Source organism: Triturus cristatus, chromosome 12 (assembly GCF_964204655.1).
Source record: "Triturus cristatus chromosome 12, aTriCri1.1, whole genome shotgun sequence".
NCBI classification, from domain to species: Eukaryota; Metazoa; Chordata; class Amphibia; order Caudata; family Salamandridae; genus Triturus; species Triturus cristatus.
Window position 1 is genome coordinate 47,742,567 of NC_140595.1, and position 144,179 is coordinate 47,886,745.

Sequence of the window (144,179 nt, forward strand, 5' to 3'; positions counted from 1 at the left end):
TAAGCAGGTTAACGCTGTCGCATCCAGCTGCTTCAACACCCTCCACATCCTCCGAAAGACCTTCAAATGGATCCCTCCTGAGTCAAGGAAGTCTTTCTTGTCCAGCCACACCAGGAGTTTCCCAGCTTTATCACCAAGGTCGTACACCCTACCCTTCGATTCCCCTGCAAGGGATTTCGCCCTCTCTGTGGCTATCGCTTTGTATTCATCTCTTTTGGGCTGCAAGGCATGGATCTTTTCCGGTGTCACCCCCTCCTCTAATTCCTTTTCCAGTCCGAGGACTGCTTCCTCCACTGCCACCAGGTCCTTCATTCTAGCTTTTCGTGTACCAGCTATTAGGGAGAGCGCCTGCTCTCGGATCACTGTTTTGAACGCTTCCCACAACGTCTGAGAGGAGTCCACTGTGCCCTCATTTTACTGGAAGTATTGGTCTGTAGCCAGCAACAGGACCTTGCTTATTCCAGGATCTCGGAGATGCTACGGGTTGACGGGGGCTATCCTACCCTCTCCACCCCGTCCTAGTGCCACATGGGTCCATACTGGAGAATGGTCAGATATGCCTCTTGCCAGATATCTTACTTCACGGATAAATATTAGTTGTGTTGCTGGGACGATAACATGGTCAATTCGTGAAAAGCTGTTGTGTGCACCTGAGTGAAACGTGTGTTGAACACTGTTGGGGTGGAATGTTCTCCATGTGTCGGCTAATCCGAGTGCCTCTAGAAAATCAGGCAGCCATCTAGCTGTAGTTCCAGTGCCCTGCGGGGGATATCTATCTAACGTCCCCAAGGCCACAGAGTTAAAGTCTCCTCCCACCAGCAATAGGCCTTCAGGCAGTGAGAGCAGCAAGGACCCGAGGTCCTTGAATGTGCAAGATTGCAGTCCTGGTGGGACATAGATTGACATACAAGTGACCGTACGCCCCTCCCATTGTCCCGTGACACCTATGTAGCACCCTAGGTCATCTGCCCATGTTGTTTGGATCATGAAGGGAAGGGAGTTCTGCATCATTATACCCACACCTCGAGAACCAGTAGTGAAGCCTGCGTGTGCCACTAATTTGTAGCCGCACCTATTTAGTGCCTTGCAAGTATTGCCCACCAGGTGGGTCTCTTGGAGGAGGACCACGTCCGGTGCATGTCTCCTGATGTATTGAAGCACAACACAGTGCTTGATTTTGTCCCTTAACCCGTTCACATTCCAGCTCAAAAGCTTAAGATTACACTCCCTGTGCATGTGTGTGTAAGTGATCAAAGATCATCAGCTCCTCCCACATAATGATATTTTTCCACGCCGACATGTAACAAACAAAACAAACAACATTACCCAACCCCAACAACCCCCTTCCCTGCCCCCTGCACTTTGGGCCTTAAACTGCCCATGATTCTAACTTGCACAGTGCCTGTCGCCCAACTTGGAAACTAAAAGTAGAAATTGTGGGAGTGATAGAGTAGTTATATCCCCCACCTTCCCCCCAAAAAACTATTAGTGTCTCTTCTGCTCCTCGAGAGGGCGAGTCCCAAAAGTCATACCACCTCAATCGTAGTTAAGCCCCTTAAGTCAGCAGCAACCCAGGTGCCTTAATACCTGAGGCCCTCGCCGATGCCGGCGGCCATACAGTTGCGCAGCAAAGTCCAATGCACCCCAGTCTTTCGATCTCTTTGTGTCCAGGCAAGTGTACTAGTCGTCGGAGCCGAGATTAAGTTCCGTGCCCCCACGCCAATTCTCTAGCTAGTCTAATGCCGATTCCGGGGTGTCGAAGAACCAGGTTTTACCATCAGTCTCCACACGTAGGCGCGCGAGGAACAGCATGGCGTACTTCAATCCCTTGTCTCGGAGCGTCTTCTTTACTGCCAGGAAGAATCGACGTTGTCTCAGAACCGCCTGCGTGAAGTTCAGGAAAAAGGAGATCGTGGCATTTTCGTACTTGAGTGGTGGGCCTGCCCTGGCGTTTTGAAGAATTATGTCTCTGTCGCAGTAGTTCAATACTCGTGCCAGCATCGGTCGCGGGGGAGCTCCAGGTTTCGCCGTACCCCCGAGACTCTGTGCACCCTTTCTACCACAAAAACTTTTTTAAAGGCCTTTAGGTTGGAGGTGAGTAAGTATAAGGTCCTCAACAAATAGGTCTGGTGCCTGTCCCTCCGCTCGCTTTGGCACTCCCAAAATGCGCGCGTTATTGCGGCGGGTGCGTCCCTCATAATCGTCGAACTTATTCTCAGCAAACTTCCGAAAGGACTGCAACTCACGTATCTCGGTCTGCAGTTGAGAGGTGTCGTCCACCAGGCTCGTGGCAGTGATCTCCAGTTGTTTGACCTTTTTGTTAATCTTCGACAGGTCCGCCCGTATCAATGTGACGTCTGTGGATATCACGTCCATTCTCTGTTCCAGAGACGACCGCACCCCAGAAATAGCCTCCATGACGTCTTTGAGCGTGAGTTCAGTAGGATTTTCTTCAGTTCCACTGCCTGCCTTCTCTCCGGTCTGCTGGTCTTGGGGTGAGGCCTTCGGAAAAGTATAGCGGTCCAATTTGTTTTGTTGAACCATTCTGGATCCCTTTGAGCCTGACATATTGGATAGTGCCGGTGTCGCCCCTAGTTCTTGGTACAGGCGGTACCACTCGCAGTCCTCGGGCCTCCCTGGCGGTGTCCCGTCAGTTGGTGGACGCAACACCCACTAGCGCCTTTATCACCAGTGACTCCGCTTCAGTGGAGGCAGTGGCGGCCAGTCACAACAGGCCGGCAGGTAGGTTATGTTGCCAGTCCACTCGGGCCTTTAGCACATCCACATCCAGTTCGAGGCCTCTAGATTGAGCAAGCCGCTGGGGGATCGCCGCCCCCGTCACGCCAGCACTGCCACTCCCCACCAGTTCAGCTTGTGTAGGCTAAATTTTGCACTTGCCACCACGACTCCAGGTAGGAGTATGTCGATGTTCCAGGTTGGTCCCAGAGACTGGATGTCAGGCCAAGAAGACGTGACTGGGTGAGTTACTGTGGGCCGGTCGTCCCCGGCAGAAGCCGTAGACGTCTCGGGGGTGCAGGATTCAGTAACAAGCACAACGTGCTTCACCCGCATATACCAGTGCGAGCGAGCGCCCTCGCCGTGTGCGGAGCCCCCAGTGAAAGGATCGTCCTTATGGCAGAGACCGAGGCCCCTTGGTCGCGCACGGCCGCCTCCACTGTACGTCGTCATCTCGTCGGCTGCTGCAAATACTCCACTGCCCGGCTGCAGTTTGCGTGGAGGCCGCAGACGTCGGTTGTCGGATCTCTGACTTTCGAAGGGGGTACAGCCGCGATTCCGGTTTCAGCAGAATCAGCGGAGATTCCGGTTGCGATTTAGAAGCTCAGAGGTCAGATAGGTGTACCGGATAGTCGTGGTGAAGGGGTTTAAGGACGGAGCTAGTCTAACCAGCAGTCGCCATGCCACGCTGCTTGGCCACCTCAGTAATTCGAAATTTGATGCTGAAAATGTAGTTAGTGTCCTCCGATTAATTGTGTCCAAATGCATCAAACAGAATACAGTATGGATGATGAGCGGCCTAAATTGAATTTAGAAAGGACCCAACTTTCCGATTACAATTAAAATTTTGTTTTTTTGTATATTTGTTTGTGAATTAAATAAAATATTTTGCAATTTGTGTATTTTTTCATGAATGCATGTTTCTCTATTTTTTTGTATTGTTTTCCAGTTCACATCATTGAAAATGTTTTGCCAGTGTCCCCGCCTTTGGGTAGTAACCTAACGGGGGTCCCAGTACTTCAATTATGATTCACTACGGGGTCCCTGGGTTCCAGTAATGATTATGAGGGGCTCCCGAGAAGTCAAAAAGGATAAGAACTGCTGATCTAAAAACCTCTTAATGAACTGATACATTCTCTTGCTCTCCCTCTTTTATCGGCAACAGGTTTCGGCACTTAATGTATAATTTTTTCTAAATTGGGCAAAAAGAAGAGGAAGACAATATGAACTTGGTTCATGCTCCAAGGAGAGGCTAACACAAGAAAGGAAGGGAGTCCTATGGGAGCTAAGCAATTAAAAGAATGCACATGAGAGTGACAACGAAAACAACTAATGGAATGCTGTGGGTGGGTTGTAAGTCCACAGAATTGTAAACAATATGTCTTGCAGCGCATGCGCTGAGTAGGTGGGACCTAATAATGAGTAACATATTAATGAGAGCCGCGAAATGAAGGGCTACAAAAATAACTTAAACTCTATTCAAAAATGAAAGTGCACATTTTAAAATGTAAATGATTCGTAAAAATGAGTACAGGTGCTAACACAATAAAACATTTTAAAAACATAAAGTAACCTGTAATGCGTACATAACACACAAGGTCAAAATATAAATAAAATGCAAATGCTGTCAGAAATCCGCCCACATTGTATAATGTATATGGGAGATCTAAGCATCATACTACAGAAGAAAAAAATATGTATTCACATTTTTAAAAGTGAAGTTAACTACATTTTAGATCGCCAGTGATGGTCAATTATGCATGATCTGTACTGTTCGACATGCTTGGTTTCTTTCTCAGCAGAAGCCTGAAGTATCTTCCCCGACCAGCCATCCAGGACTGACAATGCAAACATGCTGAGTCATGCATGCAATAGAATTCTATGTCAGGACCGGAGGCGTGGATTATGCATTACTTTCTTCACTTTTTATTAACAGCACGTTCAAAGATAAAGTAAAAAACACATCACTGAAACTACAACTCCCATGAACACTAGGAGTAACCATGGCCACCAACAGTCCAATCACATAACAGTCCGATAGTCCATATAATACTGGTGATTTCGTAGTCTTTCCTCTTTCTTCACTGCTGCCTCGTCAGTTACGTCCCTTCATTCCTTCTTCCTGACTTGGGTAGATAGATTTAAGGATTGTTTGACGCTTGTGTGCCTTTGCGATGAACTTTTTAGGTTGGGACACGCTCTGCGAGCGTTCCGTTCACAGCGTCTTCATTCCACTTGATATCCCGCGCTGTAGGCTCTTTGGTCCGAGAGCGTCTTCTTTCTCGATCCTGCGCCGGTGCGCTAGGTGGCGCACTTGAGCGCATCCAGCCCATTACAATCGCACCACAGAGCAGATAGGAGCGCTCTGGTGGTCGCGTTGCACTTGGGGGAATTGAGCGGCCTCCTGTTCGTGCCTGTTTCCCTCCCAACCCTCGCTTGACACCACGCTGCAGAACAAACCAAGGGCTTAGCCCACTTTAGCCAAATGACTGAAGTCTTTTATAAGAGTGCGTGCACGCTCAAGGAAGCACCCTACTGGGAGAAGGATATACCTGGGGTAACCAGCGATTATGTTGCAACAGACTTCGACCCTGAAGAAGGGTTTCCCGACATGGGGGAGCATGATATTGAGGACGAAGAGGGTTCCTCTGATGAGACCCAGGACTCAGCAGGTTTTGGCGCCCGCACTCATCCAACTACGACCCTTGCGAGTTGGAGTGTGCTCTTCCATACATGTTCAATCCTGAGGGTATTTGTAGATCGCATTCTGCAGAGCGAGTCCCTGACAGGAAATTGGCTGAGTACATGGGTAACAAGATCAGACAGCCAGGTCAGGTCCTTCAACGAGTGGCTGGTCTACCGCCACTTCAAGATGGAGGGGATTCATCTCCTCAGAGATCTACTGCTCCAGGATGACTGGTTAGCGCATCTCGACCTCAAAGACTCCTACCTGTCGGTCCCCATCTATCCTCCCCACTGCAGGTTTCTCCAACCAATTTGAGTGGAGGGGTCAGGCCTTCAGCACCCTTGTGCTTTACCAAACTCCTCAAACCAGTGGTGGAGCACCTACGGACCTTGGGCATCAGGCTGATTATTTATTTGGATGACATCCTATTGATGGATCAGTCCCGAGACCGCTTGATAACTCACCTAAACACCACCATAACTCTTCTCCAGAGTTTAGGGTTCATCATCAACCAACAGAACTCGGACCTGGTCCTGCAACAGAGCATGATATTCTTGGGCTTCCGTATCAATTCCAGGGCAGCGACCCTGAATCTACCAGAGCAGAAGATTACTAAGATCGAGAAGGAACTGAGGAAGGTTCTCAGACTGGACAGAATCTTTTTACATCAGCTGGCCAGGATTGTTGGTTTGTTATCATCATCGATACAGGCCATCTTCCCTGGGCCGCTACACTACAGAGCCCTGCAGAGACTGATGGCATCCCATCTCCGGAGGGGGCTCACATACTCCAAACTATTGTCTCTGACACAGGAAGCCAGGAAGGAGCTCCAGTGGTGAATCGACCACATGGAAACATGAAATGTTCAGGCGCTCTTCGGCTCACAACCGGACCTGGTGATAGAATCGGAGGCCAGTTGCCTGGGTTGGGGTGCCAGATGTGAAGCGACCTCCCTGGGAGGCAGATGGACGGAGGAGGAACTAGCTCTCTATATCAACTGTCTAGAGCTACTGGTGGGCTTTTTCGCCATTCAATCCCTTATGAGGGACAGAGTATCATGCTGTGTGCTTCTACGGATGGGCAACACGGCAGCGGTGCAGTAAATCAACCGTCTGGGTGGCACCCGATCCAGAGCCCTAGCAGAGCTTGCCAAGGACTTCTGGCACTATTGCCTCCAACGCCATATTTCTGTGACGGCGGAATATCTCCCGGGGGCACAGAAATCTGTAGCGGACTGGAACTCCAGGCACTTTCAAGATGCCAGCGACTGGAGGACCGACCCTAAAACATTTTGGGGACCGTGCCAAGTGGACCTGTTTGCCTCCAGATGGAACGCCCAACTACCCCGATACTTAAGCTGGAGAGCGTACCCGGCGGGGGGGGGAATAGATGCCTTCCTTCAAGATTGGTCGACGGGACCGGCCTACTCCTTTCCTCCCTTTCTCTTCATCCAGCGGCTGGCAGCGCAGGCCTGGCGCCAGAGAGCCCCACTAATCCTGGTCACTCCGATCTGGCGATCGCAAGCGTGGTTCCCCTATCTTCTGGAACTGGCGTGGGCCGCCCCAGTACGACTTCCATCATACGAAGAGATTCTGTTGGACCCTCTGGGCCAGCCTTACCCATTGGTTCTCCAGGACCATCTCCATCTCATTGCATGGAAGATTTCAGGTGACGCTGGCAAGACATCAGACTTTCACAGGGGGGCTTAATTCCTCATCCAACAGGCATGGGCTCCGGGGACCATCAAGAGGTATATATCGGCTTGGAGGAGATAGGTACGTTGGTGTGTAGAAGGACACCTGGATCCCATGGGCACCAGCGTTACAGACATAGTGAATTTCTTGGCTGACCTTTTCAGGAAGGGTTGGCTCTTTGCACGATCAATTCCCTCAGGTCGGCTATCTCAGCGGGCCATACGCCGGTGAATAATTTTCTGGTGGGTGAGCAGCCCTGGGTGAGTAAACTGCTCAAGGGCATCAGGATTTCCCGTCCTCCAGAGCCATGCTACGCAGGTCTTTGGGACGTCAACTTGGTCCTATGCTTGTTGTCATCTTGGCAAGACAACCAATACCTGTCCAGGAAATAATTATCTGCAAAATTGGCAGTGCTGCTATGCCTCATCTTGTGCAAGAGATCTTCTGATGTGAGGGCATTAGATCTATCTGCCAGAATCTTTACCCCGGAGGGGGTAACATTCAGCATATCAAGGAGGACAAAGACGAGTACCAGGTCAGTATCCTATCCAGCTTTCCCTGAGACTTCTAAGTTGTGTGTGTTCAGATGCCTGAAGGCCTGTGAAGAAATGACATTGGAGGTTCAACCTCCAGGGGAAGGGCAACTGCTGATTGCCATTAAAAACTCTTCAAAGCGGTGTCTTCCCCGACCATTGCCAGGTGGGTGAGATGGGTCATGGCAGAGGCTGGCATCGATTCCAGTGAGTTTGGGGCTCATTTAGCTAGAGGAGCCATGGCTTCCTAGGCTGTCCAGATAGGGGTAGGTTGTGTTACCCGCAAAACATCCCATACCTAAATTAGCCACACATTCCACCCATATCACTACTAGTACCATAATGCATTGGGATGGTTAGTGTAATTGTGTGTGGTCTCAGGATGCCTGGCAACGAATCAAATCACTCATGTCCTTTGGTCTCGTGATGTCTGACAACCAATCAGATCTCTTGTGTCCTTTGAATAGAGAACCGCCCCTCTCACTCATTGCTTGGCTTCTCCAATCCGTTGGAAATTCCTGCCTGTTCTGATTGCTACGTTTCTTCACTGGAAATATTCGAGCCTTGGATTTCCTGCACGCCATTTGCGGCGTCTCCTGTACGCCAGTCTCGGTGTTTTCCTGCACGCCATTCTCGGCGTTTGTCTGCACGCCATTCTCGGCGTTTGTCTGCACGCCATCCTCGGCGTTCTCCCGCACGTCCTTTGCAGCGTTCCTGAAGAATCCTGTTTGGCCTGCAAAAGGAGTTTGTTCATCACGCCGATTCTCTTTCCCCATCGGAACCAGAGAGAGTCCTTGAATAACTTGTTCAATCTTCCGGAAAACCGCTACGAGATAAACCCCGGTTCTGAGAAGACGAGAGACTTATTTTTTCTTATCATCCCAGCGGTAGCGGAAGATTATCTGTCTGGATAGGATTCGTTACTCGCCCCACTTCAAAAACATCACCTTTGCGAGTGAGTCAACTTTGGGACAGACGTGAGTCTAATCCAGGAGCTATACAATTATCTGCTGCTATATAACCTCCCATTACGGAAAACTTATTGCGAACTCATTTATCCTCTTCACGGAACTTCCACTTCCGGACATCGCTCTAAAGACATTCATTTGTTGGACACAGCGTTTATTTTCACCCAGTCTTGCGAAAATAGCACAAGCGTATGTTTTACACATTACAAAATACGAGCAGCAAAACAAGATCGCATTAAGACTTCGGGTGCCTCTTGGTTCAAGTTGCATATACTCAGGGTGAGTTGAGACCACGCACAATTCTACTGTTCTGTATCACAAGTATTCACACCTCTTGTCATATATGTGTTTTAGGTTACTAATGTTGGATGTCCTTTTTTGTTCACAGTACCATCTAGTTGCTTCCTCGCCCATTGGTTCCTCCTGCACTGTGTCTCCTTCGTGGAAGTTCCAAGTCTGCTCATCGCTCCCTGGGGATATCTGTAAGGTTCCTGTTATATCTTCCCTGGAGACTTACAGTATTCTCGGGGAAGGTGAGACCTAGCTTCGCTCCTGAGGATCATAGGTGTTCAACACCCTCTAGCAGTGACAGGTTGGAAGATATCATGAACGCGGCGGATTGGTCCTCTAATTCTACTTTCAATTTTTTTTTACTTTAAACCAATCCATGATGCAGCCCCACTGATGGTAAGTAAATTTTAAAAATGCATACTCCTCTCCTCCGGTCCTGACATAGAATGAAAAATGTCCTAGTTAACATGAAGGAAAGTTTCAATTCAATTAAGGACGCGGAGGCGAGGATTATCCCCTTCTGGCATGCTCTCTATGCCACCCTCCCTAGGTGACTTACGCAATGACCTACATGGATTCTACAGATAAGAGAACGGGATCCTGTGATTATCAGGGAAGTACTGAAATTTTACGTAACTGCTATGGTTTTCTTGTTATGCTTGTGGTTTATATTGACACTGTTTCATACAGGCAACCAGTTCTTATATTGTATGTCAATATCTAATGTGAGATAATGTAACTCCTTAGATTCAAATGATAATCCTTATCATGTCCAATGATAGTCTCATGGTATTCAATTATTTTTCCTGAATGTTGGATACAATGGTAAAAATCAATTAAGGGAGAGTCTTTAACCTTATATCCTTATCTTCATAGGTTCAGTTTCTAAAACGGAATAAGGTCCAGCGGGCTGAACTTCGTTCAGTGAAGAAGAGGAAGGACTATGACATCACCAGTATTATATGGACTATCGGACTGTTATGTGATTGGACTGTTGGTGGCCATGCTTACTCCTAGTGTTTGTGGGAGTTGTAGTTTCAGTGATGTGTATTTAGGTCTCGCCTGAGCCAGCGTGCATCCGCTGCTCTGCGAGGCTTTTAGTAAGGGCTTTTAAACTCTAAACACAGAGTTTTTTTAATCACCCGCAATTGCCCTTGGCATGGGTTTTTCTAAGAAAGACAGCTCGCAATTGGTCCAAGGCGGGTGCATGTCTGGCCTTCTCTGTCCCTTGGCCTAGGGTGCTCGGAAGCGAGCAGCAGTGCCATCTGTTTCCAATTATTGCGCTCGCATTAGTTGGAAACAGATGGCGGTCGCGCTAGCCCTGGCATGCCCTGGCATGTTTTTAGTGTTTTGCATGCACCATGAGTGTACAGGTTGACAAAGAGCCACATCCGCACAAGCCGGTGTTGCCAGGTCGAGCCTGGCATCAGGCCATGCTATTGTGGTGTCCAGTGCCTCTGTCCCCATCAGCAATCTGAATGGAGCCCAGAGCAAGAGGTGCGAGGGATGCCGGAGACGCACTGCCCATGGGCAGAACTTTTAGTGTGAACCACTTTCTTTCTGAAGAGGGGACTTCGGTGATGTACAGTGAGCCCACGCCTCTAACCTGCAAACGTAACAGGGTTTAGCGTCCGCTGGGGCAGTGCTAGAATGTGAGACAGGTTCCCTGCACCGCTCACTCTGGGATGTGAGACAGTGACCGCGCACTGTTCACTCTGAAGGAAAGGGAGCGAGCTGGCAGTGCTGGAATATTAGACAGGGTCCCCGCACCGTTCACGCTGATGGAAAGTCATGAGCACTGGGCAGTGGTGAGCACCGAGCAGTGGTGAGCACCGGGCAGTGCTGAAATGTGAGCCAGCATCCCCGCACCGCTCACTATACCGGCTGCACTTTCCGCTCTGTCCGGGGTGCATAACAATTCTTCTGCGGACCGGAAATCTGCAGGAAAGCCACCGTAACACCATTGCATGAGCGCGACTGGCAGTTCTGGTACAGCATCTGATGCCTTCCAGTGAGTCTTGCAGCGCTTTACAAATACTCGTGCAACTCGAGGCCTTAACTTCAACAAAGTTCGCACTGCCCGGAGCAGAGATTAAGAGTTTGGGGCAGAGGAATGCCTGAGCCCTCATGAGTACACAACATTCCTATACATGAGGAGAATGCCCTCACCCCGTAAAATGCACGGTAGTCGCTAATGGGGGCCCCGTTCTGCAGATCGCGCCCTTTTAAAACACCGCCTTTCTCAGCGGGAGTCTGACATGTGACAGCAGCACAAGAATGACGCTTGCTCTGGGCTTTGAGCGTCGCACTGGAGGAGCACACTCTGCAAACATGCATTTTAAGACATATTCAATGAACATTGAAAGACGAAATATTACGCAAAATACAAAGAGGGTATGAATTAAAACACACCAGAATGTGAGCTGAGCTTTTACCACACTTTTTTATACTACAAGAATAAAGGAAATTGAAAGGACTTCATTTTGGACTTGGACTTTTTGCTGGTGCACCTTCCCTTTTGTTTCAATCTTGTCATCTGGTTTCCAGTGGAGTCTTTCAACGGCAAACTCCGGAAGAATTGTGCACAGGACATTCTTATATGTTGGTGTACTGGGATTGAGGTGCCGGACTAGGTGTCAGCCGTAGTCATTTAAAAAAAAAAAGAATGTGATTAGGTATGAACAGGAAATTGGGTTTCAGAAGATGTTAAAACACAGATAAATTGAACTTTTTAATAACCCACCGAGAAGCAAAAGGCGCGCTACATTTAGAATATATTAATACGTACAAACGACCGTCTCCCCACCACGCCACCAAGTGCACACCAACGCAATTTTCAGGCAAATTAAAATTAAACCTTCTTGAGAATAGACTTGGATTTAGTTATGCGTAACGATAACAAATAGCCCCGAGGGCAGGTGTTAATGCATACATATTTACCATTCATTTCGAATGCCAATGTTAAGCAAAAGAAGGGAAACGCTCATGAAAAAGTGACTGTCCACGTTCTTTATCACAGAGGAAAGTACCGCGCCCTGAGGTGCAATTCCGCTATAGTATCACTGCTTCAGGGTTCCCCACTACTAATAGTAAGCTGCTTGACATGCAGGTGTTATAAAAGATATAAAACCCCAACAGCACGCCAGGGCACAACCCTGGGTCTCGGCTGAGAACGTGCGTTCCTGTCTGTGGCGGGGTCCCGACTACTGTGACCCCGTAGGTTAGTGTGCCCTAAACAACTCCAGTTCCAGCGGGGATGAGAATACTCACATCTCCCTTTGTTTTGGTGTGATAGCTCAGAAGGTCAATGCGCCTGCTGCCGAGAGCATGAATGAGTGGCAGATAGAGAAGGGATGCATACCAGACAACCCTGTTTCACATGGGCCTGTTAAGGATACATGAGGTACAAACCTCATTCTGGACCTGAAAAACACACAAGTAACTGCGGCCCCCAGTCACATTCGCAGAATGTTGCAAACCAGTTATTTATTTATTTATAAACTAGTTATTTTATAGTTATTTATGTCCCGCTCCCTCATAACAATAAAAATTATAACAAACAAGCATGAGAACAGGCAGGAAGAAGTTGCCAGCAGTGCAAGTACAAAAAGAAAGTAGAAGACATTTTTTATGTTAAAATCTTTTTTTAATCAGGTTTTTCAGTTGTACATAATGTTGTCTTTGTTTGTATAAAGGTAACAAAAATTCTTAACACTTTTTATTATAACTTTTCAACATAATGCACAGGAGCCACAATGCTCTACAACATAGCCAAACGTTCTGGCTAAACACATAAGGTCCCAAAGGCGTGACCTATTGGCTATGCCAATGCTTGTTTACTTTATCTTTGCACGTGCTGTTAAAAAAGAGTGAAGAAAGTAATGCATAATCCTCGCCTCTGCATCCCTAATAGAACTGAAACTTTACTTCATGTTAACTAGGAAATTTTTCATTTCGGATTAATTTAATTGGTGGTGAAACAGCAAAATGTGTGGCTGTGTGCATGCACCCCCATATCTCAGTGACACCCGCAAAGTGAGGGTGAGTGAACAGGTCTAAATTATCATGTAGAGCTCCAAAATTACCCTGTTCTATGTGTAAGTAGCTCGATTCCAGTCCTGATTTTATTTTTAAATTGCATCCTGGGCATCGTAGTCCTTTTCAACCCGTTAATAGGCCCTCAAAGAAAGTTTGTCGTCAGAATCTACTATTCAGTCAAGGAACTGGGAGCGCTTCAGTGGCTGGTGCATGTCCCTCCTACAACCGCAGAGTTTTAACAGATCACACTACTTGACTCTCATCAAGCATATGCTCAAATATGGCGTATGACGTAACTTCCCTGCCTGTCCCCAATATGGGGACTCGAGGAGGACAAGTGCGCAGGATGTGACCTGCCACTGTCAGTCCTCCGGGACCCGCCCCCAGTTCCTGACAGCCGCCGGAAGTGTGTGGTTGCCATGTAACTTCCTGAGAGGCGGGAGCGGGGCGGAGCGTTGCTTGTGTGTCCGTCCAGGGCTGTGTCTGTCGGTGCTGTCCGTCCCCCTCCCGTGCTCTGTCCGTGCCGTGTGTGGGCTTCCCTCTCTCTCTTGTTTGTGACCCCCCAGTCTCTGTTCTGTGGCCCCGGGTGTGCCCGGCTTAGGGAAGACAGGATGTCGGTGGCCGGGCTGAAGAAACAGTTTTATAAAGCGAGCCAGGTAAGGGATGGGGCAGAGGGGCGCGGAGGTGCCCGCCCTGGGGCAGAGGGGGAAGCATGTGAGCTGTTGGGGAATGCTCACGAGCATGGGACGTAGGCTGGGAGTGGGGGTGCCAGCAGGGGAGCAGAATTGGTCATCGTAATGGGGTACAGTACAGGAAGGGGCATCCGTAGGGATAGATACTATGGAAAGGGTGGGTACCAGCATGAAGCTGAGACTGGACATCAGAGGACGTATGGTGTGGCTGAGGGTGCCAGCATAAAATTAACGGCTGGGGGCATCGCATATGACAAAGGCTCGGGGTGGTCAGTTCACCACCTTAGTGGCAACATCTGGGGTAATGCCTGAATAAAGGCCTCCAGTCAATGGAGGGGGCAAGGCACTAAATGTATCTAGACAGCTGTGCCAGCTGCCTGATGTGGCCTTACAAAGACAAGTGGGAATCTGGCCTACAAACTATCTTATGAGTCGCTCAACAGGTGATGTATCAACGTATGACCACTTTTCTATATGCCGCTTCTTTAAAATGTGAGGACATGTATTTTTATCAGTTTCACTTTCAATGTATTTATTACATTCAACTTCGTGGGTGCACTGAGTGACATTCACTAAATGTATAAACTTAGGTTTAATAGAGGAATCTGTAACAGCGTTGGCATAATCGAGTCAACAGGCACATTTATGTTATTGTCATCCTCTTAAATGTCTATAGTAGTACACTTAGATGCGAGCAAACATCCTAGTCCACTAATCTATATTTTGTGTTACTATAGCGTGCATTCTGATCAGAATCACTTCAACCCGTTAGGGTTCAGGAAAACGATCCACTTTAAGTTAAAGTGGCTTATCCAGAACGGCACAGTTTGGCCAAGTGTGAAGCTGGGATTTCAGTTCAGGTTTTCAAGTTACAAAGCCAGCTATTAAAGCAGAAGTTTTTTTCTGTTGTGTCTAGGTTTACAGGAAATAGCAATGCTTTGTGGATAGTTTGTCCCCCGAGGGCCTCCTCACTGCACTCCATTAACAAAGCCGATTGGCAGTGTATAGAGATCACTTCCTAAATCTACTTTAGTATGTGAAGGGGAATTTTTTTTAGAAACGAGTTGGCTACACCTTATGTGAATCAATTGTGAAAAGGGGCAAAGCGGGCAGGAAACAAAATGAATATCTGCAGCTTTAGTACATGTCACACTACTTGGTTAAGCAGACGTTACTGTCGTTATTCAAGTATAAACATGAGGCAAGACGGCCTAAGTCGTATCAATATAATAGAAAATCCTGTGTAACTTCATTAGCTGCCCTGCTAACCCTCGACTCGTTATCTCTTTTTTAGTCTGTTGAATTTAAAAGCGTTATTTCAATAGAAGCAATAAGAAACGTTTCGAGCGTGATGTATGCCTGTAGTACATTTCAGGATCTCTTTTGATTAACGGGAGGCTGAATACGTAACTTTGTTTACAAAGCTGCATTATGGTGGAGGGAGGGATGGAGAGAGAAAGAGCAGTGCCACAGATTGGCTGTGGCTCTGTGTTTCAGTGGTACCCGAAGCCAGAAACTTGCTTTAACCACGCTTCAATCTTTCTTTGCTTACCCACTTATATTGTTCACCAGCGTATGGAGACATAGGTTGTTGAGCGCCTGGGTAGATGGATAGGAAGAGATTGGATGGTATCATGACTGGGTCTTTGGGAATAAGGCTTGCTGGGTGGACAGAGGAAGTTGGTCAGTGCTGGCCTTGGATGGAGGTTTGTATCAGTATCTAGATATGAGAAGCTGAGGTGGGCTGACAAGGAGAGGACACGGTGTAATGGCAAAGAATAGGGCTGGCCTGAGGGTATCGTCTATCATGGGGTCAAAGCAATGCTCAGCATGTTGCAGAGGGTGTGTTTTGTACCTTGTTGAGGCGAAGGGAAAGGGTGATGGCAGGATAAGCCAGTAGCTGAAGTGGGCGTTGGTATGGGAGATGCTCTTTGGCCCCACTGTTGGCACATGGGCTGCACAAACATGCATTTAAGTGGAGGCTTGTTAAACTTCTTTATGATGCGATTGTTTGGAAATCAGAATCCAAGAGAATGTTTAATAGAGGTAGGATTTAGCAGCATAATCCCTAGCCTGGGGTGGCATCAGCATGAAAGGCATGTGTCTTGTGGTTGCACTGTCCTAGAGGCAGATGTGGTGGACAGCCTACCCCAGGGTAACCTGAAAAGGTAAATAGCCATGTTTTATATAGACTGGTGCGGTGAACATTTGGACGTGTGCCGCTTGGTCTCAAGAATGGGAGCAGCTCTTTTCTTATAAGAAAGTGAGCTGAACATATATGTATTGTTTTCTGTTTTATCCATTTAAAGAGAAAACAAAAGTTACTTCTGTTGTCGCTTTGTGAATCTGTTCGGCCTGTCAGTAATGCTATCTTTTACGTTCCTCTAGTGGGCCTTTTCTCAAACACTAATACATGAGTGGACACTGGTTCATGGACCTTGGGGTTCTTCAGCAAAGTCACGTTTTTTATGAAAAGCAGCCAAGCAACCTGACATCGTATTTGCAGCTTGTTCTTTCTGGTCTATTGAAGGCCTGTGCGCAGTGTGACATGGACTGACTGTAAGGCATTTAGCGTAGAGTGTCAGTCCTCCACAGTTCTGGTTGTAAACACCATTCATTCCTATAGACTGTGTTTAATGAATCATATTAAGTGACATTATTATTGTGTGGTCTTGATAGTGCATTCATTTGTTTGTTTAAGAACTCAAAGCGCTACCTGTCATAATAATGGTAAAGTAAAAATCACTTCTTGTAGAGTGGAACATTAGCGTGCTTTGACATATCTTGGAATTGAAAGGAAGAGCATCATAATACGTTCCTGCAATTATTTCACTCATGTCTATATGTCCCTTTGTTTTTAGAGTTTGCATTTAGTACAGGGACTTTTCAGATGGGTGCCTGTGGCTTAACGAGGCAGCAATTTGCCTGTTATGATAGAATGTGGCCAAGTTGCAAAACCAAGATTGGATTTCTTATGTTTTGCTTTTATGGTCATCAACATTATGACCATGTCTGCATACCATATTCATGCTTTCTAAATCTACCCTAAATGTTAACATGTTTCGGTCGCTGAATAGTTGTAATCTTCCGGGCTTTCTTAGAAACAAGGTGATCATTTGCTCACCGTTGTACAATTGTCATTTTATATCTATTCCCCAAAAATATGACCTGTGTGTTACATTGATTTTTTTAAATGGAGGGCATGTTTTGATAAACACTGTTAGCAATTCTTCATAGATATGCTGGTGTGGTGCCTAACCATTTATTTCCCCATGTATTTTGTGGCGAGGCAAGTAACTGTCATCTCGTTGAAAGCTGAGCTCCCTAGAAAGTCTGCTAAAAGCCACATTCCTACACAGCAGAATCTAGAAATGTAGAGTTGGGTCTCACTGCAGATGGTTTGTTGTTTATTTCTTCAGGTTTACATCCACAAATTCATGCTATCTCAACGAAATAAAACTCCACTCAATATATTCCTAAAATCCTGCATGGAAAATTGACCTTGACTTATAATTTTAAATCTTCCTCTTTTATTTGTTTTGAATGGCCATCTTCTTCCCTTCTACCTGCCTCCTGAGTATTAATCCATGCCTTAACTGGCATTCTTTGAATCCACACCCCAACAATAAATTCATTCCATTATAGGTTTGGGCTGTGTCAAGATGGCTCAGCGAGTTAAGCACTCGCTGTTGACATTGCATGTGATCAGTGTGTCTGTAGCTTCAAGCCCAGCAGACATCATCCTTCTGAAGTTGGTGAACTAAGTGCCGTCAAATTTGCTCGCTTCACCTCTTAAGAGTGAAAACCCAGTTGTTATCTTAGAACGGCATGGAGGTTTAAATAGGGTAGGCCCTTATTCATTTTCATTCTAAAGCTTGTATAGTGTGTTCTAGTTACAGTTTTTTTTAAAGAGAGGTGACGTGCAATGGAACATTTACTACAGATTGCAGAGGTGAATGTAAATGTTCAGGTTTGAAGTTAACCTCTGTATTTTGTACGTGCCTTCCTCGTTTGTGCACACAGGAATTGAGTCAGTGACTTCTAGAGAATTGCCCAGACTCACACAGTTGGTCATGTGGCCTAGCTGGAACTAAGCCTTAGCACAATTGGCACTGTAGCTTCATAACCACACATTGGAGATCTTGTTAAGGTTGCATTTAAAAGTGTTTTTGGGTTGCCCCTCGGTGTTTTTTTTTTTTGTTGCATATTTATATAGCGCGAACCCGACCCGAGGATATTGGAGCGCTTTACAGGAGCACCGCATTTACATTACACATTCAGGCACGGGGAGATTAAGTGATTTGCCCAGAATCACAGGATGTGGACGCGACCACGAGGCTCGAACCCTGATTTACAGCACCAGAGTCGGCAATGTAGCCGGCGGAGCACATCCTCTCCCCATTTCGTAGTACTGAGGGAGAACCAAAGAGGTTCCGCTCTCTGCGTGATCCAATTGGTCATCAGATCACAATTGTGTGTGTGGGGGAGGGGTGCGGTCCACGTTCAACAAGAACCGGATACTGATACTAGTGAGATAAACGCCTGACCCGGAGCTCTCTTTACAGTTTCCACCGGAAGGACGGTCGCCCATGCTGAAATATAGACCGTTCATTGTATGTTTCAGGAGCGCACCGAGCCGCGCCAACGTGCCTGGCCTTGACGATAAGCAACAGACACGGCTGCCAGGGGTTGCAAGAGGCCCCATCTGCCGCCTTCCGCCCACCTCCTGCCTTTCCCTCTTAAACATCTGTCTCCCCTTCCCCCAGCCGGACATCCACACGGGAGGCAGGCCAGCGGCGTGGACTCAAGCATACGTTTTTCAAGCACTGTCACGTGAGGCGTTGCGACATTCCTTGTTTTCCACCCTGCATTCCCGCGCTCGTGGGTGGATCCCTCGAACGCTGAACCCGCAGCCCTCAAGGAATTCTTGAGCTGATGAGATAGCTTAGCGGGTTGAGGCCCTGCGTGTAGGCTGCATGTCTCTTGCTGAGATCCTACTCGGGCTGACTCAGCTCTTTTCACGCCTATAAGTTCGCAACGAGTTTGTGAGGCATTCGGGGCTGCGGTGCACGATGTGTGCATGGGAAAGTAATTGATGCTGGCATTATTAAAAGCTCCCTGACTTAGGTATTCTCTGGTTGGGGACGGATCTCAACTGCCTTTCCCCTGTCTGTAAATGCCTGAACTCTGAGCCGCTGAAGACACTGGATCAACATTGTAGCCCATGGGAATACTTTTATACAGACTGGACTGCGCAAAAACCAACTTAAAACACCTCCGTCATTAATGCGGATAGTGGCATTTAAACAGGGAATGGGAACCGTGATCGAAATTCGCCTGCTAAGCAAAGAATTCTGTTTTTCTTTCTTGCCATGGCATAACACTGCATTCTTTGTTAGTTCTTGAGCAAGAGTCCAACAGATCCATCCCAGAGTTTGGGGCGGTGTGAAATAACTGTACTATCGGGGCACATCCATCCGTTGTTGCCATCGAAGGCCAATCCTGGCCGGATCCCCTTGCCCCCTACTTCCCCAGACACCCTGCCAAGTTGAGGCGCGCTCTGCTGTGTCAAGCTTTTTCTTTTGCTGTGTAAGTGTCTCTGTTAGAAAGTCACTGGCCTTCCCAGAAGTAAAAAAATCTGAGAACATTCATTACATTCTCTTCCCAGAAACACATCTAAAGTCGTTGGATGCATATTTCAGAGCCTTGTTGGAGACACAAAGCATTGGGGACATCAACATGGGTTTGTGGGGGATCTTCCGTTTGACGAAGTAAAAACATTTAGGAAACTGAATGTAATTTAGGAAGTCTCCCAGCTTAGGTTTTAAGCCTGTGTTGTGTAGTAAACACTCCGGACAGCAGGTTGGTGAAGACTTTGTGATTTCGCCAAAACTATTTTTTCGATAACGTTACCTACATATAGGGGCTTATTAACCAGCACTCCTCATCCATTGGCCTTTCGTTGTGCCATTCAGATATGTTACGCCCACTACAGCATACCGCTTGGGGTAGTTGGCCAGCCCTCTACAGACATTGGCATGGCCAACTTTACATTCTGCTCTTTCACAAGGGGCACCTCCAGACACAACATAGCTCCATTCTGCGCCACGACCTTCTACAACACAGTGTGCTTTTTGAAAGCCCAAAACATTTTTGCTTTTATCTATCGTGTTTTCTATTGGTGGGAGGACCACAGATCCACCCCCCACAACACAATTTTACAAAAGTCATGACAAATCAAGCATTGACAAAATGCCATTGGTTATTCGCCTACGCCAGACCTATTGGCTTTGCCAGTGCTTGTTTACTCCTGTGTTTGCCTTGTTGTTAATTTCTCTATTGGGATAGGAGGCTGCATGAATCATGGAATGGTGGGAGCTGGATCAGTCTCTCCTTTGGTCCTTACGGATGGTCTCTGCTTAAGAGATGGATTACTGTTACAAACCCGGCCTGCATCCTTAGAGGAATGGGTTAACTGCCTCTTAGGACAGACACGCTATCCTAGGATCTTGCACCTTGATGTCTATTGAAATAGGCAACACTGTGCAATTTCAAAATTTTATTTGGCAATTAGTTCGTGCTCAATAGGCCATTGACACCTGGCAAGATCACCTGGAGCTTATCCTGAAATCTTTGTCAAATATTGTTTTCAGACTCGCATTACTTTCTCTCTAACTCACACAAACAATTTCAAACCTAGACCGTGTACAAGCTCTTTACAAACCACATCCAACAAATCGCTAGCAAAACAGTCTCTCCATTTCCATAGTGCCTTCCCAGCCCTGCGGACAAGGGTGTCCATATAATGAATGCTCTATGACTTAGTAAGAATCTTGACGGCTGCTACAAAAATGTAAATAATATAGCATATTTCCAGCCTCCTATTGATCACCATGGGGTTGGAACAATGCTACACCATCAGTTTTCAGAATCTCATTCCTTCCCTTACAATTTCACCCTGAACCACTGAAACAATTTTAATGGAACCTGGTGGGCGGGGGAATATCGCAGTCACGTTCTGGATCGTGCTGCCTCTTTAGTAGTAATTGTTTATTTATTAATTAGTTTGGTTGAGTACAGCACTTCACCTGTCACGCTTCCAAGCAATGCAGTTATTCTGGTTTCTGTAATTTGGGAGGAAGGATACGTTAGTTGGTTCAGTGGGAACTTGGCCTCAGTCTGGAATCCTTCATTAACGCTCTCTGTTTGCGTAGGAGTTGGTTGTAGACAAGCCTGAACAATTCAGCTTTAAGGTTGTTTGTTGAGCGCATGTCTTGTGGTTCGGCCCACAGGTTGGGTTCAAAGCATTCCTCCTTAAATGTTCTGACTGCGCTGCATGTTTCAGTCATTTAAAGACTTGTTGTGTGAGCGGGCGTGCCATTGATAAACTAAGTGCTGCGTGGTGAAATTGTAGATCCACCTCTATCTGCCCCCTGTCTGTGTCCCAGTAGGCTTTGTATTCAATGTAGTTAATTCCGGCAGCCACAAAGAGACATTTGAGTAATTTCAGGTCCACGCTGCCTCAGTTTCAAGCACATTCTGTTCCACATTGTTTTTGTGCTTTTTTAGTCTGCTGAGGAGTTTCTTAAAGAGAGCAGTATAAATGATGTTACAGTAGTCCAATCATGTTACCACGAGGGGTCTTACAGCTCCATTCTTGTTGTGAATTATGTGCAGCAGAAGGATATTCTGAAATATAGATCCTCGGATGTATCTGCTTGATCATTGACGCGGGAGAGAAGAAGAGCTGACAGTCCAGTGGGGCTCTGAGGGTCTTCACTTGGTGGATGATCAGTGGTTATTCTCCAATATTGGGCGATATGAGTCTTCTCTGCTCCGCACTGCGATCTCACTCTTGGCTCAAGTTATTGCACATGCTGCTGCCTTTCACCTTTGTCATTACACAGTCCTGGTGCGGGAAGATGTTGGTTGTGGCCACATCCTTGATCACTGGCCGCTGCTTAGTCTTTTCATGTGTTACCCGCACATAGGAGGAAAAGATGTAGTTATTTCCCTAAACTTTTACCAGCAACGCCGAAACATGTTGTGTGGTCAGTGAATTATTTGAACATTGAAACAATTTCTGTAAAACATTGATCCCATCAAGTCTTCAAGGCACATCTCTACACAATAAGCTGCTGTTTCTATAGGCATACATAAGCATATGGATTATTGATGCCTAAGAAAGTTTTGCAATGCACTTTTAAAAAGCAGGTTATTCATAAATGTTCAGTATTCGCTATTGACATGATGTTATTGGAGGGTATAAAGTCTAAATATAAATTATGCTTTTTATATTGTAAAGGTTTTGGAAGGACCAAAAGCAATACAGCTTTCGAAATCTTGAATAGTTTTACTAATGGAATACGATCAACTGATATTATCTTTATTCTTGCAACGCCCAGCTCTGCTTTAAAATAGAGGCAGGATGTCACCAACAGTGTCTGATTGCCTGATAAGATCTTGGTTACAGATACTGAGCGAATTACTATACCTTGAGACCAACATGGCATTGTTTTGGTTGGACTTGTAGAGCCCAAATCCCCTAGATTATGCTGCCCTCCTAATTGCTACGTCCAAAAGCAGCCATCACAGGAGTTTTGTGATATATTTTATAATGGCACCAAAGAACCGGTAAATTTAATATAAAATTGTACTTTTTATAAGCATTTAAAAAATCTTTCTTTTCCTAGGGGGTCATCAGTTGTTGACCAAAGACCACGTTTTGAATAACCTCCTTAAGGTTTTAGAGGATGTATACATGAACTTTCGTGATTACCAGTCTATCGTCTCATAGTTTTGTTTGGCAAGTCAATTTTTGGAACTTTTTAAAATGTGGTTATGTAGCTCAAAACGTAATGCATCAAATATCTCTAAATTTGACCTGCATCAACGTGTATTCGTGATGCAGCCTGTCATGAAGCTTAGTTAAATTGATCTAGGCCACTAAGCTATCACTGAAAAAAGTCCTCTTTTGAAACGTTAAAAATTACTGTTTGAGAAACACAAGCATTTTTTGCACATTAAGGTATTTTTTTTTTTTGTGAAACGACGGTGTCCCGTGTTCCCTATTTATTTTATGCTGGTTCACTGCCCTGGAAAATAATCCACCCAAGAGTGAGCGAAATTTGGCACCAACTTAAAAATAATAGATTGAGGCATATCCCCAGTTCCAATGTTTTCTTTGCCATCGCAGCGCTTTGCTTCAGTACATATGCAACAGGATGAATTATGTTGCCAGATGGTTATGACTAAAAGTTTGCCGAATATCGAATCGGCCTTTTTTAACAGCACTTTATTGAGCTTGTTCAAGGCTGACTCATCCACAAATCCTTAAGTTCACAAAGTTCTCTAAAATATACACATTGTAAAATGAGCGTTTCTTTCTTAATCTAATACACAGTTGATGTTGACCTCAAAAGGGAAATAGTGTGTCAAGAGCACAGCTGGTTTCCTTCCCGTTATTGCTGTATCCTCTGACCATGTTATACTGAAGGTTGGGGCGAGGACAGGAAAGGACATGGGTATGTTCTGTGATCCTACCTGCGTCAACATGTTTTCGTTGGAGAGGGTACAGCCTGTTGTGCTGTTTGCTGACTATACTATGGACTCTGGTGCGGCTAGACCGTTGATGGTAGTGGCTTGGAAAGGCCTCGCTCATAGGGGTGGGATGGTAGCATCTCTAACTGTCGCATCTACAGCTGTATCTCAAAAGATGCCTCCTTCCTGGATACGTTTTGGCACTGTGGACCAGAATAGACCTGTGGACTTACAGTGAGCGATTGGGGGGGATTTAACCAGCTCACAGTTTAGAGCCAAAATGCATCTGGAAAGTGGCCTGTTCCTCGGTCAGGCGGGCTAGCTGCATTCTGTTTTCAGCCTTGCATTTATTAAACAAGCATTGGCATAGCCAATAGGTCTTGCCCTTGGGACCTTATAAGTGTTTAGCCATGTAACAGTTGCATAACTAAATACTTATAAGGTCCCAAAAGCGAGACCTATTGGCTATGCAAAGCGGCCGCGAAAGTGAAAGTAATCGCGCACATGCACTGTAGCTCTAGGCTGGCCTGGTAGCACTTTTTGGAGCCCTCTCAATAAGTCTCGCCAGACCAGCGCATGCGCTGGGTCAGGCGAGACCTAAAAACACAGTTTTGGAAAATGACGTGCGTTTTACTAAAATTACAAAAAAAAGTAAACTATGTCAACAATCTATAAACTGAACAAAATGTACAAATTTGAGGTGAGTGTTATTAGCTGATTGTACGAGTTTGCAAGATTAATCAGTGGGATGTAGAGTGCGGCGGATCCTTGCATTTATAATTTAAGGGAAAGAAGACGGAGTAGTCATTAGGTCTTGAAATATTTCATTGCATTTACGTGTATTTAATGTAAGGTTTTGTAATGCTACCCTAAAACCAGGAGCGCCTAGTTATGAATCTCACGTTGCAGCTTGCAGCAAACTTTAAAAGCGGAACAACGTTAGTCCGTCATGTGAACGTGATCCTATTAAAACTTTCAGATTTGATTTCGACTTTTCCTCTCTTGCCAACATAAACTGGCTCTCCCTGCTTTCTACAACTCTAAATTCATTGGAGGACCAGTTGGCCGGGGTAGGCCAGCGTCGGGTGCTACATCTAGTGTTTATATCTCATGAAGCAGTGTCTACCTGAGGAATGATTAGGTATACTTGTTTTACCTATTTCCTCCTCCTCGGATGCCTAGATTTTCTACTGGGACCGGTATAATGATGGATTATGAAGACTGTCTGTCTGGTCCCTTGCAGAATGACGTAACATTTCTTCCAAAGATGAGCTCCCGCTGGAGATTCTTTTGTAATTCTGAACATCCTCAACCATCTGTTGGTGATTTAGTGAAATAGGCGCTTTGAGGACACGTCCTAGGGTTCATTAGGACAATTGTTCCCGCCCTGTTTCATGTCCTTGTTTTCGATTTTTACTAAGCGTCTTCCTAGTATAGACGGAGTCCGCCTTCTGATCTCGGTTGCATGCTGTAGCTGTGTAACAGTGCAGTGCCTCTTTGCAAACGTCTTCGCTTGTGACGTTAAACTTCAAATGCACTTCCTTCACCCCATCGGAGTGATCTTGGCAGTCTGAGCCAACACACCGGATCCAAGTGCAAATAGTAGGGTCATGGATAGGAACGTCTCAACTTCTTCTCAAAACTAAGTCAGCTGCAGGTGGTACTTGGTGTTGGGGGGGGGGGTGGGGGTGGCGGTGCCAGTCTTGCTCAAAAAGGGAAGTTTGCATTGATTTGTTCTAGCTCGTTCTTTCTTTGGCTTTTTCACTCTTAGGCGCCGGGGCGCATCTTTTTCATATTCCCCAAATGGCTAAGGGAACTGGGAATTTATACACTTTTAGAAACCAAGTTGGGTATAATTCGTGGATGGGTTATTTGTGAGGTCCACTGCTGGTTCAGTAGGTGATGGCTTGTGCGAGGCTGCACGGGGGCCAAACCTTAAAGATAGCACTTTGGCCTTACCACAAAACCTGCAGTGCCCTCAAGACCCACAAGCAGATGCAAAATGCTTATTCTATTTTATAAGTTGGATAATCTCGACCTGTGACTTGTACTAAATCACAAAAATCACCGAGCTAACTGAAGGTCTGTGACTAAGGAGCTCTGCTATTCCCTGACTGAGTGGTACTCCTTTCATCAGTTGTATGATGATAAAAGCACCACTAGGGCATGAATTTCTGTCTGTGATCTTGGGGATCTGTGCAGACCCTTGCAGCTCCATTCTTTAGCCGGTGAGCTGCCTTAATGACTGGTGGGGGTGGGTGGATCCTGGAGATGTCAGCCTTGGCCTGCTCGTCCATCAGAAGATTGTTAGGATTAACCCACTCTGCCCTGCCCCAGTTAGGAGCTTCTGCTGGAGCGGCCCCCACTGAATCCCTGCCTCTGCTCTTCTCTCAGTCCACATTTCATTTTCCCTCCGCGGATTCTGCCCTTGTTTGGAGAGAGAGAGGGGGAACAGGAGGCTCCCTGTCTCCTCGCCTGATGTAAATGCTGATTACTCATTTCACAGGCAGAGCTTGCAGTCTGGAAAGAATATTTCTTTTGGCTGCCCACTTTGCTCCACTTGCACTTCTTCTCAGCCACTTAGGCACCATGCCTTGTAGGAGAGCCGGGTCCCAGTCAAGAGCATTTTGGACTAAAATACAGGCCAGGAAGATACCTTCACATCCCATCAGCTTTTTTCCAACATCAGCAGTTAAGGGCAAATGAATCAAAAGGAAGTGTTTTCAGTTTACTCAGCTATAGGGTTGAGCTGATACTGCTGAGCATAGAGCGCGACTCGTGCGGTGTCCTTCAAAAAAGTTTATTTTATCTAGAACGGCTTTGTCGTGGGGCTGCATTTTGGGAAATGCAACCTTTAGATACATCCTGGTATTCTGTCCTGCCTAAAATCGGCCGATTGCCTTTTTGTTCAAGAGGCGACTAAACTAAACTCCTGTGTTTGTTAGCTGTGTGCCTTCATCTTTCTGTCACTCTTTTCAGTCAGTTTGCCATTTCAGGGAAAGCGACTGCCTAGAGACCTGAATACAGGAGTATTTCTATCGCACTAATTATCAAGACGTAAAGAATTTAGCCTGTTGCCACCCTTAGGGTATTTGGGGACGGCTGGGATGACAGGAGAGATATAAAGATGCTCTGTTTCTTTCTCATTTTCTGATACTATTTCTCCTCCCCCCCCCCCCCCCCCCCCCCCGCAGGTGGGTTGGCCAATGTAGAATGAAAGCATGGGCTTGGAATTTTCTTTAACACTTATTTGTATTATATTTTAGGGTTTTATGACCAGAGTGTTAAAAACAGTGTTGTTATTCATAAGTATTTTAATACCTTATTTTAAAAAAAGTATCGAATAAAGAAAACATATCTGATGTGTCAGAACGTGGCTTATAACATTTTTGCAGTTAGTAACGAAATCCACGGTCAGTGTTAAAAACCAGCTTTTGTGACAGATTTGGCACCCAAAAGCAACCTTGCATTCTTGTGCAACACAGCTCGCTTTTTGTGTCTATTTTCGAGGTTCTCTGACCAAGGTTTTGCTTGCGAGGCACGCTTCCATTGTTGTGACTTCCAGACATTTCCACCCCCAGATTATGGCCTGATGTGTCCTCCAAATTATCTTGAGCAGTGTGGGTTCTGACGCCTTTGCTTAACCCTGCCTTTCCTACTAGGGTTCCCTCTAATTTGCTTATCGTCCCAGCTTCCAAAGCTAATCACCCTCGCTTTCTTTAGAGAAAATGGGATCCGGGTCCTACGCTGCCATGGAAGACCATCACCCGAGAAAGATGCCCTTATCTGAACCAGCGCGCTGAAAGCTGATTTTAATCGTACTTAAGTCTTGTTGGTCTAAAAAAATGAAGAAAAATGTGTGTCAGTACTTAGAAATGAGCTTCTTGCTGCTGGCCAAAACAAGGGAGGGGAGTCAATAACTTTCTGAAAGCCTAGCCGACTATTCCGATCACTGAGCTACATGGAGCTACTTGATATTGTTGCGGGAGGCAGATATTCTGTGCACTGAGCTGCACTGAGAGATTGATCTGTACACTTTGAGACGGTTAATCTATGCACTGAGCAGCTTGAGCAAGCGGGCAGAGATATCTCATCTGTGTACTGAGAAGCTTGATTTAGCTGCTGGAAACGTATGTTCTGTGCACTGTGCTGCACAGTGAAGTTTGATCTATCTGCTGGAGACAGACCTTCTGTGCACTGAGCCTTACAGTAAAGATTGATCTAGCTGCTGAAGATAGACATGCTGTGCACTGACCTGCGCTGAGAACATTGATCTAGCTGCAGGAGACAGATCTATGCAGTGTTCTGCACCCGGAGCCCTGCTCTAGCTGCTGGGGAAGATGCTCTGTGCACTGAGCTGCACAGAGAACCTTGATCTAGCTGCAGGAGACAGATCTATGCAGTGTTCTGCACTGGGAGCCCTGCTCTAGCTGCTGGGGAAGATGCTCTGTGCACTGAGCTGCACAGAGATCCTTGATCTAGCGGCAGGCGACAGATCTATGCAGTGTTCTGCACCGGGAGCCCTGCTCTAGCTGGTGGGGAAGATGCTCTGTGCACTGAACTACACAGAGAACCTTGATCTAGCTGCAGGAGACAGATCTATGCAGTGTTCTGCACCGGGAGCCCTGCTCTAGCCGGTGGTGAAGATGCTCTGCACTGAGCTACACAGAGAACCTTGATCTAGCTGCAGGAGACAGATCTGTGCAGTGTTCTGCACCGGGAGCCCTGCTCTAGCTGCTGGGGAAGATGCTCTGTGCACTGAGTTGCACAGAGAACCTTGATCTAGCTGCAGGAAACAGATCTATGCAGTGTTCTGCACCGGGAGCCCTGCTCTAGCTGCTGTGGAAGATGCTCTGTGCACTGAGCTACACAGAGAACCTTGATCTAGCTGCAGGAGACAGATCTATGCAGTGTTCTGAACCGGGAGCCCTGCTCTAGCTGGTGGTGAAGATGCTCTGTGCACTGAGCTGCACAGAGAACCATGATCTAGCTGCAGGAGACAGATCTATACAGTGTTCTGCACTGGGAGCCCTGCTCTAGCTGGTGGGGAAGATGCTCTGTTCACTGAGCTGCACAGAGAAGTTTGATCTAAGCTGCAGGGGACAGATCTATGCAGTGTTTGGCACTGGGAGCCCTGCTCTAGCTGCTGGGGAGATTCTCTGTGCACTGAGCTCCACAGAGAAGTTTGATCTAAGCTGCAGGAGACAGATCTATGCAGTGTTCTGCACCGGGAGCCCTGCTCTAGCTGCTGGGGAAGATGCTCTGTGCACTGAGCTCCACAGAGAAGTTTGATCTAAGCTGCTGGAGACAGATAAGCAATGCAATGATCTTCATAGAGCTGCCAGTAATACCTGCTGGAGGTAGAATATCTGTGCATTGACTTGCACATCATGACATCTTCTGAAAATAGATAACTTTATGCAATGAGTTGGGCAGAGCAGCTTTATGTAGCTGCTGAAGACGTATATTCTGTGCACTGAGCTGCACAAAGAAGCTTTACATAGCTGTTGGAGATCGCTACTAAACGTATACCGGTGTACTTTCCGCAATGGACAGATGGTACACCTGTCAATCTGTGTATTCTAGGTGCTGATGAAAGTGAGGCGGGTGAGGCTGCACTTGGACTTAGCATACAAACGCCCCCCCCCCTCCCTTCTGGAGGATTGGATTCCTAAACTTACCGACTTAAAGTGCGACCGTCAGTTTGAGCTGGATCGTGCCCACAGAATGCCCAATTTCAAATCTACGCCTAGACAAGCAGCCTTTCCTATTATCCTCAAGCCACTGAGATTTCAACACACTGAAGCTATCCTTAACCATGCTCGTAAGAATCACCAACTCATCTGGAACGGACATAAGATTATTTTTACACAGGACTACTCCAAGCCTACTGTTGACACCAGGAAAGGATTTCTTGCCTTATGCGACAAGCTCAGGAGCAAAAACATTCAGCTCTCCTTTGTGGGACCCACAAGATTCAGAATAATCGATGGCGGTAGGCATCATTTCTTCAATGACCCTAGAGACCTCGTGACCTTCTTGGAAAGCCCAACCACTCAGGACATGGAAGCTACTTAATCTTCCTCCAACAAAAGGAAATCTTCTCCAGACCTGAGCACGGTATGAAGTAGAAAATAGATCCATCATCGATGAGCTAAGTGTCTTAAACCATTATCTACCTCCGGATAACACGCACCTTGTGATGCGGGCATCACTAATAGTGAAGTTATCGCAGATTTCATGTTCTTGTACTGGTATTGCCTATAGACTCTACATAGCAGATATATGTCTATATATGGGTAAATTTGATCGTGCTCTGGGAACTACAACTCTTTTTAGTGCCTTTTCATACTCAAACTCGGGTGTACTTTGGGAGTTATACGATGTATATTATTTCAATCAGTTTATTCTCTGAGAGACGGAGTGACGATCCTACCGTCGCACCTCCTACATTAGAGGTTTTCAGGGATTTTAGGGGAGTGAGGGGGGTGGTAGGGTGGGGAGGGAGGGAGGGAATCCCAGAGTTTACGTAATGTTCCCTGTAATGACTGGATACGTACCATGGGGTTCCTCAGTCTTAACTTTCTCTGTTTTCTAACTTTTTCCTTTGTCACCTCTTTTCTTTCTCTCATCTATGTTTGGCACCTTCGCCGACATAAACAAATAGTGTGTTCTGGCATACAAGAGTATCCGAATTTGGTGTTTAACCTTGTTACAATGTACCTAGAAGTTGCAATTGAATTGTTCCTTACTGTGGAGATTTTGCTGATCATTATTGTCACATTTTTCCTCCTACGACAAGCTGGTCCCTCTATGTGCTTATACTCAAAGTGCCTACTACATAACTCCTTATCTGATGGCCCATAATAACCCAATTATCCTGGGAACAGACCTTAATATAGTGGCCCCTAAATGTCAAAGGCCTTAACCACCCAATTAAACGCCGGAAAATTCTGGATTATCTGGCCAAAAAAGGGGATGTCATCTTATTACAAGAGACAACGCTGTCTTTGGACGATGCCAAACTAATTAGTGGTAACTGGATTTCGCAATTGTCAGCAGGGGATGCTGTAAAAAAAAAAACGAGGAGTGATAACACTGTTCTAAAAAAAATCTAATATCTCGGAATCACAGTCTCACAATAAGGAGGGCAGACTTCTGGTTACACATCTGAAAAAGGGGGAGGATTTAATTAATGTAGTAAATCTATGTGGGCCCAACTCTGATGATCCGAATTTCTGGTCTGAAGCATCTAACACTCTGGAAGGTTTCCCCAAAGATGGGCAGGGGACTTTAACATCCCATTAGACCCCATAACAGATAAACAATCTACCTGTCATTACCACCCTACGAACTCACATGCTGTACTACAAACTATTTGCTCCAAATTTAACCTTAAGGACGCTTCGGTCTACAACATCCAGACACTAGAGACTACACCTTCTACTCCCCTCCTTACAACTCCTATTCCAGGATAGACTATATTCTCATCTCTGGCTCCCACACAAGATTCATTGCTCACTCAGACATAGCCCCTAGGTTGGTGTCCGACCACTTGTGTATTAGTCTAAAACTGGCAGGGGTCACAATGATCCCGTAACTAAGAGATGGAGCTTTAATAATGATGTTCTTTCAGACCCGGGAGATTAAAAAAAAGATCGAGGAAGCTATCTTAGACTATCTTAAACACAACGATAACCCTGAGACCAACACTAACACACTCTGGGATGCGCTGAAAGCCACCATTAGGGGTACAGTTATTGAAATCAAGACGAGAATAAACAAAAGTACTAATCTGATACTAACTCAGCTCGAACAGGAGATCAAAAACTTAGAAATGTCTCACTCTACATCTCCATATGACAATAAGATCCTCACACTATTAACACAAAAAAAATATGAATACAATAAAATCTTGAGTGAGAGGGCTGGGTTATGGATTAATAAATATAAAGACCTTAACCTATGTGAAGCAAATAAGGCAGGAAAGCTACTCGCTTCTTATCTCAACACAAACGGAACCAGAACATCATCTCGTCTATTAAAGACTCTAACAACCAAACCCATACCAAACATAAAGACATCCTTAAGACCTTTAAAGCATTCTATCAGGATCGCTACAAAAACGACCAGACCCTCAACATGGAAGAATGTATCAAATATCTCAATAGACTCAATTTACCACAACTAACTAGAGAAGACACAACTAGATCAGGGCAGGAAATTAATTTTGCGGAATATTGAAAAGGCAGTTAAAACATTAAAAGATTATAAAGCCCCTGGACCGGATGGCTTCACAGCCTCGTTTTACAAAACTTTCCTAGAGCAACTAAAACCAACCATGAAACAAGTTTTGAACCACATTGCATCTAAAGGATTCACTTCAAACACAATGTCGGAGGTTAACATAATAGTCATCCCAAAGGAGGGGAAAGATCACCTCACCGAAAAACTACAGACCTATATCCCTCATCCATGTGGACTGCAAAATCTATGCTAAGATCTTAGCTGTTGGACTCCATTCCGCCCTCCCCAAACTAATAAGTAACTCCCAGGTTGGTTTCCTACGAACACGTATGTCTAACGATAACACCTGTCGGTTGTGCCACGTTTTAGAAAATACCGCTATTAAACCGGAGCCATCCGTAGCTATCACACTAGACAACCTCTAGTTGAGACCAGAACTATCTTGATGGCTTGACCCCCCCCTTTCAAAGAGTTTCTGATTTTTGCAAAACTTTGGTTGTAAATGCTACATGGACGACTCTCTCTTGGTTCTCATTTTCTAGACCTTACAATGCAGATAGCCAGACTGCGACCTGGCAGGGCTTGGCAATCTCAGCAGCCAGTGCACTGATACACTCCGCTACATCATCTGCTGTTGATTCACCTAAGGATCTTGCTCCTCGGAATTCTTGGCAAACAGCCCATGTTGCATGGGGAGAACTACCATACAGTCTAAACAGGCTTTCCAGCAGAGCCAAGAGAGATTTCCCGGAGGCAATCTGTATAATTGGACACAGTATTGTAGTTAAGGGTAGTAGATTTTCAGCACAGAAAACTAGCTCCTTGGCACCTAATACATAACTGAGCTTGGTTCTTGTCAGTGAGGTAAGTCTCTTTCATGTGATTACCCTCATTTATGGAGAAAGGATATCTGCTTTTCAGTTCACATCAGGAAAATTTAGCCACAAATTTGCACAAGACCAAGCCCTTCATGGTACTGAAGGGCACATTCAGAGAGGAACGTGTTCCCTGGCTGCAAGAACCATCTTTTCTGTGGTTTCATTATTTTTATTCTCAAGTTTTATTTTAAGTGCGTTGATGTAGCTTGGCTTAGGCTGCTGTACTAATAAACAGTAATTCGTGGTAGTTGAGAATAAAAAATATATATATAAACTCCATGTAAAGGAAACATTTTTCAAAGGAAAATGAAGATTAAGTCAGGAGACAAAGTCGAAAAACATTAAAACCATAAATATTAATGTAGAGGAGCTAAAGCGAAGACAACTTCGGTCTAGTCTAATGTGACAGACTTGTATAATTACCTCAACAGATGCATACTGAGTGTAGAGAGTAGTGCTTTTTTCGATTTTGTTTTATTATTCACTAATCGTCAAAAAGAAAAATAATTGCATAAGATCCCACATTGTGGCGCAGGCCTCTAGCATCTGCCAACTTATCAATCTTCCAATGCATAGTGCAGTCCAACCCAGTGTATAGATAGTACATAATGTTACATAGACGGCCACAGAATCGTAACAACAATCACAGGCGTAAACTCCCTTTCCCAGCAAGGAATCAGGGTAAGTACAAGAATGCATGCACCAATCCCCTCCCTAACAACCACATTGTATCCTGCCTTCTCTTTGAACCTATGTATCTCTTCAGTAACCGGCCCTTCCTCTGCACCCCTAATCAATTTACCACTATGGGGACCTTCAGTTGCTTCCAATGTATGAAAATGTTCCTGCGAGCCAGTGACAAAGAGCAGTAAACTTAAATCTCTTCTTGAATTTAGTTTTTTCTTGAATCCTCAAGATATGAGCATCTATCTTTTCAACTAGGTCACCCACCACTTCAGTCATCTTGTTTAAAATGGCTACCCAGTAGTGCTCAACCACTGCACAATGCCGCACAACCTGCATAAAGTCAGCGATTGGCACAACGCACGCGCTCCAGTCATCGTCTCACTGGCACATCACTCCACGAAGAGTCTGTCCTCTTGGCTCTTTAGTGTATAGACTGGCTGTGTGTTACCAATGGCCCCTTTGTCTAGACAGTCAACAACTGGACTCAAGTGCCTGCCACGGTATGCCAGGTCACTTTTTCCTACCTGCGTTCGCCAGTTCAGCATAAACTTGGAATTGACCCCATTGCTGTCCAAAGGATTTCTGAGTTGCACCAAATTGAAGGAAGATTCCTTTATTGTACTTATTTCAGCACATCCATCCAGAATCGCATCGGTCAGCAACTCGTTTAAAACGCCGCAATCTCCAAAAAGGGTCAGCAGTGTTAAAAACCATTTTCCTGTCTGAATTTGGCCGATGCTTTTCATCATGAACATCCCAGGCATTGAGCCCTCTCACCCATGACTAGAACATGATTTGTATTAATGACTTCAGCATACATCAGACTTACCCAACTAGCATTAGAATTTGGCTCCTTACCAGGAAAGTCAAGAGCTCCTTACATACTCCTAAAGTGGAAATTGCAAATTCTCACAGTTAATTCAGAGCACATGTATTTACCTTCCCAGTCAGAGAATGCTTTGAACACAAACAACATTTCAGGTCTTTTTTCCCAAGATAGTATTCTGGAAAAAAATTGAATGGGAGAAAGAGTTTGGCGTGCACACATTTCCTTTATAGTTTAAACATGCTTTTTAGCGTCCTGGCTCGAAAGACTTTGTAATTGGCCACTTGTGAACTTTCAGAATAAGCTAAGAGTTGAACTTTATGGTCTCCAGATAATGGGTTTCTTGACAATGTGGCAGTGATTTTTAGATTGATCCTACCAGCCAACGCAAGCGGTCTGCTTGCGTACAACAAATTTGAACGTACGGGTAACTTATAGCCTGCCCATTGCTTATCATTGGTTGGGTTTGTCACGCTCATTTGCCTGATTCGTATTTGATGGCCTGCCTCTTCTTTTGTTTGCCCTTCCCCTAGATCATAGTCTCTTTAAAATCCTTTTGATTCTCTGACTTGTATCCTTCTACTGCTTACGTTAGGGAGCTACTTTTTATACATTTGGCACTCCAACAGGACGCATGTGTTTTCTGTCTCCCTAGTGTGCTGTTTCACCTTTCAAATTTCCCCTTGCTCTATGTTGCATGCCATCCCTCCCAGGTTGTCTGTACAAGGACAGCAACGGGGATATTTTTGCTGGCACTCCCATAAGAAGCTGGCAAATTAGTGTGACAGGAAAGCCAACCACTGGTAAGCAATGGGCATGCTTCAAGCCCCTTTATTTTCTTGATAAGTCCTTAATGTGTTGCAACAGATACTACATTTTTAGGTCTTGCCCACTAGGCAGGAAATGTGCTATGTGGAAGTCATTTAGAAGAACCTTGTGCTATCTAGTGGTTAGATGCACTGCATTGTAGGATTTTGTGATTTGATAGCACAACCCATAAACTGGGAGCCACTAATAATGCTTTGTGTATTCATCCCATCCAACTAGAATTCTGAGTCAAGTATCTTCATGTCACAAGGCATCTACTAGCTTCAGCATTGAAGATGTGAGTTTTGACCCAATGTTTAGGTAGATCCTACAAGGCTGCACATGCGCTATCTGTTGCGAGGCATTGGGAATTGTGCGACTTACCATGAACATAAAGGGGCTTGGAACCTGTCCATTGCCTACCATTGGTTGACTTTGCGTGTCGCTCTCATTTGCTTAATTCTTATTCACGTCCAAGCTTGTCAATCTTAGGTTTGTCCCTCCATGGAGTATTACCTTTTAAATGTGCGTGTTTGTCTGGTGTCAGGAACTATTAAATTTTTTACCACTCACCGAGAGTGCATGTGGTTGGGAGCCGTCTTCTTTGTGTACTTCTCTCCCGTCTCGTGATGCTGCCTGTCCTTGCGTGCTACTTCTTGCCACCCTCCCTGTTGTGCTCACCAGTGAGCTTATGCATGTTGCTTTAGTGTCCCCCCGCTCTCCTTGTTGTTGCTCCGTGACACCAATCTTCTCCCTTGTTGATTCTGATCTTCCCTTTTCGCTTAGTCTCCTCTCCTTCCCCTCCCCGTTGTTCCACCTCCCTCATGCTTCAGCTGCCATCTCCTGCTTTAGAAAATGTGAAAAAAGCTGCCTTTGCACTTTTTTTTAGGTCGAGCCTAGGCAGTATGCATGGGCTGTCAGTCAACATGCTGTATCTTCTTATGTGGGCTTTCACCACGTCCGTCACTTTCATTCATTCTTTGGCTTGCCTTTTAAAATTCCTTTGGTAAATGATTTATGTTTGTCCCGCCATTTGGCTTTTTTGTTCCCGCCCTGGAGACTGACCCTGTTACATGGATTATTGCACGGTCAGCCGCATACGTTAGTTTTGGCGCACTACTTTTTCTTTTGCCTCGGCTTGTTACTTAGTTTTCTGCTTGTGTTCTGAGCTCTGCTCCATATCTTCGAGCAGCGCCCGTGTCCTGCTTTTCATTCACCCGTTGTCTGTTTTGCCTTTAGCCCCTCATTAGGCTGTCCGTGTTGTTAATTACCTGTTGTTGACCACCTCCCTCCTCCTCCTTTCCCTTTTCTGGCTGCGTGTTTTTTTTTTTTCTTTCTTTACTAAATGTTTTTTTAATTAGAGAAACGTTGGGAGATGCACCAACATCCACACGGATATCCTATCTCCACGGCGTGATAGTGAGAGGGTGGCAGCTGCTGGAGGTCTTACGCGCTCCTCCTGATGCAGAGCACACACAGTCAGGGAGCAGAGAAAGTGCGTTCACCAGAGAGCGCGTTCACCAGACCGTGCGTGTTCAATTTACAATAGCCCCGGCAAGTGTGGGGGCGGTCACAACTGTATGCATTGAGCCGGGAGCCACTGTCGGGCCGGCAACAAACAGCAATAGTTGCTTTTGTGAAAACCCTCTGGTTCTACATAGTCCAGCACTCTGTGTCTGTATGCAACAACTTCGCAGAATATTCTCACTGAGGTGGGGCTATCGTGGAGTCCTCCCCAGAGGTGAAATGTAATTCCTGACATCACAAACCGCTCGTTTCCAATTTAATTCTGTAATAGTCTAATTTGTCTGGCTGATCCCCACGCTTTCAGATCCCCGCTGCTTTCCGAAGAGCTGGTTAGTGTCCCTGCCTGCGACTATTAGGAGCATCTCTTTGCATTTCTCAGCTCCTGTTTCCAAGCGCATGTCCTCTGGCTCTGCTGGAAATCCATCTTTTACTAGTAGGATTTAGCTTCCAATGGTTTGACCTCCCACACCTGACAGATGGCAGCTCAGCAGATGTATCGCACCACAAACTGCACTCCTTTCATCTTGATCACCATCATCTGGCCCCAGTCCCCATACTCTTCTCATAGGAGACAGCATGCCAGTCTGAAGCTGTTCAGTGACGCCTCCACTCCCTCAAATCCTGAGCTAGAAATGGGAACAGAATCACTTTGGGAGCCCACAGGTTACATAGGTAGGAGGGGAGTGAGGAAGTTAGTTCGGGGGATCCAAGTCACGCCACAGCCGACTAGTACAAAGGCATTGTATTTTTTGCAAACTCTACCCCCTTAGAAATTGATAGGTGGTAGATAAAAGGTGGACAATAGTTTAAAAAACGCTTCTATTTTTTATCCTTACACTAAACACAGATGCCCACATCTTGTTAAATCTTGTTTTTCTGGAGGTCTGTCGTGCTACTGGAATAACTTGCGATGTGTGAACAGGACCATCTCAAAATAGTGGTATATTATACGGAAACACATTTTGCAAGTCGAGTCTGGTTAAAAGCACATGAAGAAAACCAGAATATGATGAAGAGGGGTTGGTGTTAGCAAAATCTAATTATTATAATAATAGTAAAAGGGCCACTAGAATTATGGGGCAGGGTTGAGCCAAATTATGTCGCAGGTTTTGACTAAATTGTGCCAAATTATGCGGCATAATGCTGCATATTTTTTGGTTGTATTACTTCATTATTTTTACACTAGTTAAGTGTCCGGGAATTGGTTGCACCTCATTAGCACCAGTTTAAAACCCAAATATAGAAATAAGCAACAGAGAGGTGACCGGTCAACCTTTACAAATGGTATTCCATTCACAATTCCACTGCCACTCTCCTCTCTGTATGCCTGCTTACACATGCTATCTTCCTGTACCTCCTTGTGCTGTGCATTGGCCCACCTCTTGCTTCCCCCTTGCCGCTCCCACTCGTACCTCCTGCTCTCTCGTACTCTCACGCACCTCTCTCTCGCTCTCTCACGCACTCTTCCTGCCTCTTCTTGGGGTGTCTTCTACGTACACAGGCGCTCCCTCTTTATGCGTCTGTGGCCTGCTCTCCCCTTCTTTCTCACACACTCTTTCTACTCCTCTGTTAGGAGTTCCTTCACCACTTCCTGCACTAACTAGCTATCCATCTCTATCTTCCTTTCTGTCTGTTCTGTGCAGCTCTCACCCCTATCTCCATGCCACATTATTCCACTACACACCACACAAATCCACCCCACACAGTTCCACAACTAACCATCCCAACACAGCCCACATAATTCCACTCCACACCACACACAGCTACTCCACTCCACATCAAAACAAATGGGTAAAAGATAATGTCATTTACAACGCCATTAGCTCTAACTCTCGCAAATGCGAGACCGATTGCATTGCAAATGATTGTTATTTTCAAGTACCAATGAGACTTGGATTGGTAACTGGAAAAAAAGTGTATGCGTCATTTTGTAGGTGTGCCCATACGTGGTGCAAGCACAAATAAAATGACACAGGCAGCGGCATAAGTTTATTCTGTTTTACTTTAGCTATTGTTGCATAGCGTCGTGGATGCCGTGCAGTGTGGCTAACCACCATTGGCAAAGCCAATGGGTCACAAAGGCGAGACCAATTGGCTTTGCCAATGCTTGTTACTCTTCGTTGTGGTTTACATGGCACTAGGGTCTTTGAAAGTTAAGCCTGCTGGAAGCGGTCTCACAAGGAGAGGTTGACATGCTAATATGGTGGGTTTTCTATCGCACCATTCAAAACACTCCTGGAGGGAAGTAAAAGGATCCAGAAAATGTCACAGTCTATGCAAATCATCTTGTACACAGGCAGCCAGTCACACCGCATGTAATTTGCAAATACCACATTAATAGTTCTAGTTGGAGTTTATAAAATGGAGCTGCAACAATAACTGGTTGAGCTGAACAAATTCTAAACTACAGTAACGTTCCCATGGATTAAGTTGTCCTTGGTTGTAAAATACCTTTCATTTCTGCATGGAAGGAATGCAAATCCCTTGCAGCTTGCTACGCTTCGTTAGTTCCACTTCTACAGCTGTTCAGCGTGGAAGCCTAGATGTGCTGGGTTGAAATACAGGTTATTGAAATCCTTTGCCAAGGAGTCATCAATAATACTCGATAATAACAGATGCAGCTGCTAATGAACAAATTGCAATTTCCTTATAATCCACTGTTTGCGCGTCACTTGTTGTTATTCTTGTGTTTATTAAGAGAAGGAGTAAAGTACATTGGATGCCAGGGCATGCCAGCAGACATCCATGTGTCTATCTTTAATTGAATGCTCTCTTAGGGTCACCAGTTTGGGCCAAGATCCCGCCTTCGAGGGTTATGCGGACACTTGGTAGCCCCTTAGCATGATGTCTCTCTCTCTCTCTCTCTCTCTCTCTCTCTCTCTCTCCTGTCCCCTCCAATCACAACATGGATTCCCTTCTCCTTCCAGTACAGGCTCCCCCGTCATGACAGCTCTGTGCCCGGCCCCTTCTGCAGTCCCAAAATTGCTTTCATTGGTGCATCTTATTTTTGTCTTTACACTTCTGTGCTCAGGGCAAGTATGTTTATGTAACATTTATACTGTACAGTGGCGATGAAGCTCCTGTGTGTGGGCACTCTTCCATCTGGGGAACCAATATAGCTTAAGTTGCTTCCTGTAGACTGAATGGTTTCAGGGATCATGGAAGTCCTGCTATAGCTGGTTCATGGTAGTGCCCAATTATTGGAAGGCAGTGGCAGGTGTTATGATCTGGGTGATCCAGGTGATCTTCTTGAGGGCCTTGGAGTTGGGGTTTAGGTTGGTACTGAAGTTAAAATGGATACTTCCATCCCCTGTGTACTGTTCTGACTTATCCAAGTCGGCAGAGTGTTTTGAACGTGATTTGTGCAGTCAGCAATAGAAAACTAATATGGCTTTCATCAACAGTGCTATGTTTACACATGCACATACTGTTCATGTGTGGAATTAACCAGTACTGGGGCTTCTGACAACAGCTACACAGTTAGTACCGGGACCACATATACTGTCCACTGGCACCGTACTATATGCATGAGTCTGCTTTCAATTCATCATTTAGCCACTGGGAATTGATTCTTCACAATACGAATGTGGGAAAATGGAAGATCGCAGTCATTCCTCTGAAAACCTCTCCCTGCACCGCAACTTGTCATTATGTGGTAAATTCACGGGTGGTTAAATAAAGATAATGCAAAGAAATGGAAATATCCGTTGCTTGAAGAGTTTATTGTGTCTAGGATCCCTTTTTAGGTTTCGCCTGCACAGCGCTTGCCCTGTGCTTGAGAGATCCATTGTTTTTAATATAAACTTAAAAGGGACCTTACATCCCGCCTCCTTTTTCCTGGCTTCGCATTGGTTCCTGTGCGTGCCACATACCTGTCCTCCAGTTCTATTGGCTGTAGCATATTTTCCTACATTTACCAATGCTTGTTCCTAGTCTGCTTCTCTTATAAGTTTCCCGCCCCCGAAAATTCTGTGAACATCCACTTTGGTGGAACTATATGTTCATAAAGTTTTGCTTTTCACTCTTGCAGCATATTTGTTTAAGAATTGGTCACCCATAGAGAGAGATTAAGTGATTTGCATAGAATCACAGGATGTTGAGTTGCGCCGCCGATACGAAGCGGGATCCCCAGCTCTCCAGTCAGTAGCTCTGGGTGCTGCACCACATCCTCTCCACTCCCGTGTTATCTGTCCGGGAGCTCTTTACTTCTCCCAGACCATAATTGATGAAAACAGCTCTTTATTTATTACCTAGACGAAACCAATGCATTACCAAGGCTTGTTGTACTTTGTCTTTTTTTCGAAATTGGAGTTTGCAGTTTAAAAAACAACTTCCTCTTTCTTTTTTGCGAAGTTTTTATTGAAGTTTTGAAAGTATAAAATATACCAATATCAATTACTTAGAAGCAGGACAGGTTCACCGGATAGCATCGTTCCTTCATTGCAACGTACACAGAGATAAAGATTGTTACTCCTAGGAACAAGCTTCCCAACAGAATCCGAATCAGCAGTGTAGGACATGGTGAAACCAGCGTGCTTCATAGTTTAGACCTCACCTTTAGATGTTCATGGTATGTCTGTCCATGCAACAGGTCCCGTGGCGTGGTGTGTATGTGGGTTTATCTCTCATTCTAAAGGCCACTTCGAACTTTCCAGGCCAGCATTAAAGTCCAATCTAATGGCTGGATACACGTAGTCAAGCCAACAAAACACATTTCTAACCAGGCCAATAACACTGCAACCCTTTCCGAGTATGTCTTGGACCACCCTCGAAGAGTCTGCTGTGAGTTTCAAAAAGTGTTGTAGTACAGGAATGAATCTTCAATCTTGATCCTTTCCCTTGTTCAGAGTTATAACCTTAGGCGTGCTTAAATCCTTAAGGTATGGTACAGATGTTTGTTTTCCAATAATTTTCTTTTTATTCTTTTAATGTGTACAACGTTCTGGATAAAACAATGGTTGTATTCCAATAAAATATTGAAAAATTCCATTCTAGTCCTCATCCCAGCATAGAAACGTCCAGTCACCTACTGTAAATGGGGGAAATAATTAAAATTCAGTTCCCCAATAGGTGAAGCTACCGTTTCTAGAACACACTGACGCGCGAGATGGCAGGTGGATGTCTGTTCAAAGCTTAAAAAGTGGCTGTTACATCCCTTGGATGTGTAAATGCCGTATTGAAAATGGAGCTTCTTGATGTTCGGCTTATCCTTTTCCCAAGTTTCACTATTTTGGTTTAAGGAGCTACGGTAAAGACCGGTTGATTTGGCCAAAATCACACAGTTTGTTTAAACTGGGAAGCTGTGATTAAAACAACGAACTTCAGTTTTGACAACAGACATCTTGGCCAAAAGCCACAGATCACTTTTCAAAGCTACAGCTCAATGTGAGGAGGCAAGCCCAGTCCTTAAACGTTTCCTCCACCATTGTTTATAAGTGTGCTGGGCTTGATGCCTCTGAGACGGAGGCCCTTTTATTCCCACTAGTATCTCTTCCTCCACACCACTTAACTCGCCATCCTGTACTGGTTTACCACTGCATCTGTTTCACACAGTATGCAGGCAGGGAGGGGTTTGCTTCAGCTCCACTCTGCTTATGATCCAGCAGGTGAAACATTTCCCAAAAATTTAATTTGCTGTCAACCCATGGATGCCACTTTTCCTCCATCATACTCAGAAAATAGTTCCTGTCCTAGCAGTGTTCATCTCCAAAATTGACTATTGCAGGGGTGTTCATGCAGGAATCATTGACCTGATAATGGTCAAGCTTCAAAGAGTATAAAACTAGGCAGCCTAATGAGAGGTACCCTCTCATGCCGCTTCTATGACTTCTGAACAAACGGGGTAATTTCACAACCCTATACCCATGCATAAGGCCTTCCTTGGCTGACTGCCTTATTCTCTTCCTCCACCCTGATGACACCTTACTTGCCAAACTTACTTACCACCAGGAGCGGTCCTTAAGATCTAATCACCGACACTACCTCACTGTTTCTCGCTGCTCCAAAGCTAGGCAAGGAGGTAGATCATTCTCGGTGGGGGCCACCAAACTGTGGAATGACTTGCCTCGCCACCTATGCAGGTTGTACTCTGAGCTGGAGTTCAGAATTCACTAAAAACCTGGCTCTTTAAGACAAGGGATTAGTGGCCCGGCTCTTCTTCTCTGTTGTCATCCGCGCTAGTGCCGGGACATCTCGTTTAAGGTAGCTGTGCGCTTTACAAATGCCCATTATTATTATGTATGAGGTGGCCCTCCCAAGACAAGCTCTCTGTACACTTGGCGAGACACCCATCTTCTATGTACACGGCTCCTTCTCTAGGACATTGTAATCCTCCACTTCAGCTTGCTTGCACTGTTCCTTATGCTTCTGCTTGTGAGAACTTTGAAGTTTAATTGAGATTATTTGAGGAGGACTTTGTGTAAAAAAACAGATCTCAAATTATCGTGGTAACAATAAGTACTATTCCTCTTGACGCAAAACAAATTATTCCAATTATAGGTACCTACAATAGTTAACCGGCATGGGACGGACTCAGACAGGAACAATCTCTGAATTGCACAACCTGCAATCCTACACTGGCTCTTGCAAAACGTGCACAACTCCTTTTCAGGTGTGTTTCTACAGGGAGTGCGTCATCTGAAAGTAATGAAGAGGGGCATGGGGCATCCTTAAGCAGCAACTTCTGCCTTTTTGAGGCTTTCTTTTTCTTCCTGTAAGCTTTCAATCTCAACGTAATGCTTTTGTCCATTATTTCATCAGGTATTGTCAGGGCCACTGGAATTATGTGGCAGCCGAGGGCCAATTTATGCTGCAGGCTTGAGTAAATTATGTGGCAAGAAAAGGCAAATTATGCAGCATAGCGTGGCACATTTTGTAATAGTATTACTTCATTATTTTGTCATTTTTTTAACTAGGTACGACTGTCTGGACATTGGTCGCACCTCATTAGTACCAGTTTAATACCAAAATATAGCAATAAGCAACAGAATGGTGACCAGTCCAGCTTTGCGAATGGCCTTCCATTGTGCGGCAACATTTATTGTTGCATTTTTAGCAACGTTTGAACCGTTCGGGCTAGAAACAATTATATTTTGTTAAAATCTGCTCATTATGCAGCAGATGATGTATAGTGTGGCAAATGCAGCACATCTATAACTATGCGAAAATCTCCGCAGACACACAATCTGATAATTCTATTGGCCCTGGGTATTGGGGCCTTAACTCCAAGGTTGGGCTTGGCTGATCCATTTTCAGGAAGACGCCAGCGCCACAATGTCCTTTCCATCCTGCCACATCATTCCTAATTAATGAAGGTTGCAGCAGAGGAATGTGACTGTGGCTGCTAAATTGTAAATCCCAGCAGCTGAGAATTCGGAGCTGCAGGAGTTTTCTCAGTACTTCATAAATTGTTGAACTTTTTTTGTTCCAACAGTTATCCATCATTCAACCTAATCTAATTTTCCTCCATCAAACCAACAAAGAAAATTTTAATTTTAATTCAAGACTGGCGTTCTTCCTTCCTACTAAAGAATTAGATGAGAGCTTAGAGAGGCTTTATGATCTTACTATTGGTTGTAACCTCTTCACAATATGTGGAAACCAGCACCCTGCCCCTCAATCTAGTAGATGCAGGAATTACTTTCTTGAAATCTGACCAGTCCATACCAGGTGAGATCTGGCATTGCTTCCTCCACCTAGGAGTCTCGTAAATCAACAGGTGGGTCCCTGCATCCTCCTGTTGCACGGTACCTTACGGTCAGTAGCAGGTCTTTCCACATTTGATTTGGGTTCCAGCGCACTCGCTTAAAAGGGCGCCTTTTCCTTGAGAATCATTAAAAGATACATTGAAGGTAACAAAGCAGTTTTATTCGAAGCAGTGCTTTCCTCTGTGTATATGCGCACAACTGAACCCAGTCACTTTCACTCTCTACCAATCCTAAACCAAAAAATGGACATGAATCAAGCCAAGAAATCCATCACTCTGGTACTTTAGAGGGTGGCCGGGAGGTGAACCTAGCTCTTAGTTTTTTTGGCTGATTGGATGGTGGGGGTTTCTAAGACCATGCTGCATGCAGAAACCCTGGTGCTCCAGCAGAAAATGACGTGAATTTTGCAACTTCGTCTCCTCTATAGAAATGCAGAATTCTCCTCCCCAAAGCAGGATTTTGAGTATGATAGTGTCCTGGAGTCGGCCTTCAAGGGAGGACTGGCTAACCTGTTAAATATTTGACTGCTGGCTGTTTCAAGGCACTTGGCGTTGAACCCTTGCAAAATACGTCTCCCACATGCTCCAACGTGTCTATTACCTGCTTCTTCTCTCTCTTTTGCGGATCAGGCAAAGTTTTCCTACCCATTTAGCATTAAGCTGTGGGTACCCGGTTACTCCCAGTTTGATAACCTGCCATCTTCTGAGGAATCCGACTGTTCAAGTTCAGAGACATCAGTGCCTGAGGCTGCCTTTGTCACAGAGAGCACAGCCGCAGCCCAGGTTTCTGCCACCTATCCTGGACAATGACCTGAGCTCAGTATGATTGAATTAATTTATAATTTACAGAGGCTTCTGTTTCAATAACATTATCACCTAGACGTTATTTTGGACCTCGGTAGCATTGTGATAGACACTATGAGTATATATACAGGGAGGTGCGCATTACTTAGTTGAATGCTGGTATTAAAAACCTAGTTTTTAGGAGTTTCTACGGCGAATATTGTTTCTGCCCTGAGAGTAGGTTTCATTTTGTTCCACAGTTAGGGAGCTTTGAACTCCCAAACATCTTCCTCCATGCTTTAGATTAGCTTCTTTAAGTTGCATGTAAACCTCCAGCGATATGTTGATTGTTTACTGAATATCGATGTGAATAACACTGCTACAGACCGGGATCCCCTTTACCAAAAATGTACAAGTGCGGTTTGGAGTGTTTAATAGTCTAAGATGGAAGCCAGTATAGAAAATGGGTAACTATTGATTGCACAGAGTACATAGGAAGGGGGCGAAGAGAGTTTGGTCTTAGTTTAAGTAGATGATAAAGAGTGTTTTAAGTGGCCAGCACTGACCAGCATTCAGTTGCCTCTTTTTAAATTCTCTGCTACTGCATACGGAAGTATCACACAAGAACGAGCGTATGCCTAAAACAAGCCAGGCCTGTTGACTTTGTGAGTGCGTATTAGCAGTTGGATATAAATGAGTAACAACAATGATTTTGTTCTAAATAATTCACATTGGTAATTGCAACTAGTACCTGTGTGACCATCACCATCTACACACTGGAGAGAGGTTATAGATTGGATGAGCATGTAATCGGTACACTTTTGTGGCCTCACACTGCTCCAAAACTCTTAATCCTGCCCCATTATGAACACCCTCCTACAACCAGAGCTCACCTGGACCACTAAACTAAGCCCAGCAAGCATGGGCAAACTCAGTAGCTCATACTTTTAAAGCTGAGACATCTTGGCCTTGCCAATGCTTAGTAAAGTGAATTCCAGTTACTATACAAAATTGCATTAAAGCGAACAGTTCCCAAATGTTCCCAATTGCTAAGTATTTAGTTATGTATATATAGTAACATATTGCTAAAAACCATTGGTAAAGCCAATCGTTCCAAAAGGCGAGAGCTATTGGCTTTGCTAATGCATGTTTTAAGCATTTCCTGATTGTGAGAAGAATGATCATCAAGAGGCAGAGAGTTCCAAGTAGAGGTCACTTCTCCAGAAAAGTATTTTTCTGTGTACAAAACGTTCTGACACAAGGAATTTCCAGCTTCAGGAGCGCCCTAATTATTTGGCCTTGAGCCACCAGGAATGGCGAGACGATTAGTCAAATACGTCGGTTTCTTAAGATATAAGGATAATGTGAGGCAACGCAGGTTTACCATCTCTTCCTGCTGCTTATAAATTCAGCGTAGATTGGGGCAAGTCCAACACATAAGTGTAGGGTTGCCGTTACGAGGAGAGATTAGGTTTCTAAAATAGCTTTCTTGAAGTCTAGCCTGGTGAAGACTTGGGCTTGAGTGGCAGTTTGCATGACATTAGATACTTGACCCTTTTCAGTGCTTGCAGGAATAGATAGTAGAAAAGATTGAGAGATGATATCTCGTTGGACAGTTTTTGCACGTACCTTGGATATTTGCCCCAATAGGCTTTGGGAATTGTGCTTATAACTTAGACGATTCGTTTTGATCCCACAGGGAGCCCGCAAAGATCTTTCAGTGCTAGTTACAAATGGTCTTGTTGTGTTACAGGGAAGTGTGCGCCTCTTTCTGCAACTCCTTGTAAACTGCCAGTGAGTTTCTTGGGCAGGCTTGTGCATATGATGTTGTAATAAAGGATTCGTTTCAGAACATTCGTTGCATGAACCAGGTGTCCTGAGAGCCTCCCCACAGTGGTGCAGGGTGCTAGCGATTCCTCCTTGCCCAGTCCCTCATGCCTGCTTCTTTGAAGAGTTGCTTCAGCAGTGCAGCTTATCTCATCCCATCACTTCCAGACTTCCTTCATGGAGCCAATTCTCACTGGCCACAGCTTCCACTGACCTTATCCATTTGTTGTGGTTGGGGAAACCTCATAAAACAATCTATTTAGAGTGTACGGAACAACATGGATTGTTGTATATGCATTTGTGGTATTTTTAGAGTAAAAGAAAGCGGAGGAGGTGTGTGTGGCAGTACAGAGACCATCTAAACCATATGTGAGAGCCGATTTAGTGACAGACTACCTGCCAAGAGAACGTGCTGTGTTTAATATAGTGCAGATCTTGCTCTAGGAGCAGCAGGGACCTTCCAGAGAACACTGTTTTGGAAGCATCTCGGACGTGACGTGCATAGGACAGGAGCATGTGTCGGATTCGACAGTCTGGATTGCAGAAACCAGGCTGCTGAAGGGCAAGAGTACCCCCCTCAACCAGCGGTACCAGAGCAGTCAGTACTGTTTGAAGCGCTTTCCTTAAAGTTCATTGGCACTGTGCAGATGTATTTGCGCTGAGATTTTGAAGTTGGCAGCCTATACAGGTCCTCTTTAAAGAGCTATTTTCGAGGTAGGCTTTGGCAGTTCAGCACCACACCTCGAATGCTCTGAGATTTTAGGGTGGAGACTCTCGGTCTCTTTACCTGGCTACTCTTTACTGCTAGCAGCTATTCTGTCGCCCACCTGGATACTCTTAAGGCCTGTCCCTCACATGAACTCAACATCTTGAGAGAGTTGTTTGACAGCTATCCTTCATGTGAACTGATTGAGGTGAGACACCAGTCTTCCTTCACATTAGTTGGTGGAGGTTGGCGAGTTTGGTGGCCAGGCTTGTGCACATTAACGGATGTAGGTGCAAGAGTATGATGAAGATGTTTGGGTTTCTGGATGTGAACCTATTGACTTGGAAGAGCTTTTTCTCGGGTTCTTCCCTGATCAAGTGATTGAGGTGGGAGATTTTGATGCCTGGGTATCTGCATGTTAACCTATGAGATGGAGGAGTTGGGTGACAGGTTTCCTGAAGCTTCCTACTCATAAACTGAGGTTGGTGAATCTAGTGATCAGGTTCGTGCACATGAAGTAAGTGAGATGCAAGAGTTTGGTGTTATGATCTGCCTGTTAAGCTATGGGTGTGATACAGTGTGATGGCCTCTCTGCACATGAACTGGGTAAGCGATCGAGCAAAGACATTTCCGCCCTGCTTCCGCATACAGCTGCAAATCCTGCACGAGGATTGCAGCGGTGAAATATGAGAGGCCTATAAAGAACGAAAGCACAGGACTATTGTTGGCTTTGTCCCCAGATTCCATTCAGACTACTCAATTCTTGTATCTGTTAATGATAAACAGAGGACTGGCCCTGCGCCTTGCCCGTGGACGACGTGTGCTGTTAATCATAACTTACTCAGCTAGTTCTTGGGGCACTTCTTCCACACCCTCACCCCAGCAACTTCACACAATCTTCAAGATCACTGTTATGCTTGCTAAACCCCCTCTTGATCACCTTGTTTTTGGATTACTCCTCTCATGCTCTTCCTCTAAGCATGATCATCATGGGCTGCCAAGCACTTCCACTTTCCTTACCAATTTCTCACCAATGAATATTTTTCACTTTGCTTATTCTCGTTCAGGTCTTATTCTGTTAGTTGTTCATATGGTTCCCAAGTTGGAGGACCCCAGAGGTTCTTGGCCAAAGACCCGGGGTCACACTAGTTTTCTTTTCTGCCAGTGAAAGAGCATCATCTAATCATGGCTGTTTCTCAATAGGGCTCTTCTCATAGACCAGGGGTCAGTCGGCCCTATTTATCTTGAACCCAGAGCTCGGGGGTGGGCTTTCTCTACGCCCTCAATCATTTTTGTGCTTTGTGTGAGTGCTATTCATATTTATTGTTCTTTCTCCTGCCACCCTCAATATTATCTGTATTTTTCTCTTGTGAATGCCGTGAGGGACTTCCTTTATATGGTGCATCACTTGATTTGAGTTCGAGTACTTAAGCATGTAACACACAAGTTCTGCTTTCCCTTGTTTTTTTTTATGTTTTGGGTTTAAGCCCTAATAAGACATGTTAGTGCAAAATACAAGTCAACTGTAGCAAATGCAGAACAAACCAAAAGTACAATTGCACTTGCAGAACTGTAAGTGTGTGCCTCTATCTTTTTCTAATAAAACAATTGACTCCCGCTCTTTGGCTTTGTCTTAAAGAGAACATGGAGTAGAGGCATAGTGCAGACAAACGAACCTTCTCTGCGTGTCGGGTCTTCATCCATTCGAGAGGGGTAAGATGCATTGCACCTTTCCATCTTGAGTTCTCAGAGCGATGCAGACCTGCTTAGTTACCCTACAATTCGGGTAGTTTGTGTGCTCTTTATTTACAAAGCACTGTATTAACTGAAGAGTGGCAAAACCACCAGGGCTTTCTTTGGCAAAGACCAGAGCGTTATAACTGAGGTTTCTAAAGTGAAAGTTTCTCGATTGTCAATGAGGGGTTCCGTTACATCCCTATTAAGGTTGGTTCTGGTGATTCCAGGCTAGAAGTTGCTGTAGCGAGAGGGATCCTTCACCTACTGGTTAGCTCCCAGCATAAAGTCGTTATCGGCTCTGGCGTCCACTGCCCTGTGGTGAGATTTACACGTGGAGACCATCAGTCTGATTTGTTTGATGCGGGGACTACTGTACATTTCATTTCACAACCACCCGAATGGACAAAGTTGAAACAAACTGGTGGAATGCGTCGCTGATTATCAAGCTAAAGGTTACACGGAGCCTTTCTCTTGTTAGTAGTGCTGAAAATCCTGATCTGTGAAGGTGGTGTTACCTAGAGTGTGTTAGGGTATTGGAAATTGGACCTTGCAGATTAGAAATAGCGCATCGACCAACTACCAGGAAATTGGCAGTTACTCAATAAGGACAGGGATTTTTGGTAATTGACTTAGAAGAAATGTATATAACTTGTTAATAGGAAAAATGTAATTCCTTTCCTCTTAGACAGTTGGTTGCCGCCTTCATTCCTCTGCACCTCAGAGTCAGCACCCCACGCTAGGCTGCCCACATTGCACTCACTCCAGCTGATGTGATACTTTTTGGAGAAAGTCATCCCATTCGCAAGGCTCCTTCCTTTTCTCTCTCACTACCTCTCTTCCTTTCTCCTGGGCCCTCTTCTATCTCATCTGTTGTCTTTCAGAACTTTAACCTCTTCAATGCCCGTGACGAGCTGGTCTCGTCATGGGCCGCGGTTGCGCTGTGCCCATGACGAGACCAGCTCGTCACAAACCCCGCCCGCTAATGAAACGGCCGGCACAGGGCGGGGAAAGGGGCGGGCACTGAAGGGGTTAAGGTGACCTTAGAAGTGTGGTAATGTGCTGTGCAAATATTCACAATAGGTGTTGTGAAGATAGTCTTGCAGTAACTTGTTTAGCAGGTGGCCAGCTCACTTTACATCAACACTCTGTTTAACCTTCATAGTGGTGCACACTGACATCCTGCTTTTCAGGCGATATCTCTTAAATGTTTGTTTCCCTGTTTGGACAGAACATTGGTCTCTGCCTATCTTTGACGGTTCTCATCTGTTTGCTCCTTGAATGATGGATAGTACACACACATCTCTAAGAAATAACTCAGTCATGACTTTTACTCAGTTGACTGAGGCAGGCACACAATGTCCTATAAATAGAAGATCTTCTCCTGTCTTTTCCTTACCCTTGCTGAATAAATATTCAAGAGCCTGGCTTTTGTTACCATTTAGGCGATGATCGGGCTAACATTGCTGTCTTCACAGCTAGACACAACCACTTTCTATTGTTCGAAATGATGGTGTACTTGGAATTCAAACCTGATCATTAAAAATGGATGAAACCGCTGACACTAATTAGCCTAGCTGTTAACATTTTTACCATATCGTGAACCAAGCAAATGTCTCTCATGAGGATTTCACACATGGTAGTGTTTCCCCTTTGTCTTTTTTATGGCACATGGTATTGACTGAAACACCTTTTCCCGATTGTAGACAGGATATCATTATTATCTAATTTATTAGGAGTCATTTTGTCCCTCTGTGAATGATGAATGACTGACTACCTTTTTATGCATCCTCTTTTGGATCTTGAAACACAACTAAATAAAAAGTCTACATTTCCTGGCCTTTTGTTGCAGCTTTATTTCACAAGATATCCAGCCCGCAGTTTGTAAGAGGGTTTACCTCAGATGAGGGTCTCCACTTCTTACTTATAGGAGGCCTTACTCCTAAACTGGTGTGTTTGGTCTTGGATGTCTGTGGTCCCAAGTGCCCTTTTAATTTGTACATGAAGAAGTGGAAGCTTTTCTACTTTCTTACCTCCTAAATTGATTGAGCCATCCCTCATCCTCCCATTCATAAAGCACTGAATATCCGGTTGGGGGGTTTCTTGGCTGGTTGTCTGCCTGTTTCAGTTTTCAAAACTTGCATATGCCAGTCTCAGGGAGTGCAGGTGTTCTAGTTGAACAACTTATTGTCTGTAAGCTGAAACGCAATCCCCTCATCTCCGTGAAACAATAATGGACATGGTGTGAAGTGCAAGAAAGCTTTCTACACAGAAGGTTCATAGATTGCAGTTAAGGGCTGGGCAGTGCCTGTTGATTGTATTTTTGCCTTTTATGATTTTGAATTTGTTAGAACCAGGGGGAGACACGTGGCAAAGTGTCCTCTGACAGCTACGGTTATCTGTGACTTCTGCACATGTCTGTATTTGCATAAGCCCCCAGCGGCAACAACTAATCTAAGTGGGACACGAAGAGTGGTCTTCCAGAGAGGGCAAGCGTCCCGCTCCCTTGTCCAGCCCACTCGTTTGCAGGAAGAGGCTTTTAGACCCATGTGCTTGAGCTTTCAGTCGAAAAAGCTCAGTTCTCTCACATACTGTGTGATTGTTTCTAGCCGCAGCCTGCATTGTTTCCCACCACAGGCTGCTTATTGTTCCTCACAAGTGTGGGCCCAGAAATGGACGGAGTACAGTAACATCACTTGTACGCTTCCTTTGCTAACTATGAGACTTTCTTGTCATGTGTCTTCTAAGGCAAGAGAAAAATGAATGGCACCGACTGCCACAAGGATGCTGAATTCCAGAATCTTTCCCCGGTCCCAGTGGACACTGGCATGGCGAGGCTCGTGATTCACTTTTTACAGTATTGGACATTGAGACGGAGCCCCTAAAACTTACTTAGGGACCCCTCTGCACCACAGAGGAAGTTCTGTCTTGTATCGTCGAAGCTCCTGATATAATCTTTGTCTTATATAAAAGCATTTTATTGTTTTTAATAGAGTTTAACAGGTAATGTAGACCAATTGAATGTTATCCAGCAGTAACACAGTTCCGTATCCTTAGATACCACCCAGGGGATAATCATCAAGTATGTGTGTTTTTTAACCATGCCCTCCACAGTGAACTCCGTCTTCTAACCAAGACCTTAATAATGTGTCTCAGCCCTCCCTGCATTCTGGGCACATCCCATGCTAAATAAATTGGCAACTCTAGCACGCGGCAGTAGTCCATGGCTGCTTTCCATTTGTTAATCTTTGGGCTTCCCGGAAAAGATTTTGATGTGGGAATATTTTAATTCCTGAACTTGATGGCCTATTGTTCCTTAAAGTAGTAAAGGAAATGTAATTGGCGTGATTGGCTGAAGTATTTTAATACAAGTAATGACGTGCCTAACCCCCTTCTCTTCTAGGGTGCATGGGCACCCCCTTGTCCTTTTATTAAAATCACCCAGAGGTAGCTCAAACTTTAATTTAAGCTCATAGGGGAATATAGATCTACATCTATATCTCCACATGGTGCTGGTTTTGGTTTATACCTCGTGGGATGTAACTTGTGCTGCAATAGAAACAAAGTGTATGCACTGCTTAACAAAGCTTTTGGGGGATTGATCCCCAGTAAACTTCAAAGCCTGCCGGATGAAAGGCTTTTCAGCTAGGTCAATCGAGACTGTAGCTATGACACATAGATGCCAATTAAATTTGAAGGACTGGCCTAAAAATGCCATTTGGATTTTTGTAATGGAATAAGGGGAAAGTCAAATCAGTGTCCCAGAGGACAGGTGGGTGGTATATCATCCAGAGTGTGTCTCATATAGATAGATGTCACACACTGGAATGTTCTCCCATCGGTCCCCTTTTTGCTTCCCAGATCCAAGTGAACCCCAATCGAATCTGTTGTACTGCTGTCCTCACATGGACCATTTTTAGGTCTCGCCTGGCATTAGCAGTGCGCATGCGTTGCTCTCGCCATTGCGAGTGCCTTTTGCAATCGATTCAACCAAAGCTCGTACGGATGGACAAATATGGCTGCTCTCGCCATTCAGCCAAAGGTAAACATGCACGCATACGTGAACGTGTCGTACGGACAGAGGACAGTCTGACTCCATCTTGTTTTGCTTTGTCATGGCAACCACTCCCTCAGCAAACTTCACAGGAGTCAGAGGACTGTCCTTACTCCAGCACCACAGTCAGGACGTCACCAAGGTACCGGCACATCTGTTTAATGCTTTTATTTACTTTATTTTCACTTTTAAGGTAACTTAGGTGTCAGGCCAAGGTACCGGCACACACGCGCAGGTGCCAGGATTGTTGAAAAAGTAAAGAAATGGATGTTTTTCTATTTGTTTACTTTTTCAACTATCCCGGCACCCGCGCTTTACCTACAGCCATGGTAAGTTAAAGCGCGGGTGCTGCGATTGTAGCAAAAGTAAACAAATAGAAAAACATCTATTTCTTTACTTTTTCAACAATCCCGGCACCCGCGCTTTAGCTTAACATGGTTTAAGATAAATCGCGTGTGCTGCGAAAGTGAAAATCAAGTGAATAAAAGCATTACGGGCGTGTGCCGGTACCTTGGCCTGACCCCTAAATTACCCCGAAAGTGAAAATACAGTTTGCACCCACACATAATTAAATGAATATTACTGCTAAGTTGCAAAGAAGTGTGATTTGTATAGCACACCTTGCTATACCCTCACAACGTTCTAAGCTGGCTGTACGGCACGTGCGTTTTCGCATAGCACTGGGGAGTTATCCACACCCCTGCCTGTTTTGAGGGAGCCTGGCATATATATCCATCGCAGCCTGAAGTCAGTATTTGTCTCCTTGTCATGAGTTGGCTTGTGCAATGTAAGACTCATTTGGATGGGGTGTGTGTCCTGCGGTTGTGGTACTAAGAGTATGGTGGGCAGAACTGTTGAGCCTGGGTGCGCACTCTATGTAGGCAGTCACCCCATGTGTGTTAGTACTGCCGCTCGTGCAGGAGTGTCCCAGAGTCTGCCTGTGCAAGTGTCACTGTGCATGCATTCAAGCCAATGTGAGTGAATGAATTTATTGTGTGGCTGCCGGCAGACAAGTTTCACAGTGCACATTCGCTGCACATGTTGCCGATGGTGACTTTGCACATCTTTGTCCCATGCGCTTGGCCGCCCGTGTGTCTTCAGTGCGTGTTGCTACACGTATCCGCGTACCTTGCAGTTTGTCAACAGGGAGGTGAACCATTATTGCTTCATGCATTCCACTGCTGTCAGTCACAGCATCCACAAGTACCTCAGTCCTATCTAGATCTCATTTTACGGCTCTTTTAGCAGCTGCAAAATTCAACTCTCTGAGCACTTTCAATAAAAACAAGCATTCAAAAAAGCAATAGGTCTTGCCTTTCATTAAGTTAAAGCCATTTGCTTTGGTATACAATACCATTAGCAAAGCAAATGTCTTTAACTTAATCAAAGGTGAGACCTATTGCATTTTCAATGCTTGTTGAGGATAAGGGATCACCTAGTACACAAGCTGAATTTCAACAGAGCATCACAGAAAAATTGACACCCATTCTCCTTTTTTAGAACTACATGGTACATTTTACACATTTGTTTGCCTCATGCCCTTAGTAAGTTATTCATGTTGTGAAATTTCATGAGATATGCCACTGTGAGGGTGCAGAAGGCTTAGCATTGCCTGCCCTTGTGCCTCAATCCCTTTCAGAATCTGAGATGGAACAGTGAAAGAAAGAAGTGAGAATATGAACCAATGGGGCCCCTGTTGATTAGATTAGGGAAGGCGGTGCTTTGGAGATGCTTCGAAAGATATGGTCTAGTGATAGTCTTAGACTCTATCCATGTGCAATCACAAGCATCGTTTATTATGCTGATTGCAAGAGCTGTCTGCTGCCTGGATAAACTATATGCAATAATGATTCAAAATTGGCTTAAATATCATACCGACCAAAATTAGTCCATGATGGTGGAGCCTGAGGGACCCTTTTAAGAATCTTATTTTGCCCGTGTTGGGGTTTGAGGTCCTTAATGCTTGATACAGGAACTTGATCACTTTTGTGGTGAACATTTGTTTTTTTGACAACTCCTTGTGTCCTTGAGCTTAGTACCAGTAAACTCCGCAAACTCACTCTCATGCATTTGAGTTGATAAGTTGGACTTTAAAAATGACACTTTTTCTGAGTTGCTATTTCGACTTGTGCAGAAAGTTACAGTTTGTGCCGAGTGTGGATACTAAAATTGCTTTGAGCACTGTCCTCGCAGATTTTATTTTCTCTTTAGGTTTCAATGTTGCTCCACGTCCAATTCGGACTACAGAACTCTAATTATTCGTCAACAATATTGGCAGTTTACTTGGCAGCTCTCAGTCAGCACAGAGTCTACTTATCTTGTCTACAGTTAATTTAACTGCAGACCGAAAGGATTTCTGGAGCATGCATTAGCAATCGGTTCTTTTGCAAGGACATTGCTAACAGAAAAGGCTGCAAGAGCTGCAATTTAATTCACGTGTTGCTTTTGCGCTTTACTTGTAAATATGCCCCCCTGAAAATCAACGCAATCCGGAGAAAGCATTTTAATATTTAACTAACACGTCATTGTCTAGTTTAATTTTCTTACCACCATCATCTTTTCAATACCATGATTCCTACAAAATCACTTTTTTTCCCCTCATATTGGGCCATAGTTTGTAAATATTTAAGGTAATTTGGTTGGCAGACCCCATTTTCCTTTGCTTGATGGTACCTGTGCCATAGGCCCCACGGTGGTGCGCTCCCCTTGCTTTTTCTGCTACATATGAATCATGTGATTTAAGGCTTAGTTTCTTAACCTCTGACACAGCCTTCTTATGTTGTCCTTTTACTCCTGGGGTATCAGTCTGTTGTTGATTGTGGTGTCCTCTCTAAAGAGCCACCCCGTTCTTCCCTTGGTCTTCTGCAATGGCAATGTAGAAAGGGTGAACTCCTGCACTGGTCCTTGTAGCACCCTTGTGCTCTTGCCCTCATTTCTTCTGTGGGAAATTAATTAGCAGTTTTATATATCTTTTCCCTTGGGTAGTTTGAAGCTCATCCAAGGATTCATTGAGCCCACACACTGGCTGCCTTCTGTGTGTTGATTCCTTGTGAAACTGCTGCAACATGGTCATTGAAATGACTCTGTGAGCAAGGAGCTCGCTGCTGAAAAATATAGAGATCCAGGACTCCGACCATTGCAGACCTGTTTTTGGGTGAAGAAATTAGTTGCCATTAAAGCACACTAGAAAACAGCCTCACTGCAGACAACATGTTAAAAAAAAAAATTACACTTTTATGTGGTGGACTTCTTATTTTTACATTTTCCAATAGGACTTCCATTGTTAAAGACCTACTTCATTGGATCCTATAATCTGGTGCTTCAATATCTTCCACTTGTCCTTTACCATTTATTTAAGGTTTTATATAGCGCTAGCTAGACCCGGAGGTATCGGAGCGCTTTAAAGAATAGAGAGCAATGCAATATTTAGTCACTGAGCATATGACGTGCAATAATCCTAGGTTAAAGTATACATAAAATGTATACAATGGAAATATAGTTGGGCAGAGCTGGAGGAGTACACCAAAATATAAACGCAGAATAGGCTTCCCATTAAGTTACCCATTTACCAAGGTTGATATTGTTAGACAGTTTCTTCCTGCCTTTCAGTATTGTGAAGTGAGAGTACCCCCTCTTCTCCAATCCTCTTGGCTATACAGTTGCTCCCTGATCTAATGTCCCGTTCACTTGGCTTCTTTCCCTCTACCAAGTATGTGTCTGTTTTTTTACGTTCCTGTTTCTGGCCTAGTTCAAAATGGACAACATCTCCCATAAGCTCTTTGTGGCTTCTGTTGTTGAGTAGCTAACAGCTCCAGGCAGACCATAAACATCAAGTCATACTGTTGGGATTATATCTTGGCAATTGCCCCATGTGCCTTTAAAAAGTGCAGAGACGTTGTTGTTGCTAAGAACCCACACAATTTGGGGTGCTTCAAACTCTTAAAAAGAAACCCATCTATGCCTTGGAGGATCCCCAAACTGTCTCTTGACTGTAAAGCTGATGCCTCCTTTAGCAGTCAATCCCTTCCAGCTCAGTTGAGGAAATGCATCAAGCTAGAGCGTGTAGTACTTGTGACTGCCTTGGGCCAGTCCAAGATAACTCCAGAAATTTGAAAGTAGTGTACACTTCCTGATAGACCTAAATAAGCAAACTCATCTATTTGCTTTGTTAGTTACACAACTCCTCCTTAAGAGGACCCGAATAGCCAGTATCCTGTGACCGGAGGTTCAGAATAGAATCACCTGCTCAGATCCAGGCGGACATTTATTACCATTTGCTTCTAAGTTGATTTGAACCATCCTTATGCGTCTGAATAGATATCTTTGTGTCTGTGTGTGCAGGTCTGTGTCAGGGTGTTGGCGCGTGCTTGTGTCACTTTATGTGTCTGCGTGTACACCTGCATGAGTTTGTGCCTGCACATGTACCTCCATTAATGTGTCTTTATTTTAGAAAGCTGTGAGTAAAGATCCGCATACATTTTTCCTATTCAGCAGAAGCAGCAAGGCCTGGCTTCCTTTCTTCTGCTTGACCTGTTTATGGTTGCCTTAAGTATTCCTCACCCCAGGGACTCCTCCTAACATCACACAGGTCTCAGAAGGCATCACAATGCACTTTGATGGCATCAGTCATTTCATCACCATTAACCTCATCGGTGACTTCACTAAAACCACTTAAGACTGTCACCCTCCAGCCCTTTGGATGCACGGCTTGACCTTACCAACTCCAGACAAGCTCTGCAGCTCCTCTTCTATGCCACAGCGCCTCCGGGGCCCTTAGAACAGCGCTTTTCCATTGGTTATGTCCTGCCTTAAGTCTTTCGTCTTCCAGTACACATACCTGGTCTTTAGCCATAAAATGTATGTTTGGCTGCACCGGGCCTGTTCTTGCTACAAAATATGAAGTCTGGGCTAATGACGGGGCGCATGGTGCTCAGTTAACATTTTTGCTTATCAATAATTCACACATAAAGTTTCAGTTTATAACTCCTTCCACCCCTTGATGAACCTTCCTGCAACTTATGATCCAAGCTCAAGGGGACATAGTTTAGTTTTACAGAGATTCACACAGAGCCGCAGTCCTCTGCAATCTAAAACAAACATATTCTAAAGATACAAGTTCAGCAGTACACTCTGGGATAAAGCACAGGGCGCAGCATTTTTAGTAGTACATATCAGATATCTGAGCAATGTTTGTCTCGAGTTTAGGATTTGAGAATAGAGTGGCATTAAAGCCATCACTTTAAAGTTTGCTTCTCAGGAACACGTTATATTCTCTTAGCATTTTTTTTTTTTTTAAGTATTTTGGAATGACCAGTGAGCATATTGCAGTCGCCTCACCGTCTTTAAAGAAAAAACAGAAAGCACTTCGGTGCTAGCTTTTTCTTTTTTACTTGTCCATCTTGGGTCAGTAAATATACATAAGGCACTTACAAAATGATACAACTGCGTCATCTGGCCTTTTGTTCATGCTTTTCTTTTACCAGTGCTGCCATCTTACTGATGCTGTACAGCATCGCTAAAAGGCATTGGCAAAAGCCAGTAGGTACTAAGAGCGAGGCCATTTCACTTTGCCAGTGCTTGTTCTGCTGTAGGAAAGGATATTTTCAAGATTTCAGTATGGCCATGTCTCGTTGTTGAGGTTTGCCCCAACATGGTACTTCAGGTTTTTTCTCTGCAGCATGTTTTCGCAAACTTGTGCGGTTCACAGACGTCTTCGTGTAATAGCAGGTTGAGCAATCATTTTCACATTTTGCTCCTCAGCCCGGCTTTAGAAGTGAAGTGATGGTTCCAGTGGTTTATGAACTGCAGTCTGTGTGATGTAACACCACCTTCTCAGCAGATTAAAGTTGTTAGTTTTAAGTTTGGGTTTAGAATCTGCAGTTTGTGAACTTATCAATCAGGGCATCTTTAAAATTAACCCTTCAAAACATTTCCAATATCTTTTATTCTCACAGTTTCTTGAACAACTGGATGGAAAATCAGTAATGATACGATCTGATGGCAAATGCTTTTGTGGATTGGGTACAAAGTGTGACAAATTACTTATTATAATGGACTGTCCAAAATTCTTACCTCAGCGGAAATTGTTTTTACGAACCATCTTTCTAAAATATGGTGTAACTGAGCACCTATTAGCGATTAAACTTCTTACTGATGCCAAACCTCGACATAGCAATTGCCATAGCAAAATATATGAAGGCGATAAAAAGGTCCTTGCTGGAAACAGAAATGGCTGGATAAGAATTAGCCCAGAAGCAAAGGTGGTCATTGCTCCAAATTTTATTTTAGGTTATAGCATTAATGTTTTAAGATATATTTTTAGACAGATTTTTTTCTCATTGAGAATATGATGAGTACTTTTTATACATGATATACTTGTAAGCTGTATGATTGAGGCAGGAAGTGCCCCTTCAAGGGGGTTTTGAAAATTGTATTGTATGTTTTAAAATATTTATTGTAATACGTTTTTATTTTGTTTTAAGAACTATGGTCTAAATAAACGTATTTCTAAACTGGAAACTGGTTGGATTTTCACTAAACCAAATAAACAAGTTCTGTCTTCATGCCATGTGTGGTGTGAATCTTTGACAGTATTTTGCTTTAACAAAGAGCAAGTAGTCCTTTGTGAGTCAGAGAGGCAAATGCAATTTTTGTGATTCCCCTCCTAAAGCATTACGCCAAATTTAACGAAATGAATTAAAGTTTTATTGATGCACTTTGGCCAGATAGGCCTAGTGGCTATCAAATTTCGTGAAGGTAGGTTAAACAGGACCATTGTCATTAGCAATCAAAAATGCCTTTCTACGTTGGAAGCTTTTAAACCATTTATTGCTGGTATTACATGTTGGTCGTTTTGTAGAACAGCCTCATGCCCTCTTAAGAGCTTTAGCTCAGGAGGTGAGCAATTGAGAGTTTGGGAGTAGTAAAGGAGTATTTAATGGAGTATTTGTCAAAGGTGGCTTCAAGCCCTTCTGCAGATGGTTGCTGTCCCAGCCTGGGTGCTTAAGGGGAGAACACCATGTCTCACTTGATCTGTCTGCAAGTTCTAAACTCTAGCAGACTTAAATTGCTCGTGCTAAGTGCTCTGTCAAAACGTATCTTTATAGAGCCTGCTTTAAAATAAGGGTCAATTGGACCGGTGCTCGGCTTTTCCAAGAACGAGCAAATGGAAATAACCCTTCTGTGTCGGTGACTTCAGAGCAGTTTTGGCGTCCGTATAACAGTAAGCTTTGTGTAAAAGAGAAAGCGTGTTCTCAGCTCCCAGAAGAAGTAGGTGTTCAGTTACCAGTCAGTGATTCAATTTAGAAAAGTGTAGGAGGTAAGCATCCCTCAAATGGACACCCTATTATGCCAGATGCCTTCTCCCGTGAACTTACGTACTTGGTTCCTGATTTTCGCAAATTCGGATTGGTGAGGACATGGGTTAGAATTCTGGTGCAAGTGGAGGTGAAGGGTCTGTTTTTGTGGGCCTCCATGTGTATTTCTGGCTTGAGTACACCATTTGTCGACAGCTAAGATCAGAAGGCCTCCTGCTAGTTCTCATAATTCCTTTCTCACACGGTGGATCCAGACTCTTGCTAGCTCCCTTCCGTTTTCTTTATATTTGTTCTGTGTTCTGCAGGACCCATCTAGTGCTCAACCACTCCCTACACTAGGTGAGCAGGGTTCCCTCTTCTAGATCCCAGTCCATCCCTGTCATTTCTCTTATTGCGCCGTGTTCTCGACCTGCTCCAGTCATTCTACTCGCCTTTTATAGATATGTTTGGTGACAACTGCTTTCTCCTGAATTATCCCTTTGCTTTATGTAGATGCACTTGTCATTTCTTGCTAGCTTTTATCCTTTTCCCTTGCCTTTAGTAGTTGAAACGGGTGTTCTTTGCAGGTTCCTGGTTCCATATTTGCCTTCTCTCGGTGTGCCTGAATCAGATTGTGATATCTTGATTTCAGAGTGTACTATCTCAAGTGGCAGATGATGCTTTGTGTCCAGAGCTTAAGGCCGCACCCTTCACTTGTTTCCCCAAACCGCTGTAGTTGCCGTGAGTTGAAGCCAATGCCTTGTGATTGAAAGGGATCCCCACCCAACTATGTATTCATTCCTTTCGCTATTGCACAGCTTTTCTACAGCGGATTAGGTTTATCATACTTCACTTCCATATTCTTTACGCAGTGGGGTCACATGCCACCCATGGCTCATTCTGTAGTTACGAGTACAGAATTATATTTACAATTTGGCATCTCCCCTTTGGTAAATATTTGACTGGCGAAACAAACAGCTGCATTTAGTACATGGGAGAGAAGCAAACGAGTGAGGCCGTGACTGGTTATCTTCTATCCATTTTCTCTCGAGCACTTTTTAGATCAAACCAAAAATGGGAGCTTTGGATCCTGGGCTGTAAGTAACTCCACATTGTGGAGTTAAGGATGCATTACTTTAAGGGTCAGGAGGAATGCAAAAATGCACAAACCTTACTAGCAGAGGGGAGTAGGATGTTGGTCATAGTGGACGAAAAGCTTGTGAAAAGGGCAACTTTGGGTGTGGAACCAAGAAGGACTGAGGCTGTGAGTGGGGTTATACAGGAGCGTGGCGTGAAGGTTTTTGAAGCTTCAAAAAAGAGGTGAATCAGTGCATGTAGCTGCAACGGCATAAGGTATATGGGTGCATGAAGATGTTGAGGTGTAAGTTGTATGGAACTGTAGTTGAGCGAGGTACAAGGGCATTGAGCTGCATTGACGCGAGAGGGCTGGTGTGTTGCGGTCGGCTGCAAGGGCTGAGTGTCGACCTGCCCATGAGCATGGTCTGGAAGGAAATGGACCTGCACAATCGTAAGGTGATCTTGCAGTGGCCTTGTACTTTATCAAGTAATTGTACACAATCGACTGTGTTCTGATATGATAGTTTAGTAATGGTCCCTGGTTGGATTCAATCTATGCAGTGAGGGAGATCGTTTTTCTTTTTAATTGTGTGAATGTGTTATGTGAATTTGCATAGCGCGACTAATCACCCATGAGGGTATCCAGGTGCTGAGTGGGGCAGGCCTGAGGGGGAAAGAGGGGATTATGCCTGTTAAGTCTAGTAGAGGTTCCATTGGAAGTCCAGGAAGTCCATGAGGGAGGGGGAGGTTCTGAGGTGTTTCAGGAGGTCGTTTTAGGTCTTCGCTGTGAGGTATGAGAAGGAGCGTCCTCCACTTCTGGTCTTCTTGATGCGAGGGAGGTGTGCTCTTGCCTGGGACGCATATCGCAGGTGTCTGGTGAGTTGGTAGAAGTTGAGGCTTTGGTTGAGGTAAGCTGGGCCAGTGTTGTGGAGAGCTGTGTAGTCGTGGGTGAGTAATTTTAACATGCATCTTTCCTGGACTGGAGGCCAGTGGAGAGATGTGGTTATTTTGTTGGATGTTCAGGATGAGTCTGTCAGCGGCGTTCTCGGTGGTTTGTAGTCCGTGTAGGACATGGGCTGGGATTCTGACGCAAAGGGCATTTCCGTAATCCAGTCCTCTTGTGAAAATAGCCTGGGTGGCCAATCGTCTGGTGTTTAGTGAGATCCATTTTCAGGATGTGGAAGCATGAGGAGGAGCTGGGTCTGATCTGTCTGCTCATTGAAAGGTTTGTGTCCAGGATGGTTTCTCATCTCTCTATCACCACTGCACCATCCGCATAGGCTGCGCCTTCACCTGCACTATCTTTTGGTGGTGTTCATGTTTTTTTGAGGCCCTCTGTTCTCCTACCTCTCCATTTGCCCCTCGGCATCCCAAACTCTCGGTGCATAGTACCAGTGACCTCTTAGTTCTGATGCAAACAGTCAACTGCACCTATGAGAATTATTAGATCTGCGGGAACAGCACAGACCTGGTTATTTGGCTGAACATCCATTCAGATCTGTTTAGTTTGTTGGAAGCAACCACATCACCTAGTGAAAGACTGGACAGAAATGAGGAATTACCCTAGGAATCTGACCTGGAGTTACTATTTTCTTCGGCTACCTCCTCATTTCTAGGTCTTCTGGCATCTGTAACTCCGGAGGTGAGGGGTATGCTGTCCCATTTCTCTGGCCACTCGGTGGAGGGGCAGTGAACCTTCCTGCATCTGGAAGCAGCTATGTCGTGTTGGTACCTTGGAGCTCACTTGTTTTTGATTCTGTTCCCCAGTCCCCACATCGCTTATTATTTGAAGGTGACACTCAAGCATTGTTTAGAATCCAAGGCATCTATTTTTAAGACCTGATAGCTTGAATGTTGACATACCTCTCGGTGCTATACATCCACCAAGCATGTGTATTGTAAAAGACTGTTCTTGGTGGTAAGAGGTGCGACCAGAGGCCTTGGCGTGTGAACACCATACACCTAAAACTGAAGCAGAGTTTTAAAATAAAGTACTTCTTACTTGCACACAAGCTCTTTTGTTACAAGGAAAGCATACATGTCGGCATTATTTCTGCTTCGTACATTGTTGTAAATGTTTTACACAAACTTGGCTCTGGGAGGAAGGAAAGACACCGTTAATCTGTCTTCATCTGTTTCCGATCAAGACAGATCTCTGCATGGAGCAATTTGAATAGGAGGTGCTCAATGTGTACATTTAGTTTTCTTACAAACCCTCTTTATTTTGTATTATTCTATATAGCTGGGACCACTTTTGCATCACTGTCCCTTAACAGGCCAAGTAACTAGAGTATAATGCTACACAATCTGCTGTAGTTTTTCTTATGGTGCTTAACTTGTCCACAGTTGCTGATAATTTGGTCCTCTCCGTCTCATCCTTCAGTGTCCATCTACATTTACATTGGAGTACAGTGCTGTCGAGATGTAAGAGGAGCTCTGTAGAATTGTCAGCGAGGTTGGTCTAGGGTTACGATGATTCACGGAGTCTTTTCCAGCATTACCATCTGTTGAATGGAGAAGCCGGACCTCTTGTGAGATGGAGAGGGCCAGGCATAGATGACCGGGGAGGGAAGAGGGGACCTCACAAGTGCATACACTACGAAGCAAGAGCGGAGGCTCTCCTGAAGCACACACTTCCCTGTGAGCCTTTTAGCAATGAGATTAATGATTGTAATTATGACAAGGAGCAGTGACTCACTCTGGGTGGAAAGCAGTCACAGCTAGTACCACCTGGCACCGTGATTAGGATGTGGTCAGACATTCCATGAAAACACGTGGCACATTTGTACATTTCTATTAAGGTAGACGGGGGAAGAGGGAAACTGTATTGAAACACGCGTCTTTCTTCCTTCCTCGTATGTTCTCTTCATGCCCAAGGGTGGCTTAAAACCAGTGTGTGTGGCTGGTGGATGGCTGCCTGTGTGCAGGATCCTTCTTCCGTGTGTTCCTTGATTTGATATGGGGACGCATCGTTAAAGCAGCAGAGTATTCATAACAGTTGCGTGCATAGTCATGGAGTGTCCATCTGTTCCCTCCTCTAGATGTAAACCCAAGATCTTTGGAAGGAGCCCATCTCCAACAATTCAGTGCCTCAAGAATCCAGGACTGCTGCATGCAGATCAGATATTTGCGAACACTGGGAGCAGTTCATTACGTTACTTCTGCACTGGCACTTCTATCAGTATGAGTGTAGATATAGAATACATGGGAAAGACCCTTCTTGCTTAGAGGCAAAGTGGATTTCAGTTCTGGTTATGATTTATTGTACTCCTACCCAACGGCCTTTCCTAGGAATTTAACATGTGTGATTGTGTTCACAAGATTGCATATCACAGGGATAAGGGAAGAGGTGCGTGTGCGTGTGCAAGTCCTTGCAGTGACAACTAAAGATACAGTGGCAATTATTGTATTGTATTTTTGGTTGCCATGTTCCCTACAGCCAGTAGCCACTGCTTCAGGTGAGCTGCATTGAGATGGAAGCCAGCTGTGTTAATTATGGGCTCAGGGCTGTAGCATAATCCTTGATGGAAGAAAGGCAAGAATGTATGTTACAATGTAGTTGTAACTCCAGATCTGCAGGGTTCGTGTGTGTTTGTCCCATGTGATGTTCGATTTGAAATTTGTGTTAATAGAGTTTGTGCAAATGATCTAAGGCGAGCTGAGGCCACCTGTGGTTTGTTCCTTTGAAAGCCCTGGCCGCTCTTCGCGTTAAAAGGAACGTTGGTTGTAATTGTATTCTCCCCACCAGCCGAAGGGTTGGCATTATCTGTGCAGTAGATTACCCAGGCCAAGCATGCATAGTGTCTATGTAGTTCCTTTTAAAAAGTCTTGCACTATACGCAGCCCCTGAATAAACTAATTTTACTGTTCCTTCATGAATGAGATAGAACTCCGAGTAGGATAGGAAGTACTGTTTCTCTTAGCTGCAATGTCTGAGAAATCACAACTTCCCTTGTTGCAGCTGGATCAAACTCTATTATGTGAAAAGTCATAAAACGACCATCGCTAAACCAGAGACACATTGTGTGCCATATTTCATGAGATGAAAATGAATTGACATGTTTTTGAAGTGCAGCGCTTGTACATTGCAAAATAAAGTTGCGTCTGAGATTACGGAGCCATCACATGAGGTGTGTTGCAGACACATGGTTTTTGTTGCATAGAACCCACAACCCATTGTTTGAAATAAATGTTCTCTTAACCGGTCACTGATTTCAAGTGTTTTATCTTTGCCTTGCTTGGCCTGTATAAACTGAGCCTCTGGGTAGGCAGATACACCCCTTGCTTAGGCTGTTGATGTTTGCATTTCGAATAAGATGCGAATCATAAAAAACTTAGTGACACCGTTAGAAGGAGTACTGCTTGAAGGTTAAGCTGCTCTTTGGTCTGTTTCGTAAACTGTTCAATCTGCTTGGGTAGAGAATCAGGAGGGCTTGAGTAGGCGTAGCATAGAACCCAGGATCAGACAATGGCCTCACTCTCATATTTCTTCTCTCTGCAGCTTGTCAGTGAGAAGGTTGGAGGAGCCGAAGGGACCAAGCTGGATGAGGACTTCAAAGAAATGGAGAAGGTAAAGAAGCCAATCGCCAGTACTGGAACTATGCCCCATCATGCCTTGGCTCTGGAGCCATTAACATTGTACAAGAGGCCTCTCATGGTAGTAGCCCTAGGCTGTATATAGACTAAACATTGCTTAGGGTCCACATAGTTGCAAAAATAGACTGTGTTGCTCCTGTTGCAGGAGCACTTAGAATCTCATTCTTGAAGGTCATATTAACTATCCCCATACAGAGATTTGATTTAAACCTACTTCATGTTCGGCTCTCAGTGCCCGTAAGCATGCAGAACATCTAGCTTAGTAATTGGGATGTATAACATGCACAAACAAGATTAACATAGCGCATCCGTGATGCCTGTTGAACGGGCACGTTTTGTGAATTTCATGACTGAAAAAGTTTTGTTCCATTCTCTGTTTCACTAACCTAGGATATAAATATTTAACATACGGTTATAAGCATGTTCTTGATAAAAATAAGAATCTGTTACCCTCTGTTGTAGAAAGTGGACCTGACCAGCAAAGCAGTGTCTGAAGTGCTAATAAAAACCATTGAGTATCTCCAGCCAAACCCAGGTAATTGCATTCTACACGGCCTGGGCTATCTTTGGTGAGGAGTGGCCATGGGGGGAATCGGAGTCCAGAGTTCTCCGAGTTGGGGCCTAAAGTTCATTCTCGTCAGGGGGAAGGTGTGTCCCATGGAGCAGAGTCCTTTGAGTTTGGGATTAATTATATAGGTTTGTGTTATGGGGTACTGGGAAATTCTTTGAGGGAATTAGTATATGTGAGTGGTCAATGTCCTCTGTGGTGGGAATTTTATTTGGGGTCATTTTTCTTTATTACTGCTGTAGCCAAGAACCAGCCAAATCTGTGAGGGGAGCAAGTTGTTGGGCTACACCTAAGAGAACTCATTTTCCAATTTGAGTGCTAATACGGTCAGCCGGCTGGGGGAGGTTCAGGGCAGAGTCTTCCCTCTGGCTCCTATAGCCTAAGCATTTCACTAAAATTAAGGAAGGCACAGGAGACTGAAAATGGATTTCTGCCTTTCTAGTTTTGCTTTCCACAGTATTTATCTCCCTTCCACTTTGTCTGAAACATTCTTTGTGTCTCGCTGTTTTTTTTTTATTTGCTCGTTCACTCCCTCTTTCTAACTCCTTTTCAGTCCTACTTTGCTCTTCTTTTCAGCTCCCTCTCACCTGTACTCTGCCTGTCACTCCCTGTTTCTGACTCCTTTTTCAGTTTTAGTCCTTTCTTTTTTTCAGCGCTCACCTGTACTCTTTTCTGCAAGATTATGTAGCATCTCACATCCTGAATGTGCCTCTTTTTTTGTCAGCATCCAGGGCTAAGCTCTCAATGCTGAACACGGTCTCCAAGATAAGAGGGCAAGTGAAGAACCCGGGCTATCCTCAGCCCGAGGGGCTCCTGGGAGAGAGCATGGTTCGCTTTGGGAAGGAGCTGGGAGATGATTCCAAGTTTGGTGAGTCCCTTCTGTTCCTTGTAGTGTTTGGTCAGACCGTGGCACAAATCTGGGGAAGTTTGCTGTGATAGGTGGCTGCTCCCTGATCTTCTATGGTCCCTCATACCCCTCACTGGTACCCGTAGACCCTACTACTACCACCCTCACCCTGCATCCTTTACATACAAGGCGATGTTCATTCTCACACCGTATCCTTTTTCGACACATTACGCATGCAGAAAATGTCCTACTCATCCAGATCAGACTTCCAGACAGTGTAAGGGTGTCTAGAAAACTCCTTTCTCCCAGATATTCTGTCTCTAATCTATCCAATTTGAATGGATTTTTCAGAAACCCTTAATACTCTGTCAATGTCTTTCACATCCATTTCAACGATCATTCTTGTAATTCCCACTTTAGAGCATCTTTGTATTTTTTCTTTATATGTTCGGCTTGATATCATTCAGAACAGTGCAAGATTTACTTCGACAGACTGTCTTGCTCTTTACCAGAAACCTTCCCCAGAAAAAGACTGTTGTTGAGAAGATGAGGGTTCATTCTCTGTTCATCCTTTTAACTTTTGCTGAACTTGGGAGAGAGATGCATTTGTATTTTTTGATCTATGGATAGTGACACTGACCCAAGCTGTGCAGCCTTTCATACTAAAATTCCATCTTTGCCTAATAACGGACCCGCCTTTAATGGGGAGCAGTGCTCCAAATTCTCCTTACACGCTCCTGGCATGTGACTTGGCCTTAGCACAGCTCCTTCTATAAATATGGAACAGATCCACCCTGTGAAGTAGAAAAGGGCATGACTCACGGGTCTACCTCTGATGGCACGTGAGTCAGAAACTAGAAATATGCTACTTACCTGGCCACACCCACTGTCCTTCCTGACCTGAAGAACCTAAGGCACTCCTAATTCTGACCAGCTTATCCTGATCTGCGATTCCTCTGTATTCTGGGCCACACTCCCCCACTGTTCACAAACCCCGCATGTAAAGCTGCATTTTCTTTCCTGTGACCTCATTTCCCTTCATTCCCCCCACAGGCGATGCGCTTTTGGATGCCGGTGAGTCAATGAAGAGACTGGCAGAGGTAAAGGATTCGTTGGATATTGAAGTCAAGCAGAACTTTATTGATCCACTGCAGAACCTGTGTGACAAAGATCTTAAAGAGATACAGGTAACTCAGCAAGGCTTCTTATTGCAACATCCTCTCTGAAGCTGCGTCCCACCAGGCAGCGCCTTTGCAGCCTCCCTGTACTCTGGAGTCTACCACGGGTTGCCTTGCAGTAGTAGCCTCGTAAGTGCACCTTGTGGGCCAGAAGTAGGTGCGATAAGTGACCTGGGGCTGCCACAGTACTTGCTTCATATTTTTGCAGCCAATTGGCAATAGGTTGGCAGTGTGTGGACAGACAAACAAGTACGCTTCTGTACAGCACTTTCTAGGCCGGCTCCACCGTCCCTCCTGACCTCAGGGCGCCACCGTCCCTCCTGACCTCAGGGCGCCACCGTCCCTCCTGACCTCAGGGCGCCACCGTCCCTCCTGACCTCAGGGCGCCACCGTCCCTCCTGACCTCAGGGCGCCACCGTCCCTCCTAACCTCAGGGCGCCACCGTCCCTCCTGACCTCAGGGCGCCACCGTCCCTCCTGACCTCAGGGCGCCACCGTCCCTCCTGACCTCAGGGCGCCACCGTCCCTCCTGACCTCAGGGCGCCACCGTCCCTCCTGACCTCAGGGCGCCACCGTCCCTCCTGACCTCAGGGCGCCACCGTCCCTCCTGACCTCAGGGCGCCACCGTCCCTCCTGACCTCAGGGCGCCACCGTCCCTCCTGACCTCAGGGTGCCACCGCCCCTCCTGACCTCAGGGCGCCACCGCCTCTCCTGACCTAAAGGCGCCACCGCCTCTCCTGACCTCAGGGCGCCACCGTCCCTCCTGACCTCACGGCTCCACTGCCCAGTGCCACCAGTCCTCCTGATGTCACGGCGTGGCCATTCCTCCTGATGTCACGGCGTGGCCATTCCTCCTGATGTCACGGCGTGGCCATCCCTCCTGATGTCACGGCGTGGCCATCCCTCCTGATGTCACGGCGTGGCCATCCCTCCTGATGTCACGGCGTGGCCATCCCTCCTGATGTCACGGCGTGGCCATCCCTCCTGATGTCACGGCGTGGCCATCCCTCCTGATGTCACGGCGTGGCCATCCCTCCTGATGTCACGGCGTGGCCATCCCTCCTGATGTCACGGCGTGGCCATCCCTCCTGATGTCACGGCGTGGCCATCCCTCCTGATGTCACGGCGTGGCCATCCCTCCTGACGTCACGCCGCCTCCATCCCTCCTGAAGTCACGCCGCCTCCATCCCTCCAGAGGAGGAGAGCGGTAGACCTAGTATTAGCAGTAAGAGTTGCGCTTTTGAGGGATCTCACCTTTTAGCAACTGATCCAGCTTGCCGTTTCCTGCAGACCTGACCATAGCGTTTCGGCAAAGTAAAAAGTGTCCTTTTATGTTATCAGAATACACATTGATGAAGAGGCGCTCCTATTTGATGGATGAGCTCTTTTAGGTGCAATTCATCGGTCCAGAAGTGGTGCAGACTGGCAAGAATCACATCAGTCAATCAGTCTGTATTTGTATAAGGTAACTTATCACCAGCGAGGGTATCCAGGCGCTATGCATGCTATCAAGGTGGTGTCTCATGGTGTGGGAAGTCTTGGCTACTCTTGGACTAGTAACTCGGTTATGAAGTTGTTGGCTCAAAAGAGGCTTGCTTACTTACAGCGTCTGATTTCATAAGGCTCGTGAGTACTAAACGATGGATAACTAAACTAGAAGAATTAAGTAGGCCACGAGCCAAGCAAAACCCAAGCCAAGTATGGTAAGTCAGCTGTCCTCTACCACATTTTCTTAGTAACCTCATAACAGATTACACTTCAGTTTTACCCAAATATTAAATATTAAACCCGCATGGCAACACACTCTTATGGTTAATAAACGTTAAAATCCTTCTGGTAACCAAGTGATTGGTGAGCTTAAAGTCACCACCGTCTCAAAATGTAAAGTTCAATGGGGTGTAATGGCCGCTATGAAAAACATGACCACGTCTCAAAACGAGATTCACTGAATGAATATCTTGGTTTAACATTCGGATAAAACTGAAGCATTATCGGTGATGAGGTTACTATCGCGTTATCTCTGGGACAGGTCAATGCAGGAGAGGGAGTTACAGGGAAAAGGTGTACCTCAGATTGATATAGGACCCTCCTATCCACTACTTAATGGTGGCTTGCTGCACATCTGACACAGCTTAAAAGCCAAATCCCAAAACCAAAGCAAGCCATATTCACCCAACACATTTTTGGAGGCAGTCACATTCATATTGGTGACTGCAGTTAGAAAGGTTATTTTCTTTAGTTTCTCATGTGTTAAATTTTTTATTGTAAAATTGGAAGCGTGAAAAACATTTAAAAAATAAGAAATGTGCTCTTTTTTTAGGTCTATGGGGGTGGTGGGCAGGAATTATTCTATCATCGATAAGTCTGAGGAGGATTCTCTTTCCGGAGTATTCCGGTAAATAACCAATCTTTGAGAGTCTGGCACCCATGTTTCATCACAGTCGCCCTCCTTGGTAGGTGTGACTCCACAAGTAGGAAGTGCCCAGTTCTTAAACGGTGTACCCTTTCAGACAGAAATAAATTTTCTTGTCACACCAAAACTTCATGCCTTTCAAAAACCTGTTTAAAATCATGAAGCAAATTAATGTACAGGAGCTTCTCAAGTTGCGCTATGGCAGCATCGTAACAGGAGAGCATCTTTAGCCTTTTATCTAGCTGAACTTCCTGGGACATCAAACACTGGCTGTGCTGGCTCAAGACTTGCAAGTAGAAAGAGAGCAGACCGTACCAGTGCAGGACATTGAGACATTTAGGTGCTCATAATGTACAAGAAAGGGGTATTTTGGGGGTTTGTTTACAACTGTATCAGTGGAGAGCATGTTGGGTCCTTGGACACAGACTGGGTTCAAATGAGCACATTAAATTAAAAACCCACTGGAAAATTAAAATGAATCTAAAAATGTAATGGACCAGCAGAGTCGCTGCAATCCCAGGAGGCGTTACCGCCATTGGTTTTAAAGCACAGTTTCCTTTACAAAATTCGTAAACTAAGAGGGATTGACTGGAACTGTGATGCACACATCAATACAATAAAGTAACAGTGTTTTTTTTTTTTTTTGGGGGGGGGAAATTATATGCCATTGTGAACCATTTCCTTTAATTTATTGTTACTTAAAGGGGAGAAAATAGAAAAGAACGGAAGAGTAATAGAACCCCTGTTAGATTTCTTTTAATTTGTTTTTAAGGTAATGTGCTCTTTTTATAAAACGTGAAAACAAATGGGCAACCCAATAACCCCTTGTTGGGTGTTTGAGTGTTATAAGGCAAACCGTTAACAATGGAATCATTCAAACAGCAATAGTACAGAGACTTGTTTTTCAAATTAATTCAGAAGTCCTATTAGTGACAAAATAGAATCCAACTCAGCCATTCGTAGCGTGATTTAAGAAAAAGTTAAACCAAAGAAAATGTTTAATAATACATGGCAGACGCATATAGAGATTAAATCATAAAGAACATAAACTCACAAATTTACAAGAAAGGGGGTTCAGTACAAAAGATATCCAAGCATACATTGGCAATGTAGTGTCCAGGTCAAACAAAAGTTTCGTAATCACATTTGTCAGTGCATGAAAATGCCACTCTAAATGGATAAATGGAAAGACCACCTTCAGGGTAGAACACACCATCCAATGTTGGAGTAATATTAAAGTGAGAGAGATGGGCTCATTGTTGACGTTTCGGTCTCAAGTGTCATTACTCCGCAAGACCATCCTCAGGACCTGTATGATTTACGTGGGAATGCAATAATGGCCCCACAGGAACTCATTTAAATTCAAGAAACAACAATGTCAATTTAAAAACCAATACCACTCTGTATAACAAGATTCATCTATCGGAACCACAGAATGTTTTGTTTAATCACTGTATTGTCAATGTATGCTTGGATATCATTTGTACTGAACCCCTGCTTGCAAATTTGTGAATATATGTTCTTTATGATTTAATCTCTATATGCGGCTGTCGTGTGTGATTTCGGATTTTCCTTGGTTTAACTCTTTCTTAAATCACGTTACGAATTACTGACTTTGATTCTTTTTGTCACTAATTGGACATCTGAATTAATTAAACAAACTCTGTACTATTTATGGTCGAGGGATTCCCCTGTTAGCGATTTACCTTAGAAAAATTTATAAATAGACCAAAAATATAATGTGTCTATATTTACTTTAATTGTGCAAAAGTCATTCAGGATCCTGAAAGTGTGTGTAGATATTTAAATGCCTCTGAGAGACCATGATAAGATAGGATTCAGGCTATCCCAGTGGGGCACATCTTGGAATTAGGATACAGACCGTGCTGGACATCTTCAAACCTACAATGCATGCTGTGCAGGACATGGGGACAAGGACATCAGGCGTTGGAGTGCAGGATGTCCTCAAAACTAGAACATAGGCTGCAGGTGCGTCTCGCAAGCTAGGTCACAGACTGGGATTGTGCTGGACATCCTTACCAAGATGATGATGGGGCATGAAAGTGGTGAGCATCCTTGGGTCTCAAGTTCTTCCACTGTCAGTCAAGCGCACCCTAGGCTGGAGGGATTCTAGGACATGGCAATATTGTGGCTACACTGTTACTAGGTTATATGTCAGGAAAACACTTTGCTGGTGTGGATTGAGTCTCAGTGGTTTTGCGTGCCCTTTGGAAATTGGAAGCAGGTTTGCCCTTCCCTGTAGCCCTTGTCAACTGACTTATTTGCATTGTCTACAAAAGTCTGCTGTATCAGTCTGTGGTCACCCTCAGTTATTCTGTTGCCATAGGCACAGAGTGTCAGATTGCTAGTGGCAGATGCTACAAGAGGGGTTGTGGTGTACAGTTAGTTGTTCAGTGACTGTTCACAATGTGCTTCTCCGTGGCAAAGACAATCTACATCTTTTCACAGCTGCTCTGTGAATTCCTATACTGATGTGTGAATGTTGATTGCGTATAGTGAATCTTGACTATTTTCACACAGCACCATCTGAAGAAGCTGGAGGGTCGGCGCTTGGACTTTGATTACAAAAAGAAGCGGCAAGGGAAGATACCGGAGGAGGAGCTCCGCCAGGCCCTGGAAAAGTTTGAAGAATCCAAAGAAGTGGCAGAGACCAGCATGCACAACCTGCTAGAGACTGATGTAAGGGAGCAGTAGACAGGAGCTAAAACTGTGATGGAGAATATGCCCGCAATTTGGGGGTATGAGGTGAATCCATTAACTTGGGGAGCAAAATCTGCTAAAAGATCCATGTTGATAGTTTTGTTGCAGTAAAGCTGAGGTTTGATGAGCACATAGCCTCGTGGCAAGTGGTGATCAACAATGGAGCAGGAAACTGTACAACGAGCAACAAATGTGCATACTTAAAGGGGTTACTCTTGACAGTCATTTGTACCTCACATGGGGTGGAATGATTCTAATTATAAAGAGATTTTGAGGGAGTGGCTATGAAATTAGATGTGTTTGAGGAGATAAGTTTGATCAGAAGGGAAACCGAATTTGAGTTCTGTAAGGCATTGATTTTGTGTAATGAGTCAATTGGCAGGTCTGTGCTCTATTGTGTGAGGTTTGCTGAGACAAAGATTTGGAGATGTGAGGTAATATATTATGAGGTTATGAATAAAGTATAATATTGCTTGAGAAGTGACAGGGTCCTCTGCAGCTTATGCCTTGAGAGATTGTGAAGCAAAGAGTTAGTTTCACCTCAAAGTTTAGCAAGCGGTAGAGAAGTCGGCAAGGAGATCTGACATTGTTGGTCAAACATTTGCAAATTACTATAGAAGGTTAATGCAATGGCATATCTCTGTTGTATCTTTTGAAGACCGATAAGTGGGACTATAACCTAAGTATGTTGGTCAATGCAGGGTGTGAACGAGACAGTGCTGAAGTGCAGGTTGTAATCTACACTGCTGTTGCTTTTTTGACTTATGATCTCATGCCTTCTTACAGATAGAACAGGTGAGCCAGCTGTCAGCCCTGGTGGATGCGCAGTTAGACTATCACAGACAAGCCGTGCAAATCCTGGATGAACTTGCGGATAAATTGAAAGAAAGGTGAGAGCAGGCTTGTTGGCTCAGACTAAGTGGAGTCTCTCCATCAAATACACACCTTTACACCTTCACCTAATTTCAGGCCTACATAATTAACTTAGATTACAGCAAGCAGCAAATAGCAAGCTCTACAAGATTATTTCTGCAGTCAAAAAGCCACTGTGTTGGTAACTATAAAAATTAGTAAACATAACTTTTGTTCTGATGGATATTTTTAACTGTAAATTCCTCACCTTTAGAATATTCCCTGGTGCCAAACTGGAAATTTTAAAGCATCCGCAGCATCCTGTGCCACATCCTGGTCCGAATCGGAGTCATGCTAGCACCCCCATGAAGGAGGTAACTTACTCCTGTCCAATCGAGCCTTCGAGACAGTAGGAAAAAGGCTGGAGGTTTTATTCCTGCTGCTTTGTCGTGCCCAGTAAGGATGGAGGGCTCAGAACCATTCTGGACCTTCTGCCTCTGAATTCCATCTTATGAAAGGACAAATTCAAAATGCTCTCTCTGGCTCAAGTTCTTACTACTCTGGACTCTGAGGACTGGGTGGCGTCCTTGGATTTGCAGGCCGCATATTATTCTAGGCCCATTCAACAGTCCCACAGTTGATATCTGAAGTGTATGCGGTTCCTACTCTTGTATATTGACTCAAATAGAGGAGCTTGTATACTGGACCCTAATAAGCTCCCAGTCCCTTTCTTCCTGTAGGTTATTGCTTGCAGCTCATCTTTGCAGGTTGGGAATATATGTATTCCCGTACCTTGACGACGGTCCGCATAAGTCGAACTCGCAACAGTCCATTATGGACTTCCTACAGGCGATGGTTGCCCATCTGTCATTCCTAGGGTTCCCATCGGTAAACTGAAGTCCCATCCGGACACCTTTATAGAGGATTCCTTCATTTGAGGGCTGTCTTAGACCTGTTGGGCCACATGTATCAACATTTGGAGTAGCGATTACCTAATTGCGATTTTCAGCGATTTTCAGGTGATCACTATTCCAAATGTATGAAACTCCAAGAGTTTCATTTAGTGATTCGTAGGGGCTCGCAAATCAACCTACCTCATTAATATTAATGAGGTAGGTCGCAATTTGCGACCCCCCCCCTAAGAATCGCTAAAAGCACGGGGTTGGTGGCCTGCTGGGGTCTGCAGACCACCATGTCCGTGATTGCTTGTAAATAAAGCAACCAACGGGTTGCATAAAAAAAAATAAGGGATTTTTTTTTTTTTTTTGAAGAGGAAAAAACGTTTTTGCCACCATTCCCAAAGGGGAAGGAGTGCCTTGGGGACCCCTTCCCAATTGTGAATGGGTTACCACCTAATTGAAGTTGGTGGTAAGTTGCGAATGTGTGGGATGCATTCATGGTCACAAATAATTCTTACATACTGCTGCGATTCTCTATTTGAAAGGGACGCCTTAAACACGCCCCTTCCAAATACCGAATAGCTAACCCATTTTGCGATTCGGTAACAGGTTAACGAATTGCAAATTACGCTTTGATGCATGTAAAAAGCCTTTTTTGCGTTTGCCAACGAGCCGATTCGCAAAATCGGCCCGTTGGCGAATGCAAAGTTAGTTGATACATGTGGCCCCTAGATGTTGAAGACATTTCCACAACCGCAGCGAGTCCAGGACTTTCAGGGTATGACCCCAATGTTTCAGGCTCAATCCTGAGACTTGGTGAGCATGGTTCTGAGGCTTTTTTTGGGCTCCTAGCCTTGTATATACCATTCACACCGTGCACCAGATGGCACACAGATGTATTACAGTGGAACCTATGGTTTCAGTTGGTTCAGCAACAGGGCAGACTGTCTGACACCATCCATTTCTCTGAAGAGATGGCCAGAGAAATTTAGTATTGGCAAGCAGACAGCAACCTTCAATGGTCAGGCCGCTCTTTTTACCCCACAGTAGTGCCTGATTCATTGTCTCAGGGTTGGGTAGTCACCTGGGGAGGTGGAAATCAGAGATCTGTGGTCTCTAGCGGTGCTCTACCTTTCAGAGCTTCAAGCCATCTGGCTGGACCTAAAGGCCATCGTACTGATTGTCAAAGGGATGGTGATGTAGCTTTTCACAGATAGCATGACTGTCGTGCGGTATGTGGGCAGGGTGGTGTCTTTGATCCTATGCCAGGAGGCCCCGTTTATTTGGAGTTGGCTGGATCAGCAGTAGATTTGTCTGGTGACCAACCACCTTGTGGGGCTCTCAATGCCAGAGCAAACTGTTTGATTAGACATCACCTAATCGTCCTTGCAGGGTGACTCAGAGCATTTTCAACTAGCCTGGCATGCCCTGACTGCATCTTTTTGCCTCTTCTGAGAATCCGTAGAGTCGAGATAACTGTGCACTGTTATTTCCACCAGGAAGGTGTTTAGAGGCTGTATTTCGCCTGTGACTGACTACAGGCCTCCTGTACGCATTCCCAACATCATTACCTCTCCTGCCTGAAGTTCTGAAAAGCGTCAGCACAGACTGATGCTAAAGGGAAGCAGCAAGTACAACGACCACCGAACGGGCTGCCTTTGCAACGCGTGTGGAATAACGAATACGTCTCAACCACGCATTACATTTACAGCGCAAGTCGTTGCAATGACATGCGTTAGGTCAAGGGCATTTGACTTTAAAGTCCAAGGCGTTCTCTACTGTTACGGTGACTGAGTTGGAATAGTAATGTATACTATTCCAAAGTCCAGCAGCTTCCTAAGGCAAGCTGTTGTAACGACTTGCATTGTAAATGGAATGCATGGTTCTGACGCATGTTCCGCCCACGTTGTTACGGAACATGTGGAAAAAGAATGCATGGTTGTCATACCACCATGCTAAAGCCCTCTTGATAGCCCGTATTGGGCCAGGAAAGTGAGCCTGAGTATGTACCCTCCTGTCCGGCTACCCCATTAGGTGGACCGCCTGTATCTTCTACAGGGCACGGCCCTGCACCAGAATGGAGATGGAACGGCGACAACTGTGCAGTTTTGACGTGCCCTCTGAAGGGGTGGATGTGACCGCCTGAGCTAGACACCACTAGACCAAAATACATTAATTCAGGGCGCTGGTAGAATTTTGTGGCCTTGTGTAGAGACCATCATCTATATGCCTTACTGTTCAAATTATCATTTGTTTTCTTATTAGTCTAAAAAGGTTTTGCAATGGGTACAGTTAAAGGTTACATGTTGGCTTTTTAAAGCCTTTTTGTTAGCCAGACCAGCCCTTCCTCTTCATATCGTCCGTTGTATTTAGTTTTCTAAAATCCTTGAATCCTGCTTACCCTAAAGTCTTTTATCATGCCTCCGGACCCGAGTTTGGTGCTTCGGTTTCTCATGTGCACACTTGTTGAGCACATGCACAGCTGATCCTAGCAACTCCTCCCCAACAAGAGTTTTTTCTTATTGCCTTCTCTTCCCCACGTCATGTCAGTGAACAGCAGGTGCTGTTTGTGCAACCTCTCTTCACTACCTTCTTTTCCAACACATAAGTGCTGACGATCCAGGCTTTATTCTGCCTAAAGTGATTTTCCCTTTCACGTGTGGCAATCACCCTACTGGCATTTTTCTCTTTGTTGCATCCTTCAAAAAGATTTAGGAAGCTGCCTCTTGATGTATTGTGGACTAAAAAGAGGTACACGATCTAAAGAGTCCAGGCAAACCCCAAAGGAATTGTAGAGGCACAAATGACACCCCAAATACTCTCTCTTTTCGTAGTGTAGGTGAGCAGTTGGGCATATTAGAGGTTAGTGCTAAGCATTTATTACACACACTAAGGCAGTAAGTCCACACCCAATAATAAATTCTGATACCAGTTTATTAAAAAAACACATATTTTTTATATAAATTTAGATAACAAGATCATCAGAATCTTTTTAGTACTTTTCAAGTTATGAATTTTTACAGTTGGACACGGTGCAATTTCTGGATTGCTAATGTTATCCTATGGAGGAATAACATGTATCGCATTGGGGCACTTAGCATTGACTATCTGAAAGAAACACGTTACTTAGATTCCTCACCTTAGAATATCCCCAGGCGTCCGACTGGATCCGGAAAATTTTTCGTCAGCAATACCCCTTGCGCGTCGCTAGGCGGCGTCTGCGGCTCCGCGCTCGGCGTCGTGCGCCGGAATGACGTCGTCTGAGTACTTAGACGCCGCCCTCGCGCGCTGACGTCAGTTCTTCTTTTTTCCGCGCCAGTAAGCGCCGATCCGGGAGAGCTACCCATTTAGTCAATTTTTTACTAACTTTTTCGAATCTTTTTGGTCACTTCTCGACTCTGGTGCCGGTAGGATGCCTGGTTTCAAGGCCTGCGACGACTGTCACCGACTGATGTCGGTGACCGATCATCACCGCCGGTGCCTGTACTGCTTGGGCCTCGACCACGACGCGGAGTCGTGCTCCGATTGTATGGCCCTGACCTCAAAAGCTAGGCGGGAGCGGTCCCGCAAGCTTCTCGAGCTTCGCCACTCGGCTCCGCGCCCCTCTCAATCCCGGTCCAGGAGGAGGTCCAAGGATCGGTCGCGGAGCCGCACTCTACATCGTCGCTCGTCTGGCTCGAAGTCTTCGGGTAAGTCGAAGCACTCCAAGAGGCGACACCGCTCTTCGGACTCCCCTCGCCGGTCGCGCGACTCGGCCGAGGATCCGGGTGGGTCCACCCCCGCGGCTCCGCGGGAGCCGCAGGCGCTGCGCAAGTTCCCATACCCGCCGGTTCCTGGGACTGACGCGACGCCGGCGGAGGTCAGTGCCTTCCTCTCGGCCATGAGGAGCCTGGCCCTGCCGTCGACGCCCGCTGGCGCGCCTTCGGGCCCCGCGGACTCGACTGGGCAACCTCGCGTGCCGGCGGCTCCGGCCCCGGTGCTGTTGGAGGCTCCGGCCCCGACGCCTCAGGTCCCTGAGGGGCCCGAGCCTGGGCCCCCGTCGACGCCGGTCGACCTCGTTACGCCTCCTCCGCTGGCGCCAACACCGGTACCACCCCCGACGCCGGCTCCGGTCGACGTCGATCCCCGGTTCAGCCCCTGTCCGGTCCCGACGCCGATGCGGCGCCGCCCGACGCCGCATCCGACGCCGCTAGAGACACATATTGTCTATCGACCGGCTCCGATCATTCCTCCTGTTTACCAGGAATTGGATGACGGGGGCGAATGGGAGGGGTCTGACGACCCTATGGCCCTTCAGGGGCACCTTTCTCAGGACTGGGCAGATGAACTGGGGGAGGCCAGTGGATTGGATACCTCACCGGACACTGGATTCATCTCTCCTCCGACTGTGGCTTCGGAGGAGGGTGCAGCTTTTTCTGTGGTGCTGCGCAAGGCGGCCGAAGCTCTTGGGCTTGAGCTGCCTGCCGTGGCTGTGAGGACTAACATCCTCACTGAGGTGCTTCAGTCTGCCGCATGCTCCACTGACCTCTGCTGCAATTCAATGAGGCCCTCACTGACGTTCTGCAGGGCACCTGGTCCAAGCCCTCCACAGTCCCTCCTGTGGATAGGAACGTTGCCAGGCGCCACCGCCCTGCTCCGGGCGACCCCAGTTTTCTGTCCCAACACCCCACCCCCGAGAGTCTGGTTATCCAGGCCTCTACCTCCCAATCCTCCTTCCCGTCCGCTCCTCTGGACCGGGATTCCAAGAGACTGGATCAGTTCGGTAAGAAGCTGTTCTCCTCGCTCAGTTTGGGCCTGCGGTCTTTGAACACCGCCTGTCTCTTGGACCGTTATTCCCACTCTCTGTGGGATACGGTGGAGGACGTGCTGCCACTGTGCCCGGAGGAGGCCCGGGCGCGGCTTTCCTCGGCTCTGGCCGATGGGAGAGATGCAGCGCGCCATGCAATCCGATGTGGACTCGACACTACGGACTCGCTGGGTAGGGCGATTTCTACCACGGTGGCGCTTTGACGTCACGCCTGGCTGCGGTCCACGTCCTTTTCAGGGGATGTCTAGAGCACACTCATGGACATGCCTTTTGATGGCGCTCGCCTTTTTGGTGAGAAAGCGGACAGTGCGCTGGCTCGCTTCAAGGACTCCCGGGCTATGGCCACGTCCTTGGGCCTCTCGGCCCTGCGGCCACAAACTTCCGCTTTTCGCTCCTTTCGTGGCCAAGGAAGGGGCACCTTCTCACGTCCGCCTAGCCACCGGCCGCAGAACCAACCTGCACGCGGTCGCGGAAGTGGTTTCCGCCGAGGCGGTACTGGAGGACGACGCGGTCAGTCCACATCCACCCCGGCAGCATCCGCCTCAAAGCCTTCCTAGTCCGAGCTTTCAGGCCCATTCCACGCCAGTGGGAGGCCGGGTTCGCCATCACCTGCTCCACTGGCGTACCATTACTTCGGACAGGTGGGTGCTGCAAATCGTCCGAAGGGGCTACTCCCTCCCCTTCGAGACGACCCCTCCAGCCATGCCACCGCAGCACCACCGTATCTCGGGGGATCATTTGAATCTTCTGCAAGAGGAAGTTTCGGCCCTCTTGGCCAAGGGGGCCGTCGAGCGCGTTCCGAGCCCAGAAGTAGGTGGTGGTTGTTATTCCCACTACTTTCTGGTTCCCAAGAAGGGCAAAGGAGGCCTACGCCCTATCTTGGACCTCAGGAACGTCCATGCCTTCCTCAGGAAGGAACGGTTCAAAATGTTGACTTTGGCTCAGGTTCTAGCTGCCCTAGACCCTGGAGACTGGATGGTAGCGTTGGACTTGCAGGACGCATATTTCCATATGCCCGTCCTGCCGGCCCACCGGCGTTACCTGCGGTTCACGGTGGGTCAGGAGCACTTTCAGTTCACCGTGCTCCCCTTCGGCCTTACCAGTGCCCCTCGGGTGTTCACGAAAGTGATGGCGGTGGTCGCAGCTCATCTGCGCAGATCAGGGGTTCCAGTCTTCCCCTATCTCGATGACTGGTTGTTGAAGGCGGGCTCGCCCCAGACAGTCGTCTCCCACCTCCAGACTACGGCGGATCTCCTGCATTTGCTAGGGTTTTCCATCAACGTGCCGAAGTCACACCTGAGCCCCTCTCAGAAGCTCCTCTCAGAAGCTCCTCTTCATCGGAGCGGTTCTCGATTCGGCGCAGTTCCGGGTTCATCCACCGGAACAGCGGGTCCGGGATATACAGGCCCTGATTCCCATCTTTCGGCCTCTATCCTGGGCTTCGGTCAGGCTAGTGTTGCGGCTTCTGGGGCTGATGGCCTCCTGCATCCTACTAGTGCATCACGCCAGGCGGCGCATGCGGGCTCTGCAGTGGGACCTGAAGTTTCAGTGGGCCCAGCATCACGGCAACCTGTCCGACCATGTCTTGATCTCGGAGGGCACTGCACAGCAGTTGCAGTGGTGGCTCACGGACCGCGATTGGGTCACGGGCAAGAGCCTCTCCCTACCCCTACCGGAGCATGTCGTAGTGACGGATGCGTCCCTCCTGGGATGGGGTGGCCATATGGGAGAGGCGGAGATCAGAGGCCTCTGGTCTCCGGCGGAGTCTCGCCTCCACATCAACTTGTTGGAGCTGAGAGCGATCCGACTTGCACTGAAAGCCTTCCTTCCCTCTGTCCGGGGAAGTGTCGTGCAGGTGTTCACGGACAACACCACCGCCATGTGGTATTGCAACAAACAGGGCGGGGTGGGGTCGTGGACCCTTTGTCAGGAGGCTCTGCGCCTCTGGATATGGCTGGAACACCAGGGCATCACCCTGGTGGTTCAACATCTGGCGGGCACTCTGAACGCCAGAGCAGACTAACTCAGCCGCCGGTGCATGATGGATCACGAATGTCGTCTGAACTCCGAGGTGGCGCAAGGTCTCTTTCAGCAGTGGGGAGAGCCTTGGTTAGATCTATTCGCCACCGACGAGAACGCGCAATGTCAGCAGTTCTGCGCGTTGGAATTTCCAAGGCGGCACTCGCTCGGCGACGCTTTTCGTCGCGAGTGGAGTTGCGGTCTGTTGTACGCCTTTCCGCCTATACCACTTCTGCCCAGAGTGCTGAAGAAGATCAGGCGCGACCGGGCCCAAGTCATCTTGGTGGCTCCGGATTGGGCACGAAGGTACTGGTATCCCGAGCTACTCAGTATGTTGACCGATCCTCCGATACGTCTGCCCCTTCGGGAGAATCTTCTGTCGCAGCAGCAGGGGACGGTCCTCCACCCGAACCTGTTCAGCCTCCACCTCCATGCGTGGAGAATGAGCGGCGGCAGTTGATGCCATTTGACTTGCCTCCTGAAGTCTGTGATGTCATTCTGGCAGCCAGGCGTCCCTCCACAAAGACGGTATACGCCTGCCGGTGGAACAAATTTGTGGCATGGTGCACAGCAAAGGCTGTGGATCCCCTTTCCGCCCCTCTTTCTGAGGTTCTCCTCTTACTTCTTTCTTTGGCCCTGCAGGGCTCTGCCCTGGGCACCTTGAAAGGTTATCTTGCTGCCCTCTCTGCCTTCTTACGGCTTCCTGATCAGCCCTCTCTTTTCAAGTCCCCTGTAGTGTCACGCTTTCTTAAAGGCATTACTCACACGTTCCCTCCTGTCCCTTTCGTAATGCCTCAGTGGGACTTGAATCTTGTCTTAACATTTCTGATGTGCGCTCCCTTTGAGCCTCTTCACAATTGTCCTCTTTGTCTTCTAACTCTTAAGACTGCTTTCCTGGTAGCCATCACCTCGGCTAGACGGGTGAGTGAGCTCCAGGCTCTATCGTCCAAGCCTCCTTTTCTATCTGTTCATCCGGACAAGGTTGTCCTTTGGCCTCGTTCTTCCTTTCTACCGAAAGTGGTGACCCCCTTTCATCTTGGGCAGTCTGTCACCTTGCCCACCTTCTTTCCGCCTCCGCATCCTTCCAAAGAGGAAGAGCGGCTCCACCGTCTGGACCCAAAATGTGCGCTCTCCTTTTATTTGGACCGCACAAAACAGTTCCGAGTGGACGACCAGCTTTTCGTTGGCTACGTTGGTGCAAAGAATGGAAAAGCTGTGCACAAACGGACCATCTCCCGGTGGGTCGTTTTGTGTATAAAAATCTGTTATTCCTTGGCAAAAAAGGACCCTCCTGTTGGGCTGCGAGCCCATTCTACTCGGGCCACGGCGGCTACTACTGCTTTGGGACGGGGAGTCCCTTTGCAGGACATCTGTCAGGCGGCGACGTGGGCTTCGCTGCACACGTTTGCCAGGCACTATTGCCTAGACAGCCAAGTCCGGAGGGATGGCTTCTTTGGCCGTTCTGTCCTCCTGGACTTTCTGGTGTGATCTTGGTTCGCAGACCCACCACCGGGGTTGGTATTGCTTGGGTATCTATTCTAAGGTGAGGATTCTAACTAACGTGTTTCTTTCAGATGAACAAGTTACTTACCTTCGGTAACGATGTATCTGTAAGAAACATTAGTTTGATTCCTCACCGACCCACCCATCCTCCCCGTTCTGCGAACTGACATCTAGGGTTAAGGTTATCCCTTTCAGGGCCCTAGATTTTTTGCCACCAGTGTCGGTCTCTTGCATGGCTCTGCGTTCCTGGCGCGGAAAGCTATGTACAAGAACTGACGTCAGCGCGCAAGGGCGGCGTCTAAGTACTCCGACGTCGTCATTCCGGCGCACGGCGCCGACGACGGACGCGGAGCCGCAGACGACACCTAGCGACGCGCAAGGGGTATTGCTGACGAAAAATCTTCCGGATCCAGTCTGACGCCTGGGGATATTCTAAGGTGAGGAATCTAACTAACTAATGTTTCTTACAGATACATCGTTACCGAAGGTAAGTAACTTGTTCTACGGGACTGTTCTTCAGGACTTAAGGTGAGTATGGGGCAAAGTCCAAGGCCAAACCAACAGGTCACATCCGGAGGCTCTGGGGCATCCGGGTGCCGAGGTGTGGCATGGCATCGTGTGTACCATTCACTTCAGTAGGAGAACGGTCTGGTTACAAAGAGACTGCAAGCAGGGACCAGGGTAGCCATCTATTGGAATCCACAGTAGGGCTTGACCCTTGAGTTCCTCGGGCACGTGGGCACACCTTTAGTCCCCTTCTCCTCGGGCTGTGGGGCTCGGGTGCAGTGGTGTTTTTTGGCGTCAGATCCAGAGGTGGAGTCTCTCCTGTTTGGATGGGGCCTGCAGAAAGAGGCTGCAGGCGGCCACTGGAATTCCAGTCTGGGCAACGTGGGTCTAGGTACCCCATTGGCACCGTTGCCTTCGACTCTGGAGTGTGGGTGCATAGGGGCTTTTAGGCATCGGGTGGTGGCGGTCAAAGAGTCACTCTTTGTCTTTGGTCTCTGCAGTGGGAGGCAAACGGGACAAGTGGGCCACTCTCAATGTGGGTTTCACTGTCCCTGAAGTCCCTTGACATGCAGGTCGGTCTACCTCAGCGTTGTTGTCTGGACAAGACACAACAAGCCTTGGCTTCTGCAAGGGGTCAGTACCCCTGGTAGCAGTACTGTACAGCTCCAGTTGGTCCTGGCGTACTCGCACTTGGAGGACGGATCTGACCTGTAGGAGCACTGCTACCTCTTCCTTGGCAGCTGCTGCGTCGGTAGTCCCCGTAGGCTGCAGGTTGGTGGACGAGGTCTTGCTTCTTTGTTGCCTGCAGCTGCAAGGTAGTAGCTCTTATACTCCAAGGGAGTTTCTCTGGCGATTTGCAAAGCACTGGCAGCCCTCTGGGTTTCTTTGAGTTGGCACAGTGGCTGGGTGAGTTGGATGCTCCATGAGGGTTGGGTGCAGCAAGCAGGCTGGCAGGGTTGGCCCCAAGTCAGTTGTGCTCCTCAGTTCTTGGGTCAGCAGTCTTTTTCGTTGTCGACTTCTTCGTTTTGCCCATTGAAATCTAAAGTTCTGGTATCAGGGGCCCCTTAAATACTCAAATTAGGGGCATTAAGGGAGGTGAGGGGTAGTAGCCAATGGGGTACTTACTTCTGGGTTCACTATACCCTCTAGATGGCCACTTCCTATGGGGAGTGGGCATCACCCTGTCCCAAAATTCCTACTAATTGCACCACACACAAGTTGGTGGAATCCTAAATGTGATGTTCACTTCAGGCTTGGTCACCCTAGAGGTGTGCTCAGCCTGGCAGTGCAACACACATCCTCTCCTTGAGGGAAGCAAGATTTGCATACGACAGTGAATCTTTGAAGCTCTGTCCCTTGAAATGCTAATTCACAGGTCATCCTGTGGGAGGGGCTGTAAACACCATCTGCCCGACCAGGCTTTGTTTCTGACCTTCTGAGAGCAAAGGCCTTCACCCCTGGGGGTCAGAAACTTGTCTGTGGTGGCAGGCTGGCTAGGACCAGTCCGTCAGCATACCAGTAGTTGGTAGGTTTTCAGGGGGCACCTCTAAGGTGTCCTCTGGGTGCATGTATTAATAAATCAGTCACTGGAAGCAGTGTGGCTTATTAATACAAGGTGGTTGATACCAAACACTTTGGTGTCAGTGAAGACATCATGTAGCTTTAAAACTTGTTTCTGATCAGTGCCCAGCATATGTATTTAAAATGGCTTTCCTGATCACTTGTACTAACAGTAATTAAACTGACCAGCACAGGAACGTATCTGCTCTTGCAGATATGTCCACACATCTAGTATAGTGCTCCCTGCCATAGGGCTGTAAGGCCTGCTGTAGGTGTGACATAGCTATACTGCCATGCAGTGTCTGCTGGCATGGCACTCAGGCTGTGTGCTATGATGTGTTTTCACTTATTCAAGTACCTTGTCACACAACCTTCAGTGACAGTCTAAGTTTGGTGCTGGGTCCCTTAGAGTGGCACAAGATATGCTGCAGCTTTTAGGGACCCTCTTTAGTACCTATGCTCTAGGTACCAGGGCTACCACTTACTAGGGACTAACAGGCGTTATAGGCTTTGTCACTTGGGGATCAAGTGACCAGTTGTCTTGCTTTGGGGAAGAAACACTGCCAGGTCCCCAGTGCACTTCAGTCAAAGTTGTATCAAATACCAGTCAGAAAGTAGGGGGGGGGGGGAGAACTACTGCAACAAAAACCCAGTTTCCTACAGGGAAGAACGGAATCAAATCTGCTTGAGCCCATGAGGTTTAAGCTTTAACATGGGAAGGAGTATCCTGTTGATGATCAGCTCTTCATAGGGACTGTTCGTGCTAAACAATGTAAGGCAGTACAGAAGAGGACTCTGTCAAACTTTGTCCCTGTGCATAAAGATGTGCTATGTTCTAGCTTCTAGATGGCTGAAGGGCCCATTCCACCACAGCTTCGACCACTATCCTCGCATTCCAAATGGGAGTTCCTGTCTTGGACATCTGTCAACCTGTAAAGGCTGTCTTATTGCCCGCTGGGTTCTGCTGGATTTTATGGTTAGTGTCCACTCCTCACACCCTCCACCTGAGAAGTACTACTTGGGTATCTATTCCAACAGTGAGGAATCTGCATTTAGAAGTATCCATCAGAAGAAAAAGTTACTTCCCATTGGTCATGCTCTTTCTGGTGAATACGCCCCACTTCCCCATTCTATGGAGTAGGTTTCTCCAAAAGTCTTAAGTTAGTTTTCGTCACTCTCTCGTTTACAGTTTGCCAAGGTTGATTTGTGTTTTTGGGTAAAGAGCAACAATACATAAACTAACGTGTGAGCGGGGATGGCATATACACAGCTCCGCTTCACCATTTCCTGTGTAATGCAAAGCCATTCCAGAGTCAGATAGCGCCAACTGTTGGCTATCTCTGGTATCAAATACTGAAGTGTGTTTATTGAAATGAATTAAGTAATTGCCCCATTTTCATCTTTACAGGAGTCAACAAACACTACACTAAATCTGGTTAAAAGTTTTGGTATCCGTTCTCTCAAATCTAAAATGCAATAGGGGTGAACATATGCACTAGTACATGTAGCACAGTTTCTGAAATGTAACATCTCTAAACCTAACAGTTATAATCCCAAAATGTATTTATTTATTTATTTATTTATTTTGATCATGTGCTGTGGACTGTCCAGTTCACCAAACAATGATTCCATAACCTAAAATGAAAGAAATGGGGGATTTTGAGGCATATACCCGTGTCTTCTCTGGTTCAAGAGATCCTGAATGCCATAGTTTGCAGCCCTAGCTCTGTTGAAGATACAAGCTATACTGTCTTTTCATTGAAAGGTGTAGAATCCATGTTTTTGTTTTTAGGTTTTATATGGCGCAAACTAGCCCGAAGATATCCGGAATCGGAGCGCTTTACATGAGCACCAGTTTAGTTACAGATGGACACATTCATTTTGAGGTCTCGTCTGAGCCAGCGCAAGCGCTTGTCTGCAAGACATTCAGTATGTAGGCTTTTAAAAGTCCTACCAAAAGCTGGCTGGCCTAGAGCGTGCGGTTACGCGCACAATGACTAGCAGAGGGCCATCTGGCTTTCCTCTCTCGTCATGGTGCACACACATCACACACCACTTGCCAGCCTGCTTTCACTTTTATCATTGCGCGCACCACTCGTGTCCTTTTTTCCTTTTTTTAGGTTTCGCCTTGCCGTGCTTGTTTACTTATGCCGCAGTGTATGTCTGTCTTACGCCCCTCACATGCGTCCACAGACGACACTACACCGCCCCTTTCTTGACTACTGGTATTGGCACTACCTTCTGATTCCTCTCGTATTACGGACTCCCCCCTTAAACAGGAGCTAGAAACGTCGGCCCGATGTCGAGTCTTCGCAGGCTGGCGATGGTGGCCTTTGTTCCAGTTGAGCTGCGGCCAAGAGGTGCGAGGAGGGGTTAGATATTGAGAAATTGGCTTCTCTCTGCGTAGCACCTGCTCTCCCTGAAGCCAGGCAGCGCTCCACAAGATGCGCAGAGCACCCTCGCCCCATCCTGCAGCCCCCTCCCCCTCTAGCAGTAACATATCTTTGCATTGTATCCCTTCGAGCCAGATGGTTGACTAAACCCCATCCCCCACCCACAAAGCAGAGACCCCCCTTTGCAGTTAGGCCGCGTGCTTCGAAGGCACTTCCTTGTGGTCACTAAGCACTGGACTCACCCCTCCAGTCAAGCAGTGAAAACCACTTGCACATGAGGGAAGGAAGACAAGGGATAACGGAAAATGCGACCCTCTCCAACCAGCAGACAGACAGACCCCCTCTACAGCTAAGGAGCTTGGTCCCGCTCCAAGAAGAGCGAGCTGAGCAGACACATCTTCGGCCAGTGGAGTCCCCTGGCGGCCTGCGGGGAGGCCAGTCAACATGTCCATTACCAAGAAGCAATATTGTTGGTCCTTCCAACTAACAACACTTGATACAGAATAAACTGGTACTCGCTGACAGCAGCTACCGAATTTTGCAGGTAGTCGCAGTCTCAATAAATCGGTAGAGAAATCCAGGTACCTCTGGTAGAGGCTTTTTGTTCGCTTAAAGAGAATCGAACCCAATCAAGAAAAATTACAATCTTAAAAGTTCATCCAAGTTAAACGAAAAAAGATATTCAGTAAATCAAATTCTAATGATCCTTTTCATTTCAGACTTCCTCCGGGAAAGTAGTCCCTGTGTTAACTTCCAGATGAGGGAGACTGCGCTTGTGTTTTTCTATGTTATGTCTGCATTAACGTGTTAACATTTCTGGTCATTTGGACAGTGTCAGCCGACTGCATTGGTGTCAATAAAACACCTGCTTCATTCCATACACAAGTCGATGCACATGCATTCGCACTTACGTTTTCAAAACCACTTTCTTTGTACAGGGCTGCGCAACAGCAGCATGATTTTCCCACTCAATGTAATCCATCAATACTCCTAGTACACCCTGACCTTTACATGAAACCCCCAGTTGAACAGCAGCACTAGGCTGCTGTTTGGTTTACAAAGCACTAATAGTCATAAATATATAAAATAAATAGCAAGCCTTTATTTACAGGCGAAATGAAGTGAAATTGGTAACTTGAAAGGCATGCAATTAGAAAACAAGCATTGGCATAGCCAATAGGTCTCGCCTTTGCGACCTTATAAATGTTTAGGCATGCAACAGTTGCTGTTGTTGCAACAAGGATATTTTGCTGCATAACTAAATACTTATAAGGTCCCAAAAGCGAGACCTATTGGCTATGCCAATGCTTGTTTTGTTAGGCACGGGGGGATTAAGTGATTTGCCCAGAATCACAGGATGTTGAGTGTTGTTGCAGAGACTCTAACCCGGATCTACATCTTCGAGGTCGACTGCTCTAGCCGTAAGGCTACATCCTCTCCCCAACCTGATGAGATGTGAGAAACTGTACTAGTTAGAATAGAACAAGTCATGCTTAAATGTGTAACTCTTTAGGACTGGAAGGACTTTATTCGTTCTGAAGGTGGTTGAGGTCTGCATCACTGAACCAAGGGCTTTAGTCCATGTGTGCAGATGTCACGGGGGTTAAGAGTGTAGGAAAGCTGTTGTGCCACGGTGGAAGTGGTAAAGTAAATTTGGAAGAAGTCAAGATTATGCCTCCAGTATTAGTAACTGCAGATATTGTAAGTTGATCACTAGCAATTGAGTTTTTAGAACTGGGCATACATGAAAAAAGATAGCAGGCGACCTGGCAGTGCTTTGCAGTTGTTTGGCCATATTAAAAAACATTAAATTGACTAGAAGGGAGCAGATCCAAAATAGAGCGTTATTAGAAGAAAATAGTGAGAAAGTTTTCAAATTAATATATAAACCAAGTGATCGGCATGGGGTTTTTGGGAGCATAGGGTGGTGGCTGGCAAAGGAGTGCACCTATGGGTTGGGGGAAGTGAAAACCGGGGTAGAGAGAAAGTAAACACATACACTCGGTAGAAAAGAAGAGAGTCACCTCAGGCATGTAGTGAAAAGACATAGCTTATCCAATGAGAACAGTGAGAGACCGAAAGGGTCTTAGTCAGAACAAACGCAAGAATCGCCATTGTATCAGGAGCTGGGAACTGAAATGAATAACAAAGCCATCCGATCATGAGTGAAGGACTGAGCCAGAACCCACTCAATGTGTACATTATGTATTGGAAGCAATAGGTCTGGCCAGCAGACAGCTAAAGCTGTGTGTAGCTGAAACCTAACTTAGCTAAACATTAAGGGAAAGGAGGGATACTACTGCATGCTTAACTCGCAAATTAAATAAGGAAATAACTAAATTAAACTCAAAATTGTCACAAAAACTCAAAATGATTGGGAAACGGTAATAAAAATACGGACAATTGATTAATCATCTGCAATTATTGTCAAATTAATCAGCCTGTGAAAAAATGCCATTAACCATTTTCATCTGCACTGGAAATCAAGGACCAGACCGATGGAAGTAAATGGTTATTTCCAAATGTACCAAATCGAGGCGATTTGTTATTTATGAGAAGATTGCAGAGTAAGTCTGATGTCCAGCACAGACGTTGTTTGGGTGGAATGGCAGCATTGTTAATGATCAGTGTTGAATTGGTAGCTGAAACCAGGTGTGTATACCAGGCTTCCAATGCAGATTGTGTTTTTAGTAGGCAAGGGGATGAAACACCGTGGGCCTGGGCCATGAAACGCAATGGGTAGAATATGAGGAGGTGCCGTTTAAGTCTGCGTGAAGGGGGGGGGGGGGGGGGGAATGAAAAATTGCTGCGCATTCTTTGAGCATTACAAAGATGGACCTGGGAGTGCTTGTGTGTGTCAGAAGTGCAGCTCCTGCCAGGAAAATGAAGAACTCCTATTTTTCTGTAAACTTGGCAACAGGGAGATCCTTAGAGGTTTGGAATAGCTGGCTGAGTGGAAAAGTGAAAGCAAAGGTATTTGGAGTAGAAACTGGAAGGACGAGCGAGCAGAAGGGTTACTCGTTCTGCAGTTTGCGTATAACTCCTGCATAAAGAAAACAAAAAAAACCAGACCCACTTTCTTTCTTATTCTCCTGCCTCGGTATATTGTTCACAAAATACATTCTTGGCCATTTTGTGTAGGGGCATAGACTGGTATGATTAGACCTGGAAGAATAACTTCTCTTTTTTCTGTTTTAATGAGTATTTTGTTCTCTTCTAGGATGAGAGAAGCATCGTCGCGACCTAAGCGAGAGTACCAGCCAAAGCCCAGAGAAACCTACGACTTTGGGGATGCGGACCAATCCAATGGGGGATTCTCCTGCAACGCGCCTAGCAAAGTCCCAGGTAGATGACACTCACTTCTGTTTCTTGTGAGCATATAGATTTCCAGGAGAAGCGGTTGGGCTTTGTAATGGATGTTCCTTGGCTTGAAGAACAGGCGCTGAGATTGTCAATAGCAGTGTGGGGTTCGAAAATTCCAGGAGTAGGTGATTTCCTTTTCTCTTAATAGTAAAGAAGTATTTAGGCCATCTCCAGGGCAAACATGGAGCCCACACAGAAGGGGTGCGATTGTGATCTGAGCCGGTTTGGTGGAATGTATGTTTACTGAACATCTCTTCAGAGACTTTTTAACAGTGCTGGGAGTCTTGTAATTATTTGATGAAAAAGTATCTTTTTGGTTGTAGCTTATGCCTCCCTTGTAATGTCACTTTGGCTTGTGTTTGTAGAGAAGCATGTGCTTGGGAACAAGATGGGTATTAATTTGATACCAGCTCTAACATAAGTGTTTGTCTTTGTGCAAACTGTTTACCAATATGTATATATTGGGTTTTACAAACCAACTGTAAAAATAAGTTTAGCACCACTGACCCTAAACTGCCATCTTCTTACACAAATCAATCAGTTTGCAAAATCCAACAAAACATGTGTACATTTCCCCTACACCCCCGCGATTGCCTGTAGGGTGGTCCTTGGGTCTGTTCATTGGTCGTATGTTTATCTAGGCACATATCTAGGCAACTCTTTAGCAGCCCTTCATCTTGCAGTTACTCTCTTCACCACAATGAGGCCCAAAGCCACCCACACATTCAAGTATGTTGGGCCTTTCCCTTTGGCAAACTGACACTTAAAGTGGGTGACTGCAGAGCGGAGCCCGTCCTCCCGGAGTCAATCAAAGCATTATTGACAAGCCTAGAAGCAGAGGGATATGGCCAAAAGAGCAATTCCGCCCTAGAGATGTCCTTCAGACACCATGTTGAAGACTCATGGTCTAAAGTCACCATGGCTATGGTGATAGGTGTTCTACTTTATTGAATCATGCCTGTGTCTAACATTCTCTTTTAGTTGACCAATTTGTGCCCGTCCTTTGGCGCCAACCATGAATGGGCCGATGATCAAACACCTTGGACCATGTTGTACACTGTATCAAACTAAATACAATTAATTTGGATATATTATTATGTAGCAGAATCATGTTTAACCAACTACTGCCATTCAGTTTAATGAACTAGTTCATTTACTTCTTTTTTTCTGAAAAAAGTCCCAACTGTAATGTGCCTCAAAGTGTATGTAAGCCACAAATTGTTACTCCTGTATGGATTTAGATGTGTGAAATCAAAAATATTGCAGAAAATGAGTACTTAGCAAACACAGGATCAAAGTCAAACCATTTACAGAAGATCAGAAAGCATAGGCTTGTCATGAAGGTGTTAGCCAACTAGAATAAAGAGCTTGTGTTTTTTAGTCTGGTTTTTGGTAATGTGACACAAAACCTGCCTACATGCACTGGGACTGCTATATCTTGCCAAAAGATGGTGCTAGATAACAAGGTTGGAAGGCGAGATGACGTGTGGATCATTTTGTGAAATCTGAGTCATTCTTTGAAAGCCAGTCATTTCAGATAATCAAGTACACACTCCCGCTTGGTGCCCATTTTTAATAAGGTAGTGTGTGCTCTGGTATTGTCAATGTACACCACAAACCAACATACCCTGGGGAAACAAAATACAGTATTTCAGCACGAAGGTAGGGGAAATAAACCTAAACTCTAGGATATAAATGTGCTGCCAACAGCCTTCTATTTGGTTCTAATCTTGACTTTAAAATGACAGAACGTAATGTACAAAAAAGTAAATAACGAACATGTTTTAGGTTGCTACCTAAATTCAGTTAGTGACAGAAGGTAGAGTGATTATTGGATCAGGGAGTTCTGTCAAGCAAGTAGGGGCCACAAAAGAAAAAAAGGGATTCCTTTAAATGTTTATATTTGTGCAGTTCTGATTATTATTTTCCTATTGCTTTATAGTCTCTCTCATCCTTAAATTTTAATTCTTTTGATAAGAGAAGGCAGGCATTAAATTATTTCAAGGTAAGCAAGCTGGTGAAACTAAAGTTTTACTTCTGAATGAAGTAAATTGAGCCCTTCGAAGATAACGTCACTTGGTTAAATTTCCTTGCTTCCCGTACTAAACAAGCTGCAACGTGAATCACAAATTCCTGGGAGTGCAAGCTGAAGCAAGTTGTAAAAAGAATGTCTTGATCCATAGGGGGAAAATGCTAATAGATCTTTATGATGGTACTCCTAACTGCAGATCCCACCCCTTAGAATATTCCCCAGGTGCCAGATCTTGTGATCCTCCCTCGCTGCACTATGTGGGGCTCTGAGCAGGCTCTCTACTGTCCCAGAAGTGATGGAGTGGAGCTGCATATAAATGACACCCATAAGCACTGACATCAGTTCCTTTCCACGCTTTCTGACATGTATCTGAAACTCTGCTGTCTAACTTGTCGCTTTTCTTGTGTCTTCCATAACTTGAATCCAGCGTACCAGGGAACAGTGTAGCCTCAGAAAACTATAGGTTTCAAACCATGCCTTGACAAATGTTGGTAACTGATCTGCATGAGGTGTCTCTGGTATCTGGATGCAGGCCATGGGTCGTTGTGCAACAAATATGCCATTGTGCACCCGAATGTGATTGGAACCAAAAAAGAGTAGCTGTATGTTGCCGAACATAAGTGGCGGCCCTCGCATATGTCTAACTCCAAGTCATGGGCATGGACTCCGTGCTGCTCCCAAGGCTGTTCCTGCGAGGAGGCTACCTCCGGAAAGTCGAAAATGTAAAGTCCAAATGCAAAAACAATACACTAAGTAGGACTCAACCCTACCACACCACTCTGTTTTCAAAGAGAAGGCACAAGGGCACCACAATGTCAAGTCAGTCTACCTTAAGGTCCTTGGTCGTTTAGCCGATTCCCCAGCTGATTCCGATGCGCCCTGAGTTTTTTGGGCTATCGATGATGCCTCAACAAATTGATGCCTTGAAGGCTATGCTGCAGATTTTTGGCACTCTGTTTGGCATGCATTCAGACCCTAGAGAACCTCAGGGGCCTCCAGTTGGGATCCGGTCAGCAGATTTGTCTTCAGCAGCAACTGACATTTTGGGAGCGACTTCAGGCCACGTACTAACTTTATTAAAAACATCAAATCCTTCTCCAAGACCTGCACCGGGCCCTTCATGAGTGACCGGCGTAAGGAGAGAATCTTGTGCTATTTCTGATGTCAGACACTGATGAACCAATTCCAGTTTGAATCAGCGATTTAAGATTTAAAAAGAGCTCTTCATACAGCTTGACTCTGAACCAGTGTATGTACCAGGGAGGACGCAAGAGCAGAGGCTTCATTATCTTTTTTGGCTCTAACTCCGAACAAGGTATGCCCCAAGAGGGAGATGATGATGGGGATGTTTTTGAGGGAGATGATGGGGATTTTTATACCTCCTCACTATGCAGATGACCACTTTTACACGGGCTTAAAAATGGCCAATGGGCTTGATACCTCCACAGGAATCGGGGTTTGACCTGCCACTTGGACCACCCTTGGAAGAGAGTGCATCATTTTCAGTAGTTGTACAACGAGAAGCTGAGGTCCTAGATTTGCAGCTGTCTTCAGTCAAAACCAAAATGAACGTCCTTATGCAGATGTTGCAGCCTGGCCAGCCACATCTGAGCCACTGCTGCCCTTTACAATGCACTCACCAATTTCTTGATGGGCACTTGGTCAAAGCCCTGTTTCTGCCCACTGGTAAATAAGGAGGTGTCCAGGCATCACAGACCAGTTCCTGGTAATCCAGATTTTTTTCACTAAACTTCCTACTCCTGTGGAGAGGCTGCAGTCAGCAAGAAGACTCTTAATTCATTCCCCACAACTCCTCTGGAATGGGTGAATTGGGAGTCTAAGATGAAAGCGGCTTTCCAAAAACATATGTTCTCTTCTGCTAGCCAGGCATTGATATGTCAATGTTGTTTGTTTATAAGTTCACTACACGCATGTTCTCTGGGACATGGCCATTGGAATCTTACTGGCGGTCCTGGAAAACCTTAGCACCTCTCTTGCTCAGAAAAATCCTTACTGACGAGACGCAGGCAAGTATGTGATTCATGCCGTCCTAGATACTTCTGATAACTGGGAAGGGCTCTTGGCATGATGTTGTGCCTCTCCGACATGCTTTCCACAGTGTTTTTTGGAAATGTACAAGATTTCTTAAGGATGTGTCCTTTGATGGCTCACACCTTTTTGTTGGAAAAGCTGATTTTTCCTTGAAGCGCTTTAAATATAGTGGAGCTATGGTGCTGCCTCTTGACTTCTGGCAATCAGAAAATTCAGGGGCTACTCCATGGGCTAACGTACAGGCTTTGATAGTCTTTGCAAACACTGCATCAATCACCTTTGTCCTTCCAAGGCTGGGGACATGGGTCTGGCATGCAACACGCAGGTCAGCAGGGCCACCAGTCCACCTAGTCCCCTTCTGCTGTGGCAAAAACCACCAATTACTTTAGTTTGCCCTAGTGGCACACACCCATCCTGCGAGGGTCAGGTTATAGCACTTCCTCCCAGAGCGGCAATCCATTATATCAGACAAATGGGACCTACAAATTGATCAGCATGGCTGTGTCTAACCCTTTATATTTTCTTGTCAAATCTCTCCCCCCACCACCAATCAAACGACTTTCAGAGGAGCCCCTGTCAATTCTGTTACAGGAGGTGCGAGCGTAACTCACTGGAGGTGCAATCAAGAGGGTTCTGGACTCCAAAAGAGAAGAGGGTTATTACTGTTGCTATTTCTTTGTGCCAAAGGAGGACGAGGGTCTCTGACCTATTTTGGACCTTCGACTTTGAATGCCTTCCTGCCAAAGTACAAATTCAAAATGCTCACCGTTGCCAAGATTCTGTTTGCTCTGACCCTGGGGATTGGATGGTAGCCTTGGACTTGCAGGATGTGTATTTTCGTACACCCATCCTGCAGTCCCACAAATGTTACTTGTGATTCATAGTAGGCCAGGAGCACTTTCAGGTTGTCGTGCTCCACTTCAGCCTCACCAGCGCACCTGTTCCCTAAAGTGGTGGTGTTGGTCGTTACCCACCTTCAGAGTTATTTGAAAACTGGTTTCCCAGAGCTTGCCGACTGGCTGGTGAAGATGGGCTTGCCACAGTCAGTCGTAGACCACCTGCAGACTAAGGTGAACTTTCTGACATCATTGCGGTTGAGGAGCAAGAAAACAAAGTCTCACCTGACTCCTTAGCAGAGGCTTCCATTCTTTGGAGCAGTCCTGGATACACTACCAGTCATGGCCATCCCTTAGCCGCAACAGGTCCAGGACATTGGTGCTATGACCCCAATCTTTCGGCCTCAGTCCCAGATCCCAGTAAGAGCAACTCTGAGGCTTGTTGGCCTCTTAACCTCCTCCATCCTCCTTGTTGATTAATCCAGGTGGCACATGCAGGCCCTAAAATGAAATCTGAAGTTTTAGTGCGCCCAGCATCAGGGAAATCTAGTGGATGCCATTGAGATTTAAAAGGAGATGGGTCACAATCTGCATTGGTGGCTGCTTAAATAAAATTGGTCCAGAGGCAGGCCCATTCCTCATTGAGAGTTGAGGTGACGGACGCATCTCTCCTGGGCTGCGAAGGTCATCTGAGTGGGGTGGCAATGGGAGGGCTTTGGTCTCTAACAGAAGCCCGGATCCATATCGTTCCGTTGGAGTTGAGACATTTCTCTACTTCAGTAGGACTTTCTTTCATCCATCAGGTGGAGGCTGGTGTAGGTTGTCATGGACAACACCACTGACATATGGTATTGCGACAAGCTGTGCAGACTGGGGTCCTGTGCCAGGAAGGTCTGTGCCTCTGGAGCTGGTTGGAGCATCGGGCGTTTTTCTGATTGTGAACCACTTAGTAGAATCCTTGAATGCCAGGCCGAATGAGCTAAGCAAGTGGGGAGAACCCTGACTAAATCTTTTCCACACATCCAAGAACATGCAGTGTAAAAGGTTTTGTGTGTTGGATTTACTGCAAGAAAACCTGCTATGAGATGCACTCCAGCAGGAATGGCACACTGGACTTCTGGATGCCTTTCTGACTACGCTTTTCATTCTCCGACTTTTTAAAAAGATCAGGTACGATTGGGGCCAATCATCCAAATGCCTCTGAATTGGGTCAGAAGGGTGTAGTTCCCAGAACCTCTGGGCATGACCATCTGTCCTATCATTAGGCTATCGATTTGAGAAGGATCTTCTGTCACAGCAGCAGAGCAGGATTATCCATCTGAACCTGTGCACCTGGTACTTCTATACGTGGAGAGTGAGAGACAGTAGTTAACAGAGTTTAATCTGCCTCCTGAAGCGGTGGATGTCGGCCTCACCACCAGGCTCCCTTCCATGTAGTTCCTTTATGTCGCGCACTTGAAACAATTTGTGACCTGTATGATATCTACAAGATTGACCTTTTACAAGTCAAGCTGTCAGTTGTGTTCTTTGTTCATTTTGTCTTTGGCCCAGCAAGGTTTTGCAGGGGGCACTGTGAAAGGTTTTTTGTTGGCACTTTCAGCCTTTCTGCATGTGCCAGACCTACCGTCCTTGTTTAAACTCTTTTGTGATTAGGTTTATAAAAGGTTTGACACATTTTCTCTCAGACCATTTGTAATACCACATTGGGACCTTAATTTGGCCTTGCCATTTCACATGTGTATGCCTTTTGAGCTGATGCATAGGTACTTTCTATGTATCCTGTCTTTAAAAACTGGTCTCCTCTTCTCAATTACTTCAGCTCATCAAATGAGTGAACTTCTGCCACTGTTTGTGTAGCTGCCCTACTGCACTGTTTTCCTTGGCAAACTAGTGCTGAGGACTTGGGCAGCCTTTTTGCCCTACGTTGTTACTCTGTTCCATATTGGGCAATCCAAAATCCAGCCAGCGTTCTTTGCTGCTTTTGGACCCCCAAAAGTGATTTAATCTTTTATATTGACCATACCAAAGTCAACCATGGGTACGATCAGCTTTTTGCAGAGTTCTCCAGGGTGAAAATAGAGAAAGGCTGTGGAGAAGAGGACTCTGTCGATGTGTATAGTTGCATTGCAATCTGCTCTAGTCCTGCTGAAAAGCAACTGCCAGAAGGTTTGAAAGCGCACTCCACCAAAGCTAAGGCTGTTACCACTGCGTTAGAACATTGAATACCTTTCCTTGATATCTACAAAGCTGGGAACTGGGCGTCCGTGCATACATTCGTGAATCACTACTGCCTTCACAATATGCCCGGTGGAAAGGACATTTTGCCCGCTTGGTCCTGCAGAACTTTTTGTTATGAGCCCACTCCACAGACCCTCTACCTGGTCAGGTATTGCTTTGGTATCTATTTCAAGGGGATTAATCTTTGTTAAGAAGTATTCCTCAGAAGAACTATTTACCTTTGGCAATGCGCTTTCTGGGGGATACTCTTTCTAACTGCATATTCCTTATTGTCCTTTCTCCTCTCTGTTGTGTGGAGTGGCCTCTTTTTAACATCTCAAAAGATCCCAAATTGAAAACCGGCACACTAATACCAACAATTGTTAACTCTCCGCAGCTGAGAATGCAGAAGGAGAAAAATGTGAAACTGAATTAAGCGTGCATGGGTGGTGCTTATATATGGCTCCACTTTTAGCACTTCAGGGGCAGTACAGAGCCAATACAATGCTGGGCGGCATGCAGGACCATTACTGGAGAGAACATTCATGATCAGCTTCTTTTTGTACAGTTTAAATACTTCCATGGGATCTACCCGACTCCTTAGATGGACTGGCATTTTCAGAAAGGACCAGGGCCAGAACGCTTACGTTATCAAATAGCTATAGGGAATTTTATACGCACAGTTTGGACCTGGCCGTATTTGGATCACTTTTGGTCAGAGATTTTTCTTACACTTCAGTCTATTCTGGGGCGGCCAATAGACCAAAGTCCAAAATTGGCTTTGCTCAGTGTCCTGGGGGATGAGGACATCACAAGTGTGGTAAAGGTATTTTTGAAACATATTTTAACATTGGGGCAAAAGAGGCTTCTCTCAGAAATGTAGAAGTAAAGCATCTCTAAATGCCACGGTATAGAAACATGGCCTTGATAGAAGCTCTACCCTCGAGATTTCAATATACAAAGCTAGACGTTGTCCCCAAAAGCATTAAAAAAAATGCAAACGATGGGATAAATGTTTTGGATCTAGGTTGAACCATAGATCCGCTTAAAATGAAGTTAGCAATAGAGGTCACTAGATATGCATACATAATTGTAACTATACCTTTATTCCTGAATTCGACTGTATAACGGAAACCAGAACTGTACAATAAATGAAGCATAGTTTGATGTGGTGTTTGCATTTGTGATAATATATTAAATAAAAAATAGTAAAACCTCAAAGAAATAGATTTAAAAAAGAAAAAAGGGTTGCAGGAGCCAGTCGGGCACCTTGGGAGTATTCAAGGATGAGAAATCTGTGGTTAGATAGAATATCCGCCAGAAAGAGCGTTACTGAAGGCAAGCGACTTGTAAAGACAGATAATCCGTGCGTGCCCAAGTGATATTTCTTTTGAAGATCTCATTTTCATGGGTTAGTGTATAGGATAAGAAAAAACACATACTGTATGCTTTTCTTCCAGTTGGCCGATGACTACAGACAGACATGATTTTTGGAGATCCAGACTTGATCAGACCGATCAGTGATTTGCCCTCCATTGCCTCTTGAGGTGAAATGCCCATCCTTGTCAAACCTGGTCTTGCCAAAGGATGGGATAGAGTATTGCTGAACCTGTGCATCCTGGCTTGTATTTTTGGCATTTCTGTCTTTCATAGGGCATTGTACTCTAGTTTCTACTTTAGAGCCATATGAAACCCCCCTTCACCAGAATCTCTGATTTCAGCCATGGTTTTAATTCATCTACAAGAAACTAAAAGGGTGCCTTATGGCACGTTATAGTCTTAAAAACCTGGGATGAGATCTGTATAAGTCCAATATAGTTGATTAATTAAAAAAAAAAGAAATACTTTAAAAATGCTAAGCAAGATCATCTGTAGAGTATACCTATGCTGGAAAAAATTGCATTTAGTGGTAAGTATGTATTTTTTAATGAATTATTGTTCACTTGTTTAGTCCTCTCCTTTAACCCTCTGGGGAGTTTGTAGACTGGTGATGGTTTGAACTTGACTCATCCTTCCTTGTGTTATAACAGAGTTTAATGTATGTTTTAGTTTGTGTTTAACGTTGTCATGTCTTATGTTTCCTTTTTTGGGTGATGTTAGTGTCTTCCTCCTTCCGGTCTGAAAAACCTGCACGGACCCCGAGCAACAGGAGTTGTGAGTGTGCCCTCCCACACTCTGCATGCATGTGTCTTGCTGTCCTCTTTTTCATACACAGCCATGTGTAACATTAAGATATAACCATATGCCAGAATATTCCCAGGGGTAGCTTGGATGTCCAGAGGTGTGAGGTGGAAAGTACCATGTGGTAGTCATAAATAACTCTCATGCTTGTTGGCATCCCTTGAGATAGAAAGCACCTTGTTCATGTAGAGGACTAAAAGAACATGCTGTGATCTGAGTTGAAAATTATTGTGGTGTGGAGCTCCTTAGAGCCTTGATCTACTAGTCTCTTGTATCCAGCCGCTGATCTGCTCAAACTTAAGTGGTGAACTAGTGTTTTAGGTAAACAAAAGATGGGAAATTCAGTTGCATTGGAGGGACACAAAACTAAACTGAGCATACCAATAAACTCCACTGTTAAACGGTAAAACATGCTGCAGGACAATGTTTTGCAAGGCAGAGCTTTTACTCTTTATATACAGGTTGGTTTTTATCACTTGAATGCCCGTCTTAGAATATGTGTCATTCAGGATAGACACAACCTAATTAAACTTGTTTGTGGAGTAATTCAGTCACGCATACTTTACAAGTGATGCTAAAGGCAAGAGAGGGATATTTATGTGGCACAGACCTTAGAGTGATGTCCCATGAGGAAGAAAGTTCTGTTCATTTAGGGTCATCACAAGTGAGAAAATCCGAAGTTCTGAGCTTTTGTTAAGAGTGCGCAGTTTTTTTACTGATTATTGGAAGTCCACTTAGATGACAATCCAAATGGTTCATAGGAAGAATTGGTGCCATGAAAAGTAAATCAGTGTTCGGAAGGTCCTTGAAAATCATTTCCACAAATGAATTTACCTCATCACTTGTGTGGAGGTACGACAACAACCTCCTTTGAGGAGTCCCACATTCCATAACCTTGTTTTAGGGCAATACAAGGATACCCCATCTCCTCAATACAGTGAGTTTGGGTCTTTGTAGTGCACCAACGTTTTCATCTAATGTATCTGGGGTTTGTGTGCCTTGATGGCAACCACCATCAAATCATTACTTTTGTTTATTTATGTTCTTGTATCTTGTCATTGCCCTGGAATAGACTCTTTAATAATTTCTTATTAAATCCGCACTTGGTCATTTCGTCTTGGAAGAGCATTGTTCTTGGAGAAACACATCCTCTCTCTTTTATGAGCAAAGCCATCTGTTGAGTTGTTCGTCTCATTACTTCTTTTTGGGACATCCATGTCCTTGCTAGATTCCACATTTCTTCATGTGTTTAGTGGCTGTTCAGGTGCTTGGATGAGATCCACGTTTCATTATTCTTTGCGCTGTTGATGTCCACAGTAGATAACCACATTTCAACACCTGTCTTTGTTTTGTTGAGGTCCTTAAAGGATACACACCTAGTGTTGGCTATCCAACGCCCTTAAAGGATACAATAATCTCATCACTGCTGATGGGACATGTCCATTCCTGTCTGGAGTACAGGATTTAGAATCCTCAATATATTGAGGATCAACAAGGTGCAGTTCAGTCCAAATAACCTTGAAAGAACACAAACATGGTGTTTATATGAAGATCGTCGGAAGTCCTGAAGTGGGATGGCTTACTCGCTTGCATGATCCATCAATGAAGTAGACACAGCTGAGCATCCAAATGTTGCTGCTGCGACAGTGTATGCCCACGGCATTCGTGATGTAGAGTTAAAAGGCTGCCTATCACACCTCTCTCGGCTGGGTATTTTGTGGTATCTTTGGGTATTTTGTGGTATCTTTGTGCACTTCTTTATTCGTTTTTTTGTACCATATTAGTTTGAACCAGCGGGTTGTCAGCCCTATGCCTCTTAGGGTTCCCAGCTCTATGCCTCTTAGGGTTCCCAGCTAAAGCAATTCAGCCCAGAAGGTGCTGTACTGTGTGCAAGTCAAAATTCACATCCTCAACTAATGTAGTATTTATAGTTTTCAAAATATGAAACTACATAGAGATGATTTTTTTAATAAATGCAAATGACTAGCATAAGCTGCAAGGCTGCATAGGTGAATGTTTTCCAGTGGAGGTGTGTTGAGTGCCTCTGAAGATTGATAGTTTTCTATTTTCAATTCTTGAATTGAGTTGTGCCAGCCCAATACAGGGAAGATTCTAGGAGACGCGTCTTCGTATTTGAAAATATGAAACTACCCGGGGAGTGTGCCTCCATTTGTGCAGATTCCCATCTGCAGGGCCATGCTTTCCACTGTTCTTGAGAAAAACTCTCCTGTCGTATTTTGCAATTTCGTACATAAAAGCAGAGAAGTGCAACATTCAAAATTCCCTATTTGTGAGAGCCTGGACATTTTTAATAATGTTACACAGGGAGGGCAACAGCTTTAAAAGACTACTTCTCGGTCCATTCTGTTTCACCTTCTTTGATCAGTCTTGTTGTTTCTGTTTTTTTCTCAGTATCGAGAGATCTCAGGATTGCTGTCAGGAAGCTGGTAAACCTGGCAATGGATATGATTCTGTGATTCATCGTTAATTTCTGAGAATAGTGACACTTAAGTGTGCCAATTTCATGGTGACCTCCCATGTCCCGACAACAACTATTTTAATCTGTCGAGTTGGTCTTTGGGTTAATCCAGCAACTGATGCCATCCTGCGATTCCTCAATTTTCACATTCAGCTCTAGGCACTGAAGAACTAAACCACTTTCACAGCTTTCTTCTGTTCCCTCTTTTCAGTACTAACTGCTTTTATTTGCAAGCCAAGATGGTGTGCAGTCTTCGGTAGTATGCTGATATCATTCATGCAGCCTGCTACAACCCTTGTAGCTGTGGAGTGGGGTTGGCTGTTGGAAATTTGCGGCAGAGGGGCTGTTGGAAATTGGCAGCAGAGGGGTTGCCAGCATAATATGTTTGGGAACCAGGATGGGTGGATAAACGACCTTGTCATTAAACCTTAAAATGGCATTATTTGGGATATGGGCATTGGGGTGAGCTCTACAGATATGGTGTAGGGAATGCAAGCCCATGTCATTTTATGGCCTATTCTGCTATTTGATTGGAACATGTGCTATGCAGGAGCAGTTTTAAATTGCTGCAGGTTAACTGGAGAAAGTGGAAGAAAAGTTAATAGGAGGGATGAAGAAAAACAAGGGAGAAGTTGGGGGTGGGAGAGGCATTCCGGCTGTGCCATGTTTGTTACTGGAGTTAGGCACTACCCTTGTTCTTGATGGACGATCCTCTGTGACTTTACTAAGGGGTATTAGAATGGCGCCAGTTGCTGCATAGTGATCCGGACTCCTTTTGTGTCATTTCTGCAGTTTTCTGGACCACTTCACTTGCACCAGTGTGGGTTATTCTCCTTGCGATGTGATGGTGTAGGCTGTAGTTGGAATATATGGTTGCATTTATTTGGCCTGTCTTACTCTGGGTACTGGTGTTACTAATTTTTGTTTACTCTGTCTTTTAGCACACCTTGACCAGCCCTGCTGTAAGGCACTGTACGACTTTGATCCTGAAAACGATGGTGAGTTAGGCTTCAGAGAAGGTGACATCATCACCTTAACCAACCAGATCGATGAAAATTGGTATGAAGGCATGATCAACGGCCAGTCAGGATTCTTTCCTCTGAATTACGTGGACGTGCTAGTCCCACTACCTCAGTGAAACAGTCCTTTTCCTCCAACCTCATCACAACCAACGACAAAGTGACAAGCTCTACCAAGCAGAACCCAGAGTGAGGGGTGAGCTTATACATCCTCCACAATTGGTCTAAACCCTGATTCCCCCCTGCCCCGAGAGCGACCTAAGGTGTTCAAAGCCCTCTTCATAAGCCATGCAAGAGAGGGATTGCAAAGGTGTCAACATATGCATAGTTTTCACAGACCGTGCTGAATTTGCCTATCCATTGCTCTGAAGAGGTTGCCTGTGTAAAATGTTTACTGACTGAAAATGCAAGAGCTAACTTGTCCCTATTCTAACTGGACAATCCAAAAATGTGATCTATTAGTTGCAATTCAGAAAGGGCATAAAATGGTCAACTAAAGAGGGGTGGCTGCTTGAAGTCCACGCTGGATCCACTGCTTCTGCTTGACTCAAACGCTTGAAGACACCCCTACGTATCTAGGGCTGGCAGAGCAGGTCCACTTTCCCTGCAGCATCCTGAATACTGAGGAGCAAGGAATCTGGCTGTATCTGCATGGGCACTGCCCATTAAGGGACCAAACTGCAAAGGGCTTGTGGGATTTATTTTCCGGAGCTCAGAAACCCAACGAGGGACAGTTTCTATTTTTTGTTTTTGTGCTCCCAGGGACTTGCATGGTGCCGAGGGCGAAGTGGGCAACTTGCGAATCCCCACGCTCTGCGTTCCTATCCGGTAGTGCTTGCCCTGTGAGAGGCAAACATTCTCTTTTCTGTGCAGCAACCCTGTTGAGAGTGGGAACACTACATGCTACAATGAAAACACTACATCCTGTTCAATTCCTCCCTGTCCGCCCCTTTCTTCTGGCTCACAAATGATACACATAGTTGTCTTTTTCAATGTGTATCATTGTATTCTGTGTGGGTAGCACAGGTTCAAATGTGAAACTTCATATACCCAGAAAGAAACAAGATGCAAACTTTCCAATGTGGAGGTTTCCAGTCCCAGAATGAGGATTGTTTAGTTTTTGTTCCAACGTTGCCATTCCCAAAATGATCAGTGGAGTAGAATATTGTCCTCTTTGCAGTCATGATTGCTTTGAAAAGTGTGCATCATGTGATAATGTATTTTGTTGTACACTGCTGTAAATGCCCTCCACCTGTAGAAACGTGATTCTTCTTGTCTTGAAAAAAGTCTCCAGTGCTGTGTATCTGTTGTGTGTGGGTCAGGTTGGAGGGTAGCAGTTTCCGGAATTAATCTGGGAGCATGCATGCAGTCGGTGCCATTCCCAGGCAGAACATTCTCATGTGCTCATTGACATCTCAAGAATGAAGCGAGAAGCACGCATATGGTGCTTAGGGTTCCTTTATTGAAGCATAAAGCATGTATGCAGTGGTTAGGACTCCCACAATCACTGGTTAGGGTGTGGGGATGGTCAGTACCCAAGTGAGGCAGGATTTTACACCGCTGTCCTTTTGCAGTCATCCTTGACCTGCAGAACGTTGCAATGTGTTGTGTTTGCTGAAAAGACCCTGCCTTTACACCTGTCCTCTTACATGCACCTTTCCAGTCTCTCATATTCTGAAACCCCTGCATCCCAGTTATATGCTTGGGTAGCAGTAGTGTAGATTTACTACATACCAAATCCAGGATGAGGTCTATAGCTGATATTGGGATGCAGGAGTTGCCCGTGGTACAGGTGTTGCCGGGCCTATAATAAGGTGCAGATTTGGAAGCAAGGGTTGTCAGTCGCAGAAGGAAGTGGTATACAGTCCCACCACGTCCTTTTGGACAGTCATGAGTTTGTCAGTGCATGCATATTGTGGCCATGTGTACTTACCATCACGCGAACCCTGATGCCGCATCGTTGCATGTGATCTTCTCAACATGGCATGGGGCAGGGAAAGGATTGTGTTCCTGAAGTTCATCTGCTTTGTTGGATACACCTTTCAGATGAGATTAGTTGATGTGGTTCCACTGAAAATGTGACTTGCCAACATTCATTATGTTCTGTTGTCTACATTCCGAAGGAGATGTGAAGATCACACGAGGTTTACGTACAACAATGATGTTTAGCGGATCTTTATACAATCCTGCTTTGGCACGGACCAGACATGTCGGGATCCTCATAAAGCCTGCATCTATCGATGTAAATTAGTTCTCTTGCTCTTTGTTTCCACTGATGACGATTGGGTAAAGTTCTTCAGAGACTCTTTAGTCTCCGTCTGTGTATGCAGGTTCAGCTGCTTCATGAGCAGCTTGCTTTCTTAAATTATAAAGGTGATTAATTACTCTTGGTATATTCATGTGTAAGGTTTAAGGATGTGCAGTTGCACTTTGTTTGGCCTGCACGTTTAGAGGACATAGATGTTATGTTGCGCCTTGGTCTAGCCTGCATCATAGCCCTAGAAAGCAGTTTGGTAGCCTGCATATAGAGTATGTTGGCAGTCTATGGAGAGGGGCAGTGTTTTCTCTTTTTATAGCACTTGCATCCATAAGGCTTAGGACTGCTTAGGGTTGAATGTCACATGCACTTTGTGTTCATGAGATGTAATCATAATAATTGAACAGACTCTGGAGATAGGGTGAGGCCTTATGCAAAAGGTATAAAGAATTTTAGGAACTGAAAAAGAAGTGTACTTAAGTTGTGGAGGAGACTTGGTGTCCTTTTATACGCAGAATACAATACAGGATGCTCTGGCGTGGTATTGAAACTCTAAAGACTTGAAGCTATATACTGTGATGTGACTTCTTTATACAGAAAATCACAAAGCGGCCATAGTGTGTTGCAGTGGTGGCTGCATAGGTTTTACACAGTAAGTATTAGCAGGCAGAAACACTTGGGCTCCTGCGGCCTTCATACACACAATATCTGTTGGTTATGGATCAGCTTCTGTGGCAGTGGCATGTTATAGCAACTTTCAAACCCTCATTGACGACATTTAGTAGCAATTGAATGGATTATTGGATATGCTCTGAATTGTTTTGTTTTACAGTACTCTGTTTCCCTGCCAGGAAATGCTCAAAGGCTTACTTTCTGCATTCTTGCTGTACATCTTCTTCATATATTCTTAAACGGCGACTCTTCCATGGTGTCCCGGTCAAGTAACACCATTGTGCAGGGACCTTTCAAATCCCGCATATTCTGGCTTGCAAAGAATTGTTAGTGGCGCCTGGCCCAGCAATGTGCGTTTGAGTGGAACAGGTTTTTTTTTTTTTTACCTGTGTCCGTTACTCCCCGCAAGTCAGGAGTTAAAGTGAAGGCAAAGGCCCTGCTGGTGAATGGGAGCTCTGACCACACTTACCTTCTAAGATTTCTAGGAGTACTGCAACGGGAAAGAGCTGGCCTCTGCCCCAGTCTCCGCACTCACAAAGCTTTAGGTATCCGTAGAAGCAGGATACACGCGGGTAGTAAACTCCCTTTCATAGGAATGTTCTGCAACCCTTGTGAGCTTTATGTATTTGAAATTCATATGGAATAAGGGAAACCGATCTGGAAGGGGAGGCCTTATCAGCAACTTCACCCTCACCACCTTTTCCAGATGCACCTGTGAAATTCCAAGTGGTCAGTAACAAGATTAGTTGGAAGACCAAATGCACTATACTATATTGGCCTGATTTCAAATCCCCATGCTTTTTTTGTACATTAAAGAAAGCATCCTTCCCTGCCAGATTCACTGTGTAGATATTATGTATTCAACATGTAAGCAATTTGTTATACAGGCTCAGTATCATGTTACATATTAAAAGTGTACCTTTTTAACCCCGTTTTTTAACCGTGCATGTAGAAATATCTTTATTACTCTTCGAGGGAAAGAAGGGATTGGCAAGACCTGGGCTCTCCTGAATCCACACAGCTTCATCCTCCAGCCTCTAAAATTTTGAAGAATGGGATGGCTGTGAACTTCCGTCTTTGAAAGACGAGCTAAAAACATTCTTGAGCCTGGCCTATGATTTCTGAACCAATAGATGTATGTCTCTCTTACGAGAGCCCTGCCCCTGCCAAATCCCTGCCATGTGTCATTAAAAGACAAATTATATTTGCGATTTGGGGTGGGGGGAAAAAAGCTCTTTTGTTACAGTCTCTTTCCTTGTTTAGCAAAAAAAAGAATTTTTGTTTCTCGTAATCTTGAAATAAAAAGTATTAAATGTTTCCCTCCCAATTGTATTTCGTTTATGATACAAATTTGAGGTTTATTGTGACAAAATGGTGCGCAAGGACAGAATGTATAATGGATATTTCATATTACTAGTGGCAGGGTTGGTGGGCACTGAACGTAGATTTCATTACTGATGAATATTTATAACTGATTTAATTCCTCGAATATCCCCAGGTTCCAGATTGGATGTGGAGAATTCTTCCGTCAATTCTCCCAGTTGCTGGCAGGTGGTGCTGTTTAGTTCCGCAGTCACCCCATTCTGCTGTGAATGTGTTGGAGCGGAGACACACATAAGCGACACCCCTGTTTGCTGACATTTGTTCCTTTCTTTCTGAGCTCTTAGACCTGGATCAAGAGCTCCCCAGTTAACTTAACAGTCTGCAAGTGTCTCCAAATACTGTTCACTATCCGCTAGAAAATTGTCGTCGGAGAAATCAACAGGATTCAAGCCGTGCCAATACTGCAGGAAATAGAGGTCTGTCGGGGACCCACATAAGGTATGCCTATGGTGCATGGGCTCACGCTATGACTCGGAAGTTGTGCAACAGGTGTGCCCTCAAGCACCCTAATGTGATTAGGCACCAGGCAGCTAAGCAGTACGCCGCTAACCATAAGAGGTCACGGTCAAAGTATAGGCACACCTTCCTACCCCCTCCCCCCAATGTCTTCTGGGTCTGAACCAATCCAACAATTGGTCTCAGCTCAAGTTTTCCGGACCATTTTTGACCCTGCAATAAATTGAGGCTGCAAAGAGGAAACCCTAATATGTTGTGACAGGATTTCACCTCACTCTGGTGTGTGTTCTGGCCCCATGGAGGGATCTCCAGTCAAACTTTTGCTGACAGGGCCACCCCCATTGCAGTCTGCACCCTTGGGACCAGCTAAACACATGTCCTGAAATAGTGTGTAACTCTCTACTTCAGCTGGAGGGCAGCTGAAACTGTAAAATTGTAGTTTCAAACAATTGAGACTAAAAGAAATTTGTTGACTGAATTTCTTCAATCAGGGTCTGCTTTATAGAGCCATTGTTGTCATTTAATGAAGCCTTTACAGATGCTTCTCAGGCCACATGGTCTAAGACTTGCACTCCAGTTAGTCGAACTGTGGCTAGACGACATAGACTGGCTCGTGGCAAATAGGCCTTCCTGACCAAGCATCCTACACCAGAGTCTGTTCAGGCTTCAACCAGTAAGGTCAATCCAAATTTCTTCCTGACCAATCCTCGTTCCAAAACATTGGATGCTTTTAGAAAGAGAGAGCTTTTTTGTTTAGACTGTAGATCTATGAATGTAACTTGTCTTTGGTAGGTACACCCACGCATTATGGGATATTGTCAGCAACATCTTACCGGTGTCCCAGAGGACCTCAGGACCCTTCGGCTTAAGTGATACTTGGTCAGGATGTAGGCAAGTATGTGCTATGGGCTGGCATTGACACTGCAGATTGCATGAGCCGAATTACTGACACGTGCCGTGCTCTGAAGGCTTGCCTGAATGAAATCAACCGGGTTTTCTGGATCCCTACAGAAGTCCCAAATGGGTATGTCCTTCAATGACTTTTGGTTCTTCGAAAAATGTCAGTGCTGGACCTATCCAAGGACAGTCGCGGCACAGGATGTTCTCTGTGGCTATTGACACCAGCTAAACAATTTCCCAGCCTATGCAGAAAAAAATTCCGAGGCTATTCCAGTGGGCTAGTTTAGACACCATCCCACCCATCCTTTACTGCAGCAGCCCACCCAATCCATTTGAGGCTTTGCCCTGGTAGACAAGGTGCCCATTTATGGTTCATGCGTGGCAGGTAGGAGGCAGAATATAGTATTTCCCATGAGGAACAGGGTCAAGACTGATTTGCATATGGCTGGGTCCAAACTGAGGTGGCATGGTAAACAAACGCACAATGGGTTGGAGTGCTACCCCGAGCTATTGCCAGTGGTTAAACCTACTGCAAGCAGCCTCCAATCACCTTTTGTGTGTTTCATGTACTGCCCTAAGTGGCATGGGTATGCCAAGGTGTGGGTCCCATGCTCACCGGGTCACTGGACCCAATCTGTACCTGACAGTTGACCCCGTAACTAGGATGAAACGGGTCCTGGATTGCTTGTGTTCCAGTTCATTGAGGAACTGGCTTGGCAGTTTGGGATGGACTGTTCCCTATGGGGAACCGGGTCAAGACTGATTTGCATATGGCTGGGTCCAATCTGAGGTGGCATGATGGGCAAGAACGAACGGTTGAAGTGCTACCCAAAACTATTGCCAGTGATTAGACTTATTGCAAGCAGCCGCTTATCACCTTTTGTGTGTTTCAGGAAGCAGAATATAGCATTTCCTACCTGGCTGGACAGCCATCACTTTAGACAGGCGACACCTACAAATTGTTTACATGGGCTATGCCCTACCTTTCCTCTCATCCCCAGCCCATGTTCCTCCCACACCGGAGCGACTCTCCGAAGGGCACTCCTGAATCCTGATGTACGAAGTCAGCCTTCTGTTGTCTAAGAGTGCCATTTAGCGGGTGCCAGACTCCAAGATATTCACATTACTTTCTCACTCCGAAGGAGGACAGGATGCCTAAGGCCTATTTTGGACCTCAAACCACTGAACACCTTTCTAACAAAGGACAGGTTCAAATGTTCACTCTAGCTCAAATCATGTCAGCTCTGGATGCATGGAACTGCATAGCATCCTTGGAATAGTAGGACATGTATTTCTATATACCTATCAGACAGTCCTTGCCTGATGCTCAAGTTGGACCTGGAACACTTACAGTTTATTGTTATCCCCTTCTGCCTTACCTTGACCGCATACAAAAGTGTTGGCAATGGTCGTTGCCCTTCTTGGAAGGTTGGGAGTACACATAATCATATACCTCGGCAACTGGTTAGGGAAGATTGGCTCTACAACTGAACTCCTGACATTACCATCAATGAGCCAAAGTCTGACCTGGACCCCACTCAGAGGATTCCAGTCATGGGGTGATTATAGACACAGTGGCATTAAGACCATATCATCCCCTGCAGCGAGCCTGGGATAATCCGGATATGATCCTTATGGTTTGGTGCGGATGGCTCGGAGGCCTCTTCTTTGCCTTCAGGCCTTTTGTACCCTCCTTATCCCGAATGCCAGGTGACGCATGCTGTCCCTGCAGAGGACCCTCTGATCTCAGTGGAAATAGCATCGGGGCTTCCTCTAGACTCCATTCAGGTCCCAAGGGGACAGGATGTGCAGTGGTGGCGGCTAGATTCCATCCAGACCTGTGGTACCTCTATCCATCTAGACGTGACAGTCTTCCTTCCCTCCATTTAGGGGAGGCAGGTTTGCCTCACTTGTTTGCCCCCTCAAACTCCATAACTGTTTATCCATCAGAACGACCAGATCTTGCTTTGGACCTTTATCATGTGCACGCCATTAAAGCCCATGCCCAGCTGGTCTTTACAACTCTTGATGCTGAAAACCATCTTCTCATTGTAATTACTTCACTGTTGCATGAGTGAACTACAGGTGCTCACAGTACAACTGCCTTATACCATTTTCTTTCCAGACAAACTTGTACTGAGGACAAGGGCAGCCTTCCTTACTATGGTTGTGACTCTATTCCATGTTGTCCAATCATATATTCTGCCAGTGTTTTTCCCCTGCTTCACCCCCTCAAAAAGGAGGAGAGGCTCCATTATTGACTCTGGGAGGTCTGTGAGATTTTACATCAACTGCACAAAAGACCATTGGATGGATGATCAGGTCTTAGTGTGTTTTTCTGTGGCAAAGAAAGGGAAGGCTGTGCAGAAAAGGAGCTTGTCAAGGCAGGTGGTTGTCTGTATTAAAATCTGCTTCGCACTAGCCAAGAAACCATCCTCTGTGGGCTCCTTCATCCAGGGCCAAAGCTTCTAGCACAGCTTTGGAGAAAAGGGTGCCTGTTATGAACATTTGCTCGGCTGCAATATGGATATGTACGCAAACAATAATGCCTAACACCCAGGTCTAATGGTATGGTCACTTCACAGGTTTGTTTCTGCATGCAATTTTCATTTGAATCCACTCCCTTGACCATTCATCTTTGGAAGGTACTGCTGTGCATTTAATCTGCAGTTAAATAAAGTCTCCACCAGAAACAGAGTTACTGAAGATAAGTAAGTGACTTCATTGTTTGGTTATATTTGATGCCTGACATTAAATGGAAGCATTGAAGGGTGTGTGTGTGGGTGGGTGTGTGTTTGTGTGTTTACTTGACTTCCAGTCCTTCTGCTTGTACATTTATAGCTATGAAGGGAAGTTAAATATATGTATATATATATATATATATATTTTTTTTTTTTAATTTTTTTTTTGTCAAAAGTATGTTTATTAGCATTTTTTCACAACATGGATCATAGATGTACAGGAATAGCATCAGGGAAATGCAAAGACGTAGCAACCATGAGTAAACAGAGTGATGAACGTTATTGGTCATATACCCCCCGCCATTACCTCAAGGAGATCTATGAGAGTAAGTACAGTTGCCTTTAATACAGGGTAGGGGATATACTCGTGCTGGAGCTCCCCTCGTCATTCACCCTTCTTCCCATGTGATGATGTAGCCCCAAAGCCTTCCAAATGGGAAGGCGTCCATCAACATAAAAGAACCCCTGGGTGAACTCCCAAGGTGTATGGAAGGGAACAAGGAAAAGAAAAAGGAGCACCCAACCCAAGACTGGTGGCGGCTATCTGACTAAAACTTAGATGTAAGGCAGAACATTTTCACAGAAGTTAAAATTGGAACAGATGCATATCTCTGATAGATGCAGGGCAGACCGCTAACAGCAATCCTCTTGTGAGGAAGATAACCAAGGGACCCCAGCGATATTCAAAGTTTTTGTAGTCCTCTCTGAATATGTCTGCCATCCTTTCGAGGCATAATAATTTCCAACGCCTGGAGTGTCATAGTGAGACAGCGGGGGCTTCTGTCTTCTTCCAAGCGGCCCCAATTGCTACCTTCGCTGCCCCAATGCACGTCCACATTATGGCCTTGTCTGCCTTGGTTTGGTGTGTGAGTGAGGGGTCGCGAAGGCCCTAGCAGAACCTCTGCAATAGTATTTGGGATCGGGTAGCCCAACATGTCTTTAATCTGTGCAAGGATTTCCTCCCAAAAGGGTCGGATCATTGGGCAATCCCACCAAATTTGCTGAAAATCCCCAACAGTCCACAGCCCCTCCAGCACCTATCTGTTGTGTTGGGGAATATTAATTGAGCTTAGCGGGGTGTAGGTACCAGTCCATCATAGTTATTAGGTGGGCTTCCCGTAGTTCTATAGAGTGATTGAATTTTGTGATATCGGACCACAGACCTAACCATTCTCTGTCCTGGATGTCACGTTTTAAGATATCCTTCCACATATACATATAGTGGGGTCGTGGAGTATGTGTTGCGGTAAGAAAATATTTATATAGGTAAGAGATCACTCCTTGTATGGAGTCTACATTCTGGATATAGGATTCAAATTTCGTGAGCGGGCGTGTGGCCGCTTTGTGTATGGCAGGTGTGAGGGCCCAGTGCTTTAATTAAAGATAGTGAAAATGTTCGGTGGGATCTAGCCCGTAGTCTCTCCTGCAATTATCAAAGGTTAAAAAATCATAGTTGTAGAAGAGATGTCAGTGCTCTACAACCTCCCTCCCTCCACTGGTCAAATGGACCCTCCTCGAGGGCCGGCGGGAAGGCCGGATTAAAGTGGATAGGTGTGTATGGTGATGGAAATGTGGTCCACTGGGCGTTGTTTGATAAGGAGTCCCACACTTTCAGGGTAGTCTGTGTTGGTGTGCTGAGGTAGGTGTTCTTAGACCTTTCCTGCTTGGGTCTCAATATAAGGTCCCAAATCGTCCTCCCTGCAATAGCCCTATCCGTATGAAGCCTATGCTTCTCCGATTCCTTCTTGGCCCATTCGGTCACTACTCGTAGTTGCGACGCTTTGTAATAGAGATTAAAATCTGGAAGGCCCACTCCTCCCTCCCCCTTCAGCCTCCTCAGAATTGAAAAAGAGAAGCGTGCCCGGCCCCCTTGCCATATGAAGTTTAAAACCATGGATTTTATCTTGGGGAGAAAGTCCCATTCGATTTCAATGGGGAGTGCTTGGAAGAGGTATAACAGTTTAGAAAGAACTGTCATTTTAACCGCATGGACGCGGCCAAGGCAGGATATGAAGAGCGGTTTCCATCGGGTGAGGTCTGCTTGTAGGCGTGTGAGGTAGGGAGGGGGGGGGGGGGGGGGAATTCGCTCTATATAGACCCTCCACTCGTGGCGTCAAGTGGACTTCCAGATATTGAAGCGGGTGAGAGGTCCACTGTAGCCGAGTGCGTGTCTGGAGTTCCCTGACTATGGCATCTGGGACAGTGAGATTAAGTATAAAGGATTTATCTGTGTTGACCTTGAAGCCTGCAACTGCCTCAAAGCGTGTGAGTTCTGTCTGTAATGCTGGGAGAGAGATGGCCGGGTCTGTAAGTGATAGGAGCACGTCGTCCGCAAAAAGCGATATCTTGTGCATGTCTCCGCTAAAGGGAATGCCCCTTAAATCCGGCGACGCCCGGATAGCCATGGCTAAGGGTTCGATACTAAGGGCGAACAGTAGGGGCGACAAAGGGCATCCCTGACCTCTAGTGAGTGGGAAGGGAACCGATAAGATCCCGTTCACTCGCACACACGCACGAGCTAGCGAGGTTGAATATAATTAGCCCGGATCAGAGTAATAAAGTTGTCAGCAAACCCGAAGCGCCTGAGTGTGTTAAAAAGGGATGCCCAGTCCACTCTATCGAAGGCCTTCTCAGCGTCTAAGCCGGTATTAGTCTCTTATTGGCTTTCTCAATGAGGTGGATTATACGTCTAGTATTATCATGTTTGGCGGCCATTGATAAATCCCGACTGGTCTGGGTGGATGAGATCGGGCATGAGGTCGTTGGGTCATGTTGCGAGAATAGCAGAGTATAATTTTGCATCGAGATTGAGAAGGGCTATGGGACGATACGAGGGGCAAAGTTGAGGCTTCTTCCCTTGCTTAGGAATGACTGTGATTACCGCTTCCGCCATCGAAGGGGTGACTTCACCTGTCTCTGCCATTGCGTTAAAAAGATGAGTGAGGTGGGGTAGGAGATCTGGGGCAAAGGTTTTGTAGAACTGGGCTGTATACCCATCGGGGCCTGGGGCTTTCTGAGTTTGAGAGATTTGATGGCTAGAGCTACTTCCTCCGATGTTATGGGAGCCGCAAGTTTGTCATTCCATTTTTGTGAGACTTGCGTGAGCGGTAGGGACTCTTAAGTAAGCACATTGTGCCTCGGCGTCCCGTGGCTCCTTTGTGTAAAGGGCGCCATAAAAGGAGCCAAAAATGTCGGCCTTTTCTGCATCTTTATAGGTCAGCTCCCCCTGTTCATCTTGTATACCGCCTATGTATTCTCGCTCCCGCTTCTCTTCCAGCTAACGGGCTAAGTGTTTACCTATCTTGTTCCCCTGGGAGTAGGAGAGCTGGCGGAGCTTCGGGAGGGTGTGTTCTGCCCTATTGTTGTATATGGCTCTGAGTTTACTCAGTGCGGTGAGCGCGCGGAGAGAATCCTTGGTGGGTTTAGTTTCATGGGTTGTTTCCACCAGGGTTAATTCGGCTTCCAGCTTTACCCGTTCTTCAGTTCGCCGTTTATTCAAGGTAGGGTTAAGGGCGATGCATTGTCCCCGAAAAAACGCTTTAAAAGCGTCCCAGTTATTGAACACTGAGGTGTCAGCGGGGGAGTTGCGCGTGAAAAAGTCTGAAATTGTTTCCCTCAGTTCTGTGCAGAGTACCCTGTCTCTCGTCAGAGATGCCGGGAAGTACCATTTAGGAGATGGAGATGCCAAATTACTCCAGGATAAGCGGATCGAAACTAGACAGTGGTCCGACACGGAGAATGGAAAAATCTTAGATTCACTGAGAGCTCCCATCAGGTTTTGGCTGATGAATATGTAGTCAAGTCTAGAATAGGTGCGGTACACGTGGGAGTAGAAAGTATAGTCTTGTGTCTGGGGGTAGAGGGCCCGCCAGGCATCCCTAAGGCCCATGTCGTCGAATTGATGTTTAGCCTCTGTAAAAAAGGAGCTAGACTCTAGCCTGTGGGAGTGTGTGCTGTCGAGGTCTGCCTGCCATGTCAAGTTAAAGTCCCCCAGTAGGAGTGTCTGGCCCTCCGCAAAGTCCTGTATCTTCCCTAGAAGCGTCTTAAGGAAGGTTGCCTCTCCTGTGTGGGGTGCATATGGTGAGATAAATGTGCAGAGTTTGCCCCTCAGAACACCATTAACCATCACCCATCTCCCCTCTTTATCCGTTCTAGTGTCCGTGGGCTAAAATTTCGTTGAGTGAAAAAGTATTGCAGTACCCCGGTGTTTAATGAGTGTGGAGGCTTTATAGATCATGGGGTAGTGTTTGTGACGGAGGCGGGATACCTCCACTTTGGGTAGGTGCGTCTCTTGAAGTGCTACGATATCCAGATGATGATCTAAAATGTATTTCCAGACCTTTTGTCTCTTCTGAGGGTAGTTGAGGCCTGTCACATACCAGGAGCCTACGGTGAGTGCCATTCGTGCCGTGATGGGTCCCTCCGCTCTCTTCTGGATCTGTATGTCAATCTCCTCCATCCCGCAGTGAAAACCCTACGTAGCAGTGAATCGGTGTGTGTGTGTGTGTATGGTGCATCCTAAGCGAAGCGTAACTACCCTGAGAGTCTACCGAAAAGCTGCCACCAGTCACCCTAACCTCCCTCCCCAACAGCCCCAAAACACAACAAAAATGAGAACATCAAGTGTTGGATCGGTGGTGACAGTCCAACAGTGGACGGGGAATCCCATGTCGCCTTGATGGAGAGATGCTGTGACCAAGGCCCCAGCTCGCTCCCCCATCGGACAACTGAAAAAATGCAGGCCACCCTACGTGCTCAGTCTGGTAGCGCCGTCCAGGTTGTATGTTTGAATCCCCCCTCCATGCGTAGGAAGAGCAAGCATGTTTCTCTGTACCTTGCTTTTGTGTCGTAGTAAGAATCAGGTTGTCTGGTAATATCACCTATTAGTAGGTCTGCCCCCTGTCTGCAGGCTGATACCGTGGTTCTGTCCCTCAGAGGTAAGGGTCCAAAGGGCTAACGTGCAAGAGCATGGTCCCCGGTGGTGGTGCGGGGTTGGTAAGTGCGTCCTCGCCGTGGGGCTGGTAGGCCCCTCTCGTCTGGAGGTCTACCCCAGTTGTTTCAAGGCTGCATCCAGCAAAATGCCCTCCAGCCAGAGGACGCGGCCGTTGTGCGTGAGCTGGTTGAATCATCTGCGAGTCCCTCGAACTTGTGGACCATTGTGATGCGGGGGAACCAGTGGACCGTGAGCCCTGTCTTGTGCTGCGTGAATTCGATGTCCTCGGTGGAGAGACTTAGCAGATCCAGACCCTCCTTTAGGTCTATCACATGCCACTGTTTATATGGTACTCAAAGTGCAGGCCAAACGGAAAGGTCCAGTGGTATCTGATTTTGTCGTCGCGTAGCTTGAAGGTGATAGGCTGGAATTGTTGCCGGCGTGCCAGTGTCGCCGGTGCTAGGTCCTGATAAATGGTGCAGAAGTGTTTCTGGAAGGAGACGGAGCCTTTCTTGCGAGCCACCAGAAGTACCGCCTCTTTCACTTTGTAGGAGTGGAATTTTGCAAGGACATCTCTTGGACGCTGTCGTCCTCCAGACGCGATGTTCCCAACTCGATGCACTCGTTCGAGCTTGATCTTGAGCGTCTGGGGGCTGATGATCTCGGCGAAGAGGCCCTGCAGGAAAGCCTCAAGGTCTGGTCCCTCTGGTCCCTCTGCTCCCTCCTCCAGGTCTCTGATTCGCAGGTTCTCCCATCGAGCCCTCTTCTCTAGGTCTTCTACCTTCAGCGAAGTTGATCTTGGAGATTGAGCACCGAGTCATGCAGCTCGGTTGTACGTTGTTCCACTTCTTGAGTATGTGTCTCCAAGTCCATCACTCGAGTCCCTACTGAATCCACGTCGCACTGGAGGTCGGTCGGCCTTGTGTTGAGGTCAGACTTCAGTTGGTTAATGGAGGTTTGGATATCCTGGCTGAGCTCCCTCCTCAATTCCGCTTTAAAATCTCGCAGGGATGACATAAGGTCCTCCTTGGTGAGAGCCATAGCTGTCGTCCCTTCGTCGCGATCTACATGCCGAAGTTTGTCTGCTGGTGGGAAGAAGCTCGAGACCTTAGTAGATGTTCTAGTCCCTGTATGGCGGAATCTATGAATTGGGCCCTCATTGTGGATCCAGGGCTTCCAGATGCAGTGGGTGATGGGTAAGTCACCGCCCCGGGTGGCCTGCCCGAGTGTTCCACTGGTGGGGTTAGTGAGTGATTCGCCATGCTCAGTGCAAGTGTAGACCCGGGGACAGGAGGCGGCCACATCGGGGAGATGATAGGGCAGTAGTGAGGGGAGCTGCAGTACTAGTGGCAGCAAGGGTCTCAGGGGACAGTATTAGGTCTTCCTAAGTGCACCCCCTCCACACGTGCCATCAGCAGGGAGCATGCGGCGGGAGATGCAAGGTCCGTGACGAATCTGGCCACCATCTTAGGGTCTGGCGCGTCTTCCCAAATTGGCAGCGGAAGGAGCGGAGAGCGTCCCAGCTTCAAACACGCCACCCTCGGGGACCACCGGCGCACTTCTCTACCGAAAAGCCTCCTGGCAGCCGCTCTGCCTCGCCTGCATAGATCTCACCGGGGCAGGGGCTATCTCATCATCGCGCCACTCGGCTGGCTCAGCGGTGCGCTCCTCACCTCGGGTGTTGCGGCGGCACAGCGGGAGTCTGGTCGCGGCTGCAGTCGCCAGTGGAGAGGCCTCAGTGCTGGGGTCTCCTCGCTCCGTTCAGTCCGGCGCGGATTGAAGAGCGGCAGCTGCCATTTTGATCCGCTCCAAGGGCTCCGCGGTCGGATCGCCTCGTGGTCTTCAGGGGCGCTCTCAGGAGGAGTTCATGAGCTCTTCAGTTGCCTCAAGCCTGGAGTCAACAACTCCTTCGCTACAGGTAGGGTGGCTAAGAAGGGCAGAATTATGTCCGGAACATCTGCGCAGCCCGGGAGCCGAAATGGATTACTTCCGATCGGCCATCTTGCCCGGCCACGCCCCTTATATATTATATATATATATATATTTTTTTTATCCCTCATCTCTGCAAAATCGTAAAACCTTTGTTTCCAAATTGTCTTAGTTTCTCCAAAGTAAAAAAAAAAAACTGAAATATTATGACATCATTTGAAATATGTTGGAGAAACAGTTGCTTTAACACCTCTGATAAAAGCGGGATATGCAGCATTGACCACAAGCAATATCTATGTGGAATTTGCCTCATATGAGACACAGAAAAAATAAGAAAACCGGAGAATAGATACCAGTACCATAAACCATTAATTTATGTAAGGAAATACAAGTGCAGGGTATCAAATGTTTTATTTTTAAACCAAGGCTCTCTAGTCTTGAAGCCATGCTGTGTCTGTCTTTTAAACTCCCTATTTTGCCTCCACTTTGCTTACTCTTGGTCTCACCTTGTTAGATATAGTGCTCTATAAATGCAAAGAAAATACATACAAAATACGCAATTACATACAATGAGACCACCTATAACTATTTCACATAATTAGTGGCCATCCTGAACCTAAGGCTTGGATATAGCCCTCCATCCCAACGCTGAACACCCCTCTTTTAGATGAATGGGCCTCATGTCTGTTCTGGCTCAGACTTTGCTGAATGCCATTAGCAGCTGTGCAGAGGAACCTAAAGGGGGGCCCTGCTCTGTGGGTGAACCTCTTGTCTTCATTAGTGAATACTTCCCCCACACATTGATCCTGAAACCTTTGTGCTTTTATCGCCTGTCTCCACTGAGTTGTTTTTCTTTTTGCCTTTTGATAATTTGGGAATTTTAGGTTCTTGGGCTTTCTTCATTTGTTACTTTGCACCAGGAAGTATTAGCGAGTTTACTTAACACATTTTATAACAAATTCTATTAAAGTCTTAAACCTCTACTGTGAGAGTAGTCGTATGGCTTACAAAGCTACCTTTTACTACCAGTCATCTCAACAGGTTTATGCTTTTTAGGTCTGGCACTTGCAAGACCTTTAATTGTACTAACATTTTGTCTGTATGTGTTCACTCACTCACACACACACTATTTCAGTAAACTCTCTTCATCGATTAGTCTATTGTGCCATTCACTTACCCAGTACAACATTCAAAATGGGGCAGTGGGTCAACCATTGGTTAACTTGCCAGTGAGTGACAACATTCTGCCCTTTCATAAGGAGCACATCACACACAAAATAGGTTCCTTTTAGCCAATGTATTTTTAGGTCAAGCCTAGCAGCGTGCATGCGCTGCTCTGCAAGGCTTGCTGTTTTCAGTACATGTTTCATACAAAACAACGGGGAAACCCTGTGTCCCTCAGAACATGGGTATCGAACAACAAAACTACAGTCGTTCCGTCGGGTACAAGCTGATTTCTTCACAACATTATACACTTGATGTACACGCCCAAAAGGAACACATTCCAATTTTTTCTTTTGTATCACATTCAATCATAATATTTATTTAATTAAACTTTCTCAGGCTGTCAAAAAATATAGTGACATATAGTTAAGTGAAATAAGTGCTCAGTGACTGTAGTGTAGTGAATGCATTATATACAGGTGCAGATAAAATATGTACAAATATTCATAATAAATTGACAACAATAAAGGTCAGAACAAGAATTATCGGTGTCTCTGGCGACCAACAGAAATGCTCATTATTCAAAACCAAGAGACTCGATATTTGCTGAACCAATACACAACGCCGACGTTTCGACCCTGAAGACAGCCTAATTCATAGATTTCAGGGTGGGTCTTTTTCAAGGCTAGGAGGTAGATGTAGACCGCTTGTAGATAAGAAAATTGTATCAGGGTATGTGTTCCAACTGTGATGTACAATGAATGACGTCACCACCAGAGTGAATTACTCACCCAAATTGAGGCTTGAATTCCTCAAACACAAACTCTTCTTCTTGAGTTAAAGGAATATCTGGAAGGAATGGGGAGGATTAATCTACCCATTCATGTAGTGTTCAAATTGTAACATAACTTGTCTGAGAACCAGATTCATGGTCTCACCTGATCTGAATCAGTGACCAACACGGTCCTTATTGTCATAATTGTAGGAACGGGGAATTGAATAAATTATCCCTTGGTCCAGAGGCGTGTTACTTTCTGTAAAGCAATACGTGACTTTAAAAGTATGTTTAAGAATTAAATGTCTTAAAAAGAATAGCTGTTCGTTAGTTCACCAGCGAGGAGCTGTTCGCGTGTCTGGTGTAAATAAATCAATGTGGAAGGACATCTGTGTCTATACAAAATAATATTTCCATGAACGTAAAGGAGCAGCGCTCGTCTCTACATAGCGATAATACTTCCCATGGGCATTCCCCAATAAGATGAGATCGCGAGTGAAATCTCGACAATTATGAAGCGTTGTAGCGTGTACGATGTCATTAATCGTACGTGGCATGTGTTCTCTAACCCATTGCAAAGTTAAGCTGAGAATCTTTGCTGCAAGTCAAAGAGAAGACTAACGCACAGGAGAACATTGTGTGGGTCACTACCTTTAATCCGAGAAGCAACGAAATTAAGAAGATAATCAAAAAGTATTGGAACTTGGTAGCAAGCGAATTGGGCACAACGGATGCACCAATCTTTGCCTTCAGAAGAGGAAAAAACATTAAAGACTCCGTGGTTAGGGTATACTTGAAACCCCCTAAAACACCGGATATTAGAAGTCAGCTAAACTTACCACCCCTGATTGGCCACCATAGATGTGGTAGCTGTAAGGCTTGACCCCTAACAATAGAAGGCATCTCTTTCACACATCAGAGCAGGACTCACAATCTTTCCCTTTACACAAACTGTAACAGTGTCAATGTTATATATGTAATTCAATGCCCTTGTGACAAGCTATACGTAGGATAGACCACGCAAAAGCGAAGGTACTTCAACATATGAGCAGAATCAGGTGTAAGGTACAGGGTGCCCCATTAGTTGAGCATTTTAACGAAATGGGTCACCAACCGGAGAGCCTCAGATGGTGTGTGCTAGAAAAGATTCAACCACATCCTAGGGGAGGTTCAGTGGCTATGTCTTTAAACATGAGATTGCAGATGGATGCACATTCTGAAAACCATTGAAAATGGCCTGAACGAACAGGAAGAATCTTTCAGACAAATAGGTCAGTTGGCAGTTTGATGCTTATCAGTAATCTAACATGTCCAGTAACGTTGTATAAACAGGAACCTTACTATACATAATCCTGTTTGCATCTCAATTTTTGGAATATAAGAATGTTTGCAAATTTATAATTTGACAGCTTGATACCCTCTAACATGTCCATTAATTATGTACACATTGGGTAACAATAACCAAGAACAGCATCGGTTTTATTCCACCGTTTTATGCATTATCCTGTTTGCATTTTAAGATTTATATTATTTGAATGGCTACACATTTATGACTTATGGTTGAAAATGTCTGTTAGTCACACTGTTTTGTATACATGCTCTTACTAAGACTTCCTGTCGTTATTCCAACGTTGCCATTATCGATTGATCGAGATGCAGTTGGCCTTGTAACGAAGCAGTTTAGTTCTGTTTTCACTGAGCGTTCGTTCTATCACTCACTCCTACAAAGAAAGTAATTCCTATTCATCATGTTTATGAAGTAACATTTCTGCCCATACGATTTAAACATCGCTAGGCAACAATACAATCTCGCAGGCACTGAAAGACGTCACCACCACGCACGCAAGCACGTCATACTTTGCGTGTGATTGGAACATGCTCCTACTAATTACGTGTGCACGGCCAGCACATTCAGGACTGCCGGCCACGGAGGACGCATCACCAAACAAGTAAGCTCCCCAAGTTACCCTAGTTTAACTTTTTAAATGCGTTAGAGAACAGATGCCATGCACGATTAATGGCTTCGCCAGTATCATTAACATCGTACACGCTTTAAGTAAGCTCCCTGAGTTTTCTCAGCTTAACTTTGCAATGCGTTAGAGAACACATGCCACGTACGATTAATGACATCGTACACGCTACAATGCTTCATAATTGTCGAGATTTCACTCGCGATCTCATCTTATTGGGGAATGCCCATGGGAAGTATTATCGCTATGTAGAGACGAGCGCTGCTCCTTTACGTTCATGGAAATATTATTTTGTATAGACACAGATGTCCTTCCACATTGATTTATTTACACCAGACACGCGAACAGCTTCTCGCTGGTGAACTAACTAACAGCTATTCTTTTTAAGACATTTAATTCTTAAACATACTTTTAAAGTCACGTATTTATTTACAAAAAGTAACACGCCTCTGGACCAAGGGATAATTTATTCAATTCCCCGTTCCTACAATTATGACAATAAGGACCGTGTTGGTCACTGATTCAGATCAGGTAAGACCATGAATCTGGTTCTCAGACAAGTTATGTTACAATTTGAACACTACATGAATGGGTAGATTAATCCTCCCCATTCCTTCCAGATATTCTTTTAACTCAAGAAGAAGAGTTTGTGTTTGAGGAATTCAAGCCTCAATTTGGGTGAGTAATTCACTCTGGTGGTGACGTCATTCATTGTACATCACAGTTGGAACACATACCCTGATACAATTTTCTTATCTACAGGCTGTCTACATCTACCTCCTAGCCTTGAAAAAGACCCACCCTGACATCTATGAATTAGGCTGTCTTCAGGGTCGAAACGTCGGCGTTGTGTATTGGTTCAGCAAATATCGAGTCTCTTGGTTTTTAATAATGAGCATTTCTGTTGGTCGCCAGAGACACCGATAATTCTTGTTCTGACCTTAATTGTTGTCAATTTATTATGAATATTTGTACATATTTTATCTGCACCTGTATATAATGCATGCATTCACTACACTACAGTCACTGAGCACTTATGTCACTTAACTATGTCACTATATTTTTGACAGCCTGAGAAAGTTTAATTAAATAAATATTATGATTGAATGTGATACAAAAGAAAAACTTTGAATGTGTTCCTTTTGGACGTGTACATCAAGTGTATAATGTTTTGAAGAAATCAGCTTGTACCTGACGGAACCACTGTAGTTTTGTTGTTTTCAGTACATGGGCTTCAAGCAGGCCCATCGCTTGTCATTGGTTGTTGCGGGTGCCTTTCTAAATTCCTTACTTTTGAATGGTCTGTTTTGTTTCCTCTCATAGCGACTGGCCCTGTTACAGAGTTCATTTTGCTTCTGTCCATTTCAGTTTGCTCACTGTTTTTTAGGATTGCTTGCCTCGTGTTCTGGAAATGTTGCAAATGTGCCCAGCTGACCAGTGTTACAGATTTCACCGCCCACCACAGTTTCTCCATGTGCTCTTCCCTTTCCACCACCCACTACCCCGTCCTTGTTATTAAATAATCTTTTTTTAAAGTTTTGTTTAGGGGTTGGGCTTTTTTGTGTAGGATATGCAGTTGTGTTTTGGAAGCAAATTTGGTGTGCCTTGGTGCACATTACAATTACATCTTGGTGATTAAGTGGTTTGTGTTACAAGGACTATGCGGCTCGACGACAATGGCGTCTTGGACATATTCTTCTAAAAGGTGAGCTGCTTTCCGTCAGTGCAGGCTTTCCTTCCACCACAGTGTCCGGCCCCGGCTGAAGCTCATGGGCTCCCACTGCCCCTCCACCTCCCGCCAGACAGCTCACCGCAGCTCCGTAGGTGACACAGGGGGACCGGCGAGAAAAAGCTTATCAGTTTTTTTGTGTAAATGCAGTTCTGGATTCAACAGATTGATTGTCCCAATTTTTATTGTGGCCAAAACTGATCACTTGCTGTCCTTGCACAGAGTGACTCCGTACCCTTGTTCTTTCCTTTAAGGTTATCCTTAAGCCCTGTTTTAAATATGCGAAAGGATCATTGTTGTGATAGTACATTTCAATAGTGCAAGCGAGAGAGGCATTAAGGAGCACAACAAAAGACAAAATATGGCCAAATACATTTTAAAATAAAATGAACAGGGTTTTACATAGTTTAAAGCGATCCTAGCTGTGTATTTACAGATTGTAGAATGCTGGGAGAATAAGGGACGTCAAATTTGGAAAGGGCAGCAATATTCACGGGGAGGCTTAATGCTATTTACAACTGGGTAGAACCAAATGCTGGTTTTCATCTGGGGTGGAGAGGTTAGGGTGTAATTTTTCTGCTTGTCACCTCTACCGCATGTTCAGGGGTGTCCTTCATACTGCTTTGCTTGCATTCTGTAATGGGAGCAGCTCAGGTGAGCAGCAATGCTGCAGATCTCCTGCGGCAAGTAGGCTTGTTTGTGCATGAGATGGACTTTTTAAATTGGTAATATCACAGGGTTGCCAGAAACTGGGCATTGTTGGTGAGTGTGCATCTGTGTAAGGGAGGTGGGCATTATAGCTGTTCAAATACCCGAGGTTAAGAAGGGTAAAGAGAGTAACGTATGTCCCACTAAGGGCACCAGTCTTAATTTTTGAAACTTATTGTTCACCGTTGATCGAGCAGTAAACTAAAAACAGCGGTATCGTGATGCTTGCTTTCAAAACAACCTTCGTTGTGAAGGCTACAGTGTACTCCCATCTGGCACTTGTAAATCAATATGCTGCTTTTAGATGCTAAATGTTCATTAAAGAGAAAGCCAAGAAATGCCTTGCTCTGTGAACCTCAAATGTGTGGGCGACTCTTTTAGAAAGTGGATCAAAGGAGAGCCAATAGAACGGGAAGCCAAAGAGAAACAACTAATTTAAAGACTGGAAAGGCAGCAGATGCAGCTTCAAGTTCCTGAGCAAAGCGAGCCATATTGTCATGTAGTGGGCATCCTTCCCCAAACTAGTTAATCCACTTGTCACAGCTGAAATATGGAGGAGTCGAGCTGAGTCCTTCACCTTTTGGTGCCTTCTTGAGTGATAGCTACTTCAGGTGGTAGCTACACAACTATAATTTTGCAGCGTGCATCTTTTCTGGATTCACTATGCTGTGCATTATTCCGCTGTCTAGTGGTTGGGTCCGGAATCGTAGTATTTCTTCTTTTTTTTTTTTCGTGGCCTGGTGGGCTTCGACATACCACCATTTTGTGTCCTTCTGTGACATCGTCGTGCTTCCTCCGGAAGCTCGCAACTTTGGTCGCCATCTTCAGATTCTTTTTTTCCCGCCGTTGGGTCTGGATCGAGACTGGAGGAGCTCCAGAACTTTGGAGCGAAGAATCCACAAAGAATATCAGGAAAAGCAGGAAACTACTTTATTGACACACTGGGCTTCGAGGAGGTGAACCGGGACGCAGAGAGGAGGAAGAACACCGAAACTTCGACCTCCTACGGAGAATGCGCATATAGGGGGCTCCCCGAGCGCTGTAATGGACAAGACATCATTCAAGTTCTGCGACATTTGCCACCACAAGAACACACACAAGGATCAGCATCCGGTCTGTAACCTTTGCCTGCTGCTTGACCACCGAAGCGAAGATTGCAACGCGTGCTCGGCATTCACCCCGAAGACTTTAAGGGTGGGAGAGAGGCAGAGAAGAGCTAATTATAAAGGCGAGGAGGACGCGCATGTCCAAGTCGTCGACGTCGATAAAAGAAACTCCGAAGGAGGTAAGGGAAACAACGACCCCTAGACAGTTGACCGACCCACGAAAGAGTGACTCTATGTCCTCAAACAGCCTCAGCATTGAAACATTCGATGACCACAAGTGTGTCCAAGGACAAACAGTCCGTCGGTTCCTTTGACAAGGACTCCCATACGGCGAAAACCCTCGATAAAACAAAGTCGTCGAAGGGCAGTCACGAGAAAGACTCCTTGACGTTGAAAAAAGAAGGGGGGGAAACAGGCTTCGACGTCGACAAGCGCCAAGAGAAGGCTCGAAGATCTCGATGCCGAAGCACAGGCGTCGGAGCTAGAAAAGAAGAAGAGGCTCGAGGCTGAAATGGCAAGTATCTTGCAACGTGAGAAGGATTTTGACGAAACAATGAAGAAATTCAAAATTCCGCATAAACTTCGACGCAACCCGAAAAATACGTCGATGAACTAGAGATACTTACAACACCAGAACCGGCTGAGGAAGAGGAGGAAGAAGAGAACTACTTTGAGGCAGAGGAAGAAGAAGAGGATCAAACCTATCGCGGTTCGGCAACCTCGGAGACACAAGACCTGCAGTGGCAAGATCTCGATGCAGACTCTCCAGAAGAAGGGGTAGACTCATACCCTTCGAGGCCCTCACCACCCGATGAAATTGGGATGTACAATCAGGTGATAAAGAAGGCTGCAGACACTTATGGAGTGCAATTAGAGGAGGAAAAACCACAATCCTGTTTTCTCCGAGACCTTTCTGCCCACTGTTAGAAAACCCACTCCCACACCGGAAGGGTGGTAGTGTTCTCCCAGACATACACTGTGGTAGCTTGGCTCGAGTGGTCAGGGATCAGGCACCGTGCTAAGCATACGTCATACCCACACAATAACCATGCGTGCATCCGTTCCAAAAACGACACTACACCTTAAAAATTATACTGAGAATATATCTCTTTATCTTCTTTTCTCTTAGTTGCTGATTAAATAAATAATAATACAATCACAGTACACAAGGCTTTTCCTGTGGAAGGGTACGTCAAATAAATACTATCTTAACGATTCAATAAATAAGGTAGATCATAAATAATCAAGGCATAAATATAAGTGCATTACATGAAAGGCAATTAAATATTATAAGGCAATAAATACTGCGAGACAATAAATACTGTGCGACAATAAATACTGTGAAACAATAAATACTGTGAGGCAATAAATACTGTAAGGCCATAAATAGAATGAATACAATAAATACAGTGCTCTCAATAAATAATAAAAGCCAACAGTGACACTTGAAAATCAGTTCACATTCCTGAGGTACTATGGGATGATTTGACCCAATCCCAGCTTGTAGAGTTTTGGATGACCTGAGGGATGTACTACTTGGCTTGGTCAAGGCTGAGGCCTAAACTGAGGTAGATCAAGGGGGGATCTAGAGATCTGGCTCTCCCACACTACACAACCCCTCTGTATTAGTCTCAGCTCTCCCCTGGCACTATCAAGCTGGTTCCAGCACCTCTCTAGCCTCTAGGATGGTCTCTTAGGGCTTCACAGGGCCTTAGGCGCCCTCTATTCCACTTACTGCCCTTTTTATGAAGTTCCGACGCCGCTGGAGTCGTGTCGACGCCGTGAGGCGGTTCCGGTTCGATGTCGGCGGCCTCGGCTCGATGTCTATCTCCGGTTCGATGACGTCGGGCGGCCTCGGCTCGATGTCGACTTCCGGCGGCTCCGGAGTGCGATCTCCACTCCCGACCTCCGGTGCTCCTTTCCTCGGGTTCCGGCGACTCCGGAGTGCGACCTCCACTCCCGACCTCCGGCACAATTCTCTTCAGGTTCCGGCGACTCCGGAGTGCGATCTCCACTCCCGACCTCCGGCACGCTTCACCTCGGTCTCCGGCGACTCCGGAGGGCGGACTTCACTCCCCCGTCGACGCCGCTCACTCGACCTCGGGTGACTTCCTCCTCGACCTCTGGTACTCTCCACGACCTCCGTCGGCGCCCTCTCTCGCTCTCTGGCGGCTCCGGGTACGACGTCTGCTTTCCAGTCAGCGCCGCTTCTCCACCTCGGGCTCCAGGTCTCCAGGCTTCACGACGTTGGACTTCAAGAAGTTACCAGTAACCAGGTCAGGAACTTGCTGTTCTTTACTTTTAAGGCCTGTTCCTGCTGTCCAGGTCCTTAAGATGGTTTTCTCTTGCTTTCTCCCACACAGGGCTCCAGGCTGGGCTCAGTCAGTAGGGACTAGTATCAAGGGTGGGTTCATGGACCCCACTCCAGGCACAAGTTTCCACCCCTGCTGCCTCACTCCTTCCTCCTTCAGGTTTCTGCTCCTCTCTCTTCACCAGTCAGGTGCCAACTGCCAGCTCCAACTGTCAACTCTGACTTAGCTTCCCAACATTCTAAACCGCCTCCAACTGTCACAGGGTTCCAGAATGTTGCAGAAGGTTCTAGTAGGTTCCAGTGATGTCACAGGTGACAAAGGGTGGCCTCCATTTTGTGCTCCAGGCCCTCAGACAGAAGTTCCAGGGGTAGATAAAATGGCTCCCTGAATCTGCATCAATACTAAAAAGTCTGGTGGTTCCCAAAAAGGAAAAAATACTAACAGGGTTTGAGGCAAAAGTGGGACAAAATAAATAATAATGATGAGGAGGGACCACCCAAAGGGCTGACAGGTCTAACACCCACACAGACAAGGAGTCCGTTCCTTCCCATGCTACCAAGTGTGCTGGACCAGGGAAAGGAAGCTTTTAAAGAACCTGCTACATGCAAGGCTGTAACACCAAGGGGTGAGAAGAAGTACAAACACTCCTCCAAGGACCCTATGTACATCAGGGGTGCAGTGCCTGCTCACTCTATGAAAGCTTCCATAGCCAGGAAAAGAGCTAATGTGCCCATTAACGTAGGACAACAGGCAGATAAAGAGAATGGATCTCACAGGAAGAAAGATATCTTCGTAATTCAGTGGCGTAAAGCAAATTCAAACGCATTGATCAATAGACATGCATACCAGCACTGGGAGAAAGTAGGTGAACTGCTGAAGCATTTGCAAGATCAGTTCCAGAGAAGGGCAAGCCACTTGGTGGAAGAAGGAAAGAACATGGCAAATAAATGTTTTAAATCAGCCCTGGATGCTGCTGAGACATCAAGCAGGCAAATGTTGACCATGGCAACGGAGAGAAGACACACCTAGCTAAGAATCTCCGGGTTCAAGCCAGAGGTACAGAGCAACATTTTAAACACCCTGTTCAATGGTGTACAACTATTCGGCACAGCTGTGGATGATAAATTAAACCAGTTAAAGAAGGAGAATAAAACTGCAAGGTCCATGGGGGCACTACAATTCAGAGGTATGCGTAGGGGGACCCCATCACGGAGACCAGCAGGCAGGGGTAACCACCAGCCAGTAGACTCGCACCAAATTTTTCAACAAGGTTACCAAGGAGGTAACCAGGGCCAGCAACAAGGTTGGCAATACCAACACGCAGTGACGGCTGGTGAACTTTGATAGTAGGAGGGCGTAAAACGAAACCTCTCATACTCATGGACCCTGGTGCCACTGCACCAGTTACACCAGTGACAGCAGACATGCTCTACTGCTGCTGTGTTTTTGTTTAATATTTTGGGGTGCTCATTTACCATGCTAAGCCAGGCTTTAAGTGACTTCTGGTCATCTAAATCTATTCCTCAAGTTCACCCCCTTGTTCTCACCTACTTGCAAAACCCCACAGCTCTCCCATCCTTGTGTCGCAACCTTTCCCAGCCTCATAGTCCCTTCCACTCCTCTTCCTCACATACCCTTTCTCTCTCTCCATCCTTAAAGACTCTATTGCTCCATCTTCGACGCACTCACTGTGTCACCACAGTCACCATCACTGCTTTTGTCCCATCCCCACAGACTCTATCTTTCGGTCTTCCATCTGCATAGATCCTTTCACACTCTCCCAAAGCCCTATAAAGCATGCCCCATGTACGCACATGTCGTGACCGTGTACACTTGTGGTGTCGCTCTGCAGTGCAGGGTACGCCTCAGGCGGCCCTTCCACAATGTGCATGTGATGAGAGTCATTTGCAAAGTGCGACTGCGAAATGGACTGGAGACAGGGCTGACACCATTAGCCGCCGCCAGCACGCGCGCCTTACTGCCTTAAAAGCACCAGGCAATATATCACTGTTACAAACCCTGGAGATAACCCCGGAGAAACCCTCGCGATAACTTTATTCATGTGCACATCATTGTATCCAGCTCGATGGGCAGGCTACGTGGCCACGATTCATGCGCAGTCAAGCCACAAATGTCTTCATTTGGGTCCAGTCGCAGCCGGCAGGGCGGGTGGGTGGAAATGGGGTCATCGCGGAGGGGATGGGGGGAGGCGGGAGGGGTTTAATGAAAAAAATATATATAAAATAAAACTTACTGTCCTGCGCCAGCTTCTGGATGGTTCCCGACTCCGGCCGTCCGGTTCTGACTTCTGCGTTATCCAATTCCGGCTGGCTGCAGCTCTCCTCGTCATCAGGAAAGGCAGCCTCCCTTCCCTCTGCTAATCACAACGCTGCAATGGCAGCGTTGTGATTGGTGAGGCGCATCGGAGCGCGCCCCACCCTGGCCATTTTCTCTATGTAGGCTGCTGCATGCAACACATACAGAAAGTCCTAGACAAACCTGGTTCTCCCAGATAATGGAAATGACGCAAGGAGCGATGCACAAGTTCCCCAACAGAAAGGACCTCTTAACACTACAAAACGGAAAGGTACTACACCCAGAACCAGAGAGCCTAAGCCTGGCAGCATGGCTCCTGGGGACTTAGAATTTTTTCACCTCAAACTACCAGAGAGCACAATGGCAGTACTCAGAGGCGAGAAGACCTACAACAAGGGGGGCGCTAGAGGGCGCGCGAGCAGAATGGCCGCACTCCTGTGAGGCTCCTGCAGCCTGGATCAGGAATCCTGCATTTATCCTGTTGTTCCCGACTGACGGACTGATGCTGACCGCTGGGCTGAACTCCTGCTGGCCCCCCGCGGCTCCGGTCTGAGTCTGGTGGCCGTGGAGCCACTCGCGGCGAAGATAGAGGCAGCTGGAGCGAGACCGCGACACGTGCGCTAGCTGAGCGCGGCCGCGGCTGGGCAGCTGGTTCTACGCGAGTCCGCGGCGCGCCACGAGGAAGGTGGGCCCCGCGGCGACATTCCTCGGTGCACCTCCCCCCTCTGCCCTCGGAGAGCGGATCGACCCTCCTGCCTGGGGATTGCTGTGCCGCCGGAGTAAGTGTCCTGTGCCGGGGGCCCCCCCCCCTTGATCCTGGGTCCTGCGAGGTCCGGAGCTCCTGCCGAGCGCTGCCCCCCACCCCTTCGCCTCGGACGGCCCGGAGGAAGACTCGGATCCCTGCTGTGCGGGCCTCTCCCCGATCCTCTGCACATTTCCGTGCGTGGAGGCTTATGACGATGAGGCGCGGGGTGGCGACTTCGGCGGATCTGGGTGTCCCCCTGGAGCGGACGGCTATCGCTTGCTGACCTGTGAGTACCGGTGTGGGGGCTATTGGTGGAGCTCTGGTCCCAGTGGAGTACAAGTGAGGCCATCTGCCGCCCTGGACCTTCAACAGGGCCGTGATACGTCTGTCAAGTGCGTGAGGCGGCTGCCTGGCAAGCCCTGGGTGACACACCCGTGTGGTCCCTATCGTGTGAGGCGTCCAAATACCTGTGTCTGTCCCTAGCGTGTACGGCGACGAAGGGACTGCGGACTGTGGCGGTGACTGCCCTCTCGTTGTTGCGGGGCGTTGAGGACGGCGGCTGTCCGTTTCGATGGTCTTGAGGTGCTATCTCCCTGCCGGTCCTTGCCTTGGGTGATCTGCTGGGCCCTGTAACGGTCGGCTGCTTATCGAGAGGTGTTTGCTGGCGGACTGTGACTGACCGGTGTGCTCCGCGTCTCCGCCCCCCCCCCCTTCCTTTGGCTCTACATGCCTCTGCCCAGAGGACCAGAAATGGGGAAACAGGACAGCAGGCAACCTAAGCTCTCATTCGAGGCCCCGGGGGCCAAGAAGGGACTGCGGGGCGCGCCTGACGCTGGGGGCCCGGCCGACCCCCCAGCGACTGCCGCTGGGCCGGGCTCACCGCCGCTGGACATGCAGCAGCTGATGCAGGAGATGAGACAGGGCTTCGCTACTGTAGTCGACAAAGTAGATCGCATCTCATCCCGAATGGATGCTTTTGCACAGAAACTGGACGTTCATGAAGAACGTATCACCGAGGCTGAAAGACGGATCTCCGACAATGATGATGCCGTTGCTTCACATACCTCACAACTCTCAAGAATGGATAATGTATTGAGAGTTATCGCAGCTAAAAACGAGGAGTTGGAGGCTCGTGGCCGACGTAATAACATTCGCGTGGTGGGGGTTCCGGAGTCCACCAACACGGGGCGCATGGAAGATTATGTGGAGAAGATTCTCCTGGCCTCCGTGGGTTCTGAGGCACTCTCCAAGCAGTTCATAGTCGAGAGAGCGCATCGTTCGCTTGGGCCGCGTCCAAAACCTGGGGCTCCACCTCGGCCCATCATTGCGAGGCTGCTGAATTATAGGGACCGAGACGCGGCGCTGCGGGCTGCGTGCCAAAATCAGCACCTCACCTGTGATGGTGTCAACTTCACCCTCTATCCGGACTTCACTCCTGTCGTTCAGGAACAGCGGCGCAAGTTCATCGATGTGAAGAAGAAACTTAGGGCCCTTCAAATTGACTACGCGTTGCTGTACCCAGCGAAGCTAAGAATCACCCATCAGGCGAAGCAACATTTCTTTACAAGCCCGCAGCAAGTGGACGATTTTCTGAGATCCCTGAAACATGCACGTAATGGGCAGCGCGGAGAGGATAGTACTGAACAAGATGACGAACAGTGACTGTCTTTCCCTCTGTCTTCTGGGACTCGCAGCGGGGCCCGGGGAAGGGCTTCATGACGCTTTTCTGGAGATCCTCTACACATGCCCGGTTGGATGTTATCCTCAAGGCGACATTGCGCTGTACTGGATGACTGATGGCTGTCGGTTGGTAAGATATTCCAGGCACCACCCCCCCTCGTTCCTCTGTCTGTGCTGGGGAGCTTGGCGCACAGGGTGGCTACGCGTGTCCTCTGGATGTCCCCCGAAGGGTGTTCCCCTATGGATAAACTGACTATGTTGCTCCTGTTGAGCTGTGTAGTGGCAATTTGGGGAGGGGGGTGGGATGTACTTTCTGGCAAGTTGGGGCTGCTTCAGTGGGTGGGGGAGGGGGTTACAGGGTATGTTCCTGCTTGGATATATAGCGGCTCGTCTCTTTTTCTCACCTCTTCCTGATTCTTATACTATGTACTATCTACGTACATCTCGATAGCTGAGACCATAACTGTGACAGGTTACAGATCCAAGGTTGGGCTGCGGGTTAGGGGGGGTGTGGGTGTAGTTTTTTGTTATGTTGGTACGTTTTGGTGCGCAGATGATGTCAGGATGTTGCTATTCACGGAATGGTGGTGCGGTTACCTCCGAGGACTGCATTTAGGTACATTTGTGCGACATGAGGCATACTCCGCTGCTAGTGGTGCTGTGAGGTGTGTGAAATTGACATGTGTTCATTGGGTAGATGTCCGGGCACTAGCTCCTTGGCCACTGCGCCTTGTTCCTTCTTTTCATCCAACTCCTAATGGGGGACACTGACTTGAGCATACTGACTTGGAACGTTAGAGGCTTGGGGGACCCGAGGAAACGTAGACAGATCCTCTCCTACCTAGACCGCCATACCGTCCACATAGCGTTCCTACAGGAGACTCACTTTAGCACCCAGACTGCTCCGACTTTCGCTTGCCGATGGGCTAAGTACGTGGCGTTTTCCTCCTACTACTCACGAGGCGTAGCGATATTAGTGAAAAAAGGTACCCCCTTCGTTCTGGCTGGCTGTAAGAATGACACCCAGGGCAGGTACAGTCTGATGTGGGGTAGGCTTGGCCAGCTGGCGGTGACCCTCGTCTGCTGTTATGGCCCCAATGTAGATGACCCACAATTCTTCACAGACCTTGAGGCGTCCATACTAGGTGCTGGCCCGCAGCACCTCATATGGGGGGGGGATTTCAACACCACTCTTGACCCGCAGATGGATAGATCCCACCCTGCTCCCCATCACTTTACCAAATCCCGCAGAGCGCTGCTGGAGATACTTGCGGAGCACCACTTGATTGATGCATGGCGGCACCTCCACATTACTTCACGGGAGGGTACGCACACCACGGCTCAGGCGAAATCGTGGGCGCGGCTCGACTACATCCTCTTGGCGCCGCGTTTTCTGACGGCGCTCGACCGGGCGGCTCACCTCCCTCGCACCTTCTCTGACCACGCGCCGGTCAGAGTCACTCTGCGGGCTCCTGACCTTGGCCCTCCGAAAACGGCCTGGTGTCTACAGCCCACGATGCTGTTGGACGAACTGTTTCAGGAAGAACTGCGCGAAGAATGTCTTGACTCCTTCCGTCGCAATAAAGATTCGGTGGCAGATGTCGCGACCATCTGGGATGCATTTAAGGTAACGTTACGGGGCATGTGCATAGCCAAAGGGTCGGGTGTACTGAAGAGCTTGCTGGCGCGTCTTCGCCTCTTGGAGGCGGACTTGGGAACGCTTGAGACATCGCTGGCTGCCAATCCCGATGATGCCACGCTTGCGAGCATCCTCGAAAAGATTACTGAGTACACGGAGGAAGCCGCTAGAGAGGTGAAATTCAGAGGCAAGCATTGGGTTGCTCGCCGCTATGGCGAAGGTGAGAGGCCGGGTAAGGCTTTGGCGGCGACAGTGCGCCTGATGCGCCCTTCTAATACCATCGTGGAGCTCTTGGGGGAGGATGGCGTGCTGTACAGAGACACCACACAGATCCTTAATAGGTTCGTCGCGCACTACCACCGGCTTTACTCGTCTGCCCGAGCCGGAGCCCTCCACTTGCAGGACTACTTAGGGGACGTCTCGCTTGGCTGGCTTAGCCCTACGCAACAGGAGTTTCTTAGCACCCCTTTCCAGCTGGACGAGGTGCGGGAGGCTATCATGCACATGCGGTCGGGTAAGACTGCAGGGCTTGACGGGATACCCATTGAATTTTATAAGACCTATATCGACTTTATGGCGCCTGTCCTGAGAGAAGTTTATGAAGATGCTCTGGAGGTCGGTTCCCTGCCCCCATCCATGCGTATGGCTCTCATCACGTCTCTGCTTAAACCAGGTAAAGCAGCTAATGATGTTGATTCTTACCGGCCTCTCTCTCTGCTAAATTGTGATGTGAAAATATTAGCTAAGCTCATAGCAACTCGCATTAATCTCTTGCTCCCCAACTTGATCTTGCCTGACCAAGCTGGTTTCGTGCCCGGCCGGGCGACGTCCCATAACCTGCGCACGTTCTTTTCCATTCTGAACTCGGTACATGATGACCTTCCTATGGCCGCGGTCTTCCTTGATGCCACCAAGGCCTTCGACTCCCTGGAATGGGATTATACGTTCCAAGTACTAGAGCGAATGGGGTTCCCCAGTATAATTATTTCCTGGATTAAACTACTATACACTGGCCCTAGAGCCAAAGTGTTGGTGAATGGTCGGCTATCTGCGCCTTTTTCCATATCCAGAGGCACCAGGCAGGGGTGCCCACTATCGCCTCTGCTGTTTGCTCTTGCTATGGAGCCCCTGGCAGCGAGATTGCGGCAACATCATAAAGACAAGGGGTTAAGATGCTTTCAGAGACAGATATTGGTGTCTATGTATGCGGACGATATCACCCTCTATATACGGGACCCTGTGGCCAATCTTAATACGATCCTCAGGGAGTTTATCCGTTTTGGTGAGATTTCTGGGGTCAAGATAAATTGGGGCAAGTCTTGTCTGTTCCCTTTGACACCTTCAACCGAGCGTTTCGAAATGGATTTCCCCCTCACCTGGTGTGAGGGCGACTTTAAATACCTGGGCATACGCGTTGAAAAAAGCAGGGAGGAACTCATGCGGGCTAATTACGGTACGGCGATTATGCGCATTACGGAGCATGTGACGCGCTGGAACTCTCTTCCTCTTTCTATGGCGGGCAGATCGTCCCTGATCAAAATGGTGATACTGCCACAATTGCTGTATCTATTCCTTAATATTCCCTTCCATCCGGGCGCCTTTTTTTTCCGGCAGTTGCGCACTGAGCTTATTAGACTCGTGTGGGGTGGCAGGGCGCCTCGGTTGAGATGGGAGACTTTAATAAAGCCGTACAATCAGGGTGGTTTTGGCATCCCCGACTTTGAACTGTACTATTATGCTGCTCAGGCGCATTTCGCTTTCTTTTGGATAAGACAGCCCAGATATATGCCCCAACTTGCAGCTGAACATTGGCTGGCACACCCGGTCCCCGTAGAGGGCGCATTGTTTATCCCGGTGACAGGTAGAGATAAAACGCCCTCAGCTTTGCTCAGTACGGTGTCCGCGTGGACGCACTTGACTGCTAAGGTGGGCCTAGATTTCCTATACGTGCCTCTCTTGCCCCTGGCTTATCACCCCAGTATGCCCTTACTGCAGGAGGCGGGGTTCCACAAGTTACTGCACAACATTCACGTCTCGACATGGGGGGAGCTGTTCCATAACGGCACTTTTCGATCGATGGACGATTTGTATGCAGGCATACAGCCCTCTCCACTCGACGTCTTCCTGTACCTCCGGCTCCGACAAGGGATGAGGGCGCTCATGCCTGACTTTCCACAGGAACCTTCGCCCATGGAGCCGTTGAACCGCATCCTGCGTGACGACGTCCCGACCAAACTCGTTTCTAAAATATACCGTTCGGTGCACTCCTCCATGCCGGCGCCTTCACTGGCAGCGCGTGTTAAATGGGACCAAGAGTTACCTGCCCCGCTCACGGACAAACAGTGGGAATTCTGTCTGTTGCAGACGGAACGCATCTCCGCTAGCAGTCGTTTCAGGATAATACATTACAAGTATGTCCACAGACTGTACTGTACCCCTGCGCGACTTTGCCGCTTTCAGCTTCGGGATAATGACCGATGTGACAGATGCCAGGCCCCCGGGGCGGATTTTTTGCACCTTGCATGGGAATGCTCAGCAGTACACCGTTTCTGGTGTCAAGTATGCGAAGCACTTTCCAAAAGGATCGACTCTGTGGTGGCGCCCTCTCCCCTCCTTGCTCTGCTGGGGTATGTAGAGCCCATACGCGCGGGGTACCGCAGGTTTGTCGCGCTGGCCTTCCTCATTGCTAAAAGACGGGTTGCTTGTCGATGGGGTAGGGGTAGAGCCCCGAAGTTCAAGGACTGGATTCGTGACCTTACCTACTGTCAAGAACAGATTAGCACTTATTCTGAACTGTTGCCAGCGACGTCCCGTCCCGCGGACATATGGGCTCCGCTGCGGTGCTACCTAGCGGCTACATCGCCTGCTGCCCCCGATGGGGCACCGGAGTAGGATGGACTGCACAGTGTTGGCCCCCCCCCCCCTTCGCATTTGCCTACGGGGAAGCCCGTCGGGCTGTTGATTGTGGCGTATAGGTGTGTTCCCCCCCCCCCCCCTTGCAAAGCGAGTCCTGTCTGAATGAGAAAGAGAGTGGGGTGGACGGGCGGATGGAGAGCGGAGTGGTCCCGCTCGACGTGTATTTCCTTGATACCTCGTTTATTTTTTTGAGCAACTGTTGCTTTACTTCTTTGATTGGTCCCTAATGGTCGCGATGTCGGTGACGGACTACCCATTTGTTTTTCTTTGCTCTTCCCTCCTCAGCTGCACAATGTACGTTGTGATAATGTTCCATTATAAAGACCTCGCACACAACTAGGTACTGTAACACATATATACTATGATGCGGCCGGCCCTTTAGGGTTGTTGGCGAACCGCTGTGTATGCCTCCAATCTTTTGAACTAACATACTACGCTGCCGGCCCGACGAGGTTGTAGGCACCAAGCCGTGTTTTGATACTATCTGCTGAATAAAGGTTTTTGAAAATTAAAAAAAAAAAAAAAAAGAGAAGACCTACAACAAGGAAGTGCTACACAGCAAAATGGAAAAGATCCTCCCATTGGTGTCATAAAGAAAAGCTTTCAAGGAAGATCACAAGGGAATCAACAGTACTATAATATTTAACCCCTTCAGTGCCCCGCCCTTTCCCCCTCCTGTGCCGGGCGTTGTATTAGCGGGCGGGGTCCATGACGAGATAGTTTCGTCATGGGCACAGCGCAACCGCGCTCCATGACGAGACTATCTCGTCATGGGCATAGAAGAGGTTAACATATTTACTACAAAATAAACTCCGCTACGCATCTATAAGGGTACACTTGGCAGCAATTGTAGCGTACACGAGGGGAGAGACAGGGAAGAGTTTCTTCACATCCCATGTGGTCAAAAGATTCCTAGAAGGAGCAAAGAGGATAGCACCTCCACCTGCATGGAACCTCAATGTGGTACTAGCGCAAATGATGAAGGCACCATTCGAACCAATCCACAAGGCAACATTACAAATGCTCACACTAAAGACGGCGTTTTAGTGGCAATTACATCACTACGTAGAGTAAGTGAATTACAGGCTCTAACACTACCAGAGCCCTACTTCCAAATACATAATGACCGAATCGTCATGAGAACTGATCCACATTTTATTCCAAATGTGGTATCAAAGTTCCACGTAAATCAAACAATACAAATACAGAGTTTTCTCCAAAACCCAAAGACGCAAGCAGAAAGAGCATTGCACACCCTGGATGCCAGAAGGCCGGTCATGTACTACATAGAACGAACCAAGGACTGTAGAAAAACAAAACAGTTCTTTGTATCATTTGCAAACACTTTTTTTTTTTTAAGACCAGTCACAAAGAATACCATTGCAAGATGGATTGCACAAGCCATACAGTTGTGCCACAAACAGTCAGGTCAAGCCTTACAAGGAGCACCGTACGCTAACCCGACAAGGAAGAAAGGAGCAACAGTGGCTTTCCTAGCAAACACACCTATTCAGGACATTTCCCAAGCAGCAACATGGTCTTCAGTGCACATGTTCACGAAGCACTACTGCGTGGATATTCAGATGAATAAGGAAGCACAAGTAGGACAAAAGGTCTTACAACATATATTCACAAACCAGCGCTCATCTTCCACCCAGCCACCACAAGACTAGCAAACCGCTATAAAGTCTATGCACAGCATAGTGATTCCAGAAAGATTCACGCTGCAAAACGTATAGTTTACCGGTCGGTGTAGTTTTGCAGTTTGAAGAATTTTCTGGATTCACTAGCGAACCCACCCACCTCCGCCAGAAAGATAAGACAGGAGGCAGAAATGAAAGAAAAAAGAACGAACAATAAAAAAAATTAAAAAAAAGAATCCGAAGATGGCGATCAAAGATGGGAGTTTCCGGAGGAAGCACGCTGACTTCACAGAAGGACGCCAAATGGTGGTATGTCGACGCCCACCAGCCCACGAGAAAAAAAAAAACAAGAAAAAGGAGACTAAATACTAAAATTCTGGACCCAACCACTGGATGGCAGAATAATGCACAGCATAGTGAATCCAGAAAATTCTTCAAGCTGCAAAACTACACCGATAGGTAATAAACTATACGTTCCACACCACACAATGTCACAACTAACAATTCCAAAACAAACCACATAATTCCACTACACAACACATAGGTAAAACACATTTACAACACGAATAGCTCCAAGTCTCACAAATTAAAGACCTATTGGCATTGCCAATGGATGTAAATAACCTGGATTCCATCCAATTGTTTGAGTCTTGCTTGTGCACAGGAAGTTGAATGTGCTAACAAGCACTTGTGACCCATAACACACAATCCATGTCACCATAATTCCTATACACTAAATATCACGTTTTCTATTCACATAATTCCACTACACACCCACTCCAAAACACGTAAGTAAAAATAATTTACAACACCAATAGCTCTTACTCTTGCAAATGCGAGCCCTATTGCATTGACGTCACAGGAAAAAGTTGCCAACATTCCAAATAAAAAAACCACAAAACATTTTTTATAGTATTTATTTTTTTAATAAGGTCATTCAGTTATGTAAAATCTCATCCTAATTGTAGATAATAACTTTAAAAAGTGTTAAAACCAAACTACACATAAGCCACACAACATTAACAAAGCCAATAGCTCTGGCTAAACACTTAAAAGTTTCCAAAGGCGCGACCTATTGGCTTTGCAAATACTTGTTTTAGATTGAGAAGGGCTTGGCAGCTTCCCTAACAATAAAGGTTTACTACAACCATGACAAAAAAAGAACAAGCATTGACAAAGGCAAAAGGCTGACTGCCAATGCCAGACCTGTTGGCTTTGTCTCACAGCATTCATACCAAATATTGACATTGTCTTGTTCTTCAGCCCCGTGTGAACTTTCAGATGCTTATTTCAGTGGGGTCAAAAACGACGCTGAAGAAACACTTTTGGAAAACAGACCCATTTTTCATCCTCGATTATCACCCCTGCTTTCTGCTGTGCACGAGAACACATTCCCTATTAGTCCTACTCGTCAACAGTGTCCGTGCGAAACAACCTAATTCCCGCTCTAATCTCTACACATGTCCAAGACATAAAAAATAGTTATTACCAGTGACAGCCGGCATGGATTGGGGGTGGTGCGACGGGGGGTTGGAGGAGGAAGGAGAATGTAAAAAAAAAAAAAAAAACAACATTGTCGCCGCGTTCCTGCTCTGTCTATCTTCCATGGGACTCTCACACATACAGAAGGGGAGAGAGGCTGAATGCTCTACTCCGGCCTCCCTAATCACAGACTGTTACACACACACAGAAGTAGAGATTGGTGGTCAAGGTGGTGGCATGTGCTTAGTTTAGAAATACTGCCCTCACTCACAAGATTGTGACATGCTTCATCATTGGTTTGCTTCAATACACCCCACGCAAACCAATGCCTGGGTTGGAGCAAAAGGGAGGGGAAGACAATTCAAACATGTAAAATATACATATATTTCTAGCCAATGTATATTGGGATCACCGAAAGAAAAGTGCAGTGAAAGTTAAAACTAACTTGGAGGTGTAACTACTAAATATTTATTCCTGGACTCCCCTGCCAGGACTAAAAACGTGAAGGATGGTGGCAACAGGATAGAATTAATCCTTACTGCTATATCTTCGACATGTTTCTGCCGTGTTCGTGGTGCCCACAGTGTTGGGTCACACCGGCATTCCTCAGGACCCTACCGAATCAATAGCGTTTTACCCTCAATACCAGGTTTAGGTACCCGTGTGGACCTGCTGTTTCCACCGGGAGGGAAACCCTACGTAGCAAACACTTGATGTTCTGTAGGGGATAATACAAAGATAGATTATGGTTATTCGTGCTTGGCTGACTGCCGTGGGTTTTCACTCTGACTCACGTAGTACTATCTCATAGCTCGTATGCACCACCATGTTCTACATTGCGGACCCCCTCCACACTGTATACATGTCCATAATAGGACATGTCATCCATTCTTGGGTTATTCACCTTTAAATATATGCAGATAATCGTACGTCGCAGGACCGAAGTCCACCTTATTCTAGCTAAGCTCTTACTCCCTTGAAGCAGAAAGCCCAACTCACCGAGTTTCAATTGAAATATGCTAAAACTAGCGAGAACGTGGGAGAGCCCCCCTGCAGTGACACACTGGGGGAGACAAAAACAAGGAAGCAAATGATTAGATAGTAGCACATAATATCGCAGTGGTCCAAGGGACCCCATGGTGAATGTCGGTTAAGTTATATACGAAGACAACCACCATACTCCAATCAGGGAAGGAACATGACGTCATGTGACAGCCGACCACATACGCATACCACTGTAGTCATAGCCTGTTTGCCGTAATTTTCCATTACCTCTAATGTGGCGTTTTTCATGATAGATAAGCAATAAATACTTAACGGTAGCAATGCGGTTTGTAAACAGTTTGAATTGCAATTGTATATGCACTTGGTTTTGATTACAGTACTGGTACTGAAAATGCAATGCTCTGGAAATACAGTACATATACTTTGTATAGGCTTTTTAGTAAAATTACAGGTAAGTTACTTTTGAGATTACCTTTCTTACACAGTGCAGTATACCTGGATACTGCACTGGGACATTTCCTGTAAACAGGTAAGTAAACGCGTTTTGGTTATTTGATTACAGTTTAAAAGCTTTTCATAGATTTAGCAACTCCACTCTTAGAAACGTTTCACAGAAATGTTATCCTATGGAGAAAAATAGGGTTCTAGGTTAAGGGTAAGTATTTGGTTGTGGGAGTTGGTGTTCTGGGGGTAGACTCAGGGGTCCCCCAGGGTCAGGGATGCACTCTCGTTACACGCTCAGCTGCACTAGGGCGGCCGGGTGCAGAGTGCTGAGGCCCAATGTTATCCAATGGGGGATAGGGGGCCTTCGTTTGGTGGCTGCTGACAAGCAGGCCACTTGGTTACGGGAGCAAAGCTCCTGGACTTTAGCTCGGGGCAAATGTGGAAACAAAGTAGCACCAAAGGTACACCCTCAGCGACACTAAGGGGGCCGGTTGCAGGGTGCTGTTTCAACATCAGACGCCCTGTTACTTGCAATGGGGATTCTCCGGTTCGCAAAGGCACTGCAGGTCGCGGTTGGAGGGGTCCTTACGGATTTATGTTGCAGGCGTCGTCTGGAGGCTTGAGGTAGGTCAGGGATCACTGGATCCTGGGTCAGGATCGCCGGGGAGACCTCCTTGTGGTGTTTGTCCGCTCGAGCCATGGACGACGGGTGCAGAGTAGGGCGGATTTGCAGTTTCCAGCCGGGGCCAGAGGTTGGAGATGAACAAATCCGGTGTTCACGGGAGATAGTCCTTGGGATGGAAGGCAGGTTCTCTGGGTTTATCAAGGTTGCTGGATGCAGGACACACCGGGATTTTGCAGGAACAGGTTCGAGGTGGAGACAGGTCGGTAGGGCTGGGGCC

At 46.2% G+C, this 144,179-nt stretch overlaps 1 protein-coding gene across 2 annotated transcripts; it reads left to right on the forward strand.

Moving 5' to 3' along the window:
- Positions 1-13,356: 13,356 nt before the first annotated feature.
- On the forward strand, positions 13,357-108,618 carry SH3GL1 (SH3 domain containing GRB2 like 1, endophilin A2). Of its 2 annotated transcripts, XM_085638730.1 has the most exons (10): positions 13,357-13,602; positions 65,833-65,901; positions 66,390-66,462; positions 67,220-67,363; positions 68,396-68,529; positions 73,474-73,632; positions 74,440-74,543; positions 91,414-91,538; positions 100,794-100,847; positions 104,295-108,618. In XM_085638730.1, exons 1-10 carry the CDS (start codon positions 13,558-13,560, stop codon positions 104,489-104,491), a joined length of 1,104 nt encoding a protein of 367 aa, XP_085494856.1. In that variant the 5' UTR covers positions 13,357-13,557; the 3' UTR covers positions 104,492-108,618. The 2 variants fall into 2 exon arrangements, with proteins under 2 accessions (XP_085494856.1, XP_085494857.1); XM_085638731.1 differs by lacking the exon at positions 100,794-100,847.
- The last annotated feature ends 35,561 nt before the right edge of the window (positions 108,619-144,179 follow it).

Excerpts from the sequence above, each read along its gene's own strand:
- SH3GL1 (XM_085638730.1), top strand. The coding sequence starts at position 13,558 with ATGTCGGTGGCCGGGCTGAAGAAACAGTTTTATAAAGCGAGCCAG. Across the intron at positions 65,902-66,389 it reads ACTTCAAAGAAATGGAGAAG|AAAGTGGACCTGACCAGCAA; the intron begins GTAAAGAAGCCA and ends CCTCTGTTGTAG. Across the intron at positions 66,463-67,219 it reads GTATCTCCAGCCAAACCCAG|CATCCAGGGCTAAGCTCTCA; the intron begins GTAATTGCATTC and ends TTTTTTTGTCAG.